At 36.6% G+C, this 144,179-nt stretch overlaps 1 long non-coding RNA gene and 1 other non-coding gene across 3 annotated transcripts; one reads left to right on the forward strand and one right to left on the reverse strand.

The window, feature by feature from the left end:
• Positions 1 to 13,146: 13,146 nt before the first annotated feature.
• On the forward strand, positions 13,147 to 13,254 carry LOC125112323 (U6 spliceosomal RNA). The gene has a single exon (XR_007131116.1). It is a non-coding gene; the product is annotated as a U6 spliceosomal RNA (small nuclear RNA).
• Positions 13,255 to 14,373: 1,119 nt separating this feature from the next.
• On the reverse strand, positions 14,374 to 95,639 carry LOC125111149 (uncharacterized). 2 transcript variants are annotated; one of them, XR_007130838.1, is made up of 3 exons: positions 95,308 to 95,639; positions 24,484 to 24,576; positions 14,374 to 14,559 (listed from the first exon to the last, which is right to left on the reverse strand). It is a non-coding gene; the product is annotated as an uncharacterized LOC125111149 (long non-coding RNA). The 2 variants fall into 2 exon arrangements; XR_007130837.1 differs by lacking the exon at positions 95,308 to 95,639 and adding an exon at positions 64,585 to 64,748.
• Positions 95,640 to 144,179: the final 48,540 nt, after the last annotated feature.

The raw sequence follows: 144,179 nt of genomic DNA on the forward strand, positions 1-144,179 counted from the left end.
ACGGTACTTTATGAGCTCATTTTATTTGACCCTCACAAAAGACTTTGAAGAATAAATACTTCAGACTATTTTTATTGTAATTATTTTACCAAGTAAGCAGAGTCCCCAAAAGGTTAAATAACTTACATAAGTACTGAAGTCTTTCAGTAGTAGAGCCAGAATTTAATTATAGATTTTAATGTCTCAAAGCATTTTCTCGTGGACCACAAATTCTGAACATGATTGACTTGGAGATTCATAAGAGTGACATTACATTAAAATCTTGCCCAGACTGGTTTTCAAAGGGATATATCACTCATACTATATATAGTCACTCATTATGGCATGTCAGTTTTATCAGGTGCAGAGCTCCTATTGACTGGTGAATCCTTGCACACTGGGTTGCAGTGGATTCAGAAGCTATATCTGGGTTTGGTAGAAATGATTGTCAAAATTAGTCACATTCATGGTTTTGAGAGCAGGCTTTAGCATGTATTTGCCACTCCTATGATAAGGCATTGTCCCTGGAAGAGGCAATATAAAAATACATTATTATTTTATCTTGTTATGATAAACTATTACCTATGCCTATATAAGTGTGTCATTTGATGAATGATTAAAAGATCACAGCATAATAGTTGTTGGCTTTTTAGGGAGACATGGAGTACACACTATAAAAAATCCACAAGGAGGAATTTTCTGTGCTACAAAACACATTAAAAAAATTAAGCACAGATGATCCAAAATATTTTTCTGATTTGAATGATATAAATAAAATTGCATTGAACATTTTTGTAGAAGTTCCGGTCATGGCTCAGTGGTTAACGAATCCGACTAGGAACCAGGACGTTGCGGGTTCGATCCCTGGCCTTGCTCAGGGTGTTAAGGATCTGGCGTTGCCATGAGGTGTGGTGTAGGTCACAGACATGTCTTGGATCCTGTGTTGCTGTAGCTGTGGTGTAGGCCAGCTGCTACAGTTCCAACTGGACCCTTAGCCTAGGAACCTCCGCATGCCGCAGGTGCAGCCTAGAAAAGACAAAAAAAAAAAAAAATTACAAACCATTTTTGTAGATAAAAAGGTTTTGGTATTTTAAATTTTTTTTCCTATAGGATAGAGTTTTGTGTAATAGCAGCTTGATACATAGTAAAATGCTTTTTTAAAAGTGCTTTTTTTTTGGGGGGGGGTGTCTATTTAGGGCCACACTCGCAGCATGTGGAGGTTTCCAGGCTCGGGGTCAAATTGGAGCTGTAGCTGCTAGCCTACACCACAGCCACAGCTATGCCAAATCAGAGCCACATCTGTGACCTACATCACAGCTCACTGCAACACTAGATCGTTACCCCACTGAGCAAGACCAAGGATTGAACCTGTGTCCTCATGCTAGTCAGATTCGTTTCTGCTGAGCCACAAGGAGAACTCCATTAAAAAGCTTTACGGTAAGAGATATCATTAGAAGATCATAATATAATTGAAGGAACTAAGTTAACAAAAAAGGTAAAAAGTATAGAGTTTATTTGTGGCAAAAATATGGAAATGTATCTGTAAAGAGAGGGCATTCAAAAGTAGGAAGGGCACTCTGCTCTTTTTTAAAACATATCTATTGCACTATAGTCTATGTTCAATATTACATGTTTCAGATATCCAGCACAGTGATTTACAATTTTTAAATGTTATACTCCATTTACAGTTATAATAAACTACTGGCTATATTCCTTGTGTTGTACAATATATCCTTGTAGCTTACTTATTTTTTAAAATTGAAGTATAGTTGATTTATAGTGTTTTCAATGTAAAGCAAAGCAATTAAGTTATAAATGAATAGATATTTAAGATTCATTTCCATGATAGATTACTACATATATACTATACTACATACATTGAATATAGTTCCCTCTGCTATACATTTGGTCCTTGATGCTTATCTTTTTATATTATAATAGGCTGTATCTATTACTTCCAAATTCATATTTTATCCCTCACCCTCCTTTCCCCTTTGGTAAACACAAGTCTTTTCTCTGTGAGTCTGTTTCTGTTTCATAGATAGGTTCATTTGTATACTTTTTTTAGATTCCATGAATTCATGGTAACATATAATACATCTCTGACTTTTCTCACTTAGTATGATAATCTCTAGGTCCTTCTGTAATGCTGCAAATGGCATTATTTCATTCTTTTTTTATGGTTGAGTAGTATTTGATTGTGTATATAATATGTATATTACATTTGTATACATACACCACATCTTTATCTATTCATCATTTGGTGGGCATTTAGGTTGTTTCCTCAGGTTGCCTATTTTAAATAATGCTATGAACATGGGGGTGCATATGAATTGTAGTTCTCTACAGCTGGCAGGAGATTAGATGCTAAGCTATGGTCTCTAGGAGTAAAGAAGCCAGGTTCCAGGTGGTCTCAGGATAGGTCTAAATTTTATGTTGCATTCAGAGGTGGACATGTGTAAGTTCTGGTTCCTTCATGGCCTTCCAGCTCTATCTTAATCCCTTTCACATAAATGACTTCATTTTTATTGATTTAAGCCACTGATACTTCAGAGATTTAGAATTAGAAGTTTTGTCTTTTCTAGATCTAAATAATATATTTGGTTAGATCACTAAATCATATGGTAACTAGGTTATTAGTTTTTTAAGGAACCTCCATACTGTTTTTCACAGTGGCTACACCAATTTACATTCCCACCAACACTGTAGAAGTGTTCCCTTTACTGCCCACCCTCTCCAGCATTTATTATTGGTAGAATGTTTGATGATAATAATTCTGACCAGTGTGAGGTGATAGCTCTTTGTAGTTTTGATTTGCATTTCTCTAATAATTAGCAAAGTTGAGCATCTTTTTATATGCCTACTGGCCATCCCTATGTCTTCTTTGGAGAAATGTCTCTTTAGGTCCATTTTTAAATTGGGTTGTTTGGGGGTATTTGTTATTGAGTTCTATGAGCTGTTAATTTATTTTGAAAGTAATCCCTTGTCAGTTTCATCATTTGCATGTGTTTTCTCCTATTCTCTAAGATATCTTTTTGTTTTGTTTTTGATTTCCTTTGCTGCGAAAAAGCTTATAAATTTGATAAGGTCCCATTGCTTTATTTTTGCTTTTATTTCTGTTGCCTTGGGAGATTGACCTAGGAAAGCAATGCTACAATTTATGTCAAAGTATATTTTGTCTATGTTCTTATCCAGGAGTTTTATGGTGTCATATCTAAGACTTTAAGCCATTTTGAGTTCCTTTTTATGTAGGGTATTAGAGACTTTTTTTTTTTTTGGTCTTTTTGCTGTTTCTTTGGGCCGCATATGGAAGTTCCTAGGCTAGGGGTCGAATCGGAGCTGTAGCCACCAGCCTTCGCCAGAGCCGCGTCTGCAACCTACACCACAGCTCATGGCAACACCGGATCGTTAACCCACTGAGCAAGGGCAGGGACCGAACCCGCAGCCTCATGGTTCCTAGTCGGATTTGTTAACCACTGCACCACAACGGGAACTCCTAGAGACTGTTTTGATTTCATTCTTTTACATGTAGCTGTACGGTTTTCCTACCACCAGTAATTGAAGTGACTCTCTTCTCTATCGTACATTCTAGTTTCCTTATTGTAGATTAATTAACCAAGGTGCATGGGTTTATTTCTGGGCTTTCTGTACTGTTCCATTGATCAAAATGTCTCTTTATGCCAGTGCTATACTGTTTTGATGACTATAGCTTTGTATTATAGTCTAAAGTCCAAGAACTTGATTCCCCCAGTTTTGTTCTTCTTTCTCTGGATTGTTTGGGATTTTGGGGGTCTTTTATATTTCCAAATAAAATTTAAAATTTTTTATTCCAGTTCTGTGAGAAATGTGATTGGTAACTTGATATGGATTACATTGAATCTTTAGACTCCCTTGGGTAGTAATATTTAACAATTTTAATTCTTGGAATACAAGAAATAGCCTATCTTTTGATATGTTTGTGTCATTTACAATTTATTTCCTCAATGTCCTATAGTTTTTCGAGAAAAAGCCTTTTGCCTCCTTAGGTAGGTTTATTACTAGTTGTTCTATTATTTTTGATGCCATGGTAAAGGGGACTGTTTCCTTAATTTCTTATTCTCATCTTTGTTGTTAGTATATAGAAATGAAACAGATTTCTGTATTTCAATTTTGTATCCTGGAACTTCATCTAATTCATTGATGAACTCTAAGAGTGTTCTGGTAGCATCTTTAGGATTTTCTACATATAGTATCATGTCATCAGCTAATGGTGAGTTTTACTTCTTTCTTTCCAATTCAGATTCCTTTTATTTCTTTTTCTCCTCTGATTGCTGTGGCTAGGACTTCCAAAGCTATGTTGAATAAAAGTGATTAGAGTGGAATCCTTTTCTTGTTCCTGATCTTAAAGGGAATGCTTTCAAATATTCTCCATTAAGTATGATGTTAGATGTGGGCTTGTCATATATAGCTTTTATTGTGTCGAGGTATATTCCTTCTATGTCCACTCTCTAGCTAGTTTTTTAATCATAAATAGATGCTGAATTTTATTTTATGGTCTTTTGCTGCATTTTTTGCTGAATTTTATTGAAAGCTTTTGCTGAGATGATCTTAGGGTTTTTATTCTTCAGTTTGTTGATGTGATATACCAAAATGTTTTGGAGATATTGAAAAATACTTGCATCCCTGGGATAAATCTCATTTGATCATTGTGTAGGATTCTTTTTAATGTATTGTTGGATTAAGTTTCCTAGTATTATATTGAGGATTTTTGTCTCTAGGTAAACCAGTGATATTGTCCTGTAATTTTCTTTCTTGTGTGATATTTTTGTCTGGTTTTGGTATCGAGGTGATGATAGCCACATAGAATGAGTTTGGAAATGTTCTTTCATCTGCACTTCTTTGTAATAGTTTCAGAAAGATAGGTATTAACTCTCTTTTTTTAATATTTGATAGAGTTCACCTGTGAAGACATCTGGTCCTGCACTTTTTCGTCAGGAATTTCTTAAGCACAGATTCAATTATGGTGCTTGTAATTGGTCTATTCATATTTTCTATTTCTTCCTGGTTCAGTCTTAGAAGATTGTACCTTCCTAAGAATTTGTCCATTTCTTCCAGGTTGTCCATTTTATTGGCATATAGTTGCTTGTAGTAGTCTCTTATGGTCCTCTGTACTTCTGTGGTGTTGGTTGTTACTCCTCCTTTTTCATTTCTGATTTTATTGATTTGGGCCCTTTCCGTTTTTTTTTCTTGGTGAGTCTGGCTATTGATTTTGTTGATCTTTTCAAAGAACCAGCTTTTAGTATTCATTGATCTTTTCTGTTGTTTCCTTCTCTATTTTAATTATTTCTGCTCTGATATTTATGATTTCTTTCCTACTACTAACTTTGGATTTTGTTTGTTCTTTTCTCTAGTTGTTTTGGGTGTGTTAGGTTGTTTGAGATTTTTTTTCTTTCTTCGTCTGATAACCTTGTAAAGCTATAAACTTCCCTAAGAGAATTGCTTTTGCTGCATTATATATGTTTTGAATCATCATGTTTTTGTTTTCATTTGTCTCCTGGTATTTTTTATTTCCTCTTTGATTTCTTCAATGACCCTTTGGTGGTTTAGTAATATATTTTTTCCCTCCATGTGTTTGTATTTTTCACAGTTTTTTTTTTTCTTATAGTTGATAGTCTTGCTTATAGTGGTTGGAAGAGAAACTTGATATAATTTCAGTTTCCTTACATTTCCTGAGGATTGTTTTGTGGCCTAGCTTATGATCTATTCTGAAGAGTGTTCCATGTGCACTTGAAAAGAATGTGTTTCTGCTGCTTTCTCATTGAATGCTCTGTAAATGTGAGTTAAGTCCATCTGGTCTAAAGTGTTATTTATGGTTTATTTTTCCTTACTGATTTTCTGTCTAGATTATCTATCGATGTAAGTGGGATTTTAAAGTTCTCTACTCTTCTGGTGTTACTGTAGATTTCTCTTTTTATGTCTGTCAATGTATGCCTTGTATATTGAAGTGCTCCTATGTTGGGTGCATATATATTTACAGTTGGCACATCTTCTTGGACTGATCCCTTGATCATTATGTAGTGTCCTTATTTGTCCCTTATAACACTCCCTATTTTAAAGCATATTTTGTTTGATATAAGTATTGCTACTCTGGCTTTCTTTTGATTTCCGTTTGAGTGGAACATGTTTTTCCATTCCCTCACTTTCAGTCTGTATTTGTCTCTAGATCTGAAGTCTGTATGATCTGAAGTCTGACTCCATCCTTCTGAGTCTCTTATTGACAGCATATGTATTGGTCTTGTTTTTGTATCTATTCAGCTAGTCTGTATCTTTGGGTTGAAGAATTTAGTCCATTTACATTTAAGGTAATTATTGATATGGATGTTCCTCTGGCCATTTTGTTAATTTTGTTTTTGTACCTCTTTTTTCTCCTTCCTTTTTTCTTTCTTTCTTTCTTTCTTTCTTTTTTGTCTTTTTTTTTTTTGCCATTTCTCAGGCTGCTCCCGTGGCATATGGAGACTCCCAGGCTAGGGGTCTAATCAGAGCTGTAGCCACCGGCCTACACCAGAGCCACAGCAATGCAGGATCCAAGCTGCATCTGCAACCTACACCACAGCTCACGGCAAAGCCAGATCTTTAACCTACTGAGCAAGGGCAGGGATGGAACCTGCAACCTCATGGCTCCTAGTTGGATTTGTTAACCACTGTGCCATGACAGGAACTCCTCCTTCCTTTTCTTCTTTTATGATTTGATGACTATCTCTAGTGTTATGTTTGGGTTCCTTTTTCTTTTTAGTGTGTATATTAATTATAGATTTTTGTTTTGTGGTTACCATGTGGTTTTGTTATAGCAGTATTGCTTTAGGTTGCTGATCTCAATTTCAGATGTGTTAAATACTCTTCATTTGTACTCCTCTCTCTTCATGATTGCTAGTTTTTAATATTATATTTTACATGTAATTGTTTTGTATATCCCTTACCTGTTTATAGTGGATACAGTGATTTTACTACTTTTGTCTTTCAACAAAAGTATTTTGTTCTATTGTTTCCTTTCTCAGGGAAGTTTTCACTTGTTGTCTTTTCAAATATTTTTCCAGGCCCTTTCCCTCTTCTCCTTCTGAGACCACTTTAAAGTGAATATAAGTGCACTTGATGTTGTCCCAAGTGTCTCTTTTAAACTGTCCTCATTTCTTTTCATTCTACTTTCTTTTTTCTGTTCAGCAACAGTGACTTCTACTACTCTATCTTCCAGCTCACTGATCCATTCTGAATCATCTTGTCTACTATGAATTCCTTCTAGTGTCTTTTTCATTTTATTTATTGTATTCTTCATCTTTGATTGTTCTTTATCTTTTCTAAGTCTTTGTTGAAAAATTCTAACTTCTTTTCTCTGCATCTACTCTCCTACCGAGTTTTTGATTGTCTTTATGATTATTACTCAGAAGTCTTTCTTGGGTAGATTGCCAATCTCCATTTAGTTCTTCTGGAGTTGTGTCTTGTTTCTTTGTCTGAAATATATTACTTTGCTGTCTCATTTGTTTAATTTGGTATTTGTATTTTTACATCTTTGGTAGGTTAGTTACATTTCTCAGGAAATGGCCCTCTGAAGGAAGCATCCTATGCATTCCAGAAGTGTACTCACCTCTCATCACCCATTATATGCCATAGGGGTTCTCACTAAGAGGGCTGTGTGTGTCTTTCTGTTATAGTGGGCTGAGTCTGTTGGATATCTAGTAGGCTTGTTTAGTCCTATTCTGGTTGGTTTCCAGGCCCTGCCTCTTTCAGATTTTGCTGGCTGCTGTTTAGCAGGCTTGGTCACAAGGTGGCTGGTTGCCATATCCTAAGGGATCAGGGCTAGTGCTGGCTTACTGGTAGGCATTGTCATGGTCCTCAAAATCCTGGGGCTGCTGCCCACCCACTGGCATGTGGAGGCAGATCCTGAGGTTAGTGCCAATCTACTGTGAGGCATAGCTGGTTACTAGAACCTGGCTATAGGACCCAGGGATCTTAGAGCTTGTTTCATATCATTGGGGGCAGGGAACCTGCAGTTTCTGACACAGTTGAGTTTGGGGCCTGACGTGTTCTGAACGTTGCATTGGCCTGTTAACAAGCAGGGCCAGGACCCAGATGGTCCCAGGGTAAAGTCTGGCCCACATTATGGGATTGTAGTTTTCTTGCTTTTGGTGTATGCCCCCCTGGTGGTCAAAGCTGGTCTAGAGGCTTGTGCAAGCTTCCTGGTGAGAGAGGCTGGTGTCTATCTACTGCTGTGTGAATCTAGGTCTTGGCTGGGTCATGTCTAAGGGAAAATTGGAATCCAGAGACACCTGTGGGTCTTAAGTCTTTAGCCAGCCTGTCTGCTGATGGGTGTGTTTGTGTCCCTTCCCATTTTGTTATTTGGCCTGAGGCACCCCAGCACTGGTCCTATAGTCTGTTCAATGTTGCCAGGTCTTGGAACTAAATAGCTAAGATGTCAATTCTCAGCGATAGCAGTGTTCACAGAACTGAATATTCCTCAATATGTCTGAAGCTAGGTCTGTGTTCCCAGGGTAAGGCGCAGCCACTTTGCCTCCACCTCTTAAAGAGACTTTCTAACATCATCAGGGCCTAGACGCTTGTCAAATTACTGCTTTTGCCTTGGGTCTCAGAACATGTGAGATTTTGTGTGAGCCTTTTAAGAGTGAAGACTCTATATCCCCCAGTTCTGTGAGGATCCTGCAGTTAAACCCATTTGATTTAAAAGCCAAATATTATGGAGATTTATCTTCCTGGTGCCTGACACCCAGGTGGGGGTCCTGATGTACAACTCAGAACTCTCACTCCTGTTGGAGAACCTCAGCTATATAATGGTTCTCCAATTTGTGGATCACCCACTTGTGGAGTATGGAATTTGATTATATCACAAGACTGGCCCTCCTACCCTTCTTCTTTTGGTTCCTTTTTTATGTCTTTAGTTGTAGATCTTTTCTAGTAGGTTTCAGTCATTTTCTTTTTTTTTCTTTGATTTTTATTTTTTTCCATTGTACTTAGTTTACAGTGTTCTGTCACTTTTCTACTGTACAGCAGGGTGAGCCAGTAACACATACATATATACATTCCTTTTTCTCACATTGTCATGCTCCACCATAAGTGACTAGATACAGTTCTCAGTGTTATACAGCATAACCTCATTGCTTAGCCATTCCAAAGGCAAAAGTTTGCATCTATTAACCCCAAGTTCACAGTCCATCACACTCCCTCCCCATCCCTCTTGGAAACCACAAGTCTGTTCTCCATGTCCATGATATTCTTTGCTGTGGAAAGATTGATTTGTGCCGTATTATTAGATTCTAGATATAAGTGATATCATATGGCATTTGTCTTTCTCTTTCTGACTTACTTCACTTAGTATAAGAGTCTCTAGTTCCATCTGTGTTGCTGCAAATGGCATCATTTTGTTTTTTATGGCTGAGTAGTATTCCACTATGTATATCTACAACTTCTTCTTAATCCAATCATTTTTTGATGGACATTTAGGTTGTTTGCATGTTTTGGCTATTGTGAATAGTTCTGCAATGAACATGCAGGTGCATATGTCTTTTTCAAGGAAAATATTGTCTAGATATATGCCCAAGAGTGGGGTTGTGGAGTCATATGGCAGTTCTATGTATTGTTTTCTTAGGTACCTCCAAACTGTTTTCCATAGTGGTTGTACCAATTTACATTCCCACCAACAGTGTAGGAGGGTACCCTTTTCTCCACACCCTCTCTAGCATTTGTTATTTGTGGACTTATTAATGATGGCCATTCTGACTAGTGTGAGTTGGTACCTCATGGTAGTTTTGATTTGCATTTCTCTAATAATCAGGAATGTTCAGCATTTTTTCATGTGCTTGTTGGCCATCTGTATATCTTTCTTGTAGAAATGTCTGTTCAGGTCTTTTGCCCATTTTTCTGTTGGGTTGTTGGCTTTTTTACTGTTGAGTTGTACAAGTTGTTTGTGTATTTTAGAGATTAAGCCCTTGTCAGTTGCACCATTTGAAACTGTTTTCTCCCATTCTGTAAGATGTCTTTTTGGTTTCCTTTGCTGTGCAAAAGCTTGTCAGTTTGATTAGGTCCCAGTGGTTTATATTGCTTTTATTTCTGTTGCCTTTGGTGACTGACCTGAGAAAACATGTGTAAGGTTGATATCAGAGAATGTTTTGCCTATGTTCTTTTCTGTTTGATGGTGTCTTATCTTACGTTTAAGTCTTTAAGCAATTTTGGTTTTATTTTTGTGTGTGGTGTGAGGGTGTGTTCCAGTTTCATTGATTTACATGTGTCTGCCAGTGTTCCCAGGGGAGTAGGGCAACAATGGGTGGTGCTCGGCTGCAGCGCCCTTTTTCTTCTTTTTGCAGACCCCTGAGGTAACGGGCCGCAGGTGAACCCCACTCACAGGCCCCCAGTGGTGGCAGGCCACGCATCCCTTTGGTCTTCTAGATGATTGCCATGGTCCCTTCTGCCTTTAGATCATGCAAGAGGCACCATGTTGCACTTAGCCCCCCTGCTGCCCTTAGCCCACACAAAAGGTGCCTGGCCACCCATTTCCCACACAAGAAGCACCTGGTCTCTCATAGACCAAGCAAGTGAGTTCTTTCCACCCGTACCCTGAGCCAGTGGAGCCCACCCTCTGAGAGCCTGTGCATGTGCAAGGATATTCCTAGAGTGATCCAGCTCTCCTCCTCTTGCCCTCCCCAACAATGGTGCCTTGCTTCTCCCTCAGGTCCAGTTTCCCTATGCAATGGCATTCCACTCCCCAACTCATAGCATACCACTCCTCCATCTGAGACAAATTGGTCCTTAGCCCCTCATGCCGTCCCTACACAGCCAACCCCAGTTCTCTCCCAGAACTGACCTCCGGAGCCTGAGTCTCAATGCCCAGTCCCCACCTGAGCATCTCAGGCTGTATGTTGGGGCGGATGTGCAGGTGATCTGTGCAGCTCTCACTCTACTTTGCCCTCCTCAGTCCAGCTGCTGTGCTTTTCTCAGCGACTTTGAGGTGCCTCCATCTCAGCTGACCTCCCCGTTGGTTAGGTGGCTTCCCAGGATGTGGGTTTCTTTTCTCTTTCATAACTCCCTCTCAGGAATTCTAGTCTCATCCTGATTCCTTTTCTCTCTCTCTTTTTTTCTTTTGTTCTACCAAGTTATGTCAAGAGTTTCTTGCCCTTTTTGGAGGTTTAAGTTCTTCTGCCAGCATTCAGTAGATGTTCTGTGTGAATTGTTTCACATGTATATATGCTTTTTTGATGTGTTTGTGGGAGATGGTAAAAGTGAAGTCTTACTCCTCCACCATCCTGATCCTTCTCCCCAGTCTTTTTAACTGATGGTTGTCCTGCAGGAAGTTGTGGTTTTTGTGTGCTTGTGAATAGAAGTGAGCTCAGGATCTTTCTATTTCACCATCTTGGCCTCTCTCAATATGCTTTTTTTTTCTTCTTCTTTTTTATCTCTCTCTCTGAATCTTTTCCCACATAAATTATCACTGAATACTGGCTAGAGTTCTCTGTGCTATACAGCAGGTCCCTGCTGGCCATTGCTTTTGAAAGAGCTAAGTGTTTTCCATATGCTTTAAATTGAATGTTTATGTCCCTCCAAAATTAATATGTTGAAAAATAACCCCCATGGTGATGGCATTAGTAGGTTTAGACTTGGTGGTGATTAGGTAATGACAGTGAAGCTCTTATGAATGGGATTATATAAGAGATTCCAGAAAACTCCCTCCTTCTTTCTATCATAGAAGGATACAGTGAAAAGACAGCAATCTATGCCTCAGGAAGCATGCTGGCACCAGACAGTGAATCTTCCAGTGCCTTGATCTTGGACTTTCCAGCCTTCAGAGCTGTGAGAAGTAAATTCTGTTGTTTTATAAGCCTCTGAGTCTATAGTACTTTTGTTAGAGCAGCCAGAACAGACCAAGACACCATAAATGCCAAAGTTGCCCATTGGGACATAAAGGTGACATGCATATGGTCTACCAAGGCTAAACATTAAGCCAAGTATCAGACACTTAAATCCACTTGCTCATATTCCTTGATGCTTCCAGCTCTTTAGGATAGTTGATGTGCCTCTGTGCCAGCTTAGTCATAAGGTTTAAGCAACAAAGAACACAAAAAGACATGTTTAGCAGATTCCTGAGTTATCTGTGAGAATGGATGAAATGAAGCTTACTCAAGGTCCATTTCTAAACTACGCTTGCACTGTTTTAAAATTGTCTCTTCCACACATATACACTTTTAAATGATCAACAATTAGTTACTTTAGCTACAGATGACTCAAATGGACAATAAGTGCTGCACATGCACAAGGGCAAGTCAGAGAGAGGTTTTATCCTAGAATGTTACAACTGGATGGTTAATTGTAATAAAAGACAATGGGAAACAGTGAGAGTAAAATTCATATGTAAATCATCCATCTTTAAGCTCTAAAATAATTGTTTCTAAACTATCAGGAGTACACAGAGGGTGACAGTTGGCATGCCAGTAATAAAGTGGTGGTAGTACTAGAATCTATTGTCAATGACCTGAACAGTTTTCATGGATCACCCTCTTAGCACACGAAGTTGAATGCCTCAATTGAATCTGAGTGACAATCCCTTCATCTAACAGATGAAACCAGTCTCTACCTTCCCCTAAGTCATGGCATTTTATTAAAAACTTAAATTATGTTAAAGTGCTCTGCCACCTGTGAGGTGACTGTTGTGTAAATATTTCGGATTTTTGTCTTGGGTCAACAGTCCATATCATTGGAAAGTTTATAAGTTTGGATAGTTTTTTACTGTTGATCAACATATCAGTATGCTTTGATGCTATGATCATCAGTATGCTTTGTGAAGCCTCCAAATCCTTTTTCTTGTCTTTCTTTCCAGTTTTCTCTCCCTCTTGTCTCTTACAGAACTATCCATCCAAGTCCCAACTTACATACAGCTAACTATGCCAGTGTGTTTCTATCCTTGGAGTTCCCTTTCCATTTTGCCTTATTGGGTAACTCCTCACTTTGTTTCAAGATACAATTCAAATATCAACTATACTGTGAAATCCAAAGAAGAAATTATTTCTTCTTTGTGCCTCTATCCTATCTTGTACATATGTATATCTATTATCCAACCTATGACGGAACAATTATCATTGAATATGTTATTCATTCTTCCTAGCTTATGAGCTCATTAGAGAAATGCCCCATGTGCTCACATTGGCAGCACATATACTCAAATTGGAATGATACAGAGACGGTTAGTATGGCCCCTGGTGCGAGGATGACACAGAAATTCGTGAAGCGTTCCATATTTTTGAACACTGTAAACCAACCATAATGGAAAAAATAAAAATCATTAAAAAATTTTTTGAAAATCCAGTCATCTGTCAATGGACATTTAGGGTGTTTCCAAGTCTTGGCTATTGTGAATAGTGCTGCAATGAACATGCGGATGCATGTGTCTTTTTCAAGGAAAGTTTTGTCCAGGAGTGGGATGGACAGATGCAGACTATTGCCTTTGGAATGGGTTAGCAATGAGATCCTGCTGTGTAGCACTGGGAACTATGTTTAGTCACTTATGATGGAGCATGATAATGTGAGAAAAAAGAATGTATGCATGTATGTGTAACTGGGTCACGATTCTGTACAGTAGGAAAAAAATAATGTATTGGGGAAATAAAATAAAACACAAAAAAAAATTTAAAAAAAGAAATGCCCCATACCTTATTCATACAAGTGAATAGATGAAAATGCAAAAGTGATAGTCACTGTAATTATTGAATAAATAAGTAAAAATGATGTTGAAGTGAAGTGGCCTATCTACTTTCTTGGTGACAGGTTAGCAACCTTCCAATTACCCTCCATATCTCAATTTGACTGTTATGATAACCTCATGCATCTGGATAAAAACAATAAGATTTTGTAGCAAATTAGACTTGTCCATAACATGCCTGTTTTTGTTCTCTCTGGATTTTTAAAGTTGAGTGGCATATTTTCACTCAAATATGATAAACTCTAAGATCTTTAAGATTCCATTCTCATGTATACCATAACCAGAATATTTCTTCTGGATCATGCAATCAATATTGCAGACTCATTGAAGGATTTTTTTGCCTAAGTGCTGAAATAAGGGTGTTTCTTGTGTTGAGGCCACATTGTAGAATTAATGTCTGTCTGTGTGTTTATCTCCCTTTTTGAGTTATACTATTTTTTTGCAAATTTCTCATTATTGGCATCATCAAGTATATATCCGTTTTCCTTGGCTGTTGACTCTTGATACCTCTGCTTATTTTGGCAGCACCCATCTAGAGCTGTCTAAAAGTTTGTAATCTTGTGTCTATGCACTTAACTGTGGTATTTCTATTGGCAAGACAAATTCTGCTGTGGGTATGGATTCGTGAGTACTTGCTGGACTAAAAGATTGGTCTAACAGAATTAATTTTGCTCATTTTAATTCCATACTCGCCAAATAGACTTCTGGTTTTGATTTGACTTCTGTTCTTATGTCTGTCTGCATGGGAGAGTACCCATCCATATGACCTCTTTGAGCTTAGAGACTGGGAATCGCTCCTAGAGAGATGGCTTTATTCACAGTGTGCTGGCAAATGGAGTCTTCTGAACCTAAAAGATGAGAGAGAAAACAGGGTGAGTTTTCACCTAGGCATGGTGAAGTGTCTATTCACTTAGAGTAAGTTTTTGAAAAATAATACTTTGCAACTAAAAGGGAAAATCAATATGAACTCGTGATCCTAATGATAATTATTTTCTAGATCCCTCGACAATGTCTGGCTTCATAAGAATTTTAGCTATAAATTTTTTTTTTGGTCTTTTTGCTTTGTCTAGGGCTGCTCCCACGGCATATGGAGGTTCCCAGGCTAGGGGTCGAATTGGAGCTGTAGCCGCTGACCTATGCCAGAGCCACAGCAATGCGGGATCCGAGCCGCGTCTGCAACCTACACCACAGCTCACGGTAATGCTGGATCCTCAACCCACAGAGCAAGGCCAGTGATCAAACCCACAACCTCATGGTTCCTAGTCGGATTCGTTAACTACTGCGCCATGACGGGAACTCCAGCTATAAAATTTTTCATGTAGAACAATATGGTTTAAGTTTTCATAGTATCCTGAAGTTAGTCTTTAAAAATATTTTCCATTCAAAGGAATTGAGACTTTGTAGATGACCTCATGCATCAAAACAGGAAGAAAAAGAAAAAGAAAAAAAAAAGCAAGATGAGCCTATACTAGCTGCTGTTGCCAGAAATCAAAATGCTTTTATAATTTTCTGAGTGGTATCTTAAAAGGCAAAGGATTTAGCTAATTGTGGTTTGCACCAGATAAGGTGTAATAATTTATGCATCCAAAAGACAATCTTAATTATAGTTAATAAAAGAGTTGAATATGCAAAAAAAGATGAGATTGTAATTTTATCAAATATGTAAATTTTAAGATCAAATTTAGAGTGTGAAAATTTAATACAAAAGTAAAGTAAGTATATTAAAGCATGATAAGTATTTAATTAGTTTTAGTAATTAGGGAAATGCTGATTATTTTGTAATACTATTATATTTTAAAATTATAGAGAGCATTTTTTCTATATGTTTTAACAAAAAGGGTGATTTCAAAGAACAGTGAGTCATCTAGAATCCAACAGCCTGTGACAAAAATGATAGATTATCTGCATAACTGTAATGGAGAATTTTCTATATAAATTCAGTCCCTCATCTCCTGAGGTACGAAACTCCTGGTGTATCCTTACTAATTATGAAGTGATAATAGGGCATAGTCAAGTAAATTGTGAACTGAGGCAGATCACTCTATAACCACTATATCAGTGACATGGAGGAAAAGCTGCAAGGCAGAGTCTTAGCACCACTTGTTTAACAAGAAAATTTTCATTGTGGAGAAGCCCAATTCAATAAACACTGAGTCAGGTTTTAATTTACTTAGAAGATGTAACCAGATCCCTTGACACAAGGAGGAAATAAATAGGTTAATGAAATAAAATCTGCAATATCAACTAGTTTATATTTTTTGATTTTCAGATTGATAAAATTACTGTGCTGAAATGAATAAAACCATAACCCAAGGAATATATGAAATCATATTAGTATAGAGTTAATAATGAGACAAACCTATGGGATTTATGTTTTGAAATAGGTACTCTAATAATTATTCATAATTATAATCTTTGGAGTATATGAGGCATTTGGAGCATTTAAACAATTTGGTATGCTACATTTATGACTTTATTGAACTGTTTTGAAATTTGAGGTTTTATATTTGGTATCTAAATGTGTAAGGGATTTTGATTTATATAGTTGATATTTAAATTAATGAATTATATGAGCAATGATAACCTTGCTCATAGATACTCTTTCTTTAAAAAGGATTCATTAAGCAAAGGATGCACAGAAAAGTGCCATTCATAAGCCACAGAGCCACTTAAGCTTCTAAGATTCTACACTGAGGGCACTGACCCTGAGAAACCAAGGCATAAGAGATCTTCAAAATATACAGAGCTGCTGTTAGACCGCCCAGCCTCTCTGGTTGCTGAGGTAGCTGGGATGAGAAATTATAATTTAGTCTGATCGTTAAATAATTGAAATTCACCTCTCGAATATAAAGATTTCCCTTGTGCAGCCCTTTCAACGAACTTGTTGTTCAGATGTTTATCCAAGTCAAAGTGAGAATTATTTATTTACTAGATAAAAGGAGGAATTATTTATTTGCTAGCTAATAAATTATGAAATGTTATAATTATACCCTCAGTGACACAGATAACTGATAAAGCAAAATTTGAACTCCCTAAACCTGAATTCCTGTGCCATACCACAGGTACTGCCTAAAGAATGGCAAATCTGGATTTTTGTACAGCCTATTGAGATAAATTCCTATGAAACTGTGTCCACTTGAACTGAACTGATTCGTTAAGGTCCATAAATCCAGTAAATATAATCCATCTAAATTATGTGAAACAAGGATATTTGCTCTGTGATATCTCTTGTAGTCCATGGACCCCATGATGTGAAAGGTAATGGAATTTCCAACCATCCCTAGATTGTTTCCACTCAGTCACCTCAATCTTATTTCAGTCCTTTCCATCTCTCCTCCTTCCATGCTCACTGCATCATGCTCACTCCCAGTCCCATGGTTTTGCTCTCATGTATCCTTCCACTTGTCCACCCTCGTTTCTCTCTTTTTAGGTTTTCCCACATGAAGTTCTTTCTCTTTTGTGAAATGCGCCATGCCTTCCTCAACTCTTGTTCCTGTTTAACTTTCCAAAATGTAGCACAGGAGTTTCCACAAAACAGTTCTATTGAGGGTAAGCAGGCCCTTTCTACATCCCTAAAGACCAACAGCTAGAAAGTACTCCCTCTATAGAACTACACGGTCCTAAGTTTTTAGGTCCCAATAAGCCTAAGCTTTTCCCATTATTTCACAAGCCTTTTTGTTAGTGTTTTTTGCCTCACTCCCTTACAACCACTATGTTATCTCTAAGAAGAGGCATTTAGAAAAATAGAAAAGTGGAAACTGATTCAGAAAGCTCATGGATATAAGCTGAATTTTTATGATATGTACAAAGTAAGAGGTGTTCATGTGTGGTGCATAAATATAGGTTTCAGAGACTTAATACATAGGGAGCCAGTGAGCAATAACCTAGCAGCCCTCCCATGGGTACACAGAGGCTATTAATATTTTCAAAGATGAGAAAATTGGGGCTTGGTGAGACCTCAGTTTTCCCTAGTTATTGTTCCATTTTTACCTTTTCAATTTTCCATGTTTGTTTATCCAATTGTCTATGTTAAATGCTCTCTTTTCTAAAATAACTTGTATGATGTCTATAGCCTGTCTGGACCTAATTGATACATATAGTATCTGGAATATTGGATGAAATAAATATACATGTTTTCCCAGTTTTGTCAACTTTGAGGGCCCTCATGATTTGTGGAATCAGGTTTTTTAAAAAAATTAAATTACGTTGGAATATGGTTGATATACAGTGTTGTTAGTTTCAGGCATACAGCACAGTGAGTCAGTTACACATATACATATATCCATTCCTTTTCAGATTCTTTTCCTATATAGGTCACTACAGAGTATTGAGTAGATTTCCCTGTGCTATACGGTAGGTCTTTATTACTCATCCATTCCATATATAGTAGTGTGAATGTCATCCCAACCTCCCGTTTTACCCCCGCCATGTTTCCCCTTTCATAAACATGTTTGGTTTTGAAATTTGAGTCTGTTTCTGTTTTGTGATCAAGTTCCCTTGTATCATTCTTTATTATATTCCACATATTAGTAATCTCATATAATATTTGTATTCCTCTGTCTGCTTTTACTTAGTATGATGATTTCTAGGTCCATCCGTGTTGCTGCAAATGACATTTCATTATTTTTTATGGCTAATTCGATTGTATACATGTACTGTGTCTTCTTTATCCACTCCTCTCTTGATGGACATTTAGGTTGCTTCTATTTCTTGGCTATTGTGAATAGTGCTGCAGCAAACACTGGAGTGCATGTATCTTTTTGAATTATGGTTTTCCAGATATATGCCTAGAAATGGGACTACTATATCATATGGTAATTTAATATTTAGTTTTTTAAGGAATCTCCATACTGTTCTCCATAGTGGCTGCACAAATTTACATTCCCACCAAAAGTGTAGGAGGGTTCTCCTTTTCTCCACACCCCTTTCCAGCATTTATTGTTCATAGACTTTGATGATGACTGTTTTGAGTGGTGTGAGTTGATACCTCATCAAAGCTTTGATTTGCATTTATCTAATAATTAGTGATGTTGAGCAAGTTTCATGTGCTTTTTGCCCACCTTCTGCCTTCTATGTCTATTTAGATCTTCTAACCATTTTTTAAATTGGGGTTTTTTTTAATAATAAGTTTCATGAGATGTATATTTTGGAGATTAATCCCTTGTTGGTCACTTCATGTGCAAATTTCTTCCCATTCCATGGGTTTTCTTTTCATTTTTTAATAGTTTCCTTTTCTCTGCAAAATCTTTTAAGTTTAATTAGGTCTCATTTGTTTTTGTTTTTATTATTCTAGGAGGTGAAATCAAAAAAATATTGCTGCAATTTATATCAAAGAATGTTCTGCCTATATTTTCTTCTAAGAGTTTTATAATTTCCAGCCTTGCATTCAGGTCTTTAATCCATTTTGAGTTTATTTTTGTATATGGTGTAGGAGAATGTTCTTATTCTCTAACATGTAGCTGTCCAGTCCTCCCCTCCACATTGATTGAAGAAGCTGCCTTGTCTCCATTGCATAGTCTTTCCTTTTTGTCATAGATTAATTGACCATAGGTGTATGGGTTTCTCTCTGGGCTTTCTATCCTGTTCAACTGATCTGTACATCTGTTTGGGGGCATTATAATACTGTTTTTGTTGATTATAGCTTTGTAGAATACTCTGAAGTCAGGAAGCCTGATTCATCCAGCTCAGTTTTTCTCTCTCAAGATTGCTTTGGCTATTTGGGGTCTTTTGTCTTTCCATACGAAATTGCAAAATGTTTTTGTTCTAGTTCTGTGAAGAATGTTGTTGGTAACTTGAGAGGGATTGCATTGAATCTGTAGGTTACCGTAGGTAATATAGTCGTTTTGAGATGGAAAGAACTAGTATTATCTTTCCATCTGTTTGTGTAACTTGAATTTCCTTCGTCAGTGCCTAACACTTTTCAGAGTACAGGTCTTTTGCTTCTTTAGATAGGTTTATTCCTAGGTATTTTATTCTCTTTGATGTGATGGTAAATGGGATTGTTTCCTTAATTTCTCTTTTTGATCTTTGGTCATTAGTATGTAGAAATGCAATAGCTTTTTATGTATTAATTTTTGTACCCTGCAACTTTATGAAATTCATTGATGATCTCTAGTAGTTTTCTGGTAGTATCTTTAGGATTTTCTATGTATAGTATCATATCATCTGCAAACAGTGACTTTTACTTCCTCTTTCCCAATATGGATCCTTTTTATTTCATTTTCTTCTTTGCCTTGGCTAGGACTTCCAAAACTATGTTGAATGACAGTGGTGAGAGTGGATGACATTCTCTTGTTCCTGATCTTAGCAAAAATACTTTGAGCTTTTCACCATAAAGAATGGTGTTAGGTCTGTTCTCCAAACTCCACGTTCCTGCACTCAACCCCCACCTTTATATGAGGACTCGTGCCTTAGTCTTCGGTGCACAAGTCAATTGCACAGACCCTCTATATATGTCTCATCCTGTCTTGCCTGCCATAGACAGCCTGTTTTGGTTTCCCCCAAGCATCTGAAGCTCCTTTCCTGCCTCAGCTGGTCTCCTTGATGGTGAGGGGACTTCCTCAGGTGTAGCAACCTCTCCTCTCCTTCAGCTCCCTCCCCAGGGTGCAGGTCCTGACACACCTCTGCCTTTTTTTTCCTCTGAAGTCCTATCCAGTTATGCGGCGATCCACCTTGTTCTTTCAAGGGCATGTTCACACACCTGGGTGTGTTCCCATTTGGGCATGTTCCCACCATCACCAATATGTATTTTTACATGTATGTGCAGGCTAGCCAATTTATATACATTCTCATTTAACATTGGTAAAAACTCTTGCAAGTTAAGTACTGTTAAAATTTTATAGATAAGAAAACTGCATATTGGATTGATGCAGCTAAGTGACCCAAGAATCCACAATTAGTGTCAGAACCAGAATCCAACTGATGTCTGTATTTCTAGTATTTTACATTGTGCCATTCTAATGAACCAAAGGCCTAAGAGTAGGAATAATGTGAGGAATTGAGATTAGCAATTAGAATAGAGATTAACAATCTAGTTGACTCTCATCTGAGCAATAAAAGAGTACAAAGTCATGTGGATTAATCAAAAGAGTCATAAACAGTAAATGTTATAATTTAGAAAGATTATGAGATTTCCATCACCACTGGGCATCATGGTATAATGGGCATGGTTTTTGCCTTCCAAAAAACTTGAATTCAAGTTCCATCTTTCCACTGTATATGTATTAGGTCACCAAATATCTTAGTCCTGTTTTTTCAACACCACCTCACAGAATTATTATAAGGAGTAAAAGGGGGTACAAATATGATAGATGTTCAATAAATGTCAACTCTCTTCTGACTTTATAAACTCATATTTACTATTTCCTTCATTTATAAGCACTTGCATCTCTGTACTAACTAATAATAGAGTATCTTTAAAATTAAAGGGACCTATCTAAAAGTAAGACAAGGAGTTCCCATCGTGGCGCAGTGGTTAACAAACCCGACTAGGAACCATGAGGTTGCGGGTTCGGTCCCTGCCCTTGCTCAGTGGGTTAACGATCTGGCATTGCCATGAGCTGTGGTGTAGGTTGCAGACGCGGCTCGGATCCCGCGTTGCTGTGGCCCTGGTGTAGGCCGGTGGCTACAGCCCCAATTAGACCCCTAGCCTGGGAACCTCCATATGCCGCGGGAGCGGCCCAAGAAATAGCAACAACAACAACAAAAAAGACAAAAAAAATAAAAAGTAAGACAAAAAGAAGTTTTGAGCAGTCTTTGGAACACTGTCTGAACCACCGTAGGTGAAGAAACACTCATAAAGATAGAAAATTAAAAGCAGATTAATATTGTAATAAAAACAGGCTAAGTGTCTAGTCCTATCCAAATGAAGACATATTCTTTGGCTTCCCTGAGCCTAAAAACTGACTTCAGTGTCTTGATACCAAAGAATCCATGAGCAGTGATCTAGGAAATTTTCCACTGGGTAAAAGGTGGCTTTTTTTTTTTTTTCAATGGATGAGAAAACAAGCTCAGGCAGGCCTGAGTTTCCCATAGCTAAAAATGTTTAGAAAGCTAGGTTGAACCCAGTTTCTCTAACTCCAAGTCAAGTACTCTTTCCAATATCATACACGATTATAAATCAGTTTAATTCCCTGTATGTTTCCCTGTATTTGTAAGCTTGTCCATTTTAGTAAGAGAAAAATAGCTGTCCTCTATTAGATAAACTAAGGAGCACTAAGGAGACATGTATACCAACACTGCATCTCTGCCATATAATCACTTCTAGAGGTTTACCAGTTAGAAATGGCCAGAGCATCATTGTTTGCACAAGTGATCTCCAAGTGCAAACTTCACATGATGTGCATTTTGGATGCTCTTTGTCAGGCAGTCTTATTTTCTGGAACACAATTGCTTTATTCAATCAAAGTGTCTCCAACTGCTGTGGATTGGAGACCTCATAATCTCCTTTCTATCAAGGCAGTTTTGCTCCAAGTGGAGAAACTTGTCTGATCTAAATGAATATCAACAAAAATGATGATTTTACACTTTTCAGGGAAACAGTAGTCCCAAAAGTTCTTGTGTATTTCCAGGGATCTTATTGGAGGCTAACAGATTTATGGTTTCATTATTGCCTAAAGCAATAAGTCTTCAAACAGGTAATTTTTATGCCATGGGACAGCAGAACATATGGGAATAAATGTTCTTGAATAAAGGAACTGGCTGTCAGGGTTTTTGAATACAGCAGTTACTAAAACAATAGATTTTCACAAAGAAATGAGCTTCTTTTCTACTTAGCTTCTCACCTATGTTTTACCATTACACAACATTAGAAACACTTGTCCCTTTAAATAGTGAAAAATATAACCCATTGGGAAAAAATAATGAAAACCTGTAATTGTATAATATTTTAATAACATTAATATTTTTATATTCATAATATAGTATACATTTTAATGATAATATGCATTCATAATCTATCCTACCTCAATTAATGATAATTTCAATCTATATGATGTTCTTTTATTTCCAGTCTCAAATAAGACTCAGTGGACCACTCTGTAGAAATTATAAGAAATGTATTTGCTTTTATCAATGTGTATGTTAAAAAAGAAATTGAATGGCCATGAGTGAGCTTGGTTTTGGAATTGAAATAAATTGGAGACTTTAGAATGGATTCATGTATTATATAGGGGATGGTACTGTATATCATAGAATGCTAGGGACCCATGAAAACTAAGGAATATAAAATTTTAGAAACCCATGAAATGAAAGGACATAAAATGAAGGAGAAAAACATTTGTCAAATATTTGTTTCATGCTAGGTATTTTGCCAATTACTTAAGTTTTCCCTAATGTATAAATAAGAAATCTGAGAGTCTGATAGGAATGGATGAAAACTGGAAACAAGATGACCTAATTTTAAAGAATTTTAAAAGTGTACTTCCCTAATCCTGCATAAGAAATATTAATAAACAACCGCCAATTACACATTGCCTACGTTCAGTTTTAGTAAGTGAGTGGGAATTAAAGATTCAGTTGACAAACAACAACAACAAAGTATCTATAGATTAACTTTAGGTTACACTACATGATCATCAGTGTCTAAGGATACTATTCTAAACCTGCTTCCTTCTAGTCCTCCTCTATTACATCATCCTATTGCATTGACTCATAGCACTTGTTGCTACGTGAAATTATCTTTTTCTTTATTTTGCTAAATATTTGCTGTTGCTTCTCCATCTCTACCTTGTTGCTTCAAGGGAAGTGTTAAAGACAACAGGTCCAAATGGCCTATTGGATATAGGTTTTTGGAAGCAGTCCCTGCAATTTAGATGCTCTAAGGTTTAAGATTAACTAGATTCATGATAAATCTGCATGTTAATATTTTTTTGAGAGGAAAGGAAACTACACACTTCTTTTCAATTTACTATCATTATTCAAAGTGATCTGAAGTGGTTTGAAAATGGGCTTATTTAAAAATACGTGTGGGAAGAATTCATCCTTAAATTCTCCTTGTAGTACATTTTATGGTAATTGGATTTTAATTTTTGTTCATTGCATCAGTATAAAACTAGAATATTATGTCTTTAAAATCCTGAGCATTTATGCAACAATAGATTTAGCCTACTTTACTGTATCATATGTACAAGCTACTTTCAGTATCATAAAACCTACTGTGTCACAGAACATGAGTTAATATTAACCACATTAAAATGACTTGGTTCTCATAGAATTTACATTACCTCCAAAATGGAGTTGTTTATCCTAAAACCCATGTTCTCAAACTGAGACTTAATTACACTTTCACTTGTCCTAGAAAAGGAATCTTAAACCAGTCCATCAGGAATTGCCTGATCAGCCTTAGTTAGGTAATCTGCCTGATAAACTCCTCCCATCCCCAAGAAGGAAGGTTACCCTACAATAACCAATTCACTTTTCACCTAGTCCAGTGTTCCTGTTCCTGTCCCTTCTGCCTATGTCTTGCCTTGTTCAGTTGAGTTCTTTTCTATGTGCTAGGTTGTATGTGGCCTAATTCATGAAACCCTGAATAAAGCCACTGTGATCTTAAAAATTTACTCATTCAAATTTTATTTTTTAATATAAGCACATTTCCCTGTTCACTACTGTATCTTCAACACAGAATATAGAGCCCCAACAATTATTTGCTCAATCAAAAGCAGTGTTAGCAAAATAGCAATACAGACTTCTCACATAAAAAGGTGATAGTCTATAAAAGAGGTAGAACTGCACAGTGGAAGGAAGGCATGTTTGAAGTCAGATGGTTCACTCACCAATGTCAAATCCATTGCCTCATTTAATCTTCATGACTTCAGTGTGAAGTGGACAGTGTTTTCATTCTGTGCAGGCAGACAATGATAAGACACCTAGAAAATCAGAGTGAGTTTTGCATAAGAGGTAAGATGCAGAGATGAAACTATGATACTTAAGTTTGAAATACAGCATAACCATTTTATTTTAGTTTTCCTATAATAAACCAAACACAAGTGCATATGAAGGGGACTAAAAATATAACAAGCACATAGATTATGAAAGGAAATCATGAGTGGTCACCTTTAAGTGAAGAGGACATTTCAAAGAACATTAGAATGTGAGAATAATTAGAAAAGCCATGATGGCTAACTATATATTATGTATATAGGGATAAAGTAATTAAATTTTATATTATGCAAATATGTAAATAGCCATATTTATGTATGGCTAATAAGTTTTTGAGTTGGGAATCTTGGCATGTGTCTTACCTTGAACCTTTCTAGGGCAAATTTAATTGGCTTGAAAATGGGAACTGAGACAATCAACTCTTTTTCTTCTGTATTAAACTTGGTATGATGTGTGTATCGTATATGTGTGTGTTACACTCATGTGTGTTGAAAAACATTGAGAGACTGATTTTGTACCTTCAGCTCAAGCTGTAAATTCCCAAACATAGGACATGCTTCTGAAAGTCCTCTAGACAGTACTTAAGCCAAGAAGGTTGATGATCAAATAAAATATGAAGGAAATGGAGAAGGAAAAAAAATGAATACAACAGGAAGGAAATTAGGTGAAATGAAAAAAAAAAAAAACTGGAAAAATAGAGAATTATTTGCAACCAAGAAGGAAATAGTCTTTCTTTAGCACTTTGTATGCTATGGTTAAACATAAAGAGGTAAACATGCGCTAAGTCACACTAATGGGTGTCGTGGATGTTGCAGACTCCTCATGGGAAATTGGCATATAAAATTAGAATTGAAATAAAGTGTTAAGGTTCCTGTGACAGAAGACTGTACAAAAACAGTAGGGACACAAAAGCAAGAGTGATTTATTTTGTCTATCTGGTCAACATGTAATTAGCCAGTAAGACGCTTTGAAGAGATCAATTATACTGTCTAAAAATTCATTTATTCTTGTTCTTTATCACTTTTGAATGCCTAAAAAATTTCGCCTTTGTCAGTTTTATAGAGGTACAATGCACATACAAAAAATTCACTGATTTTAAGTGAATGATTCAGTGAGTCTTGACAAATGTACTCCATGTACAATGGTGTACCCACCAACATAATCATGATATAGAATATTTCTATCATCCAAAAAGTATCCTCATGCTCCCCTAATTTTTACTGAAATATAATTGATATATAATATTAGTTCTAAGTGTACAGCATAATAATTCAATAGAACAACTATACTTTGATATTGTTTGTTTAAAAGGTATATTTGAATATGGTCCAGATTAGAGTTTATTAACTCTGTGTGCAACAGAATGTCATATTCTCCAACAAAGAGGAATTCAAACCACAAAGCTCCTAAACCTGTGGTATCAGTAACTTTCTGGAAGCAAATTCAAATTACAATGCTGATAGAATCTATGAGGAAGCTAATTGCTAAAAATTAATTCCAAAACACACACACATTCAAAATTGCATCACTGTAATCTAATTATTTTAATAGAAGCTAAACCAATTACACATAATTACTTACAACCTTGAGGTTAAAAATATTGAAGCAAAAACTCTGCAACTATGTAAATGCACTAATATAATGTTTTAATTATATCCACATATCCATTTAAATCAGATAATTCTGTTTTATCCATAAAGCAGTTACCTTTGTATTTGAGCCTGACTCATACGGTCTTATTTATTGAGAATTTTTAAAACAAGAGCATCTATTGAAAAAATAAGTTTGTGATTGAAAACCACTCCAATGTATTCAAATTTATTTAAATTGAATTTATTCAATTCAATAGGGAGAAAAAGTCAAGCTGGTTATTTGATATCATGGAGAAAAAACAAATCCTGCTGATTGACAGATTTGTGAGATAAGTATAGATATATTTTGGTGAAAAATATAAAGATTCTGATTTTTATATCTAATGCCTGCCTACTTTAGTTTTTAGGAAGAGCATTGACTCTATTAGGCATGAGGTTCAGAGTCAACCTAACAAACATACAAGACTTTTCTGAAAATATAAATATCTGGTGATTCCAGCATTTGACAACTTATTGAAAAATAGTAGTTACTACACAGTAGGCATTGGTCTATGTAGAAGACATTATCACTAAAGTTCTTTTCCAAACTCATAGAGTTATAAACAGATCCTGCTCTATATGTTGCAAAGTACTTCAAATTATGTATTATTGTAATGATTTGTTACTGTCATGTATCAATATCTGGAGTGACACATACCACTTCCAAATTATTCCCCCTCAAATGTGCTGAGCCTTGAAATCTTCCATCTAAATGATCAGGCATTCCAGAGACTTTTCCACAGATTTCCAAAGGGCTTAGCACCCATTAAATTCACCAGGGAGACTAGGTTGAGAGAGGTTAAGATACTTCAGAAAGCATCCCTTGCCTTCTAGCTGCATGCTGTTCCTAGTCAGGGTCTCAAAGATCCTTCCTCTCTCCCTGACCTCAAGTTGGGATTGACTCCAAACATACAAAAATAGAATTGAGCTGAGGACAGAAGCCAGCTGCCAAAAACAATATTTCCAAACCTTATTCTTGTGCAAGGGCATATTGCAGTACTGTGTGAAATATAATGCTATTATCTCCCTGCCCCTTTGATTTCTATCAACAAGTCCTATAATAAGATTAAAGGATAAACAACAAGGTCCTACTGTATAGCACTAGGAACTATATTCAGTATCTTATAATAAACTATCATGGAAATGAATCTGAAATATATATATAATATATATTTAATACACCCATATTATTTGTATATACAAATATACCGTGTATATATACAAATACACCTGAAATAACACTGTAAGTCAACTATACGTCAGTGACAAAAGTAGAGGACAGATTCCATATGAAATGATAATTCTAGGTTTATTGCAAAATAGGTCAAACCTAGACTATCTAAATTGTGAGAACTGTAACAAATGTTTAGTGAGAAATGAGGAATATTTCCACAAAATATAAGTGAAAGAAAACAGAAAAACACTTTACTATTTTAGCCTCGGTCAAAAATTCCAACATTTTTAGAAAGTGTGAAATTTCCACTTCAAATTTACGTGACACTATCATAACCTATCCCAGAATATGCTGAAAACTTTGTATCACTTCCTAAGCACCTTCTGTTTCCTACACCTAGCATAACTCTGTAATCTATCACCTAAATCAATATATTTTTAAGAAATGCAATAAAATGTTGTATTTGATTTATTATATATTTTCACAAATTTCTCTAAAAATTAAAAATAATAAATTCATATGAATTAAAGCTAAATATATTTCTTAAGCTCTTTTATATTGCTTATCTAAATAATAGCAAGAACATAATAATTATTTTTGTATATATTCATATACTTTAATCATATCTGTCTTTACTATCCTTCAAAACATATTTTTCTGGGGTGAAATATAATGCTTTTGTCTTTTTATGGCCACACTCACGGCATATGGAGGTTCCCAGGTTAGGGGTCAAATCAGACCTATAGCCACTGGCCTATAACACAGCCATAGCAATGCCACATCCAAACCACATCTGCAACCTACACCACAGCTCATGGCAACACTGGAATCCTTAACCCATTGGGTGAGGCCAGGGATCAAACCTGCATCCTCATGGATACTAGTTAGATTCGTTTCTGCTGAGCCACGACAGGAACTCCTAGAATGCTTTTTAATAAGACAGTCTTATTAATTGAAATTCTGTTATAAACTTTCCTGCAGTATTTAACACTGCATTTTATAGTTACAGTCTTTCAACTTCATATGAATAACATTTAAACATAAATCTTAAAATAATACATTTACTATTAATAGATATATTAATATAATACATATAAATCTACATATTATTGTAACAGTTTTCATTAAGAAATATTATGTCTGTGGTTACCGAGTTACACAGTAAACTCAGAAAATTCTGCCAAATATATGTACTAATTTTAAAATTTTACTAGTTAAAATGTATTAACATATTTGCTCCATTATATTCACAGCTGTTGTCTTTTTGCCTTGACTTAAAAAGTCATTTGGTACTATAATATGATAATGTGTTTCTTGTAAATATAAGTACTCTTGGTTTATAATTGTTTTTAATTTTTTGTCACATTTAAAAATTATGAAATTGTAGGCTTTTTTTTTTTTTTTATCTTTCTTCCATTCTGGCCAAGGGTAAAAAAATATATACAATTCAAACAGGATAGTTAACTAAAAAAAAAACAAAAACAGAAACAAAAAAAAACCTCCCTCTCAAGTTTATATATTCCTAACTTCAATTAAAATTAGCACTGTTCATTTGTAATTGCTCAACAATTAAATTTTCAGTCCCTACCTTTTTTTTGTACAAATCAACTTTTTTTCCCTTTGCAAATTTTGTTTTCAATAAATGCAATTCACCAAAAGCTTAAAAAGTAGAAACTTTTGATCTCTACTCATTGAATATTTTCATTAAAGATTGCGAACCAATTTTGTTCAAAATACAAACAAAATTAAGACCTCTAATTTAAAAAAATGCTTTGTATTTACTGGTAAGTATCAGCAGAGAGATATGTACATCCCAATGTTGAAACACTTTTTTAGTCAAGATAGTTTTGTCATTAAAAATTTGAAGTTACTGTTTATATGTAAATATTCTAAGTTTTGACATTCTAAATTTATACTTTTGTAAATATAACAGCTTGATTGAATAAATAAATTATTTGTGGACCAACACCAGTTATGAGTACATAGCTCTAAGTTTCTTTTTTTTTAATTTAATAATTTAGTGACCTATGGAATCTAGTGCCTGGGTTTTTGAGTTTAGTACTTTAGTGATGCTCAAAGGAATTTTATATAAAATATCATTGAAGAAACAATTTTATCTTCATATTTAACTTTTTAACTGAATTTACAGCAAAATTCCAAATAATATCGGGTAATTTCCTTTAAATACAATGAATTTCCAAAGCTTAATTCTATAATCAGGTTAAAAAAAAGATTGGAAACAAATCCATTGGTTTTTATATTTGAAGCTTTGGACACAAAGTAATATAGAACTGACATCATGTTTAATTATATGTGAAGTTCTGTAAATAGAACAAATGGATTGATGGCTCTAACTACACTTTATATATACCCCAAGAATACTTAAAACAAAAATAAGAAAAATTAATTTAGAAAAACAATTGTCTGAGGACAGCAAGATTTCTGCTTCACACAAAAATTACTAGAACTGATAAATAAATTCAACAAGGTATGCAAGATTAACATACAGAAATTGGTTGCATTTCTTTATAGTAACAATGAAATTATTAGAAAAGGAGATTAAAAAAAAACCACTACCTTTAAAAATTGTATCCCAAAAAATAAAATACTTTGAAATAAACCTAATGTATCCTGGGAGGTGAAATACTTATATGCTGAGAACTATAAAACATTAATAAAGGAAATTGAAGATAACTTAAATAAATGGAAAGATATTCCATTCTCTCAAATAAGAAGAATTAATATTGTTACAATGGCCATACTGCCCAAAGCAATCTACACATTTAATATGATCCCTATCAAATTACTCACGATATTTTTCACAGAACTAGAACACACAATTCTAAAATTTATATGGTGCAACATGAAAAGTGGTTTTTCTGCAGTGCTGGGACACAGGTTTGATCCCTGGCCCAGCACAGTGGGTTAAGGATCCAGCTTGTCCTCAGCTACAGTGTAAGTTGCAACTGCATCTTGGATCTGATCCCTGGCCAAGCAAGTCCATATGCCTTGGTGTGGCCATAAATAAAATAAAAATTTTTACAGAAACAAAAGACCCAGAATTGCCAAAGCCATCCTGAAGAAAAAGAACAAAGCAGAAGGCATAAGTGTTCCAGACTTCAGACAATACTACAAAGCTATAATAATCAAAACACTATGGTATTGGCACAAAACAGACATAAGGATCAATGGAACATAAAAGAAAGTCCAGAACCCACACACCCTATGGTCAGTCTTTGACAAACAAGGCAATAATATACAATGGGGAAAAGACAATCTCTTCAACAAGTGATGCTGGCAAAGTTGGAAAGCCACTTGTCAGTCAATGAAGTTAGGAGCATCTTCTCACCATGTGCAAAAATAAACTCGAAATGGCTTAAGAAGTTAACATAAGATATGACACCATAAAACTCCTAAAAGTGATCATAGACAAAACATTCTCTGGTATAAATTGTGGCAGTGTTTTCTTAGGACAGTCTTCCAAGGCAATAGAAATAAAACAAACATAAACAAATGGGACCTAATCAAACTTAGATTCTGCACAGCAAATTAACCATAAACAAAATAAAAACACAACCTACAGAATGAAAGAAAATATTTACCAATAATGTGACTGACAAGGGCTTAACTTCCAAAATATACAAACAGCTCATACAGCTCAACCACCACAAAATAAAATCCAATCAAAAAATGGGCAGAAGACCTAAATACACAATTCACCAAAGAAGAAATAAAAATGGCCAACAGGCGCATAAGAAAATGTTCAATATCACTAAAAATTATTAGAGAAATGCAAATTAAATAGACAATGAGGTACCACCTCACACTAGTCAGAACTGCTGTCATTAAAATGTCTACAAGTAATAAATACTGGAAAGGGTGTGGAGAAAAGGGAACTCTCTCACCTTATTGGTGGGAATGTAAGTTGATCCAGCCACTATGGAAAAAAGTATGAAGGTTCCTCAAAAAACTAAAGATAGAGTTGCCATATGATCCAGTAATCCCACTCCTGGGCATATACTTAGAGAAAACTTTAATTTGAAAAATACTTGCACCCCAATGTTTATAGAAGTGCGGTTCACAATAGCTAGGACATGGAAACAACCTAAATGTCCATCAACAGAGGAATGTATACAGAAAATATGATATATATATTATGGAATACTCCTCAGCCATAAGAAAGAACAAAATAATGCCATGTGCAGCAACATGGATGCAACTATAGATTATCATACTAAGTGCAGTAAGTCAAAGAGAAAGACAAATACCATATGATTTCACTTACATGTAGAATCTAAAGTATGACACTAATGAACTTATCTATGAAATAAAAACAACATCGAGAACAAACTTATGGTTGCAGGACGGGAGTTGGGAAAGGGAGTGGGAAGTTGGGGTTAGCAGATGGATGGTATGAACAACAAATCAACTGTAATGGAAGAAATAAAAATCTTTTTTTGAAAAAGGTCCTATATAGCACAGAGAACTATATCCAATGTCCTATGATAAACCATAATGGAAAAGATTATACACACACATATATATATATGTAACTGAATCACTTTGCTGTACATCAGAAATCTGGAGTTCCTGTGGTGGCTCAGTAGTAATGAACCTGACTAGTATCCATGAGGATATAGGTTCAATCCCTGGCCTTGCTCAGCAGGTTAAGCATCCAGCATTGCCATGAGCCGTGGTGTAGTTCATAGATGCAGCTCAGATCTGGTGTTTCTGTGGCTGTGGTATAGGCCAGCAAATACAGCTCTAATTCAACCCCAAACCTGGAAACTTCCGTATGCCACCAGTGAGACCCCAAAAAGACACACAAAAAAAGAAAGAAATTAACACCATAAGTCAACTATATTTCAATAGAAAGTTATACTTCACAGAGTGATGGGTAAAGGTACCTTCTGCCACTGCCAGTATTAAACTGATGTTTTCAAGCTTAATCTTCTCAAATAAAACCAAATTGCTAAGGTAAATGCTGATCCTTCTTCCACAGTGATACATCTTCTGGCCTTCATGTGGCCACTGGTATTACTACAACCCCCACGGCTGTTATATAGGGCCCCAAAATATTTTGTCCAAATTGTATTTCAGTATCAGCATTTTAAAGAAATTGTAAGTTTTTAAACAAAAACCTTTTTGCCTTCTTAAGCTCATTACTGCCGAAATGATTTATTTAAAATTATGATAGTTAGAGATATGTTATTGAATGACAAAATCACTGTAACAGGAACATCTAGGTAAACCTTTAAACTGTATAAGCAGCACTGCTCAGCCTCAATTTCCTATACATATTTACATTTATTAACTGGTATTTTCCTCCATAAGCTACTAACTGGCACCTGGCAGTCTCGTGACTTTCATAATCCATGGTCCAGGCCACTATGAGTCCGTCAAAGACAGCACCATCAAATAGCACCAACTGGGACCAGAAGGAGCTGGCTGTCTCTGGTGGCTGCTTTCTTAGTGTACGTCATTTTTTACTACCCATAGCTCTGTATACTATCCTTTAAAATTATCCTATAACTAGAAAGAATCACAAAAAGAGGCTATTTTGAATGATCTCTCAAATTTAATCATGTTACAGGGTGAGAACTTCATATGCTGCCTACACATTTCAAACACAATTATTACCAGTTCATGGCAGGGTTCTGAACTATCAAGTGAAAGACTGCCAAACCTATCAGGTTATTTTAGTGCAGCCATTAGGTTGATACTTTATTGAAATATATTAAGGATGTGAGAAAAATGTTAAGTCAAATATCCAAATAATAGATGTAAGATAGGGCTAACCCATGCAACTAAGTCTTTTGTCACCCTGTCTGAATGATGGTATTCTGTTCTAAGTGTTTGCAATGCTTTTGTATAGCTTAGGCCTCTATCTAGCAACAAGAGTTTTTCTAAGCAGTCTTTTTTTTTTTTTAAGGTTATACTCCATTTATAGTTATTATAAAATATTGGCTATATTTCCTGCACTGTACAATATACTATTTATACATAGTAGTTTGTATCTCTTAATCCTCTACCTGCCTCTTGCTCTTCCCCTTTCCCTCTCCTTACTGGGAACCACTAGTTCTATCTGTGAATCTGTTCTTTTTTGTTATATTCACTAGTTCATTAGTTTGTTTTGGATTCCACTTACAAGTTCTATCATACAATGTTGGTCTTTCCCCGGCTGATTTCACTAAGCACCATACCCTCCAGATCCATCCATGTTGTTACAAATTCATGTGTTTTTCTTCCTGAGTAGTATTCTAAGAAGTCTTAAAGGCATTTTGGCATAGAGTTAATAGTGCAGGCTCCAGAGTCAGCTCTTTTTTCTCCAGATTCCAGCTCCGCCATCTTCTAGCTGGATAACTTTGGACAATTTAATTATTCTCTGCTCTACTAGTCCCATCTACACTCTGGGGAGAAAAATATCATTGACCTTAAAACTTTGTTGTGACAATTGAATAATATATGCCAAGTGCCTAGAATAGTATGTAACAAAAGTAAGCACTCAAAAAATATTAGCTATTATCATTATTACCATACTGTATTGAAATGATCGGTTCATATTGACCTCCCCCATTAAATCGTAATTACTGTAAGGACAGATTTTATCTTCTTAATTTTTATGGTGACAACATCTAGCTGGGGTATATACCTAGTCTGCATTTAATAAATGTATGTTGAACAAATATGAATAAGCATGGGCTACTTTTTTAGCACTTAACTTATTGTGTTCTACCTGATTAACTTTTTGAACCTTGCTCCATAGAGAGCACATGATGAAAGTGTTCTTGTTCAACACATCTTATATACCTAGTGCTCTGTACATATCACATTTCACAAATGATAAAGGAGTTCTAGCTTCCTGTCTTCCAACTGAATAATATTTGGAAAGTAATTTCTATTTCTTCATCTCAGTTTCTTCTTTTTTATTTTATATCTGTTTTATTAAATAATTTTTTTTAATTTCTAAAACTTTAGTTCTGTACGGGAAGGTTTGGAATGGGACTGGGGCATGGGGCGGGTGGGGGGGGAGAACAACTTTGGCCTATTTTAATAGAGTAGGACAGCATGTCCCTAAGTGTGCACCACAGAGCAGTGCCTTCTGTGTGAAGCCACAGGCTTTCTAAAATGATGAAAAGCCAGTGGCAGGGATGTTGTTCGAAGACACCTGTCCTTGATGTTGCTTTATTCCCATGGAGGAGGATGCGATCTTGCTGATACCTGGATTATTTATGAGCTAGGATAGTCAGAAGTTTGTACACATTCCCATAAACCAAAGTCCATAAATAAATTGATTATGTTAAGAACAGTAACACTGATTTAGAGAATTAAAAATTGTGGCTCAGCAAGAAGTGAGCCTTCAGACCATCCATGCATGGATGGTGTCACAGGCCATAGCTCTCCCACCCCAGGCTTGCCCTTGCCCTCTGCCCTCTACCTTCTTAAGGACTAAGAGAAGTTATGCTGAGATATGAAAACTGGTTGATGTCATGTGTGCACATCATATAGAAAATGTCGGTAAAAGTTGGGAAAACTTGGTAAAAGTTGGGAAATTAAGAGTACAGAATATTCATATACATACATATATATTTATGTTTCCTTAGTCAAATACATTTAGGAAACCCAGGCTCTAGCAAGGGTAAAAGTGCCTGTGTATGCTTAACTGCAAAAAAAATTCAAAACCCTTATTATGCTAATAAATGTTATGAATCTTCAATAAGAAACTAGAATTTCAGCATTTGCCAAACTTACCTGATCACAGAAAATTCTGTAGGCCTAGTTAATAATATGAAATGCACTATGGGAAAAACTGAACTAATCAAGTGATAATCAGAGCCTGAACTATAATGTTTGTGGCATTTAAATTAAGTTAAATTTAGAGTTAAATTTCCTCCCCCTATTGTGAGACATTATTTTGTCTAAAGTTAGATTCAGATTTTTTTTTTTTTGTCTTTTTTGCCATTTCTTGGGCCGCTCCTGCAGCATATGGATATTCCCAGGCTAGGGGTCTAATCGGAGCTATAGCTACCAGCCTACGCCAGAGCCACAGCAATGCGGGATCCGAGCCGCATCTGCAACCTACACCACAGCTCATGGCAACGCCAGATCGTTAACCCACTGAGCAAGGCCAGGGATCGAACCCGCAACCTCATGGTTCCTAGTCGGATTCGTTAACCACTGCGCCACGACAGGAACTCCTCAGACCTTTTATAATGCAATTAGATACTTCATTTGCAGTCTCTTTTTGGACAGATATCCACAGAAATATACATATATGTATGTATATATGTATATGTACATGATTATAGGAACTTGGAAAAATATTAACAGTTGATTGGTAAGAAAGAATTTCATATTCACCCTTGTAAATATAACTCCTGTTACACATGTTTGCAGTTCATTTTAGTGCTTTGATTTTTTTTACCTACTGGAGAATTTAAACACTTGATTTTAATGATTGTGTCATATCCCAATCCTGCAATTAACATGTTTGAACCAAAAGTTTTAGATATGTCAGATTATTTCCTTGGAATGTCCCAGCAATGGAAATGTTGAGGCAGAAAGTTTGAATATATTATGGCTTTTGTTATATATAATTTGATCATTTTACCTGAGGTTAGAGGGGTTGGGAGAGGATAGGAAGGTACTTCTCTGTACTTGCAATGGAAATCCACCTGTAACATTCATAACTACAAACCTGTTGTGGATGACAAATGGCTTACTGTGTGAAACAATAATAATTAATGTAGTATTATTATTAGCATTCATGTAGCAACACTTACTGAGTTGTTAACATACTACAAACTACATTTATATTTATTATCTCTTAATCGTCAAGAAACTCTGAGGTACTTACTCTCTGTTAGTCTCGTTTTAAAGATTAGGATTTGAAGCACAGAGATGTTAAGTAGTTCACCCAAAGTCACTCAGCCGAAACAGATACAAATTCAGGCAGGCAGCCTTCAGAGCTCTCCTTCTTAATCTTGGATTAAGATCTTAATCTTGATGCTTTCTCTTTAGCACTTAACAGGAAATATATATATATATACACGGCTCAACCAAATGAGGGTACCTACTATACAGCTCTGAACGTAGCATCTATCTTGCATTATCAGAGTATGAAAGAGACTCAGAATTGTAGGGAATGGTTCTTATTCCGTCCATTCCTTCTCCGCTCTACAATACCTACCTTGGTATTAAATCCTTTGCCTGGCAGATATTGTTCTTTCCCAGTATCTCTGTTAATATTGTCAAATTAGAAGCCAAGATTCTTTCAATAAAGAGGAGATTCAGGGTAGACGTCTTAGGTCAAATATGAGTTACAGGGGAATTATACTTTCAATGGACATATTAATTGGAAAACACACACAGAGTCACATACACATACATTCCTGTTCATGGTTCTCATGATCCAGTCAAAGTAGCAAGTAAAACAGGGAGGCAGGAACTAACATGGTTGTTTGAATGGAAAAAAGTCTCTCAAATGTTCCAATTCTATGTCTGTTTTATCCAACATCCTAGCAGCTTGCCCAGCTGACAGTTATATTTCCTAGACTTAGATAACCCATTTCCCAACCAGTGTTTGACTAGGACCTGTATATATTTCATCTTAGAAGAAGCAGCTTTCAGATTGTATTTTGGATTTGTGCAAACATCCTAAGTCATATTTCCACCAACTTTATTTTCTGATAAATATATACGGATTTGCCTATATTTCCTTGTAAAAATTTATTCCTTTCTTTAGTTTTCTATTTTGAAATATTAGAATAAGTTCACTATTCCACTAAAGACTAAATATATACTGCTATTTTTTTTTTCTTGGCACTATTTAGCAAATATATTTATTCTTAATTTGCTTTAAAAACTGACCAGTGTAGAATAGGATTTGGCACATTGTAGGTATCCTTATTTATGAAATAAAATGAGTAACAAGTACAATTATAAGCATTACACTTGTACCCATAACGGTCTCATAACTTCATTAGAGAGCTCACTCTTGCTGAAATAGCTCCCCTAATTCCTGCCACAACTATGCAAAAGTTCCCTTTTGCTTGAGTTTTTAATTTTGCCTAAATCTTCATAACTAAAGAACCTTAAAAATAAGCTTTATTGTTATTTATTTTATAATCCCTTGTAGCCTATAATGTGTAATAACAGTGGCTTGCACATAGTAGTACTTCAGAAATTGCACATAGTAGTACTGCACTGAAATACAGTATCAGTGAAGGAAGGAATTACATTTTATTCCATAAGAAATTACTTAGGGGCCTGAAAACTACATCAACTGTTGGCTTTTTATCTGTCAAACTTGGTACATTCCCAGATTCATTCCTCCCCAATTTCACTTTTGATTAGTCACTGGGATCACAGTTCATGACTAATATGACCCTTTCACTTTTGTTCACTTATCCAAAGGGCTAGCAGTACCAAGCTCATTTGTGGTATAAATCATCTAAGATTTAAACACTCTAGTTTTGTTCCCAGTTTACCAACTGCTTTAGAAAATTTATTTTAACCTCGTAGAGTCTTGGTTTCCTAATCTATGCAATTGGAAGAATAGTATAATATATATATATATATATATATATATATATATATATATATATATATATATATATATATGTTTTTTGTTTTTTGTTTTTTTTTGTCTTTTTAAGGCCGCACCTGTGGCACATGGAAGTTCCCAGGCTAGGGGTTGAATCGGAACTGTAGCTTCCAGCCTACGCCACAGCAACATGGGATCCAAGCCACATCTGCTACCTATACCACAGCTCATGGCAACACTGGATCCTTAATCCACTGAGCAAGGCCAGGGATTGAACCTGAATACTCATGGATACTAGTTGGGTTCATTTCCACTGAGCCACAGTGGGAACTCCAGTATAATCTATTTTTTGATCAAAGATAGCTTTGAGATATTTAATGAAATTAAGTTAGAGGAAAGTTTCAAAATTTGTTAAGGTGCTAAGAAAATATAAATAATGATTATGGCAAAAACCTAAAATAAAAGCCCAATATTTGCCTGGATCTTTCCTAAATTATCTGCTTTCTAGCTGTGTGTGTGTGTGTTGTCTATTTGTTTGTTTTTGCTTTTAGAATAATCCAAATTTCTACCAGCAATATATGACAACAGTAGTGGCCAATGATAGAGTGGGTACCATTTAACAGACATTCATTTAGGTACTTAAATTTAATTCTTACAATTATGTGAGGTAGATATTAATTCTAGCAACATAATAGAGAGGGGAAAATTGAAGCTTAGAAAGGCTCGGCAGCTTGTCCAAAGACAAATAATTATTATGTGTGGGAGTCCATATTCAAAGCTAGGAATGACTGACCCCAAAGTTCATTTGATTAACCAATTTGCTACCACGCCCCCTTCTATCCCCTCTAAATGCACATCTTTCTTTACTCCTCTCTCTGCATCTGCCAATATGAAAGTGCCAGGTGTGAAAGCTTCTGAGACCTCTTCATCTGAGAAATTGAGAACTCAGAGAAAAATGAAAATTAGTCCACAAATTTAATGTAAAACAGAGGTCAGATTTGAGAGGCCTTATCTATTGAATAGCAGCAGTTTAAATAGCTTCAAAGTCCCTTCTCACACAGAATAATCTCTGCAAATTCAATTCAGTTACATCAATATGATTATGAACTATGTAATGACTTATGGAAATTCAAATTTAGGAGCAAACAGATTGATTTGCGCTTTGCTGACCAGAGCCTATTCAGTAGAGACGGGCACAAGTTTTATTTTTATGTAAATCACCTCAAATACAGCTCTTTCTTCTAAATTATATGAAACTGGCATTTGCCCATGTGCATTATTTCCTGGGCAGCAGGAACCGTGGCTGGCACCTGAAAGCCCAGCAAATCCAAATGTGGATGTGAGGAAAAAGGATCAGGAACGGAAGCATTTTCATTTTCAATATTCAGAAATTGACAAGTGCTTTGAGGTTTGATGTCTCTTTAGCGTGATTTAATAGAAAAGTTTGGAATTAGAATCAGGAAAAGCCAGGGTCGAATTTGATATGGATGATTTTTTGCCCTCAGTGAAGTTGGACTCTCTTACTTCCTGTTGTCTGTATCTGTTTCATTTTTTCAGCAAACCTTTCCCAAGGACTTCTTACATGTCAGTCACCTGGATAAGACTCTGGGAGATGAGCAACACAGAATTCCTTGCTAACGTAGTTGCCCATCTAAAGACAGGATAATAGAAACCTAAATAAAAGTCACAAGCTTTGCAGGACTGGAGCAAGACAATGGTGGAAGTGAAGGGAGAGGAACTATAACAAAAAGAGTTAATTTTATTTCGGCAGACAGATAAGCTTTTGAGGAAATACACTGCTTGAGAAGTAGATCTTTATAGATGGTGAATAAAGGTAACTATATGAATTTAGCAGGGCCATATCGGGAACAAATATAAAAATATATGTAAGTTCTGATCTTAATGATCTGTATCCAAATGCTAGCATTATTTTTAATTGCACAAATATAAAACCAGGAATTAGCTCTTACTTTTCAGAACCTATTCTTCTGCTGTATTTAAACAAACATTTTTTAATATCAGAGTCATCCTTATTTTGTGCCTGTAACTGATTTTCACCAGCCTGAAACGCCTATAAAAGGCACAGGAGCACTCAGGGTACTATATCCCAACCCAAAACATGCTTTTTATCTCTATAAAAATATAAATACAATATAAATATAATTGATCCACTTATATTCTATCTACCACACATAAATGCAAGTACCTGAGTTAGATCAGTATACAAGAAATTGCACCTGTACTCTTGGATCAATTATACTCACCCTTATCTCTCTGCATCCCCTAAGCTCCAAACCACAGGCTCTTGCCTCTGGCCTCAGGTTTTTGTTTTTCCCTCTTTATTTAGCAAAATATCTGAATCATTGCATCTAGAGCTGTTTGCCCTGGACTCCATGGAACCTGAAGTATATAACAGACATGTTTTTTTTTTCTTTTTTCTTTTTTTAGGGCCACACCCAAGGCATAAGGAAGTTCCCAGGCTAGGGGTTGAATCAGAGCTGCACCACAGCCAAGCAACACGGGATCCGAGCCACATGTGTGACCTACACCACAGCTCACAGCAACACAGGATCCTTAACCCAAGAGGGCCAGGGATCGAATGTGCATCCTCATGGATACTAGTTGGGTTCCTTACTGCTGAGCCACAAGGAGAATTCCTATCCCTGGTATTTTAAACTCAGTGTTATGAGATTCTCCATTTTGTTAAATGAGGCAACTTATTCCTTCTCATTTCTGCACATTACTTCATTGTAAGAACGCATCAATTTATGAGTTCTACTATTAGTAGATACATGTTTATTGATAGGTATGTGTTTATTGATAGGTATGTGTTATTTCCAGATTTTGTTTATTATAGATAATTCTATCATGAATATTTTGTACATATATTTGGTGCACATATATGCACTATTGTAAATGTACCTAGAATTTTAACTGATGGAACCTCATATAGACATATGTTCAACTTAAATAAAAAAGACAAATCGTGTTCCAAAATGGCACTATAATTTTATAAATTCAGTGGGTCAGACTTTCAGTTGTTCCTTATTCCCAGCAACATAGTACTTTTGGTCTTTTTATTGTTAGTCATTCTGATGGGTATGGAGTAGCATTGATTTATGGTTTTGATTTGCATTCTTCTTATCACTAATGTGAATGATTTTTCATACACTAAATAGCTAAGGGATATCCTCATTTGTGATGTTCCTGTTCAAGTCACTGGTTCATTTTTCTAACTGGGTTGATTGTTGTGATAGGCAGAAAAAAGGGACCCCAAAAAAGTCCACACTATGATCCCCAGAACTTGTAATACAGGTTCTTATAATAAGTGTTACCTTACATGTCAAAAATAGCTTTATAGATATGCTTAAGGTTAAGGTGGTAAAATTGTCCTGGTTATCTAGATGGGCCCTGTTTAAGATCTCACATGAAACCTTAAAAGTGGAAGTGGAAGGTAGATAAGTAAGGTCAGAATGATGACAGTGTGAGAATGATTTGACACCATGTTGCTGATTCTGAGATGTATACCTAAAAGAGCTGAAGAGATCCCTCTGGGAGCTGAGGACAGTCCCCAGTTGACAGCAATTTTATGGAGACCTCAGCCCTGCAACTGCATGGAACTGAATTCCAAGTCTGAATAAGCCAGGAAATGGATTTGTCTTTGGGGACTTCAGAAAGGCATGTAACCCTGCTGACCCTTTGATTTTAGCAGTCAGACCTATTACAGATTTCTGACTTGCAGAACTGTAGGATAATATGTTAATATTGTTTTAAGCCCTAAAGTTTATTCTAAGTTAGGCTCATGAAAGAAAATTAATACAACTATCTTTTTAATTTATATGCATTATGTTCTTTCTATATTTTGAATATGAATTAACCATTGCAAAGACCTTGTCCCAACCTGATTTTCCTTTTCATTTCTTTTTTTTTTTAGGGCCACACCCATGGCATATGGAGGTTCCCAGGCTAGGGGTACAATCAGAGCTGTAGCCACCAGCCTACGCCACAGCCACAGCAAAGCAGGATCCGAGCCGCGTCTGCGACCTACTGCACAGCTCATGGCAACGCCAGATCCTCAACCCACTGAGCAAGGCCAGGGATAGAACCCGCATCCTCGTGGATGCTAGTCCGGCTCATTAACCACTGAGCCGCAATGGGAACTGCCTCTTTTTATCAAAATATTCCATTAAGAAATGAAAAGTTTTTAATTCTAATATAGTTCATTTATTGATCTTTTCTGTATAACTCATTGTGTATCTTATTTGAGATTTATCTGGCTACCCCAAGCTAATTAAGATATTCTCTCAATTGTGATATAAAATTTCTATATTATGGCAAAAGAAGAAAAAATTTTAAACATAAAAATTCTTTTCTGCCCTTTGGTTCTCTCTCTTCCCCCACTATGCATTTGTATGTCTGCATTATGCAATAACTAAACCTCCCTTATCAGCAGGAATACCTACTCAACCATCAAAAGCAACATTCTTTTAGCATCAACAAAACAATACCCTTTTTTTGTCTTTTTTTTTTTTTTTTTAGAGCCACACCTGCAACCTATGGAAGTTCCCAGGCTAGGGGTCCAATTGGAGCTTCAGCTGCCAGCCTACACCACAGCCACAGCAGATGCAGGATATGAGCCAAGTCTGCAACCTATACCACAGCTCACGGCAAGGCCAGATCCTTAACCCACTGAGCAAAGCCAGGGATGGAACCCACGTTCACAGATACTAGTCAGGTTCTTTACCGCTGAGCCACGACGGAAACTCCAACAACACCTTAAAAGAACATTCCTTCTTGATCTTGTAAGAGCTTATAGGATCCACTAAGACTATACTTAGATCTGGATTCTGTAAACTGTAAAGTCTTCTCTCAAAAAACTTATATAACCATGCCTTGATTTCTAACCAGGAACACAGTTCTCAGAGCTTTCTGAGATGCTCTTCCTGGATTATAATCCTCAAATTTGCCTTGAATAAAAATTTCCAACTCTTTCCTAGATTGACTGATTACTCTTTTGTCAACACAATCCACTTAGATATCTTTGCATATGGTATGACATGAGTCCAGTTTCATTTTTCACATGGCTATCCAAATGGACACTTCACCATTTATTTAAAAGACTGCTTTCCAACCCTGACTCTTTTCCAGTCCACCTTTGTGATATATCAAGTGTTTTTATAAATGTATCTCTTTTTCAACTCCCATTTCTTTTTAATCTTTCCTTTCTTTTCTTTTAATTTCTTTAAGTTTTCCTTTCTTATGCTATACAGTTTAAATCAGCAGTATTTTTAAAGTCTTGATAATTAAAAAAGTCACTCGAATTTGTTCTTTTTCAAGAATGCATGGGTTAGAGTTCCCATGGAGTTTGGGTTAGCAGGTAAGAACCCAACATAGTGTCCATGAAGATACAAGTTGATTCCTGGCCTTGTTCACTGGGTTAATAAGGATGCAGCATTGCAGCAAGCTGAGGTATAGGTTGCAGATGCGGCTTGGATCTGGTGTTGCTATGGCTGTAGCATAGGCCAGCAATTACACCTCTGATTCATTGCCTAACCTGGGAATTTTCATGTGCCACAGGTGCAGCTATAAAAAATAAATAAAAATAAATAAATTTGGGCAGTTTTGCACTTTTATGGTATTATTTGCCAATTCATCAAAATGGAATTCCATGGTTTTTAGGTCTTCCTCTGTTTTATTTGCATTTAATCATATGTTGTGGTTCTCTCTGAAATAATTATACATATCAGTCGTTAATCACTGTACATATGATGTTTTATTAAAACTTGTTCTTTTACATTTTATTTCCTAATTGTTCATTGCATACAGAATTAAATGATATTTTATAAAAACTTTGTGTATAGAGACTATTTTAAATCACTTTGGTGTCTACAAACTGTATATTGTTTTCTACATATATGATAGTGGGATTTTTTTTAATAAAACTTGTGCTTATTTCACCCCTTATAATTATTTTGCTTTTTAGTTACTTTTCAATCTTAATTCTGGATAGGATACCCTCTATCATAATAGAAATGGCCATAGAAGTCTTCCTTGTCTTGTTACTGACTCAAGGGAGAAAATTTTATTAATGATTATTAACAGACATTTACTGTTAGATTTTTTCTATAGGTACCTGATATAAAAATAAGAACATTTCTGCCTATTTCTAATTTCTCGGTAGTTTCTGTTATGAATGGGAGTTAAATTTTAGCAATTGTTTTTCCTGTACCTATTGAGGTTCATTAATCATAGCCTTTTTTCCTTTATTCTAGTAATGTGTTGAATTACACTGACTGACTTACAATGGTTAAACTAATTTTGTATTCTTGGGAAAAGGACAAACTTCATCATGATTTGGGGATATTTTTCTTTCATTTATTGATGAATTTAGCTAATACTCATACATTTAGAATTTTCGTATATATGTTAATGGGCTAGACTGGGCAACTAATAATACCACCTTGAAATACATCCTAAAAACTTGACAGAACTACAGAGAAAAACGATATGATCATCTTAATAGATGCAGAAAAAGTACTTGCAAAATTCATTATCCACTCCTGATAAAACCTCATCAAACGAGGAACAGAATGGAGTTTCCTTAACCTCACATAATGAATCTATAAACAAAATCTATAGCCCAAGACTGAGTTAACCCCATCCCCCAAAGTAATGATATTTCCCCTCACCAATTCTAATCATTCAACTTTGTACCTAAGGTTTTAGCCATGCTAATATGCAAGGAAATAAATATAAGTAGTATCCAGATTGTAAAGGTGGCATAATCATCTATGTAGATAATCATGTGAAATTTACAAAAAAAAACTTCTGAAAGATTTTACAGAGTTGCAAGATACAAGAATATATAGTGATTATATTTCTGTACACTAGCAGTGAACACTGAAAGTATAATTTTAAAAGCATGCCAGCTATAATTTCATCAAATTATGAAGTACCTAAGGATAATTCTATCAAAAGATAATTCAAATTGTGTAAGAGTTTGTGCTCTGGATGCATCTTATCTGTTTCCTCTCTATTAAATATTGGAAAAGATCTGTAGGAGCTTATGTTTCTACATCAGTAAACATAGGAGTGAATTTTTCACATGCTCAGTGATAATATAAAGATTGAGATATTGAATGTGAGAGTCATTAGCATGATACCACATAGGAATTCAATAAATGACAATTGTTTTTTGAGGCTTAGTCTTAAACAGAAATTCATTCCATGATTTCTTTGGCAAGAATTTATAGGGGAGCGTACAGAGTTTAGAGAGGTCAGTCTTGTCATGAAAAGAGGTATGACTTTGAATGGGCAAGAGAAGAAAAGAGTATTTCTGCAGCTCGGTGAACCCTGTTACCACAGAGCAGAGATGGCCAACAGGATCAAGAGTCCTGGGGTGACTGACCCACTTCTACGAGTGTGGTGATGATTCAGGCAAGGAGCAGGGAAAGGAATGAATATTGTGACCTCTGTTTTCTCTTACCCTCTGAGGACCTTCTGATAAGTCCCCCTGGGTGAATCTAATCATAAACCAGAAGACAAGGAGATATGGGAGATAGAGTTCTAGAGGCCGGGCCCTCCATACACACAGCAAAGAAGATAAGGACAGAGAGGGCAACTAAGGGGTATCAAGTGGAAATTAATCTATGCAATTCCTTTCTTCTCTTACTAGAAAATGTATATTTTCAAAACAGATACTCTGGGTGCCAAAGGTTCTCATCTTCATTCATCTTCCAGCCAGCTGGCTCTGTGGAAGTCCCATACCCTTTAATAATTTGGCCATGACTGTTAGACAAATGAGTCTGCAACCTGACTTAATGATACCAGTAGTATGTTACCATCTATCATGCCTACTCCTTTTTCAATTTTTGACATAAAGTAATTAAAATACTATGGAGTAATAGGATCTGCCCTAATTTTCTCATTTATTATGAAATATTACTAGATAAAACCAAGTAGATCATAGTAACTCATCAATACAGGCAGGTAGTTTAATAGAAAGTGCCAAGTGAATAAAACATAACCCATTTTGCATGGTGGTACCTGATTGGAACATTTGGCTGAGCTGACCAAACAGCAACCCAAATTACTCTTTCCTACATCTGCCTCTTTAGATTGCTGCTTATGCACATACAGAGTCCTTCTACCTAAAGCACTGTTTTCTCCCACTGGTGCCTATTGAAAACTTACCCATCCACCCATCCTTCACAGGCTGGCTCACATGAGACCTAGGTTTTCCGATTTTCCATCAAAAATGACCCTTTGTCCCTTAAGGTCGCCCTTTTTACTCCTCCTCTTTTACATCGTTTTCTATCTTATCAGTAACCCCATCCTATCAACGATACTTCTTATTTTATAGGTTATTTTATATTCTTTTCCTCTGTCCCTTAAAGCCTGCCAACACAATCTCTACCCTGGACTCTGCAACATGTGGACAGCCTCCAAAACTTAACATGGTTCGAAATTTTTCAATATTATGATGGTGCGAAAGTGATCTGCTTTTGGTGGAAATCATACTTTAAATTTGAATTTTGATCTTTTTTCTGGGCTAGCAATATGTAGTACGATACTCTCTCATGATGCTGGGCAGTGGCACCAGCCACAGCTCCCATGCAGTCACATAATCAGTATAGAAAACAACCAACACATTTATAAACACCCTGTGCTCATACAACCATCCTGCACAGTATTCAATACATTACATGACATAGTCAACACTTTATTATAAAATAGACCTTGTGTTAGATGATTTTGTCCAACCGTAGGCTATTGTGTTCTGAGCATATTTAAGGTAGGCCAGACTATGCTATGATGTTGGGCAAGTTAGATGCATTAAGTACACTTTTGTCTTATTATATTTTCAACTGATGATGAGTTTATTAAGATATGGCCCCATCTAAAGTTGACAAATATCTGTTTTCCTGACACGTCTTAATCTCCTCATTCATACCTGTTTTCACCAGCAAACTGACTCTCCTAAAAACAACAACAAAACAAAATCCAATCATGAAAATTTCCTGTTGCAAATCCTTGATTTACTTCTCATTATTACAAAGGTCTATTTCATTCGAAAGAAACTTGTAGTCTTTAAAGAGTTATCCTTAACTTCCATGCCTCATTTCCTGCCACTGTCCAGAAGCTCTTGAGCTCTACTACTTAAGCTATAGAACTTAGTTTCCTCGATTGGTAATGTTCTTTCATAGCTCCAGGTCGTGGCCTAGGGTGTCTTCCTTACCTAGAAATCTTCCCCCTCAACCACCCAAACACCCAGCTGATTATCTTCACCAACTCCTTTGCATTCTTCTAATTCAATTCACATGTTATCTGCTTCATGGATCTTCTGAAATGCTCCTTTCCCTCCTACACATTTTCCCAATCTATGTATGCTTTCAGCATATAATTTCTCATTCTGAATTATAGAAAGCTGTTAGACATTGAGTTCCTCAAAGGTCATAATTGTTTTCTATGCTGTGTGCTCAATAAATACCTACTGGGAAAAGAATGAAATAAAATCCTAATTGAACTTTATTTACTGTAAGTTTATGATTTACAATGTCAGTTCTCTAAAAATATTACTTGGTTATTGTAAGTATATCTTTACTCTGACTTAACATTGTTATAATCTATGAGCATTAAAAAGTTAAGATTGTAAAAATTATTCTGGTCAGTCAGTATATCTCTATAACAAATATACTACCGTTATAACAAAACAGTACTGATATTGTCTCCTGCTACACCAATTAATCATTTACTTTGGCCCATCAGTTCAGTCTAAAAACCACTATGTCATGGCTAAGTTGCTGAGACCTAATGATGCAAATGATATTTATAGGTTGGCTCCTGACCTATGTGTCCACAGAACAACCTAGTTATATAAATAGAATACAATAACAAGCAAGGCAGATAAAGCTCACATCATTAAGGGTCCATATGAGGAATATTATTATAATATGATTATCATACTAATATAATATGAGATATTATTATAAGGAAACAATAATTATTTTAAATTGTTATATGTCTATAAAGAAAATGAGGTGGTATTGTGGAAAATAATGAGCAAGACTACTGTAGGGGCTTACCAAAATGAAAGGGAGCAGGACCCTGTGGGGTCCTCTGGTACAAATCCCTCTTTCTTGTTCATTGGAAATAGGCTCATTCAGCTTCTTTGACCTTCCCCAACATCAAAAACGAAGATTCAAACATTTGCTAATCAGAGAAGGAAGGGTATGCAGAAACAAAGGAGGGGCAGTCCAGAAACAATAGAATAGAAACAGTCAAGACATTGTTCCAAAGAAGACATGCATATGGCCAACAGGCACATGAGGAGATGCTCAACACTGCTAATTACTAGAGAATTGCAAATCAAAACTACAATGAGGTATCACCTCACACCAGACAGAATAACCATCATTCAAAAGTGCTAGAGAGGGTATATAGAGAGAAGAACCCTCCTACACTGTTTGTGGAAAACAGTATGGAGAGTCCTTAAAAATTAAAAATAGAGTTATCATACACCCTTGCAACCTCAGCCCTGGGCATATATCTGGAAAAGATGAAAACTCTAATTCAAAAAGATACATGAATCCAAATGTTGATTGCAACATTATTTACAATAGCCAAAGACAAGGAAGCAACCTAAATGTCCATCAACAGATAAATAGATAAAGAAAATTTGGTACATATATGTGATGGAATATTACTCAACCATAAAAAAGAATGAAATAATGCTATTTCAGCAACATGGATAGACCTAGAGATTATTGTATTAAGTGAAGTCAGAAGGAGAAGGACAAATATATGATGTCAACTCTACATGGAATTAAAAAATGATAAAAATGAACTTACTAACAAAATAGAAATAGACTACAGACATAGAAAACAACCATGGTTACTAAAGGGGATAGTAGTAGGGGTGTAGTGGGGAAGATATAGTAGGAGATGGGGATTAATATATACACCCTACTGTACATAAAACAGGTCAACAACAAGAACCTACAGTATTATATACTCAATATCTTGTCTTAACCTGTAATGGAAAAGAATCTCAAAGAGAATATATATATTATTATATATTATATTATAAGTTATTCTATTACATTATAAATCATATTTATAATTATAAATTATAAATATATATTGCAGAATCACTGTTATATATACAAAGGAACATATATATAATGGAATCACTTGTTTCCACTTGAAACTAATACAGCATTGTAAATTAGCTATACATCAATTAAAAAAAAAAAGAAAAAGAAAGAAAAGAAACCCTAAGTCAGAAAAGAAAAGAAAGAAAGAAACAATAGTGCAGCCTTGGGGCAGGGCCCCTAGTTCCTTCTCAAGGGATGTATATATAATAATATCTTTGAACTCCTGCAGTAGACCTCCCCCAGGTGGAGGATGGTCACTTCAGGCTGAACACAAGATTCCTGGAACAAAATCTGTTACCTCACCACCACCAACCAACCAGAAGAAAGTCACACTCCCTCCAGCCCTCACCCCAAATTTTGCCTGTAAACTTCTCCCCCAAAACCATCAGAGAGTGGGATTTCTGAGCATGAGCCACCCATTCTCCTTGCTTGGCCCTGCAATAAACCTTTCTCTGCTCCAAACTCTGAAAATATTGTTTTGTTAGGCCTCACTGTGTCAGGCACACAAACTTGTGTTCAGTAGCAAAAAGAGTTGGTGAATGTATTCAGCTAACAATTTAAAAATGACTAACGATTGTCCTGAAAGTAAGGTGAATTCAGTTGAACTCTTTTGTTAACTCACATTGCCCTGTCCAGTGTCCTAAATGATTAAATCAGTTTTAAGATGGAATTCAAAGTAGAATTTGACTCATTCAAAAAAATGTTTTTAACATTTCCTAAGTGATGTAGCATAGCTGTCCCCTCCTGGAACTTAGCTACTGGGAGAGATAAGATAAAAATAATTGCATCAATAATCATTATTTGCAAATGAAAACTTTATCATGTAGCTATGGTTAAAATTGATGAGATCTAATTTACTATCTCTGATGTGAAGATAAGCTAAATGGTCCAAACTTCAGTCATACTAAAACAAGGAGGAAAAAAACACACTGGAGATAAAATAAAACCTATCTGTTAAAATAGTATATATCTGAAATAGACCATAACTGTGTGCAAGTGCTTTACCACATGCTAACTCATTTGTTTTCATAATAATGCTCTATGTTTGGCAGTGTTATTCAAACAATGTTTCTTTAAAGGAACCATTATTCAGAGAGGATGAGAAAATTTGCCTGCCCTGGGTCACAGTTGCCTATTAAAGGCAGGATTCAAACTTAGTTTTCCAGTTCAAGACCCTTCTTATTCACCTAATATGTTATACCACAAATAAGAAAAAGACAATTAGGAGTTCTCGTCGTGGCGCAGTGGTTAACGAATCCTACTAGGAACCATGAGGTTGCGGGTTTGGTCCCTGCCCTTGCTCAGTGGGTTAACAATCCGCGACTCGGATCCAGCGTTGCCGTGGCTCTGGCGTAGGCCCGTGTGGTTACAGCTCCAATTCGACCCCTGGCCCCGGAACCTCCATATGCCGCGGGAGAGGCCCAGGAAATAGCAAAAAAAGACAAAAAAAAAGACAATTAACGCATAATTTTTCCATGTAAATAAAAGAGACATTTGGAATTCAAAATATTCATTTTAGTTTCTTGGGGCTTCTATTGAGAGATTCAAATAGAATTTACAATTCCTTATATAAAAAACCTGTAAACTAAATAAGATTTAGATATGACCTAAATTGTTCTTCTAACAATCAGAAAAAGCACACATTATGGGTATCACCCCCATTTAATTGTAAAAAAAACAAACCCAGGAAAATGAAATGACTTCCCCAGGGTCACATAGCCAGTACCTGGCACAAGCATCTAGACTTCTAAAAGTACTGTTCTTTCTGCAATATGTTCTATCATAGTATTTTTTTTTAATTGTAATATATCAATGTCTCTCCTTTTCCATTCATATTTTCAGCAAAATACATTTTTAAAATACATTTTCAGTTATGTATTTAGGTATAAAATAATTTTTGTTTTTTCTTTCCAAAAGAAAGCAATTTCAAGCTCATGTAACAGTTGTTAGCCTTAAAATATGCAATGACTTCCAAATTATCTTGCCAAATGAGTTCAGCAACAAACGCCCTGATGGTCATAACATTAATATAATCATAAAAGTACCATTACATTAATTAGAACTTTGTAAACGCTGTAATTAAGATATTCTGTGACAGCTGTCTTTCCTGTCCCTGAGCGTTCCCAAGAAATCTCCCAACACCACTTATTTCTGAACCATCATCTGCCTAGAGTTGGGAGAAGCCATCTGTTAGTACATTTGAAATGTTAAGTGACAAAGGGGTTTCAAACCATTATATCCCTTAGAATCCTTTTGGGGGGAGAAAAAAAAGAAGAAACACTCAGCAACCATTTCTAACTGATTTTTAGCTATACCTGGAAGGGAGGCTAACTGAACTTATTTTTCATCTTACATCAGAATTAAATAGTAGAAACACTCTAGAGTTCTGACCTGATTGCTCAGGCAAGTTACTTAAACTCTGAGCCTCAGTTTCCTCACCTTTATGATGGGAAAAATAAATGAGGGCAGTAGTTCCTATTTTTTATTACTGTTGAGAAAAGAAAATGCTATGTTTCATGTCCAGTATCCTATAACATGGCCACGGAAGGCTAATTTTATTTAAAAATATCGTTAAAATGACTTTAATGATGATACACTGCTAGTCTTTTTCCAGCTACTTTATGCAGTTTTGCAAAATATGATTATTTTAGTCCTCAAAACTACTTCTTAGGTCAGTTTTACTTATTTTTATTAAATCTAAGTATATTAAAATGTAATAAAGAGGAATTCAATTTTTATTATAATCTAACACTCATTGGATTTTAAACAAATCACTTCACTGGCCCTCCATGTAGAAAATGATGGAAAAATTAGGGAAAACAGGGAGTTTAACTGTCAGGAGAATAACTTAAGAATAATAATAGATATTTTCCCTTTTAAATCTCATCCTTGATATTGTTTTTATTGTTTTTCTCATTATTATGAGTTTCAGCAGGTCAGCACTTCCCACGCCAGGTTAACTCCCTTGAATATTTTAATCTTCACAGCAGTTCTATGGAGTGAGTGCTGCCATTAAGACCTTTTTTGGAAATAAGGAGACTGAGTCTGAGGTTAAGGAACTTGCTCAAAATGTCATACAGTTAGTAAGTGACAGAGCGTAGACAAAAACCCAAGCTAACTTACAACGAAGTGCATGCTCTTAATCTTTTCTGCTAGTGTTTTGCAACTTGCAAAATACTGCCTAAGTGGAAAATGTTAGTTTTACATGAGAAAAAAACAATGATCTGATTGGTAATTTTCATCTCTGTGGGTATAGAAAGGCATTTCTCACTGATAGGGGGAAAAAAGTAGTAAAAATTTAAAATGAACTATGTGTTTAAAAAAAAAAAACTACTCCATCTTCCTGATACAAGTAGTTATTGTTATTTTCCTCATTTTGTAGAAGAGAAAACAGGCAGAAAGGTAGAGTATCTTGCCCAAGGTCATACTAGTAAGTGGAAAGTGGGATTTAGATTCACGTGGTCTGAATAGCTCCACTATTTTGCCTTATGAATCACAGAGAAAGACGTGGCTCTTTTGTGCTGCTTTGAATGACTAGGAATTGCTTTAATAAAGGAAAAGCCTACTATGTACCAGTCTCTTTACACATACAACTTCCAGTGACCATTCTCCTGAAATTTGGAATCATTTCTCTTTCCCTCCTACCTAGTCCCCTTTCTCATCTTTTTTCTTCCCTTTTTCTCTCCCTCTTTTTTTCCTTCCCCTTGTCCTCCTTCTACAAGACAAATTACTTGAGTTTCTGAGATTTTCCCATGGGTTAACCAAGACTTCAGAGCTAATAAATAGAAGTGTTATTTGAGCCTATTTTAACAGAGCTTGATTTGTTCTAAAGTCTGAATTCTTCCTGCTACATCACACTACTTATATCTCAGGTATTTCCTAGATTTTTCAAATAGCTAGGGAAAAATAGCCATTTCTCAAGATTGTGACTAAGTTTTAATTGATAAAATTATGAATATTATGTGATAAGACTCTAGGTAATAAAGACTGTTAAAATCTACCTTTAGGAGTATTTTAAAAAAAGCAAAGAAAGAACTTATGCTCTCTGATGCAAAAGAAGACTTAAGAGACTGGAACTGTAGGACATAAGTACAGATTTTATATCATAGGATCTTGCCAAGCATCTCGCCTAAGCATCTTAAGGGGATAGACACTATAATTTAAGGTGGACATATTATATGAGTCTAGACATAACTGAGAGCTGTATTTCATCTGTGTGTTTACAACATAACCATGAGGACAAAGGCCATAGTCAATTAACTTGTGTACATTTACATTGCTATTTTCTCTGAAACATATGGTACAGTGTTCTACTTGAGGGACAAATCACTTTAGATAAGTCTTATCAACATTATTTACAATAATTTTGAAGGGCAATCTACTTCCTAATAATAATTACAAAGGCAGGCATTTTTAACTGAAAAAGGAACAAAAGTAGCAATGAAAGTCTAAATTTTTGCTCTTTATGTATTCATGGAAGAGTTGCTTTCCATAACTACCTTTCAAGAGATATTTGATTGTTAAATCTTTTCCATACCTCTGCCCCAGCTTAGTAGACAAATCTCAGATTTACAGTTAATGCTAGAGGCATCACACTAGAAGTTATTGATATTGTTTCTTTCAACTCATACTACTTAACTACTAAAGCTCTTCCATATAGAAGACCTTAAACTTGTGCTAGAAGTCCTATATTTTAATCTACCATTCATCTTTATATTTGAGAATGGGATATGTTCAACAGAAACATGTCGGCAAGAGCAACTTGCAAGATTTGTGTTTTGCAAACCTAGGTCTATAGGGATAGCTACTTGGGATTGTACATATTTTGCCTGATATTGAGTTATATGTAACTAAAGGAAAAATATAGGGATTTTAGCAATGGGAAGAAAGCAAATACTCCACAGGTGCAGATGAAAAAAAAATCATTGAAAGTTATTTATTACAAAAACTCGAACATGTGGAAATTCATGAGCAAATAAAAGGCTAACTTTAAAAAGTCAGCAGCTTGATGTAAAAGGGAAAATGTGGAGATTAAAAGGATGAATAGGAAATTTTTAAAGTCAAACTCAAGTATCAAAATGAAAATTTGCATGAAAGGTAGTAAATATAAAAGGTAATTGGGTTGGAAATTTAATAAGAATGTGAAGAACAAATTTAAACAGTTTCTGAGTTTATTATAAATTATTAAGAGTATGAGACTAAAAAACAATGAAAGAATGGAAAACAGAAATCCAACATAAGATTATTTTTTCTCAAGTAGAAACAAGAGTTACAAAAGTTACAAACATAATGAAATAAAACATTTCTTAACAAAGATCCGTGAAGATAAAATGAAAGGACTCCCTAAAATCCAGATAAATCTGATTTCTGTTTTTATTAAATATAGACATGGGTGTCAGCTATAGTGTCCAAATATGAGGACAAATACCTCAGGACTATATTGGAATCATCTCTAATCTAAAATGATTGAACACTGGAAACAGACAGAAAAAGTAAGATCCAGAAAGTTAGACCATTGCTTATTTTTAATGATAATGAGTTGTTCATCTTTAAAAAAAAAATATCTACCTATCTACCTTAAACATGGCCTCACAGAGATTCTGATTCTGTTAATCAGGGTATCACCTGGGTTAGTGCTCTAGCACTACAGGTGACTTTTTCATTCATACTCCTGGTTGGGAACTGACAGTTGAGAATATGACAGTGATATAACTGGAGGCCCCTTATGCATTAGGTGTCATATATTATCATTTTAAACCTTTACAACTAAATTACATAATAATCACTCTTGTTTTATGAATAAAAGAGCTTAGCCCCCATGAGGTTAAACATTTTAGATAGTCCCTACAAAGACGTGACTTTATTCAACGCACCAATACCTGTTTTGATGCAGATATTCCCAACCCCCGCCACTTTACAGATAAGAGATTAAGCAGTACATCCAAGATCACCAAGTAAGTATCTGTTGGAGCCAGTATGCAGAGATTTTTGATATTTAATTACATCTGTAATGTCAAGACAAAGATTTAAACTGTAGTTCATCTAAACTCAAAGAACTTTATGCTTTTCAATAAACTATTCAGAAATTAGAAGGCATTTGGCAAGTTTGGCCAAGCACAGATAATCTGAAAGACTGTGCTTAACTTGCCCTATGCCAAAGAATGCGGTTACAAACTGATTTTTTGTGGGTTTCAGATTTCTTTTTTGCATTATAGATATAGTAACTGTATTTTGTCTCTTAATCCTCAAAGTTTAAATCACTTTCTATAGTTTTCTGTCATTTATTTATTATCTTGTCAATCAATAGCAGGGAAATAGATGTGGGAAATGTTTTTTCTTTTCTTTTTTTTTTCTTTTTGCTATTTCTTTGGGCTGCTCCCGCGGCATATGGAGGTTCCCAGGCTAGGGGTCGAATCGGAGCCAGCCTACGCCAGAGCCACAGCAACGCGGGATCCGAGTCGCGTCTGCAACCTACACCACAACTCACGGCAACGCCAGATCGTTAACCCACTGAGCAAGGGCAAGGACCGAACCCGCAACCTCATGGTTCCTAATCGGATTCGTTAACCACTGCGCCACGACGGGAACTCCGGAAATATTTTTTAAGATTTTCTTTAGATTATAAAGTAACTGTACCATAGAACTTTATTTATTAGTGTACTTCAGTGAACTAATAACTATTTTAATTCTGAAGTGATTAGAATATGCCAGGAAGCTCTTTAAATATTTAAAAGAGAATAGAAATAGTAGATAAGGATAAAGTATAGTATACTGGGAAAATGTTCTGGAATTGGTTTCAGAAGACTGAGTCTTTGTTGCAAGAGTTACAAGCTGCCAAAAGATAGCTGAATCTCTCTGATTATTGAGTTCTTTGTTTATAAAAAGGAGTCAAACCTCACATGACTGAGTGAAATATAGGGATGTACAATTGTTTTCCCTCTTTAAAGGATTGTTTTGGGACTATCCAGTCTGAGCCAGAATGTGATATGTAATTAACTGACTTCATTCACTATTCATTTATTCAGCTCCATTTGCATTCATTATGGCTCTCCTGTCATAAAGGAGACCCCCTATTATGTGCAATATGTTTGGCTAAACAGTTTATCTGCACATTGTCCCTAAGCTTTCAAAAGTGTTCCTCACTAACCAAGTCTGCTGAACCTTGAGTCCAATTCTATTCTGGACATCATAGATGTATTTTTATAGAAACAAGAGATGGAGGTTCTTCTAAAGCATTCCTACCGGAAATGAGAAAATTTCAGATTCTGCTATAGAAAAAGGATCTTGGAGATCCAGACAATATCCTCACTTTCCAGAAATGACTAGTATCTATAAAAGCGAATTAACTTGCTTAAAGTCATGTACTTATGAGTAGATCACAAAATTAAATCACTATCTCCTCTCTTTTAGTCTAGTGCTTAGGTGTTTATCCATGCTGCAACAGTTGAGTTCAATCAGTAAAAAATAATGACAACCATCAAGCAACTTGTTTGAAAGTCCTGCTCTACTTGGGTTTCATACTTGATGTGAGAGTTTGAGTTAGTCAATTGCAAAAAATGCCAACTTCGGGAATAAACTCCAGAATATCTCTAAGATCACTCAAACTCACATGCTGGCAAATCTTTCTAGGCTTACCTTATCCTCAACACATCCTTCGACACTTCCCAAGAACTTTAGGAATTATGTCAAGTCAATGCAATTGCATTTATAATTCAGCTCTCTTATGGGTAAATTATATTTGCCCTTGGCTGCTAACAATCAATTTTTAATAACTCATTGGACATTGATCAGTTTCAAGGTCATCCACGCTGAATAATCAGGCAGGTGCCATCAGATCTCTGAATTCTATAAACAAAAACAGCTTATGTTTCAGTATGTAAAATGTGGTTACAAGGAAGGACAAATTGTTTTGTGCCTCAAAACATCCAAAAGTGAATAGTCCCAAACCGATAGACTACGTATTTCAATACAAGTTGTTTTCTGCCTCAACATTTTAGGCTTTGAGTTAGTAGACTTGCTAAGAATTCAGATATTTTTGGTAGAGTCAAAAATCCTGTAACCTCTTATTTCCCTCTGATATCTTTATAATGGTTTCATTCTTCATCTATGCATCCTACCAAATGATAAAAAGGAAGTTCATGTGAGATAGTGGATTTTACTAAAAAGCTGTAAGTGGTAGCTTGCAAATAAAAGGAAAGCCAGATAGCTCCTATTTCTTTCTCAGCAGCTGTAACTGTATAATAATAACATTGGTCATCACTTATTGATAGTCTAAAATGTAGTTTACCCACATGACATGTTGTTCAGAGCTATGGATTATGAAGCCACACAGCCCTAAGCTCTCATACTGATTCTGCCACTTACTTCTTGTTCACATGGGTAAGTCACTTAACAATTATAAATCTCCATTTATCTTTAAAATATGAGTAATATCAAATTCATGGGATTGTGGAATGATTAAATTAAATCATGTATGTTAGAAACGTTGCCCAGGCTCTGACAAATATTAGAGCATAGTAAATGCTAGGTATTATTTTATTGTTATTTATTGTTATTTGCAAATTGGCCTGAAAAATATTATTATTATCCCCTCAGATTGACTAACTTATTGCCTCCAGATTGCACAGCTAGTGAGTAGCTGCATCACAATTTGAAACCAGGAGTCTCATTTTATAAGCTACAGCTTAGACAGCTGTGAGACAACAGCCTGCGCTCTTTCTAATACATGATTGTATGTTCCCTACTTTCTATATTTCTGAAATATTTTCTAATTTCATCTCTACCCTTTAGTTGAGTTTACAGACAAATCCAGTAGTATCATGGGAATTTACTATGTATTAAAAAAACTTTGTGTTTTTGTCTATTGATATTTTATTGACACAAAAGCAACATGACATGACATGTAACCATCTTCAAAATATAAGCATCACTTGGAAAGATAATTAACTCTGGATTAAGGCTATTTTAATAATCAATGCGTTATTTACCTATTGAATAATGTTGCCAGGAAGGAGATAATTTGATGTATTTTGTTTCAGTTTTGTAGGGTCCTTGGAATGATAATCTGCTTCAATATTACTTCCATGCCCCAAATCTCCCAATGACTTTCATGCATCAAATTTGTTATACATAAATAAATAAAACTGAAAAAAAAAAGATGCACTGTCTACCCTCAAGGAACTAACATTCTAGTGATAAAAAGTGACTGCTAAATAATTAATTCAATAAACATAGCAAGTTTTATGGTAACAAAACATGCAAGGTAAATTAAAGGACAGAGAAAGATTGTTAAAGTCAGTCTTAGGTGGCAAGGTTATGAGAAGAAAGGAGTTACCAAGAGAGAATCCTAAGTAGAGGTACTGACTTTAAAAAATAGAAAAAAGGGAAGGAAAACACTAGAGCTCCCCTCACATGTATTAACCTGTTAGCAAAAGAAATGCTTAAACATTTGGAATGATTTACGATTACTAAATGCCAAAAAGTTCTGGACATTGAAACTAGCTGCAGCTCATTGAATTCCAGCACAATAATACTTTAGTAATATTGTCCTGGTATATTTCAGCAGCTTCATTATTTTGCTCAATTTTCTTAACTTGATCTTTATTGGTATAGGGCAGCTGGCTTAGCATGTGGCGGTAAGTGTTATTAATCTGTAAAATACATTACACAGCAACAAGCTTAAAAGAATCAATAAAGTTATTGTATGTCCTGACTCATCATGTCCTTGTTTAGATTAGCAATGCATATTTTTACATATATTAAAGGAATAGATGGGAACTTAAAACCATCTGAACAAAGACACAGTATGGATGCAGAGAAATAGTGGCATAAAATCAACAGTGATAACTAGATGAACAAATTCTACATCATATTTCTAATGTATATAGTCATGTTTCTAACATATATCACATTAGTAAAGTATCTAATCACAATAATAATTTTAACAATGCTTTAACATTTTAGAGCCCTTGAATGTTAATGTATTTTGACAAACTAACCTTCTTTAAGTTGCCCACTATCAGATGAGGTATAGAAAACATAAAACATGCCTGATTTCCTATTAGTATGATAGAAATATATGGATTATGCATCTGAAAAGTACTAGGTGATTTAAAATAACATAGTATTGAACCATGTTATTCTTTCCAAGGGTCAAATTCTAATTACCAAGAGAGATATAGTAGGGTGGTGGCAGCCCAGGAAATAACTCTAATTCAATACAACATAGGAGCAATTCTTAAAAAAAAATAAAATAAAATGGGAGGGGCAACCCCATTCTTTCAACAAGGATTCATCAAGTACCTACTACACTTCAAAAACAGACTAGTTGTCAGAAATATAACAATGACAATACAACCATGTTCCCTCAGGGAGTTTACATACAGTTTGGGAGATGCAGCAATAACAACAGATGAGGAGATACAGGGTACTCTGCCAGTAGATAGAAAAGATATGAACAGGATTTTAATTCCTGTTAAAGAGCTGAGGTTCGATTCTAAAGACAAAAATAAAAGTTCTTTGAAGGATTTTTGCAGCAAAGAGACAAAAACTTACTTGTTTCTAGAAAGGCCATCATGGCCCCACAAGAAGAATGGAGTACTATGAACAGACAGAAAGCTGGTCAGCGAAGAGAATGTTACTATAGCAATCAAGGTGCGAGGTAGTACCAGCAGTGTAGACATGAGCCAGAGATAAACTGATACATTTTTACATGATCGGAGAGGAGGAGTCAGTAGGATTTCCTGATTTGATAGTGTGAAAGTTTATAAGAAAGAGAGGGGTAAGATAACCTGCAAGTTTCCAGCTTGGAGGACTGAATGAATGGTGATGTTATTCCATAAGAAAAGAGAGGCTGTTTAGATTGCCTTGTTGGTAAAATTTTAAAAATGCTTTTGCACATAGAATTGTCTAAACAGTTACTACGTTACTGGTACTTTTTTCTTCCTCCCTTGCTTGGAGATCAGGGGCTTTTTAGAAATTTAGCCGATGTTCAATAAATGTGTAGAGGATAAAGAAAAGAATTAATGAGCAAGAGAATGAATGATAAATTGCTGGGTATTACTTCATTTGACATTTATGTCATCTCTGAGAAGAAAAAGTAGATGTTTATCTATTTTACATATAAGAAATATGGTATAGGATAGGTTGTAGCAATTGGTCCAGGTTACTAACAGATGAACACAAAAACACAGGCTGAAATACAGTTCCTTTCACTCACATTCCAGTGCTCTTTTCACTGCACCAGCCTACTTATTACCTGCCTTTTCAACATCTCAATCCTAACGAAGGAGTCCTCATGAGTTATGTTGTCTCCATTTCCAAGTCCACGAAAAAGATGTGCAAAGAATTTCCCCTTAATAAATTACTAGATATCATGGGGCATCTCATAATCTACAAAATTGCCATAATTAACGAGGACATGTAATTGCTGAGTAGATCCATCAAGCTGTTCTTAAGCTTTGCACAGCAGGTAAAAGATTAGATGCAAAGACTAATTATCAGCATTCCAGGTCAGTGTGAGAGAACACACGTGTACACACACACACATACATTGCAGAGGGGGGAAAATGATCTCTTTCAATCTAAAAAAAGAGAAAAAGAAAAAAATCACTTATGGTTGTTCCTCTGGGTGAATATTATTGGCAGAAAGAATAAAAGCATTCTTCCACATAATCAAATCCAGGAAGCAAATTCAGAGTCAGAGGAATTTTGTATAGAGTTCCTGAATTCTCTGTAAATAGTTTTCACATGGCACTTGGATAAATTAACATAAAGAAAACAAGCATTCCACTTTTTAAAAATTGACATAATAAATGGCAAAGCAATAGTTTCTAAAACTAGCTGCTGTTAATAGTTTCACCCTTTCACTCACATTAGCTTTCCTGGAGCTTCAGAAACACTGCTCAGTTTGAAACATTATTAAACACAAGTTCGTTTGTTTGTTTGTTTACTATCTAGGGGCTCAGAAAATAATACAGAAGATGCAAGGGAAATCAAGATGCAATATGATCCACACAGTAGTAAAGGTGTCCTGATTGGTTTGATGCAGAGTCAGAAAGAAGTCAGAAAGGTGACAGGGTGAATCCTGGCCAAGCCATTATCAAGTTTTGTAGCCTACTGCCCACATCTGCTAAAAGAAAATAGTAATAGATTTTATTTGACATGTTATTATTAAAGAAGAAGTTATTTACTGATGTGAAAGAATCTTCCACAGTTTGCGATTGTAGATGAGGTCTTGGCAAATTTGGGCAAGTACATCACAATTTCTTAAGCAATTGCAGGAAGCAAGGATTCTGGATAAAGGGAGCTGTATGTACAAATTAGTGACAGTGTAAACACAGAGTCATGTAATTCAGCAGATGCTCTGTCAATACTCAGCCTCAGTGCCATCCTAGCTCCTTATTTTCTGCTCTAGGAAACTGTACTCAATGAGGTAGGAGGGAGTCTGAAATGTCTGTCCTCTCCCTGACTCTTATTTTTTACCTTGTTGTTCATACCATCCAAGGTTAAGGGCCACAGACAAAGACATACATCCTAGAAGAAATTTCTCTCCCCTCTGAGCCTCAGTTTAATCATTATAGAGGTCCATATAAGCCTAAAAATGTTTTTGAGATACAAACTCTGGGGTCAAAAAGCCTAAGCTCTGTCAGATGTCAGTTTATTCTATCTCCTATCTAGTCTTACTCAAAGTAGTAGGCACTTTGCAGAAGGCAATCAAACACAGAGAGCAGGGAGATTTGCACAGAGTAACCCTAAATTTTGTCCATTTTCTAGATTATAATTACAGATAAGAACGGGAAAAAGTACAGTAGAAATACCAAACTCTTTGATTGAGGTAGGTATCTTCTAAACTTAAAAATAATGTTGAAAGACTGAGGTGAGTTAGTGTGTCTGAAAGCACTCTGCAATTAATATGTACAAACTCTAATGCCAGTCATAAGGGAAGTAAAAGCAAACAAAGAAGCTTAGAAAATGAGGCAGTAATAATATAGTAAGTAGGGGACAAACATACAGTAAGCAAGAATTATCACGGCCCCAGCAATTAGATGCATATATATTTATATCTCATATATATAATAAACACTATTTATAGTGTGCTGATTTATACATTAATTCTCTATTAAATAAGAGCTTATAATACCTCAAGAATCGAGTATATAAATTACCTTGAATTCAGTTCTAAGTCTACAAAATCATATGTCCTTGGAGAAGAAAGATATGGAAATAATAGTGTTAACTGTGCAGTCAAAATGACTTCATGTACCCGCTCATTTATGTAAAATGAATACAGAAAAGATAAGCCAGAAACTAATGCAATTGATTATTTACAGGAGGTACATTAGAAAAAGGATGAATGGGAGTTCCTGCTGTGGCTAAGCAGTAATGATCCCAACTAGAATCCATGAGGATGCAGGTTGGATCCCTGGCCTTGTTCAGTGGGTTAAGGATCCAGCGTTGCCTTGAGCTGTTGTGTAGGGTACAGACATGGCTTAGATCATGCATTGTTGTGGCTGTGGCGTAGGCCGACAGCTACAGCTCCGATTTGACCCCTAGCCTGGGAACTTCCATATGCTGCAGGTGCGGCCCTAACAAGACAAAAAAATTTTTTTTTAATTTAAAAAAAGAAGAAAAAGGATGAAAAGATAAGGGATATAAGGCAGGAGAGTGACATGGCTCTGAGTATACCTCATTGTATATTTGTGACTTTTGTAATTCTGCTAAAATTTTCCACAGCCCAATCAATCAATCAAAGATGAGGGAAATCTTAAAATAGCTTACAAATATAAACCTTATATATTTTAAATCAATAAACACATTTTAAAAGGTAAAAAGTAAAGAAAAAAGAAATTATTTTTGTATCCAGTATTATGATATTATATCCTCAGTCTGAAGGCAAAAAAACAGTAAATACATTTTGAACTCTTATTAGTGGAGTTGCTTTTCTCAGTGGTATGTGTATGCAATTCTGAAACTATTTTATGTGTATTCAGGACTCATGAAATAAGTAATTATTTGTAGTAAGTAGATCTGTAGGTTTCTCACTGCTGAGGAAATGGGGGAGAGTAGAAAGAATTTTGCGATGATGGATTGGAACTAGAGGTAACAGCATAGGCATTTTTTTGAAATATAGATAGAGAGGTAAATAGGTATACAGATAGATGCATAGAACTGTGTGTTGTGTGTACTTATATGCCTGTCTCTGTTTATTGAGAGAAACTGGGGGCAGTGACAATAGAATAACAATGAGGTCATCAGGTACAGAATATCTAATCTAAAATCTCTACTAAAATTAATTAAAATTAAACTTAAACCTTTTTTAATATAAAGATAGTCCATTCTATCTCTCTCTCTCTTTTTTTTTTTTTTTTTTAGGGCACACCTGCAGCATATGGAAATTCCCAAGCTAACCCGAACTGCAGCTGCCAGTCTATGCCATAGCCACAGCAATCTGGGATCTGAGCCACGGAGCCACATCTGTGACCTATACCACAGTTAAGGGCAATGCTGGATCATTAACCCACTAAGCAAGGCCCGGGATTGAACCCATGCCTTCATGGATGATAGGTTCATAACCTGCTGAGCCACAACTGGAACTCCCCTTTCTTTTTTTTTTGTTTTTGGCCTTCCTGCAGCACATAGAGTTCCCAGGCCAGGGGTCAAATCTGAGCCACAGCTGCAACCTAAACCACAGGTGTGCAATCCGGATCTTTAACCCACAGTGCCAGGCCAGGGATCGAACCTGTGTGCCAGCACTCTCAAGACACGGCCAATACCGCTGAGCAACAGCAGGAACTCCGGACCATTCTACCTTTATATTAAATGGGACCAAATAAAGAGTCAGCCACCTTGCCAATGAGAAGATTGCAGACTAGTACAATGTTCTGAAATTTAGCAGTTCTAATGTGATGCTTATTCACTGATTCTCTGTGTCATTAAAATAGTTAATAAATGTTATTTTAGGCCATGAATGGCCATGAAAATCTGTTGTGAAAAATTTTTTAACTAGAGGATAGAAATTTTTTGAAAATATAAATTCTTAAAAATTTCTTGAAAGCGATATAAATTACTTTCCTCTGAAATATGTTGTCATTGCTGAAATAAAAGTCTAGTGCACTGAAGTAAATATGTAAGATACTTTGTCCAATTCTCAGCTTCCTTAATGAATACAAAGAGGGGAGAGAGAAAGAAAAAGAGAATAAAATTTACTTGCTGCGCATAACAAATCTTACAGAACCGGAGAGATGAAGCAGCTTACACCTTGCTTATGATCACAGAACAAATAAGCACTATCACTAGAAAGAAAGTAGGCTCTCCTGGCCCTGATCTGAATAATCAAAAACTAACACTATGTTACCTTCTATTCATAAAGCAAGTAATAAAATGTTACCAAAAATAATAGCTTTGAATCCAATTAGAAGCCGTCTTTGTCACTCAGTAATTTCCTCAAACAAACGAACAAAAATCAGTACAACAGCAAAGAATCTTACCCATTTTCAGAGATCCTGAAAACTCCTTAGAAGACGGTTCTCCTAGGCAAGGCTTCTCAGGGACATGTTTTTAAGAATCTCAGAAGGGAGGTGAAATCGATGAAACAAATATTTACAAAAGATTAAGTTCTGCAAATCATGTGCCTTCTTTAGAACAGCTTTCCTGGCAGACTTTGGTGTTGTGGCTTGGTGCACGCCTTACTTCTCTGGATTTACAATCAGTCTCGTCCCACAAAATCAAAGCCATAAAGAGCTTAAGAAGTTTACATTCCAAATGAACTACCATTTATTGACCACAGTCACCCAGCCATTATTCTGGGTGTTTTTATAGGTATTAGTGGATTAAAAAAAAAAGTCCTCATAATATGTCTGTGTGGAACTAATTCATTCATCATTTATTCAGCAATAGTTGATTAAGCACTACCATGGGCACAGTCCCAAGTACTGGATAGAGAGGTTAAGTTATAGAGAGATTAAGGTCTCTCAGACTTCAGCCTATCTACTCTTGAGGAGCAGGCAGACAAATAAAACAGGACATTTCAAAACAGCCAAAATAAGGCTCTCCAGAAGAAAGCCCAGAATTCAACAAAGGCAAATAAGATAGCACTTAAGCCAGGTGCAGGCAGATCAAGGGCTGCCAAGGAAGGCTTGCTGAGCTCAGTGATGAGTTTACTAAAGTAAAAGTGTCCAGGAAGATGTTTTTACACTCATTTTCACTTGAGCAACCTGAAGCTCGAGGGAATGAATAAACTTTAAAGGTCACGGAGTAGTTATATGTATATATGTCAATTGCCAATAAATTTATATGTTTATACAATATTCAAAGTGTGGGTTTGCCCACATTAACTAAGACTAATGTTTTTATGGTCTTTAATCTTTAATTGAGACTTTTTTATATATGTATGTTACATTTATTTATTTATTTTGCCTTTTTGCCATTTCTAGGGCCACTTCTGCGGCACATGGAGGTTCCCAGGCTAGGGGTCCAATTGGAGCTGTGGCTGCCGACCTACACCAGAGCCACAGCAACGTGGGATCCAAGCTGCATCTGCAACCTACACCACAGCTCATGGCAACGCCAGAACTTTAACCCACTGAGCAAGGCCAGGGATCAAACCTGCAACCTCATGGCTCCTAGTCAGATTTGTTAACCACTGAGCCACGATGGAAACTCCTAAGTATGTTACTTTTACATCTACTTGATTTTTGAATGGAGAAGTTCTCCACTGTGCTTCTGATGATGTCCTATTATCTCTTCTATTCCATTAGTCAGCGTTCTCTGGAGCAACAGAATCAATAGGAAATACATGTGGAATTTATTTTAGGGGTTGGCTCACTCAGTAACAGAGAATGAGAAGTCCAACAATCTGCCCTCTGCAAGACTGAGAACCAGGTAAGTCGATAGTGTAATTCACTTTGCTTTGGAAAGCCTGAGAACCAGGGGAGACAATGGTGCAACTCCCCATGTGAGGCCAAAGGCCTGAAAACCAAGAGCTCTCTAATGGCTTAGTTCAAAGAGAAATGGCTCAGTTCAAGATGAGAGAGAGAGGGAATGAGCCCTTTCTGTTCTCTTCAGACCCCCAACAGATTAGATCATGCCCACCCACATTGGTGAGGAAGATCTCTTGCTCAGTCTACTGAGTCAAATGCTAAAGCTCTTCCAAAAGCGTCCTCAAAGACACACCCAGAAATAATGTTTGACCAGTGACACAGGCACCCTGTGGCCTAGTCAAGCTGATACATTAAATTAACTTTCAAAACTATCCTATTCTTTTCTGTATCTTATGGGAACTCTGAGAAATAAAGACTGGACCAGTGCATTACTCCAGTGGCTGTGTTAAAAGTGAAGGGGTAAGAACATCACTCTCCTGAGGGCAGCAGTAGGTATATAGCAAGAGCAAGAGCTGCATTCAAGATTCCTAGGAATAATTAAAATGCACATGTTTTTAGGAGTAGATATTCAGAAATGTTGGGTCAGATGCTTCATTTCAAAGAGAAATCTCCTGCTGTCTTCCCAAGGAACTCCTCTAGTTTTCTGAATTCTCTTTTACAGAGAACATCAGCAACTTCCTCCTGATGCAGCCCTGTCCATACTCAGAAAAATATTAGGGAGTCACTGAGAGTCATTACTTCTCACACTAGTGCATGCGTACACACACACACTCTTGACTAGTTTCTCAACTCTTCATGGCATGAAACATGAAATCCATGCTTTGGACTACAAAACTCTATGTGATCTGGTCCCTGCTTCCTTCTCTTAACTCATCTCAGATTCACTTTGTAGTTTCCAGGGTGTTGAGCTTTTATCTACCTCAAGGCGTTTAAGCATGTTGTTTTTATTTTTATTTTTATTTTTAGTTCCTAATACAGCTGACTCCTACTTATTCCTCAAGTGTCAGCTTATACCCTGAAAGAGGCCTTCCTAATTCCTTGGGTTTTAATTTGATATGGCTTCTTCCTTTATTTCAAATAATATTCCCTTCTTTTTTGAACTGTACATGTATATTATCTATTTCTTGATGATCTATTACTTTAAATATTTGTATATCTTATAGGCTTCTTTGAGGGCAAGAAGTGTGGTTTTCAGGTTAACCACTCAAGACTTGCTGTACCGTTGGTGGTGTCCAGTGCAAAATGAAAACATGGTCCCTTCTTCGAAGCTTATTAAGAATTTCAAGGAGATTGGATCAAGATAGCAGAGGAGTAGGATGTGAGGTTCACCTTCTCCCAAAAATATATATTTAAAAAAATCTACATGTAGAATGATTCTCATAGAACATCCACTGAATGCTGGCAGAAGACCTCAGACTTCCAAAACAGCAAGAAAATGACATAACTGAGTAGGACAGAAGAAAAAAGAGAGAGAGAGAGAGAAAGGAATCAGGATGGGACAAGCAGTCTTGGGAAGGAGCTGTGGAAGAGGAAAGAATTCTACACAGTGGGAGGCCTCCTGAATGGTGAGGAGATCAACAGGGAAGGAGGGGGAGCCTCAAAACCTCAGAGAAAATCACATTAGCAGGTCTGAGGAGGGCAAAGCAGAGAGAGAGTGCCATTTGGTTGGTGCCGCCACACAGCACAATCCAGGCTGAGACACAGGCTGCAGCTGGGTGCTGAGGCTTGGGCTTCAGAGGTCAGTCCTGGGAAGAAGAGTAGGGTTGGCTGGATGGAAACAACTTGAGGGGTCTAGGAAGTGGTGCACCACACCTAAGGGAGTGTAGGAAGTAAGGTGCTGTAGAGGGGGAGTGAAAGAGGAGGGGGCCTTAGAGTTTTTCGCAGGCACATGAGCTCTTAGGTAGCAGGGCACCTCTTATACAGGCTACAAAGGCAGGAGCAAGCCACAGAGCCAATTTAAACTCCAGAGGCGGGCACAGCCCTCCACTGCTGAGGGTGCCACAACCGGATATTACCCATTGTCCCCACCAACTCTTAAGCATATGCAACCTGCTACCAATGCTACCAACCACCAATGCTGAGGGCCCCACAACCCACTACCACTGCTACTGAGGATACTGTGAGAAGACATCACCAGTTGCCCCCACCTCCCTGTAAATGAGCATGCCCTGCTATTGTTTCAGTCAAGGGTCTTGCAGTGGCGGTGGGGGGGGGGGGGAGAGGGTGGCTATAGGCACTACCAAGGATCCGAAAACCAAGTGCTGTGCCCACTGCCCCCACTTACCTGGGAGCATGTGTGGTCCATGCATCTGCAGACCCACTATTAAGGGGAAAATGGCCTGCACATGCTTAGGAAAGAGATAGCAAACATCCAAACTGAAAGCAACCCTCAAGCCAAAAAATAAAAATAAAAAAAAAGTAAACCCATACAAGCATACAAGCTATGCAAGAAGGCTCGCACATATAAATAGCCCTACATGACTACAGTAAAAAATTGTTTCCACTTAACAAAGTAAGAGAAATATAAGCAAAATTAAGCAGAGGAACCATCCCAAGTTAAAACACAAGGATAATTCACCAGAAGGAGCAAACAATGAAACAGATCTCTTTAGTCTAACAGAAACTGAGTTCAAAAATGAGGTAATGAAAATACAGAAGAAATTAAGAAAGGCTATCAACAGAAATGAAGATTATTATAAAAAGGAACTAGAAATTATAAAAAGGAACCAAGAAAAATTAGAAAATCCATTTGCTGAGAAGCATGCTGAGCTAAAGGCAATGAATAGAAGAATGAATAATGCAGATGAAAAATAAAGTAACTTTTTGAAAATAGAAGAATGGAAATCATTCAATTAGGACACCAGAGGGAAAGCCAAATTAAAAAAATTAGAAGCAATATAAGACATCTATGGGATAATGTAAAGTGACCCAATCTATGCATAATAGGGATCCCAGAGGAGAAGAAAGAGAAAAGGGGATTGAAGGGGATCTGAAAAAATTATGACTGAAAATTTTCCAAATCTAAAGAAGGAAAGAAATATCTAGATACAATAAGACAAACTCAGACATACACCAAAACATATTATAATTAAAATGGCAAAAGTTAAAGAGTGGATTCTAAAGACAGTAAGAGAAAAAAAAAACACATTAATTAAAAGGGAATCCCATAAGACTATTAGCTCATTTCTCTACAGAAATACTGCAGGTCAGAGGGAGTGGCAAGATATATTCAAGATGCTGAAAGGGTAAAAAATCTGCAAAATAGAATATACTACTCAGCAAGATTATCATTCATAATAGTAGGAAAAAATAATTAAAATTATTTAATTTAAATTAAATAGACAAGCAAAAATTAAAAGGATAGAGCAATGCTAAACTTATTCTAAAAGAAATATTGAAAGGTCTCCACTAAATATAAAAGAAGATATAGGATGGAGGAAATTGAAGTTGGAAAGTAATCACTTAAATAAGCCAAGATACAGATAAAAACAAACAAACAAAAAAACTGTGAAAGCAATGGTAAACACAAGGAACAGAAGGATAAAAATGAAAATGTGGAAAAAAAGGACATCAAAATCATATAATGTTGGGAAGGAGAATAAGAAAATCTAGACTCTTTTTTTTTAGAATGTGTTTGAGCCTATATGACTCTCTGTCTAAAGCAAGCAGATATTGGAAGGTTTTAACATATTTAAAAAACAGGGTAACCACAAATCAAAAACAGAAATAGATTTACACAAAACAAAAAGAAGCGGACACAAGCATAAATAAAACGAAATCATCAAACCCCCCAAAAAAAGAAAAGGAGAGGAAAGGAACAGGAGAAACAGAGAGTCAACTGGAAAACAAGATTTAACATGGCAATAAATACATATGCATCAATAACTACTTTAAATGTCAAGAGACTGAATGCTCCAGTTAAAAGAATTAAGAGTGGCAAACTGGATAAAAAAGTAAGAACCTACAATATACTGCCTACAAGAGATCCACCTTAGGACAAGGGAGACAAAAATTGAAAGTGAGGGAATGGAAAAAGCTATCTTATGCAAATGGAAATGACAAGAGAGTGAAGTCTCATATAAAACAAAACAGACTTTAAAACAAAACCCAAAAAGAAAGATTAAGAATGACACTATTTACTGACAAAATGGTCAATTCAAAGAGAGGATATTACACTTGTCAATATATATGCCTCTAATATAAGATACCCAAATACAGAAAACAGATGCTAACAGACACAAAGGGAGAAATTGATGGGAATACAGTAACAGTAGGAGATGTAAACATCCCACTCACATCGGTGGACATAAAATGGATAAAGCAACAGAGATCCTGAGTTACAAATTAGATCAGTTAGACCTAATTGGTTTTTACATGACAGCATAATACTCCTAGAAGAGAATGTAGGCAAAATATCATCTGTCATAAATCATAAAACAATACAAAATGTATAAATAACTCATACAACTGAACAACATAAAAACAACCCAATCAGAAAAGGGGCCCAAAACCTAAATAAACATTTCTCCAAAGAAGACATACAGATGCAAAAGGCACATGAAAAGATGCTCAACATTACTAATTATTAGAGAAATGCAAATCAAAACTACAATGAAGTACCACCTCACACTGGCCAGCATGGCCATTGTTAACAAATCTAAAGATAACATATGCGGGAGAGGCTATGCAGAAAATGGAACCCTCCTACACTGTTGGTGGGAATCTAAATTGGTACAACAACTATGGAAAACAGTATGGAGGTTCCTCAGAAAAGTAAAAATAGAATTATAATATGATCCATCAATCCCACTCCTTGGCATACATCCCAACGAAACTTTAATTTGAAGAGATACATGCACCCCTTGTTCATGGAAGCACTATTCACAATAGCCAAAACATGGAAACAACCTAAATGTCCATCAACAGAGGAATGGATTAAGAAGATGTATTACATATGTACAATGTGATATTGATTGGCCATAAAAAAAATGAAATAATGACATTTGCAACAACATGGATGCAACTAGAGATTCTCATACTAAATGAAGTAAGTCAGAAAGAGAAAGACAAATATCATGTGATATCCCTTATTTGTGGAATCTGATATACAGCACAAGTGAACCTATCTACAAATCAGAGACAGACTCACAGACATAGAGAAGACACTTGTGGTTGCCAGGAGTCGGGGGGAGTTGAGTGGACTGGGAGTTTGGGCTTAATAGATGCAAACTATTACATTTAGAATGAATAAACAACAAGGTCCTACTGTATAGCACAGGAAAATATATCCAGACCATGATGGAAAAGAATATTAAAAAAAAATAAAAAGAATATTAAAAAAAAAAGGTCTGGGGGTGTCTGTGTATATATAACTGAGTCACTGTGCAGTACAGCAGAAATTGGCACAATACTGTATAAATGAACCATGACATAATAAATGATAAAATAAATTTAAAAATTTTTAAAGAATTTCGAGATGAGGAAGCAGAACACTGAACCAAGCGTGGCACCCTTTGAGAACAGAACCCTGTAAGATGGCACAGATCACACCCAACATGAAGCTTACTCTATTGTCACTTTATATTCCGTGCCTACCACAATCACTGGTAAAGAATTAATGTAAACATATTGAAAGTGATGAATAAATTACTAGTAGATGAAATACGGTGATATATCTTCATACTAGTATGTGAATAACTTATTCAGAAGCTTCCCTGGAAACATGTTTTGAGAAGAAAAATTGAAAGAATATAAGACACTATGAACCAGGGGGAAAAGGGAATGAAATAAAGCAAGCAAAAGGCACAAAAATTCCCCTGCAAAATTTTCCTTGAGGTCATTTTTCCTCTATTAAAAAATATAGAAAAAAGATTCTCAAAAAGTAAAATAATAGTTCTTTAGCTCTTTAAGAAAGAAAAGGATAACCTTTTAAATACTTAAGATATTCTAGGCACAGGTTTCTTTCACACATATTATTTCATTTTACCTTTCTCAACAACTGTCAGAGATAATCTATTTCTTTTTCCTTGCATGTAGTAAAGAAAGCTATAGTTCACAGAGGTAAGACAATTTAACTAATTTCACAAGTGAATTGTTTTGAGGGTAGAAAAAAAATGTTTGGGACAATACTGCAATTCTATGGCTCAGGTGGCCACAAATTGTAGGGTGCCTTCTTGAAATTTTTGAGATCCTACTATTGTATCCAAGACTGGGTGGGGCTGGTCGTGCCATCAGAGTAGAGCACCATGAGCCTGGGACCATATGGTCACAAATTTTTCTCTCTAACCTTCTATGCCTGCCTTTGAGCACATTTTTTGAGTAATGATAGTATTGCTACCTTTTTTTTTTTTTTTTCCCCATGGTAGGAGATGAAATTAGCCAGGAGTGGCACATTTGACAATTAAGAACACAACGAGATGGTTCTTGGACCTGAACAGGAAGAAATGGTATATGAACACTATGAGGAATCTTCAAATGCATGCAATGGACAATAAAAAAAAAAAAAGTATGCGTACCTCTTCTCTACTCATTCATTGTATAATCTTCATTGATAAATCACTATATTCCACGTGGACCCATGAATTTTGTATTATGTTTTTAAATCAATTTTTTTATTAGTAGAAAGAGGCCTCATTAAAAAATGTGGGGGCCATACATATCCTGGTCTGGGGTATAAACCCAGGTCTTTTTGAGAAGCAGCCATACTCCTTACAATCTATAAAGTAACAAATGCAGCAAAGAAGATAATGCGTTTGACTTTTGAATACCTGGGGAAACACATGTTCTCCAATGTGAAAGGGGAAAATCAAGCATAATATTTACTGAACAATAAAAGTAAGCTTTTTGCAAGGCAAGCTGAATTACGTTTAACCAGGAAACTGTGTTTAATATCACAGAACATAAATCTTAGGCTTAAAAATAGAGGCAGGCTGTATAGATGCACCCAAGTGTGTGGATAATGACAACACAGAGTTATAACTGTTAACCTGGTAGTTTGAACCAATGTGCCACAACATCAAAGTTAAAAGGAGGCACAGTTCCCTGTTTGGAGGTTTGTTCCTTGGGTCAAGTGGTGTTTATCATTAGGGCCCACTAGTTTTGAGGAGCATTTCAGAAGCTATCATGCAGTGACTTGGCATTAAATATATTCTTCCACTCTCAGCATGCAGTCATGCACAAAGGCACCTTTGAGCCTCACTTGGCTGATTTGCCAAATGCAGATAATAGCAGAGCCGAGTCACTGCACACAGCCTAGAGCTGGTACCAAGCAAGCACCAACAGCTCTTATATCTGGCTTTTCAATACTCATGGTCCCAACTGTTTAATGTCTTCTTTAACTTTTTTTTTAAACCTCAAGGTTATACATGTTAAGTACTCTGAAAAACTGGATATAGGAAAGGTTAGGTGGCAAAATGTTTAGTCGCAGGTATTGTTTTAGATTCTTCTCCCACCCTAGAATCCCAGAGGAATTAAGAGGTTTATATAATGTCTGCCTGAAACAATGGTTCACACTGTTCACGTGAAAGTTTTGCATTCTATTCCTGTGGTATCTGTTTATTGCTCTGTGCTGGACTTCGCCTGGATATCTTTATGAGAGACAATCTAGTTATCCATTGTCCTTTCCACCTAAGTTCCTATGAGACAGGCAACTGATCAAATAAACCTCCTATCCAAGCAACACCGACCCCTTTCCTCCTTAAAGAGAAAGTTATTTTTCGGGTTCAGGCAGTTTAGGGGTGTCTATTACCCAAGTTTGTCAACTCCTCTCCTGACATCACCTCTGCTCTTTTCAAAGGGAGGTATTGTGTAGTGACTGACAAGATTCAGAGTTTTGCTTGCCTTCAGGGTGGAAGGAAGAGGAATAGAAAGAAAGAGTGGCTTAAATTTGCTTCTCTTTCTGAAATACAAAGAATAAGCACAAATTAATACCTTCCTTTAAAGAACTGGAAGTTTAGCATGTAATTTATATCTCCATCTTCCTCACCTTCAGCATGCATTCAAGTACTAGATTCCACAGAGTCCACTCCCTCAATAAGTCTCAACTCCTCTCACTTTTCTCCAGTCTCCTTAGCGGCATCCAAGGTCAGGTAGCCACCAATCCCGGACAACTGCCACAGCCTGGGAAATAGTCTCCTAACTCCACCGTTTATCTGATCAGATCACATCTCTATAGCACAGGGCAAATGATTTCTCCAAAGGATGATCTGTATATGTCAACACCTTTATTTAAAAAAAAAATCTTTCCTCCTTGTCTTTCAGATGAAAATTCAAGCCATTTACCTTGGCCTTTCTGATCAGACACGACCATCTCATCCACAGTTCTCTGTTACTACTCAAATATCTTCAGCCAGACAAAAACGCTTTGATCCCTGCAGTTAGGGTGGACTCTTCCTTCTCTTACATCCTGTTAAAAACATGCTCCAGGCCAGCTCGTGCTCTCTGCTTAGGTAAATTTTCCCTAGTTCTTCAGTCATCAGCTCACCCATCACTTTGTCTGAAAGAATATTTGGACTGTGTAGTCAGGTGCATGCCATGCCAGTTATTCTTGTTTACTGCCCATCTTCTCCATTAGATTATAAATGTTATGAAAAAGGTGTCCCTTGGTCTTTCTTGTCTAGTCGAATACCTAACATAAATATCCACTAGGTGAATGCATAAAAGGAACAAGTAATAGAATTCTTGATATCCTAATTATGGCATTGCAGGTATTATAAACAATATTCAACTTGAAGTCCATTGTAACTTTCCCCTTTATTGTTCTAGTGTTTTAATTCCAGAAATTAAACTATAAAAGCCAAAAAAAGTCAGAGTTTTCTGTCAAAAGGAAACAGAAGACAAATATTCCATACTCATTTTTATTTCTTTTTTGGGTTAATTTTGGATTAAGTAAACATATCAGGTTCCAACAGCCCTATTATAGACAACTGTGTCAAAGAACAGGCTGTAAAAATAGAAACATGTAAGGAGCCCAGTTTATGGAGATGACTCCATTGACCAAACAGTAGGATCAATATAGAAGGGGTTTGACATAAACTGCCTGAGAAAGCAAAAATTGAAAAAGTGACTTAAATTATCAACAGTCAATACAATTCTTTAGCCTTTTGCTAAAGGAAATTTTCAACAGTGGAAAAAAGCAAGATTTCATATCCATTGTAACATTATCAATAAACATAAGGAAATATTTTATCAATTTTCTTTTTCAGAAATTATGGCATGAAATCAATAAATTACAATATAGTATGCACTGAAATAACAGTGTTTCCCAAAGTTTCATCTGTAGACTTTATTTCAGAAGCATCTGCTTGTTAAATATCCAGATTTATGGGCCTCGATCCACAGCTACTGAAACAGAATTTCTAGAGATAAAAGATCTAGACAAATGTTTTTCTTAATGGATGACTCACTTTCAATTTATAATATTTATGGAAAATACTTTAAACAACTATTTTAGAATAATATGAACAAAGGTACTCTAGAAATTAAAAAAAGACTATTGATTCTGGTCTTCACAGATGTATGAATGCGATTAATAAACTTTATCCCTTTTGAATCTAATCTGCAGCAAACCTGCAGTAAAATATCCTGAAATTTGAAGTCAAAAGACATGTTTTAATCAACAGTAAATCATTTACCTTTAAATGTGATCTTAAAGTTTTTACTTAACATCTGAGCTGCAGAAGTCACAGGTGCAAAATAAAGGAAATAAATTCACCTCACCTGCCATGAGATAATGTAGGAAATGTGTAGATAGTGAGTGGATAGTGATTGGATGGAAGAATAACAGGCTCTGGGGTCAGAGATACTTATGCTTGAGTACTAGATCTCATTCCACTGTTATGCTGCTTCAACACTTTTCAGTCTGTTTAGCTATAAAATAGGTTCAATACTATATAATTTAATAGCTTACTTGAATAATTACATGAGATGATATTAGTAAAGCTGCATGGTAAATATTAGTTATCTTTCTCAAAACAGAAGGAATTTCTTTATCCTCAGCCATGCACACACAGAATTTCAGGATAGGAAACCAGAGGCTCAGATTCAATTTACACTAAGGATACAGGGCTTTTCAACTACATCTTATTAGGTATTCATTCTATTGTTCTATTCTCCAGATCTTAACATCTTAAAAGAAAAAAAAATGATCTCTATTTTTTCTCTAATGACCTTTTTTTCCAAATTCTTTTTTTTTACAGTATTGTGCCCTTTGAAAAGCGTACCATCAGTGCTTTTCTTTACAAAAAGTATGCCATAAACACACACACACACACACACACACACACCCCTTTTGTAGGAGTTCCCTAAGCTGAACTGCTTTACATTTGTCTATCTAGAGGTTAGTCGTATTTCGATTTGTAAATTAGGTAATACAGATCATGGATGTTGCATCGGTGATCAAATCTTCCAAAGAATAATTGTGAATCCTAATTGACCAAAGTGAAAACAACAAAGGAGGGAGACAGAATATCACCTAGTTACACTTAGCTTCCTTCAAGAAAAAGCTCTTGGTTTGCAAGCTACTATATATAAAATGGATAGACAACAAGATCCTATTATATGACACAGGGAACTGTATTCAATATCCTATAATAAACCCTAATGGAAAACAATTTTTTTTAAAAAGCTCTTGTTTGTCCACTGTTCATAGAAAGCCTAAGTAATAACCAAATAATGCAATTAATAAGAGATTTAGGGAGTTCCCGACTAGGAACCATGAGGTTGCGGGGTCGATCCCTGCCCTTGCTCAGTGGGTTAAGGATCCGGCATTGCCGTGAGCTGTGGTGTAGGTTGCAGACACGGCTCGGATCCCGCGTTGCTGTGGCTCTGGCATAGGCCGGCAGATACAGCTCTGATTAGACCCCTAGCCTGGGAACATCCATATGCCCCGGGAGCAGCCCAAGAAACGGCAAAAAGACCAAAAAAAAAAAAAAAAAAGATTCATTGTAGTGCTCCCCAGTAGGCTGCTACTTAGGCCTGTAATTCTTAAATAAACATATAATGAAAGGCCCTGCCTGCTCAAGGAGACCCCTTCTGCTACCAAGAGCAGAAGGATCACCATATATTTAGAAGGACTGGTATGTCACATAAAAAGTTGAAAATGTCCAAAGAGAAGACAAAACTTGTGCAAGATCAAACAAATCTTTTCAATAACGTATACTTCTTGCTATGGGTTTCTATTCCTTCAACAAATTCACTTAAAAATATACATTAATTGTCCACATTTAGCAGAACAGATTCCCTATTATAGAACTTGCATTCTAGTGGACTCTAGACTTCTAGGACTTCAGTAAGTGCTTTAAAGAAAATGTAGGAGTTCCCATCGTGGCTCTGTGGAAATGAATCTGACTAGCATTCATGGGGACACAGGTTTGATCCCTGGCCTTGCTCAGTGGATTAAGGATCCAGCATTGTGGAGAGATGTGGTGTAGGTTGCAGACACAGCTTGGATCCTGCGTTGCTGTGGCTATGACATAGGCCAGTGGTTACGGCTCCGATTTGACCCCTCGTCTGGGAATCTCCATATGCCGAGGGAGTAGCCATAAAAAAAAAAAAAATGTAGAGGGTGACATCATAGAGAATAGAAGGAACATGAAAGGTACTATCTCAGGAAAATTACTCATGAAAAGCCTCTTGGAAGAGAGTGTGTTGGGCTAATATCCAAATTTGAGAAGAAACTCTAGGGAAAGAACATCCCAGGCAGCAGTGAGCTCAAATACAAGGTGTCCCAGGGAAGAACACAATGGATACTAATGCGGAAGAGAGGAGAATTACCCTTGAGGTCAGAAAAATATCACTGCTCTAAAAAAAACCAAAAACCAAACAAACAAAAACACACACTCATTACTGGTGGGAATGCAAAATGATAAAATCACCTTGGAAGGCAGTTTGGTAACATATTATAAAACTAAACATCATTTTACCATAGCATCCAGCAATCACATTCCCCGGTATTAACTCAAAGGAGGTGAAAACTTCTCTCTCCACAAAAACCTACCCGTGGATATTTATAGCAGCTTTATTGATAGTTGCCAAAACTTGGAAGCAGTCAAGATGTCCTTCAATAGAATGGATAAATAAACCATGAAAAGACATAGAGGAAATTTAAAGCATACTGCCAAGTGAAAGACTTTGATATGAAAAGGCTACATGTCCCATGAGTACCACTATGTGGCATTGTGGAAAGGGCAAAATTATGAAGCGAATAGAAAGATCAGGAGTTAGACAGGAAGGATGGGGGGATGAATACCACAGAGGATTTTAGGGTGATGAAACTATTATGTATGATACCAAAATAATGGATAGGGATAGATGTAATAAAACATTAATCAAAACCCATGGAATGCATAACACCAAGAGTGAACCCTAATGTAAACTGTGGATTTTAGGTGATTATGATATGTCAGTGTAGGTTCATCTGTTATAGCAAATGTACCATCCTGGGGGGAGACGTTGATAACAGGGGAATGTCTGAGTGTGTGTGTGTGTGTGTGGGTGTGGGTGAGTGTGGGGGGGAGGGAATGTCAAGAGATATAGGAAAACACATTTTATTTTCTCCTCAATTGTTTTGTGAACCTAAAACTACTCTTAAAATAGTCTATTAAAAGTGAAAAAAATTATCAAACCATCTGGTTGATAAACCGGTATTCTTACCCCATCTTGGGTTGACTAGAGCTGACTAAATCACAAAGCCAGGAGGTGGTATAGCTGGAACTAGAGCTAAAGGCTGATAAATTTTGAGAAATACCTTTTTCTATACACACACACATACACACACACACACACACACATCCATGCCAAAAAATTAATAGATGTCCTTTCCTATCTAGAGGAAGATTATCATTCCCTATTGAATATCATGAAGAGTAATAGAGTGTTACCACTCTGTTGTCTCAGAAACATAGGAAACCTGGGAGCTATTTTTTTTTTTTTAAGTAGACAAATTGATTATGGCAGAGACATAAACTCTCATCTGATTTTCTTTCTGATTGAATGAAAGGCCCGTGTTGTTCATTCTGCCTTGTAGTTCAGTGGGACCATGTCCCCAAATACCAGCCAACGGAATGTGAAGGAAGTGAGGCATTTTGCTAATACGCTGTGATCCCTAACCTTTAAGTGCCCCTTCCACTCACTAGCTGCCATTATGTGTCGTCAACATTTGCTCCAGCAGAGGACTCTAAACCCTTGTAAGATGAGCAAGCTACTACAGTGAAGATACCTAGGCCTGCAAGACACTCTGAGGAAAACCACCCACCAAACCCCTCACTGAACTGGGACATGAATGTGGGATAAACCTTAATGGGGTAAACCGTGGAGATCTGGGGTTTTCTTACAACAGTTAGCCTGTCTAACTGTGAAGATCACTATCAATATGTTTGAACTTGAAGATAGCAACACATATGGTTACCACTGTGTGGGACTGTGTGGTAACCATATATGTTGCTATCTTCAAATTCAAACATATTGATAGTGATCTTCTGCTGGACGGTTAACCATCCGCCCTGTTTTCCACTTCAAGCTTCAGGATATCCGACATGGCAAAGGCACTTTTTGACATGGGTCATAGTTCAGTACTTCCTACTTTTCTTTTACACAAATGGTCAATACATAAAATAGAATAAGATGGAATTTGTTGAATTAAGTATCTGAGAAGTTTGCACAAGCAAATGGACCCTTCAGAAAATGAAAGTAGAGACTTGACTTTTAATTTCATCATGTCCTATTTGACTTTGGATGAGTTAGAAATTTCCCTGGGTAGGGTTGGCCTAAGATAGCTATAAACATACTTCTAGATCTACAACAAACATATAGTGACCATCCAAGGCTTCTTTGTTTTTCTGTAAATACCCTTATCCCCTTCAGTGTGTTGATACTTCTAAAAATATTTGGTATATAGCCTTAAAGCAGCCTGAGAACCTGTTATTTCCATCCTGTGTGTAAGCCGAATCATATGCCATAGATACCATTTTGCCTCTTCAGGTTGCAATTAATTCATTACGGTGCTACAGAAGGCTCTACCTTTCACTAGTTCTCCTGAGATTTATTACAAGAGGTATTTTTTAGGATAAATCCCTTACCATCTGCCTAAATTTAGTATGTACAATCATTAGCAGTCATTATATCTAATCAACATCTAATCCTCATTAAAATAATACATTAATGAGATGAAATAGGAGTAAAAACCCAATAATGTTAAATGTTCATTTCCTTTGAATCAGCTTTCAGTAGCACAAGATTTTCAGCCTTTTGAAACATGGCTCTGAAATAATATCTTGTCAATTTTAAGCCCTGCCTTGAGTTTTTCATTAGTATCACCTTCCATAGTAAATGGGTGCATCAAGTCCTAACTATAGCACAATTCATTTACACAGTATTTACCCAGGTATTAAGGTGTAAAATTAAACTGTCCTAGTTCAAACAAGTTAGTGTTCTATAAACAAATGTATTTAATTATTTTAGTCTTTACACATAGTATTTATACATTATTTTTGATGACTATATGTGGCGATTAGCCAATTCATTTCTGTTAAGTCATAATTTGTTTGTTTGTTTTTTAGGGACACACCCGGGGCATATGGTGTCTAATCAGAGCTGTCGCTGCCGGCCTACTCCAGAGCCACAGCAATGCCAGAGCCAAGCTGCATCTGTGACCTACACCACAGCTCACAGCAACGCCAGAGCCAGATCCTTAACCCACTGAGTGAGGCCAGGGATCGAACCCGCAACCTCATGGTTCCTAGTCAGGGTCGTTTCCACTGTGCCAAGATGAGAACTCCTCTGTTGTCATAATTTTAAAGGGTATAATTTACCAGTACCTGGGATCTATATGTTGCTGGGTCTGAATGATGTTATTTCATGAATAGCAACTCCCAATATCTAAGCAACCTTGAAACCCTCCAATTTTGAGAAGACCCAGACCATCTTAACAATGTTTGCAGCATTTGTTCTCTCTCGTCAATTATGTGATTAGATTGACCAAATGACATAAAAACATACCTAAATACTCAACTGCCCCCAGTTCCTTTCAACAACATTGTATATCAGACCCGCTGGTTCACAAAAGGTAACTCTTTCCCTCACTACCAATGTATGTGTTTGCTTTTGTCCCAGTTTTCTTTCTCAGGGTTGTCCTTCAGGCTTCCCACTGCACAGCCCTCAGTCTACTTATATCTTCTTTCACAAACTCTATATATGTTTTCTTGGCTGTTTTCCCACAAATGACTGTGCCTCTGATCTTCTGAAGGAGGAAACTAAAATTCATGGTATTTTTCCACTTATGGAAAAGCTAAGAAAATACTGAACCTCCATGAGGTAGGGAAATAGAGATTCTGCTATACTCTTTTGCTAAAAATTGTGTTATTTACAAGGGAAAAATGGCATATGTATATGTGTGTATATACATATATATGTATATATAAAGAAATGTTATTTTAAAACATTCATTGAAGCTTAAAACTTTCAGTACCATAGAATAATTGTTTTAAGCATTTAGTGAAGATAGTTTCTGAAATATATTTCATAAACTCTGACATTGTTATGCAGAGAAGCCTGATATAGGCATGTAAACAGATAGAAGATGGATGGATGGATGGATGAATAGACAGATAAGGTATGAGGCGCAGAATCAAACACATTGGAACTATTATAAACACAGATTAACGTACAATCACCTAAACATGCTAGCTGTAAGTCTTTTTATCAGTTAAATAAAGAAACTGGAGTAAAAAGTTCTAAAGCCTATTAAGACTAAATTCCTAAATGCTAACCATGAGTTTATCTTTAGTTCATGTTACAGAGACATTATAAACACAAGTTATTTTTTTTTAATTTTTTTTTGTCTTTTTAGGGCCGCACCCACAGCATATGGAGGTTCCCAGGCTAGGGTTCGAATCAGAGCTACAGCTGCCAGCCTACGTCACAGCCACAGCAACTTGGCATCCGAGCCACGACTGCAATCTACACCACAGCTCACGGCAATGCAGGATCCTTAACCCACTGTGCGAGGCCAGGGATCAAACCCGCAACCTCATGGATGCTAGTCGGGTTTGTTAACCACTGAGCCACTGCAGGAACTCCATAAACACAAGTTATTTTAATCATACTCTCTGCATGTTAAGCATCCTCTACATGTGAGATACTACAGAAATAATATATTTGATAATCCTATGAGGTAGCATCCTTGCTCTTGATTGTAAACCAAATAATTGTTTCTTCTTTATACTTTACTACCACAAACTATTCACATTTTTCCTACATGTAAAATGTACTCACTCCTACTCCAGGACTGCCAAATGTCATTTGCTATTACTAGATCAGAACTGAAATCTAGGATCTAATTCTCTAAGTTAAGTCCAGATATATAAATGACACCAATACCTCAGCCCCGTGGTTATAGCTCCTCTGATCTAGAGACCTTGAACTAAAATAGCCAAGTTACATGATAGGCAAACAATAAGCATATTATGGTGAGACAGTGTTACAGTGTCAGATAATGACAATAGATACGCTTATTTAGAAGGCAAGGAATACCAAGCATATGGCAATCACAGGTCCATAGAATTTCTGAAATCTACCTGCTCACAACCTCATTGGAACATCCTCTTCCATGGCCAGAAATTATTACTTGATTAGGGCCCAGTTCTGCTTCTTGGCAGTATCTGAGAGTCCATTTTCCTCCAAGATTCTGAATTCCACCGTCTAGCATGGTCTTCCTTTACTACAAGTAATAGCCTATGATTGCCACTAAGTAGCAATACTCAGCCTACTTCATGCCATAGAAAATTGGGAGTCTGGAGACCTCCATGTAATTTGAACTATCCCAGTACTTTTTAGTCTGACCAGCACAATACCCTTAAATCTTTGCAGGTTTTCTCAAGTTTCTATGAACAAAGTTCAAAGTGTCTTCAGTTTACATGAACAAAGAGAATAAACTTGTGTGTCATTTAGGTTAAGTCTGTCAAATTACACTCCTCTCTGTTAAACAAAATACAAGCCCATACTCCTTTATGCGAAAAGTCTTTTTATCTCTAGACTTACTCATAGTCATAATTAGGGATTACATTTTCTGGATCATGCCCTTAAAATCTATGAAACCCTTTTATTCCACTGAGAGGACTTTCTGATATCATCTTAAAGGCTTCAAAGTCTTATACAAACCCTTAATTTACCTTTACCCTGAAATTATGTCATATCCAATAGGTGAGGAAACCATAGAAAGCACAAGAGAATTTAGTGGAATCATGTCTCTGAAGGACTTGGGTATAAGAGAAGCTGAGATGTCATGTTTACTAGAAAAGTAATGAATCTAGAACTGAGAAAACCTCTAAAAGGATTAATTCACAGATTATGCAGAATACACAAAGTTTCCTCAATTTATATGAACAGAGAATAAATTTGGTGTGTCATTTATGTTAAGTAGCCTTGGTTTATGTTAGAAAATTTACAGAAATGACCAAGTTAGTTTGTCATGCATAAAAAATTACCATAGCCAAGAGCAGTATTTTTCCATCTAAAATATTCCTTTAAGCACAACAGAGTAAGAATGTTGTATTCTGTGATTTGAGGACAAGGAGGAAACAGGGTTGTACTTGCCTCCTCTGCATCTACCCCAGTACATATCTACACATTAAATATTTGCTTGCTTTATCAGATATCTAAGTCTTCTGTTTAATTTTAAGTGACACATCTTAGGATATAGTTCTGAGATGAGTGACAGTCCGACAAGCAAGAGAACCAGATTGCTTTATAATTTTTTGTGAAATGCAGTTTGATTCTTTTGTCTCAAATTGTTATCTCTGAGGCAGAAGCATCAGTATTACCTGGATGCTTATAAAAGAGATAGAATCTCAGGCCCAATTTCCATCCTACTGAGTCGGATTCTCCATTTTATATCCAGATGATTTTATGCACATGAAAATTCGAGAGGTACTATCCTGAACACTGATAAATGCTAATACAAGGTGACTAACCTGTAACACCTGCTGCAAGTGAGTTCATTGTTCAAAGGAGATAAACAAGTAAGCCAGTCGTTAATTCATTGTGTGTCTGGTGAAGGATCACTGGTAGTGCCTTTCCTGAAGCCAAGTTTTGATGGAAGTAACGTGAGGGAGAGGAAAGAGCAAACTGTTATTTGAAATATCATTCATGCTGTTACAATGCTTATTACCTTGTGACAGAAAGAATAATAAGAATACAGACACCAGTACATAGATAAGCAAGAGACAGAGCTGCAGAATCAACCAGCTATTTCCATTAACAAGTGAATAAGAAAGTTTGCTTTCTGAAGGCATATTTACAGGTGAAAAAACCCCTAACAAACCAATTTTTAAAGTCTACTCAACTCTCCCAGCTGACTCCGAGATCTCAGAAAGAAATGCTTATTTGTGAAACCCACTGAGATTTCTCATTGTTTCTTTTGTAGTGACTACTAACAAATCAAGTACATAAATGGAGACAGAACACTAAGGACCCTGAAATAAGATGACATCCCAGAGACTAGTTCACAGAACAAGAGCATAAAGTGACCAGAAATGACACAGAGTGCACCCTCACCCAGACTCTACATTCATCAATAGATAACAATTCTCAGCCATCGTGGAGAAGAACATGGGATTCATTCCAGATCCTATTATCTATCTTCTATTTCATTGTAGGAACACACATAATGAGTACCGTTTCTTCCATCATGGGGAGGATTCAGCTACTCTTAGTACATCCTGATTATCTTCATAAAACCCTAACGTAGGAACTCCTCTAAGTTTTTATTTAGATAACTATGCAATGGATATGCCCTTCCTGAATATTAGAGGTAAGATTCTGGTATACAGAGAGGTCAGTTACACCAGACATTTCTGAATGTTCTGGGAGATCTATTGTGTCTGAACCTAGTGCTCCTCTTGTGGTATTATAATCACAATTCCAAAATAGTTGTCTATCATTTACAAAAAATATGTTCAAGATTCTTAGGTCATGTCTGCCAATGTTATATCTCTCTTCCTGAAACTTCGTGCTTCTTTTTCTCCCTGTGTCTCTTTACATCAGCAGATGCAGGAAATACAACATATTCTTAGAACACATAATTCAGTATGCCACCTACCAACACTTATTCCTTAGAGAGGAAAACTCAGCATATTGAAATTTAGGTTGTCCTGTTGCCCAAGAAATGTTTTTCTTGCCGTACAAATTCTTCTAAACACTAGCTGTATGCCAGAACCTATTTCCATGATTGATATGTCTGAGTTTGAAATAATTGTGTGTATATGTTAATCTAACTAGATATCCTTCATTTTTCTGCTTGCCCTAGCATGGGTTTTTTGTACAAGAGGATGCATCTTGACTCTTATGTACAATGTCTTATTTCATATGAGAATGATAATCACCATTCTTCGCTTTTTTTAAGAACACTTAATCTATTAACAATTATGCATTAGTGAATCCCATATATATAATATATATGGTAGTGGAGAGCTACTATTTTGTTCATCTTGTTTTTCTGGGATTCAGTTCTTTATCTTTGTGACAGAAACTACAGTAATTATCTTGTAGGATCATTCTGAAAATTAATGAAATCTCACATATAAAGGCTGAAATACATTGTTTTTCTCAGACCATGCATGGAAAAAACTTTAGCTTCTTCCACGTCCCCTTCCTTGACTCACCAAGGGGGCATTGAAGAGGTAAAGGGAAGTTGAAAGAGGATCTATAATTCTTTCTGCTTGTCACAGACATGGTATCTCACGGAACAGAGGGGATTCAAGCTCCATCTGCTCGTTTATTTAAAGCTTCTATGTGCTACCTATCAGTCTAGGTACTAAAAATATAATTTGAACGAGTATGAACAAATTCTTCCTCAGTTAGGAAAGGTAATCCTATAGCCTTCGGGATGTTTAGTTAGTGTGAAGCACATCCCTCAACCAAGCATTACAGGCATGAATTTCCAGCTAGAATGAATCTCTGCCCCACTCTTCAGTGTGCTTAATAGGGATCGTGACATTGCGATCTTAATTCTTTGCAAGTCACTTCTGTTGATATGTGCACACTGCTCACTACTGCGTGATGGTTTCGATGATAATGGTGATGAGGATGAAGTTGAAAATGGGTATAGCAAAATTTGAAATAATTTCTTCTCAGGCAGATTATTTTAAATGTGCTACTTTTCTCTCAGTTTCTTCCTGACCTTTTCGAGGAAAGATGGTTTGGGGTGGCCAGCTATTTCCACAATGATTATTCTCTGCCATTTTCTTCCTAGCTAACTGAGATAAAGCATCTCTGTTAAATAAGCAAGTTTTTCCTACTTGGTGATGACCTAGTTAATAAAGCTATTGACATGAAAATTAAGAAGTATACTTTCTCTTATCTGAAGTATATATGTTTAGGATTCTTAAGGTTTGGCATTCAGAACCAATGACTTATAAATTCCCATTTTCTTCATTAGAGAGAAATGTATATATCAGTTAAAGAAATAAAGGATGCCTTCTATCCTTACCTCAAAAAACGTAACTATAAGGGATTATAGTTGTAATTGAAAGGAAATTGCTATGTGAGAAGAGAATTTATTATAATTTTGAGAATAGATCAATTAGGATGCATCTGGCCATGTACCAGATACTATTATGGGTGCCTCATGCTATTTACATATTTGCAACTGGAGAAGTTACAGGTCACACCTGCAGATTCTCCAGAGCACTACCCTTGAGCTGCAGGTGATGTCTTGCTTAAAGGTGCCTGGAAGGTTATGCTTTACAACCTTCCTTAACCAATAGTCATGGTCAACCAAATTGAGGATACTGGAAAAAAAGACCCCCAAGTCTTTCTTTCCTCTAAGCAACATAACATAAAAACAAACAGAAGGAAACTTCTGTGGTACAACATATGTTGCAGACCTCATAGTTTGGCTTCTTTGCCTCCCTCGCTTACTTAATAATTGCTACTGACACACTCCCTAACAAATTACTTGTCCAAGAAAATCCTCTGATTCTACTGCTAGAGGCCAAATCTAGGAGTTCTTGATCCTAGAAAGCCAACTTTGAGGAAGGGGACATGGGTATGGATAACTCACTGGCTAAATGGCAAAAAAGCCCATTGTTGGGAGTAGGGAAAGTATGGACAAGTCCTGGGCATGCTCTCTAAGTGCTGTCATTGAAATCTTTACTTCAGGTGAACTGGAATGGAACAGTGGTGAAGGAGATGCTACAGTTTATGAAATATAAACGACATTTAAAAGTGTGAGGAAAAGAGCATTTATAGCACTATTGATACAATAAAAAGAGAGTATCACAGGTTCAGGTAGAGTATTTATCTATTTTAATCAAAGATCCCACGGGATGGAGAAAATCCATAAGGTATTAATGCTGAGGCCTTGGGATCCAGGCAAGGACCTTCTAACATTTTCATGGCTGGATTTTAATAGTGTTTTGAACCAGGACTACTTTGTGTTTTCCCTTTTTAAGCAGGAATAATTACAGCAGCTGCTCTAGGCCTCCTCTACTTTTCCATCTTGGGGAGAGACAGATGACTCGTCTCTTTAGTTTCACATCCTTCCCGAAACCAACTCCTCATCCTACATTTCCAACCTCAGTGCTCCACCAGACAGTCTACTCTACAAACCTTGGAGTCATCACAGACTTCTACAACTTGACTAGCTGAATATCATACCATGTGGAGTTTCACATGTATTTCTTAGAACTCTTCTGTTCAGTAGAGCTACCATTTCATCACAACCATGTTACCAATGAAGTTGAATTGAGCAGAGTTACCCCCACAGATAGAGCAAGTGTACTCCTGGTTGGGCATATATAGATAACTATGGTCACCTGATCCTAGAGCCTTTTCATCTTTCCAAATTTATCTTTTAATATAGAAAGTTTTGTTGAACTATACTTCGAAAATCCTAAGACACTACCAGAAAACTGTTAGAGTTCATTAGTTAATCTGGTAAAGTTGCAGGATACAAAATTAATACAAAAATGGGTTGCATTTTCTATATACCATTAAGTAGAGATTAGAATGAAAAAATAGGGAAACAATTTCATTTATCATCACATCAAAAAGAATAAAATACCTAGGAATAAACCTACCTAAAGAGACATAAAACCTGTAGTCTTAAAACTATAAGATGCTTATGAAAGAAATCAAAGATGACACACACAGATGGAAAGATACACCGTGCTCTTGGATTGGAAGAATTAATATTAATTAAATGTCCACTAACAGATGAATGGATAAAGAAGATGGTGGTACATATAAACAATGGAGGATTTTTCGGCCATAAAGAACAAAATAATGCCATTTGCAGCATTAATATTGTCAAAAGGACTATACTAGCCAAGGCAATCTACAGATTAAGTGCAATCCTGAAAAAATTACCAATGATATTCTTCACAGAACCATAATAAAATATTTTAAAATTTGTATGGAAACACAAAAGATTCCAAAATAGCCAAAGCTGTATTGAAAAAGCAATATGGAGCTGGAAGAATCAGGCTCCCTGACTTTAGACTATACTATGAACTGAAGGTCATTAAAAACCGCATGGTACTGGCACAACAACAGAAATATAGACAAGTGGAACAAGACAGGAAGCCTAGAAATAAACCCAAGCATCTATGACAAAGAAGGCAAGAACATACAGTGGAGAAAACACAGTCTCTTCAATAAGTGGTACTGAGAAAACTGGAAGGCTACATGTAAAAAAAAGAAATTAGAACATTCTCTAACACCATACACAAAAATAAACTCAAAATGGATTAGGGACCTAACCCTAAGGCCAGATGCTATAATACTGCTAGAAGAAAATATAAGCAGAATGCTCCTTGACACAAATCACAGCAATCTCTTACTTGATCCATCTGCTAGAATAATGAAAATAAAAACAAAGATAAACCAATGGGACCTAATTAAACTCAAAAGCTTTTGCACAGCAAAGGAAATGATAAAAAAAAAAAAAAAAATCAAAAAGACAACTGGCAGAATGGGAGAAAATCTTTGCAAACCAGGTGACTAATAAGGGAATAATCTCCAATATATAAACATCTTATGGATATCAAAAAGCAAAAACAATCAAAAAATAGGCAGAAGATATAAATAGATATTTCTCCAAAGAAGACAGACAGATGCCAAAAAAAAAAAAACATGAAAAAATGCTCAACATCACTAATTATTAGAGAAATGTCAATCAAAACTACAATGAGGTGTTACCTCACACCAGTCAGAATGACCAGCATCAAAAAGTCTACAAACAGTAAATGCTACAGGGAGTGTCAAGAAAAGGGAACCCTCCTACACTGTTGGTGGCAATGAAAATTGGTGTGACCTCTATGGAAGACTAAGAAGACTACCATGTAATTCAAGCAATCACACTCCTGAGCATATATCCAAAGAAAACTTTAATTTGAAAAGATACATGCACCCCAATCTTTATTGCAGCACTATTTACAGTAACTAAGACATGGAAGTAACCTAAATGTCCACTAACAGATGAATGGATAAAGAAGATGGTGGTACATATAAACAATGGAGGATTATTCGGCCATAAAGAACAAAATAATGCCATTTGCAGCATGAATGGACCTAGAGACTCTCATACTGAGTGAAGTAAGTCAGAAATAGAAAGACAAATGCCATATGATATCACTTATTTGTGGAATCTAATAAAAAATGACACAAAAGAACTTATTTATAAAGCAGAAACAAACTTGGAGTTCCCATCATGGCTCAGTGGTTAACAAACCCGACTAGCATCCATGAGGACACAGGTTTGATCCCTGGCCTTGCTCAGTGGGTTAAGGATCTGGTGTTGTTGCTGTGAGCTGTGGTGTATGTTGCAAACACGGCTCAGATCCCACATTGCTGTGGCTCTGGCATAGGCTGGCAGCTACAACTCCGACTGGACCCCTAGCATGGGAGCCTCCATATGCTGCGGGTACCGTCCTAAAAGACAAAAAGACAAAACAAAAAACAGAGACAAACAAATATATCAAAATCAATCTTATGGTTACCATGTGTGAAACATTTGCAGGGTTGTGGGGGTGGAGGAGGAGAAAAACTGGAAGGGTGGGAATAACATATGCACACGACTGTATAAAATAAATGATTAATGAGAACCTACTTAAAGCATAGGAAAGTCTACTCAATAGTTTATAAAAACCTGTTTTCCTCTATATGAGAAAAAAAATGGATCTATTTGTACGTGTGACTGATTCACTTTGCTATTACACCATTGTAAGTCAACTATACTTCATTAAAATAAATAAAATACCCTTCGATCGAAACACTTTTTAAAATATTTATTTTTGTTATTCTCAAGTCAGAACCAAGAGTCAGTTCTACATATTTTTTTCATTCCTTCAAAATACTCAATTTTCCCTTAAGTAAATCAATTAGCTACCTTGTTTATCTAAATCACTCATTAAGAAGGCCATCTTAATGACAAAAGCACATTCATTTGTGACACAGATCCTAAGGATTTCTCAACAATCAGCTTGCAAAATCAATCTAATCTAATGTTTAAACACATGTGGCTTTTGTCTGTGAATATCCTCTTCATGTGAGTTTTCTTGTTAAACTGCTAACACTTGAATGCATTCATTGTATGAATTCTCCAAGTGATTAATTTCATGAAATGTCAGATCATAAGATCCAAATCTTCCTTCGCTAGCATGCCTGAGAATATCTGAAGTTTAGGATAAGCACTACATAGTTACATTTTAAAATGTTATGTAAATTTAATAAACCCACATACAAATATGCCAAACACTAGTTTGATTATCTAAATTCCATAAAGAAAAGTAAAATCCCTTAGTAAACTTCATAAACCCATTAACCTCACCTGTAAATCCTAATGCTTTATTCTTTTCCTACACAGAAACTACATGTTTAACACATAGCCACCATCACACAATTATTGCAAATTTATTCTATGTATCTGTTAGTCACCTTCTAGAAATCCATGGACAGGGTATTTTTCATCAGCTTCCTACTCTGCTCTCTTGTTTTCAGATCCCTTTCTTTCTGCTAATTTTAGTAGGTTGGAGTGAAACAGTTTATTTTATTGGAACTTGTGTTATATTTTTCTTTTTATAATTTTCTTAAGATTTCTATGTGCTCCCTTTCTCATGCCCCTCAAATAGGCATTTTTACTTTTTCTCCTGCTGTTTCTCCTAATAGCTTCTCTTACTTTAACAAAACCATATTGAAGAGTTGTTTTGTCAGTCAAGATCAAAATGGCTATGTGGAAGTAACAAACAACTTCATTATTTCAGAAGTTTATTGCAACAAACTAACCATTCACCCTTGCTAGCTCTACAGCATGAGCCATTGTAGTCACTCAAGGAATATAGTTGACAGAACTTAATTTTTTTTTGCCTCTTTTTAGGGCTACATCCATGGTATATAGAGGTTCCCAGGCTAGGTGTCCAATCGGAGCTATAGCTGCCAGCCTACACCAGGGCCACAGCAACATGGGATCTGAGCCGCATCTACAACCTACACCACAGCTCACAGCAACGCCGGATCCTTAACCCACTAAGCAAGTCCAGGGATCAAACCTGTGTCCTCATGGATGCCAGTCAAGGCGTCAACCACTGAGCCACGACGGGAGCTCCTGCAGAAGCTTAATTTTAACCTTGATCCAAGATCACTTTAAGAGCGTGCCACAAAGAGCTGACCAACTTTAAGTTCCTACTCTAAAGTAATGCATTCCCCAGCTGCTTGCATTTCCTTGGATAAACAAGTGATACGTTTGGGTCTAATTTAAATGGGTCAGAGCAATTCTGAGGAATTGTACAAAATGGAAAGCTCTTACAGACAGAAGAAGGCAGGGGCAAGGAAAAAAAAATGGATTACTTCATCCTACTTTAGGGAATGGAGGGGGTTGATCAGACAAGTTTACCTTACTTCCACTGACCAGGAAATTCCAGACTGACTAGTAAAGCTTACATTCTTGGAAGAAGTTGAAACTGCAATTAGCTTAGGTATTAAATCTTGGTATGCTGATGTGGAGTTTAGCACAAGTGACGCCATTTCGGGCACTCTATTTCTTTTTAGCAAAGCAAATTTCAGAATTCCATTTTGTAACACAGTGTCTGACTTAAATATGCATCGTAGTTACTAACGTCCCTAATGTGAATGCATTATTTTGAGATGGGCTGGGACCTGGAACATGAGACCCTTTACGGGAGTGCTTGCACCTGAACAAACATATCCTCAAAAAACAGAATACAAATAAACTGTAAGAAACTAAGAATAACTGTGTGCATGCTCGTAATTGGTGGGAAATTTTGAACAATAAGATTAAATAAAAGGTCACAAACCAACTGCCAGTCCTGAGGTGTGGGAAGAAAAGCAGGGTCCTGGCCCATGATCTGTGTACAAGACCACCTAAGCCACCACTCCAGCCTGACCCTCTGACCCACCCCAACTCTCACCCCTTTTAAGGGACCAGCTTGCCCTTCCTCAAGGAACAATAAAGAAAACCTGTTACTTGTTTTTCACTCCCTTGTGCTTCAGCAGAAGTCCCAACAAAGCCTTATCCAAATTCCTCATCTGGCCTCTTATCAATTTCTGTTGATTAAAGAGTCCAAGGACCCATGTCAGTAACACTTGCACCCTAGTCACAGAATACTTAACTGTCAGTCTACACCAAAATGAAGAGGATTATATCTAAAATTCTGTAGTTTTCCTAAAGTATATCACTTAGCCAATAAAACTCAGGTGTGGTAATTTGCTTCTTCAGTAAATAACTACAAAATTAACAAAAACCATTCACCTGGTCATTTGATCGTCTAATTAGAGTAAAAAAAAAAATTAGGGCCGTACCCATGGCATATAGAAGTTACCAGTCTAGAGGTCAAATTGGAGCCACAGCTGCCTGCCTACACCCACAGCCACAGCCACACCAGATCTGGGCCTCCTCCACCACAGCTCACTGCAGTGATGGATTCTTAACCCACTGAGTGGGGCCAGGGATTGAACTCCATCCTTATGGATGGTAGTCGGGTTTGCTACTGCCAAGCTGCAATAGGAACTCCTAGAGTACAATTTTAAGGAAGGTGTATAATTAAAGAATAGTTTCTTGTTTTAATATGAGCCCAAATTTGAAATTGTGTCAACAATATATCCTTTGTCTTTGGAATTATATTTCTTTGGGATGAAAATACTTGAGAGAATGGACTGTTGCCATTTTAAACATATTAATCTTGACTTTCATCATAACATTTGTTGCCATTAAAGTTTATATTTGATAGGAAGCCAAAGAAAATGCATTTTTACCTTGAGGAAACAAAGATGCTCTCAATACTATCATCTGGAGACTAAGGGCAGGGGACCTTGACAAGCTTCTCTTTTAGTTAAATGTTGCTCTCTGCTGAGCACTAGAATAAAGTTCACAGTTCTGAGGTCTGAGCCCACTGTCAATTGCTATCTCTCCATTGTCATGGCAATTGTATTCTGTTGCATTTCTGCCAACTGCTTTAGATCTTTTTTGTCTTATCAACGTATCAGATTTTTCCCTCCACCAACTCCAGAGTAAACTGGCAGTCAAGAATTCAGTTACCAGAGCTGACTGGATATCTGGTGCATAAACTTTCTGAACTGTCAGTCTTTTTACTCTGAATTAAATCAGGAGACACAATACTGAACTTCCAAGTCTGTTAGAAAGAAAACAAAAAAGGGGGGGGGGAATTTTGTAAACATTGTCACACTGGTAACTCTAAGCCAACTTATGTTCCATTCATCTCTCCCCAAATTAGGGTCTGTTTACAACCCTTTATTGCCTCCTGGTTATCTTCAAAATAAAGTCAAAATTCTGGACATAAATGTAACAGAGTCCTTTTCCATTTTCTCTATTCCAAAATTTCTCAGCCTATCCCCTACTACTCTTCACCTGAACTCCTTGCTCACCCTATATATTAAACACTGACATATTTATCATAGGGTTTGTCCTCAATGATGAAAAGAGGAAGTAAATATTTCAATGAATATAGATGAAATGCTGAGCATAGTTGGCAGATGAGTAAATAGTTCAAAGCCTAAGAATTTCTTTTGTATAAGATTTAAAGATTGTTTTGATGGTGGGGCACACAGGGACACTAAGATGAAAAGAATTCTTTGTTACGTAGCTCCAAACAAGAGAAGGCTGCCAGGAAGGATGTCACAGGGAGTTGTCTCTGCAAATGGGGTGACAAACAGCATGCTGAGTTATAGGGGTCAGCTTATGTATGGCAAATGGGGTGCGGCTGGCTAGGTTGCACTGGCTCCTTGGGCAATCTGAATAACTTCAGGACGCAGGAACATGGGAACTTTCCGTAGTTGTCTGGCACCTGGCCCTGGGGCAACTAGGGTTAGTGCATAGTGTTCCCTGACTGTGAGAGCCCCAGCCCCAATAAGGGAAGCGTTGCCGTGTGGACCTAATCCACTCCCTCCTCAAGAACAGGAACTGACCAGCCTACATCTAGGGCCTCAAAACTGGGGGAAAAAAGTATTAAAAAATATTTTTTTCTCAGCTCCCTGAGCCACACTAACAAGGAATTTCACCGATTCCTTAGTGAAGAATGAGTTGAATTAAAACCAGAACCCTGCTATGTTTACATTCTTGTATACAGTATATAATCTGACATTCATTTCACACACGCACGTTTGTAACCAAGTAAGTCTGGCATTGCTTCTTTACTCCAACCCACAATTCTTTTACAAAATTATTCCTAAAACTGTAGTAATTCATTGCTTTTCATGTATCCAGTCAAGCTCCAATTTTTTTGTTTTTTTCAGTCCTGAAAAATAATTCTTTAGGTTATGATTAATGGTGTGCTTCTAAAAAAGGTTAACCTCAAGTGAAAACTGCTGTTAGAATTTTGTTGCCAGGGTGGTGTGTTTTGTTATTTATCAAAAAAATATGTTATTTATCAAAAAAAAATTGCTAATAATACCTACATGTAAAGATTTTCATGTTTTTGCAAATTAATCTTAGTTATTTTTTAACTGGAATTATTTTATATATTTTCCTTTCATGAAGCCCATCACAAACAGGAAAAGCAAACAAATGAATCCCTCTTGTACATTTTATTGGCAGGGTTAAACAGATCACAAACAACTAAGCATCATAGGCAAGTTTTTAAAGTATAAAATGGAAAATCAAGAGAAATAATGATCAGTCCCTGGATATGTGGCTTCTGGTTTTGAGCAAACCGAAGTCTGATATCATCACTCCACCCTAACAAGCTAAACAAGCTGACAAAAGTCAGTAATTCTTAGATCCCAAAGAGAGGAGAAGACACAGGGCAAATGACTGGTCTCAAGATTAGAGATAGAGGCAGGTGAATAAAGGGATTTGTCACTCACCAAAGCAGAGACTCAGGAGCAGAAACCGCCTCAGGAACCAGTGCCAGGGTAAGAGAACCAAAACTGTAACTGATGAATTGCTGGAGGCTCCTTGAAGACAACTCTGAGAGGGTAAAACTTCAGGAGGGGTTTAATCAGAGGAGGATCTCCGCATATTGTGGGATTTACCTCCAGGAGTACAACCCATTTCCCATGCTACACAACAGAGAAAAACCTCTTCAGGCTTCCGGCAGGAGGAGGGGAAAAAGAATCATTCTGAAATACACCAGAGCACTCTGATCTTCTTAATAAGGCCTGCCCCCAGGAGAAACTAATTAACTAAACCTAACCTACTGGGGTATTCTCAGAGACTAACCGACCAGGAAGGGAAATATTCAAATAACCTAATCCAGCCTACTCCAGCCACTCTGTCCCATCTAAGAAAGGAAGTAAAACACCTGAGAAACACTAGTGAATTCCATAGTCCAGAGGCAAGGTCTAACTAAAACTGAGACCTAATCAAAGGACTATAGCTTGCTTCCCCTCCCCTCACACCTCAGCACCGCATTATTTAAGGGCTAATTACAGTGGTTCCTTTTACCAAGTATTAATGTCTGACTTTCAAGAAAAATAATATAATAGCAAGACATTAAAAAGACAAAAAAAAAGGAATTTGAGAAGACAGAACATCAAGACCAGACATGGTAGGGATATTGGAATTATTAGACAAGAATTTAAAACAGCAATTATTAATATACTAAAGATTAATGCATAAACAACATGAAAGAACAGATGGGCTATGTAAGCAGAGAGATGAGTCCCTGGAGGGGACTCCTGGGCACATGACTTTCTGTGTCCCCCATTTCTTATTTTTAGCTTTAACCTCAATGACCTTCCCTGAGTTTCAAAGGGCAGGTTCAAACATTTGCTAATCAGGAAAGGGAGGGGATACAGGGGCTAGGGAAGAATAGTCAAGAAACAACAGTGCAATCTTGGGCAGAGTCCTGGTTTCTCCTCAAGGGATATACATACCAATATCTTTGAGTCTTTCAGCAGAACTAAAACCCTCAACAAATGAAAGCGTGAGAGGAGGACCACCAGAACCAGTCCTGGGGCCACTAAACACCAACTTTGAAGAAGAATGAATGAAAGCTTGCATCTATCCTGATCCTTATCTGTGGCCCTATTTTCCACTCCCCAAACTATGAAACCACTTCCTAATCTCTCCCAAGAGAGGGCACAGTCTTTAGGGCATTAACATGCTATGACCTTCTTTGCCTGCAAATCAATATAGCTATTTATTTCTCCTTCACCGAAAACTCTGTCTCTGCATTTCTATTTGGCACTAGTGGACAGAGGCTGTTTTGGCAGCATAAGAAAGCATCAAAAAGAAATGTAAGATATAAAAAAAACACTGTAACAGAAATTAGGAATGTTTTTGGTGGACTTCTTGGTAAACTGGACATGGCTAAAGAAAGGATCTTTAGGCTAGATGATACATCGATAGAGTCCTTGAAAACCAAAAAACAAATAGAACAAAGACTGAATATCCAAAGACTCTGGGATAACTATAAAACATATAACATGCATGCAGTGGGAATACCAGAAGGAGAAAAACAGAAAGGAACAGAAGAAATATATAAAACACAATGGCTGAGAATTCCTCAAATTACTGTCAGACACCAAAACACAATCCAGGGAAGTTTCTCCTCTCTCAGAGTTTCAGCTCCTACAGTCTCCCATTGCCACAAGTTGCAATCACTACCCTGGGACAATGAGAGCTGGAGAAAAGAAAGTGAAAAACGAATAGATTACCGACTCCCTCTAAGCATAAATTTCCCTTGTTCATTCATTGAGGCAGAAATAAAGTGAATCTCTTGGAACACCTTCTCTGGGACCCTGGACTTACAGATCACATAAAAGTTAACCAACACATCAAACTTCCAAATTTCCAATGCATTGACCTCTGACCAGGGAACTGGACAAGAAAAAAAGCGGTAAGTTCACTGCTGGTTTGGTGGTTTATAGGTTCATTTCTTCCCTTATTTTTCTGCTACTCTTTTTTCAGAGTTTTCTCAAATAGCTGCTCAATGCATTTTTTTTTTCCAGGATTTATAACCATACTCAATGGGAGAGACAGGGTAGAGTGTGCTCAAAACTTCTCACCAGGAATTTGAAACCTAAAGCATTTCCATTTAATGTGATAATCCATATGTTCAGATTTAGGTTGATGAAAAAATGACAAAAAGTCATCTAAAATACAATGGGAAAATTGGCCTTTCCCCCTCTGCATGTTATATATCTGATTTATATAATAAAAAATTATTTCAGAAGAGTATCTCTAGTGAAATAAAACCAACGTTTATGAGTGGGAGATTTTTTCCCCAAGATAGTGGATCTTTAGTGGCACATATCACAAGTCTTTTGATGGGATGAATTTCTGGGTAAAGGTAAAGTGCCCAGATAGTGGACTGCAGCCTTGACATTTGGCATCGATTGGTTAGCAACTGAATTAAGAGAAAATTTTAAAGATTTCCTGTTTTCTCTGCCTTGAATATGCTTCTCTGGGAGAACTGGAGGAGAAAATTCACTTTTTTCAAAATAGTACTTTCTCTGTAAATATGTTTTGTTTGGAGGAAGTTCTACCCAAGTCCATTGTCCATTTTTAAACTGGGTTATTTGGTTTTTTGCTGTTGAGTTGTAGAAACTCTTTATACATTTTAGATATTAACGTCTTTATCCTTGGGTATTATCTTCTTTATTAACCTGCATTATTCTCAAGAAATTGTAGTGGAAATAGACATCTGGTTGGGATATACAAGTTTCTAGAGACTGATTTTTTTGCTTTTGGATTAGACATAACTTCTTGCCAACTAATGCCTCTTTCTCCTTTCTTCATTCTCTTTCCTTCACTTATCTTTATTTTCTTCCATTTCTTTCTCTCCTTTTTTCTCCTCTTTTTCTGAAACTTCTACCTTCTGTTTCTGTATCTTTGTCTTTTTCCCCTTCCTTCCTCCACCCCCTCATCCCTCCCAGCCTTCCTTCTTCTAGTATTTATGCAATTTTCCAGGTGATGACTCATTTCAATATCAAGTCTGTTAAGTATCAGATGATAAGGGATAGGTCTTATTAGAATTATTTACTATGAAAAGCCCTTGAATATGTAAGATATCTAAAAACAGTGAAAATAAACAAAGTTAATGTGAGGATTCAACTAAATTGAAACTAAACACTATTACACTAAATATGAAAGAACAAAAATTTGCTAGTCTTTCCTCCATGTTATTAATTAATTAGGGACACAACAGTTTTAATCACATTTAGGCAAAGTGTACACACACACACACTCAATTTTCAAAGTCCATTAGAAAAGTTAGAAGATTGGAAAGTATAACTCCGACAGAGCTGGACCCTATGGGACCTTCCTGGGACAGACACCACCACCCCACTTAGTCTATGCCTGCCTCTTATTTTAGAAAAACTACACCTTCCCTGGGTTCCCTGGGTTCCAAAGAATAAATTTCATCAGAGAAGTTAGAAAATAAATAACCAAAGGAAAACAGTCAAGCAAGACAAAATAATAGTTTATCCATCAAATAAAGTCAAGGAACTTTATTTCAAGGGCTCTAGATAATATTCTTAGCCACATCTTTTGAGCTGTTTTGCAGATACTGAAACTCCTACCAGGTAGAAAAAGTTAACTGTATGCTACCCACAAGCACATAGGCCTCAGATGTGTTGGAACCACAAGGTAGACGTGGTTGAGTCCTAACAACCTCACCACTGATCAATCCAAAGAATGTCCATGAACTGATCACACACCCCATACAATCCTCTCCCTCACCCTGTCTTTAAAAACCTTTCTATGAAAGCCATCAGGGAGTTGGGTCTTTTAAGTACTAACTACCTGGACTCCTTGCTTGTCACCCTGAAATAAACATTGCCTTTTCCATCACCACAACCTGGTGTCAATAGATTAGCTTTCCTGCTGACGGACAAACAGACCCGATTTTGGTTTGATGACATAACTAGCTATTAAAGCAGACATAATTATTGCACACTTGCAACCCTTGATCTAATTATATAGTATAAAATCCTCCAATCTACCCTATATTCTAAATCTGATTTGTTTGGAAGGTATTTTCTCTGTTTTTCTGAGTTATTCCTGTTTCATAGCATATATTTATTTTTAATATGCCTAAGCATGCCATAGGAAAAAGCTTTTTTTGCATGAATGTAGCCAACTTACTATCTTCACAAAAGTGTCTCTCTCTTTTTTTTTTTTTTTTTTTTAAATCTTGGTATATCAGAGGAAAAAAACCCCTCAGAAATAACAGCATTTTGATCCTTCAGTTTTTAGATAAGGACAGTGAGGTTTAAGAGGAAAATATATATGTATTTTTTTTTTCAAGAAAGAAAGAGTGGGAGTGACAGGGCTAGGACTAGTACCTGGTATTCTGATTCTGAGTTCAATGATTTTTCTTGTGACACCACAAAGCTTTTTTATGAATAGGTGAGAATCCTAAGATTGGCTACATAGGTGTGTCCTTCTGTAAGTCAAGGTATTTATGTTGATGTCATGACTTGATTTCTTCATAAAGCCATGTAGTCTATATAATGAAAGTTAGTAGAATTCCTCAATATTTCTAGGAATCAAGGGAAGGTTTTTTTTAATTACAGGGAAATATTTTGTTATTTTAATAAAAATAATATACTGAAGTTATTAAAATGTCTCATCTCTGAAAGACCATCTTGTCTATATCAGTTAGAATACTGCTCTTCAGAAAAACGTTGGTTGTACTAAGCTGTGTTAGCTGAAAAATAATAACCCTTGCCAGGAAGTGACCAAGATCTTCATTGGAAGGAACACATTCATCCTTGGAAATACCGGATCTTAATCATAAACACCATGTGTTCAGTTAAAACACTAATTAAATGAATCATCTAGTCTTATAATTAGGTGTATCATGTTGTTCATCATAAGGAATGTAATGTGGTCAGGAAAAGACTCTAGCTTTAGATAAATTTGAATTTGAATCCCAGAGCTATTAAAAAGCTATGTGACCTTGGGCAAACTACCTAATCCCTCTGAGGCTTAGTTTTCACATCTATAAACTGAGATGATAATTCTTACTTTCTTGACTCAGATGGGACAGCATATGGAAATCCTTGGACAAATGAGATGCTTGCCCTTGCCCTTCTGAATGAAAATTCTTGCTCTGTAGCATGTATGCAGATCATATGTGAGGAGAATAAGTCTATATATTAGTGTATAATACAGCTATATTAAAGACAGAAAATAAAAGCCACTATTGTAAATTATGACATACTATGAAGTAAGCCACTTGTTTCCTTAACCATTCCCCATTTCCTTCCTTGCTCTCTTTTTCCCTTTTACACTCTGATGGGCTCCTGTTTTGCTAAATTTTGCCATTTACTGAAGTCAAGCCACAGCAGAACCTCTCTTGTCACCATGACTACATGTAAATCCTGCCCTAGAGAGATTATGTAGACTCATTAGGCTGCCACTGTTTGTCTGATACATTCCTTTATCCTTAGAAGAATTTTTGTTATTAAAATACCACAAATTGTTAAAAATCATTCTTTAAAAATATATTAGGATTTAATTAAGCTAAGCAAATGAAAAGTAGATTTTCTATAAAGAAGAATTTGCTATTTCTCTATTTAATAGGAAAGAATAACTTTTGTAAAAGTTATTTCTTTTGTTATCTCTTTTAGCAGAGATAAGTGAATAGTATTAGTAAATAGTAATTATTCTCCTAATGAAGGAGTTCCCACTGTACCACAGTGGGTTAAGAATCCAACTGTGGCAGCCAGGTCATAGCTGTGGCTCAGATTCAATCCCTGGCCTGGGAATTTCCATATACCAAGGATGAAACCATTAAAAAAAAAGTCTAGCACAACCGACCCAAGAAAAATATTTATATCCACTTGTTCCTACATTGAGTAGGTACAGATAAGGGAGTATACTCACAATTGTGTCTGTACATTTTGATTAAGTAAAAAATAGAAGTAATAGTCATTTACATTTTGCTAAACTTTACAGATTTTAAAGAACTTTTAACTGAGTTTCTACACTGATTAGCATAACAAATCTAAGATAAGTAGTATTCACCTCATTTAACAGATAAGGAAATGAGTATCAGAGTCTAACTTGGCAAGATCATACAGTGGCTGAGATAGAATTAGAAGTAGAATTGAGTTTCTAACTCGTCTTTCTGACTCCATGATATTGAAGTACGTACATAACATAGTGCCTTGTAAACATCTCTTTATTTTTTTCCACCCCCCCCCAAGAACTTGAGTTTCAAGGGACAAAGCTCAGTTTCACACTCAATTCTGTAAGCCCCCGTGCCAAGAATAATGCCCGATACATGGTAAATTAAGTTATTCGGGAAATGTAGTTGTTGCCCTAGCTTTCACCTTTAGTGAGTCCACTCATTAAACCTCTTTAAGCCTCCTTATTTATCAAATGATGAGATTAGACCGTATAATCTCTGAGATCCTTGCCAGCTCTAATATCCCACTGCTCTATCTTGGAGGTAAAGTGGCAGTTTTCTTAGTCTCAGCGCAGGAGATAAAATTCCGGCATTAAAAGCTGCAGGGGGGGTCTAACAAGCACTGTTTTCAGGATTCCCTGGAAGTTCTATTACTTCCTAATGCTGTGGAGGTTTGTCCTCTCATGACGGTTCTAACAACGAACTCCCATATAAATCATGGAAGCATGTTTCATAAGTTAGAGAAGTAAGAATGATAACAGGAGAGGCATAATGCAGCCAAGTATTTCCTTTACAGAAATAAATATTTAATCCAAACAGGATGGGCTTTGATAGAGGGGGTTGTCAGCTATTTAGATACAAAATCACTTATTTGAAGATAATTTGTTTTGTCATGAAAAAGTTTGCTTTTTTAAATCATTTTCAAATGATTTCCATCTCTTTGTCCCTAGTGTTGTACCACATTTATTTATTTATTTATTTATTTATTGGCTGGGTCCACAACATGTGAAAGTGACTGGACCAGGGATCGAACCCATACCACAGCCATTACCAGAGCCACACCAGTAACAATACCAGATCCTTAACACTCTGAGCCACCAGGAAACTCAAGACAAAGAATTTTAACTAACTATGATCTAATAGGTTATGGACTCTAATGGAAATATTAAGCAATATGAGAGTACAGATGGGTAATATGAGCAAAGAGATGGAAATTCTAAGGAAATTTTAAAAAAAATAACTAGCAAAAGTGAAGTCTGTTTTTTAACAGTAGACTGGACACTGCCACAAAAGCATCAGTGAGCTTAAAAATAGGTCAACAGGAACTTCTCAAACCAGTATGCAAATGGAAAAAAGAACTTTTATAAGCTAACATCCAACAACTATGGAACAATATCAACTATATGTCATCTTTAAGAAACTTACTTTAAATATCAATTTTCAGATAGGTTAAAGTTATGAAGAATGCTAACACTAATCAAAATAAAGCTGGAGTAGCAATATTAATTTTGGACAAAGCAGAATTCAGAACAAGGAAAATTATCAACAACAACAAAAGGCATTACACAAGGATAAAGGAGTCAGTTTTTGAACAAGACCAAATAATGCTAAATGTCAAAATACTTGAGGCAAAAATTGATGTAACTGAATGGAGAGATAGGAAAATATGAGTTACATTAAATTTTGAAAGAGATTTTTTTTGCCTGTTTTGCTCACTACCATACCTTCATGCCTGTAAAGAACCTCACAGAACTAGGTTTATAGTAAACACTTTAAGTAAATAAATATTGCAAATATCTGCTAGTATAGTGCCCCTTTCAAATAGATATGAGAATTATGTGAGTTTTGGATGAGAAGGCATTAAAACCTTAGAAAAAGTAATATTTGGCCCTGCTGCACTGGGAATACTGTGAGGATAACTCTTACACCAAGGAGGTTATTAAGAAGAGAAGATTAAAGAATTATATACCTCTTTTCTTACCATCTAAGCTTGGAGCTCAGATGGGTGAAAATGCTATCTTTTTTCTACCACTAGTAATAATGCATAGAAGTCCTGAGTAAGAAAGCTGACTATGCTGAGTTGGCTCCTATGACAAAATAAATCTCACAGTACTATAGTATGGCCTGAGATGCATCATAGTTGGTCCTTGTATCCAGACATATTTCATAGTATTTTTTAAAATAAATGACAACTTTTACACCTATGTAAAAGGCATAGCAATTTATAAATCTCATCATGGCAGGTTTTGATTTTTCCTAAGCCTTTGAATAAAAATCATCTATTGCTCATGGCAGTCATTTCCAATTCCGTAAAGGATATTTTTGATCAGAAAGAACTTTTGAAAACTCATAATGAAAGGAAACAAATTGAAACAAAATTCTACATTCTTCAGAAATGTCTAACAAATGACACTTATTCAAGAATTAATTATATCATTTTTTATTTATGTCATAACTTCTTAAAGTAAAGCAAGCATTTTATTGATTTAGAAAGTCTGACTCAATGTTTCTTCTCAAAAGAGTGTCATTCACAAAATAGATGTGGTTTTAATGATACCCTTGATGAAATCGGATCCAACCTCTGCAACTTACCTTCAAAAGTCTCCTAAATTCCAGTTCTGTATGAAGAAAAACAAGATTATAGAAGCTTATTAAGTCATGCATTACAATGTGAAAATGGAGACTCTCAGAATATTAATTGTATAAACCATCTTTGTCTTTAGATGGAAAAATAGTATTTCATATTCAACCAAACATAAAATATAAAAATATAACCCTTTATTAATCAACCTAATAATTTCATAATGCAATGCAAAGGTGTTGAAAGAGTTTTCTACTTAAAACGTATTTTTTCATAGACATACACCTTTAAGAAGTCCTGAAAACCTGCATAGTCTGTGACAGAGATCTAAAATAACATTTTATGAATACATGTTATTTTGCAAATAGGACTAAACATTACTAAATAGTTACTTTAATACATTATTAAACAATTCAAGGAGATATTCAACATGTTGAACTGTTCCTCTGTGAATTGACAGATAATGATAGTTATTCTAAAATATATAAAGCCATTCTTTTTTCCTTTAATATTTAAGACTATAATTTTAGGTATTTCTCTAAAACATTATCTATGCTTATCTTACAAAGACATATGCATCCTAAGTGCCTAGGCATCATAAATTATATACAGTTGGCTACAATAAGATGACTGTCCCTAAGTGGGCTGCAGACTGCCCATATATATAATTCAGGATATGCAAAATACAGAGTTTTCCATTGTGGTCTAACAGGCTAAGAACCTGACATAGTGTCTGTGAGGATGTGGGTGTGATCCCTGACCGTGCTTAGTGGGTTAAGAATCTGGCGTTGCTGTGAGCTGTGACACAGTTCACAGATGCAGCTCAGGTGCAGCATTGCTGTGGCTGTGGTGTAGGCTGGCAGCTGCAGCTCTGATTCAACCCCTAGCCGGGGAACTTCCATAGGCTTCAAGTATGACCCTAAAGAGAAAAAGAAAACAAAAAAAGTTATGCAAAATACAAAAATGAAACAAAAAATATTTCTTAAGAAAAGTGAATGTGAACTTGGTGGGCACTCAGGGGAGGTAGTGATTCTTTCCAATTGTCTGTATTTTGAAAGTTAGAGGAAGGAGAAAGAGCAGGGTCATGTCAGGTGAAGGGGAAAATATCTGCAGCAAATATTTCAGCCTGATTGTTGAAGTTGTTGGCACAGCATAAACTGTGGGACAAGAGTACAAAGTTATGTTTTGGTCAAATAACGGAGACTAAAAAAAAGTTGTGCTTATGAATTTGGTCTTCAAATCTCCTAGTAAATAAAATGAAGGTTAGAGACGGAGAAGTGTGAAGACCAACTAGAAAACCATTGCAATAATCAAGGGGAGAGATGGACATCTAAATTAATGGAGCAATAGTGAGGATATAGAGGAAAATGTTTTATGAATATGGGAGAAACAATAGCAGGGAAAACAACAGATTTTGACAACCAATTAGATATGAAAATGAGACAGAAGAAAAAGTCAAAATAATTCATAAATTTCGATCCAAGGCAAGTATTTTGACGATGACATCAGTGACTAAGTATAGAATACAACAGGGCATTGGAAATAAACCAAAAGCAGAAAAAAACCTGAGAAGTATTTATTCTTGAAAAACTACTAGAGCTTCAGGTGAATGGAAGTTGATGATCATATTGCTTGGGTTACTCCTATCCTTATTCTTTCTCCCCACTCCTGACTTTCCAACCCCACACTGGAGTCAGTTAATGAGAACTGTATTTTTTTACCACATGAGTCTGGCCACAAGAAACAGCTAATTTGCTGCTGATGGAAGCAGACTTGAATTGGGACAGGAAAAGGGCGTGAAACCCATCGCTCTGCTCTAAAGCCAATTAAATCCATAGGAAACAAACTGAAACCCCATGATTTGCTAGTCTGATGTTCCAGATCCTGTTGGGACAAGCCATGGACAACCCAGAAATTTAAGTGAGATTCAGAAAGTTAGAGAGCCAGGAAAGGGCTGCTATAGCTCTCCATAAATACCGGCTGACTGGGAACCAAGGGATATTTGCAGATACACGCAGAGAAGTAGAAGCTAAGAGAGACTGAAGAACTGTCTGCAACATTTAATGTTTCTGAACCAACACACATAATTTGGCAGAGGGCAGAAGCCTTAAAATCTTGAGATGTTTGAGATGAGCCACTTTATTTGGTTTTCTGTTGAGTTATGTAGACACCAGGGTGATTCCTAGGAATTCAGGCTAAAAAATGGAAATAATAAAAACTGTGTATAAATATCAGCAGCCATAGTAGATTCTGCAGTTTAAGTTCAGACAAGATTGAATAACAAAACAAAGCAAAACAAAACACAACTTACAGAAATAAAACAGAATCTAGAGTTACTATGATACATTTTATTGATGTTCCATATTTAATTTAAAAAATGGTGAAACAGGAGTTCCTGCTGTGGCACAACAGGACCAGTGGCGTCTTGGGAGCCCTGGAACGCAGGTTTGATCCTCCGCCTAGCACAGTGGGTTAGGGATCCAGCATTGCCACGGCTTGGGTTGGGACTGCAGCTCAGATCTGATCCCTGGCCCAAAAACTCCATATGCCTTGGGTTGGCCAAAAAAGAAAAAAAAAATACAAAAAGCAAACTAAAACAAGAAAAAAAGCCAATCAATAGCAATAAAATTAGAAAGGGTTAAGTCAAATGCCTTTATCCACTGTTGAAATAATCTCATATGCAAAATTCCTAAGGAATCTACCAAAATTCAAAATCCTACTAAAACAAATAAGCAAGCTTAATAAGGTCACAACATATACAGTCAATACTCAAGAAAATTGACTTTATATACTACCAGGAAAAATCTAAAAGTCAAATTTAAGAATAAATGTTTAAAAATTATCATTGAAAGAGAATAAAAATACTTAAATCTAACAAAGTGAAAGACCTGCACATTTAAAAATACATAATATTGATTTAAAAAAGTAAAGGGGCATTAAAAACTGGAAAAAAATACTGCATGTGGAGATTGGCACACTTCATAATTTTAATATGTACTTACATCCAAATAAATATGTAGATTCAATGTAATTACTATCAAAATTCCAGTGGCATTTTCTCGAAAGTGATAAGCTCTTCCTAAAATGTGAATGGCAATGGGTTTCACACAGTTCAAACATTTTTTAAAAGAGACTATAATTATGGGAATCACACTATTATTAAATTGAAATTTAAGACGAACAATTATTAATCTTTTTGAAGACTACATAGTAGGACATCTCCATTACCAAGAGTTAGGTGAAGAGTTTTTAAACATGACACCAAAAACAAAAAACATAAAAGAAAATATCAATAAATATGAATTCATCAAAATTAAAATGTATACTGGATTAAAAAAAAATAGCTTTAGGGAAGGAAAGAACTCACCACAGAGTAGGAGAAAATATTTGGACATCACATAGCCAACAAAGGATCTGTCTCCCAATTATATAAAGAAATCTATAGTCTCAACGGGAAGAAAATACATAATCCAATTAGAAAATGGGCAAAATACTTGAACAGACATTTCACCCAAAAAGGGCATATGGACAGCAAATGAATACATGAAAATATGATCAACATCATTAGGCACTAAAGGAATGCAAATTGAGAGCTTAATGAAATACCACTACATCCCTATCAGAATTTCTGTAATAACAATTTACTAAGTGGTGATGAGAATGTGGAGCAACTGGATCTCTGGTACGCTGCTGGGGAGAATGTAAATTTAATAACCACTCTGGAAAACAATTTAGTTGTTTTTTATAAATCAAACATGCATATCCCACATAATCTAGCAACCCACTCTTGAGTGTTTACTCCAGAGAAGTTGGCACAAATTTTCTATAAAGCGCCAGACAGTAAATATTTTCACTTTTTAAAGCCAAATTCCATTTCTATCATACATTTGTCACTTTATTTTTTTCAATCCTTTAAAAATGTGAAAACATTTTTACAATTGTATTAAACACACATCATCATTTAATATGGACAAGGACCTGGAATTGGAATTGGCAAATCGCATGATAAATATATATTTATTTAAGAAACTGTCAGATGGATTCTAAAGTTGTTCTACTTTACATTCTCATCAGTAAGGAACACGTGCAAAGTATGATGATTCTAGCTTCTCACTTGGCATATTGTTATTTTTCATTACAGATATTCTAGTGAGTGTGGGTTTATCATAAACCTTGTAGGTTTTACAAAAATAGGCCATGGATCAGATTCTTCCTGCAGGCCATAGTCTGTTGACTAATGTCCTAGAGAGGTAAAAATTATATTCACATAAAATTTTGTACCCAGGTACCTATACCAGCTTTATTTGTAAGAGCCAACTGAAACCAACTCAAATGCTCCCCAATGTTTTTCATGGTGAATTGTGATATATTCAAATAATGGACCTAGCCATACAAGAAAAATATAGAACCACTGATATGCGCAACAACCTACATAGATCTCAGGAGCATCATGCTGAGTAAAAAAGACCAAAAGGCTACATAGCATATGGTTCTTTTTACATAACATTTATGAAGTGACAAAATTATAGTGATGGAAACCCAATCAACGGCTTCCAAGGGTTAGTATTATTTGGAAATATAATGAGGAAACATGATAGAGAGTTTGGGATGATGGGATAGTTCTGTCTTATGACTGTAGTGATGGTTATAGTAGTTTCTAGTTGTGATAAAATTTTATAGACCTTCATTCCCCAGAAAGAGTTCATATAACCCTAGTGAAATCTAAATAAGATGTACAGATTAGTTAGGAGTATTGCACCAATATCAACTTTATAGCTTTCATAATTGGGCCATATGTATGTGTTAAATTTGAGGAGAATGAGTGCATTTTTTTTTGCAACATCTATGTTTTCCTAAAATTATGTCAAAATAAAAAACTATTTAAAAGTGAAAAATGAGATTCCATTATATATTCAGTAGAAAATGTATAATCAAAAAGAACGACAATACCATTCTAGAGTTATAGAATACAATAAATAAGAGTTCTAGTTAGGAAAAACTAGATCTCTCATACACTACGTATATTACTCATAAGAGTGTAAAATGTTACAACTACTTTGGAGTAAATTTAGCATTTTCTTTTCTTTGTCTTTTTGCCTTTTCTAGGGCCACACCTGCGGCATATGGAATTTCCCAGGCCACCGGCCTACGCCAGAGCCACAGCAATGCCAGATCCAAGCTGCGTCTGCAACCTACACCACAGCTCATGGCAACGCCAGATCCTTAACCCACTGAGCAAGGCTAGGGATCGAACCTGCTACCTCATGGTTCCTAGTCAGATTCGTTAACCACTGAGCTACGACGGGAACTCCCAGCATTTTCTTAAATAAATGTACATTTACCACATGAAGTACTAATTCTTACTTCTAGGTATTTATCCAAATTAAAAGAAAACAGGCTTACACAAAGTATATATAAATATACATGAATATATAATATATATCAGCCAAAACCTGAAAACAATCTAAATGTGAAAAAACTTGATGAATGAATAAACAATATGACATATCTATATAATGGAATACTATTATGCAATATAAAGGAAAAAAAACCCTCAAGATGCAGGAAATAATATAACTGAATAGCAAAATCATTTTGCACAGTGAAAGAAACCAGATGCATATATTTTATGATTTCTTTCAAACAAAATTTCTGAAAAAGCAAAATCTACAGGATAGAAAGTAGCTAAGCGAGTTCCTGTCCTGGCTCAGCAGAAACGAATCTGACTAGCATCCATGAAGACGCATGTTCAATCCCTGGCCTTGTTCAGTGGTTAAGGATCCAGTGTTGCTGTGAGATATGGTGTAGGTCACAGATATGGCTTGGATCTGGCATTGCTGTGGCTGTGGTGTAAGCCAGCAGCTACAGCACTGATTTGAGCCCTAGCCTGGAAACCTCTATATGCCATGGCTATGGCCCTAAAATAAAGACAAAAAAGAAAAGAAAAAAAAAGTAGCTAAGTGTTTTGCTGAGAAAAGAAAATTACCTACAAAAGAAATGAGGACAATTTTGTAATAGTGGAAGTGTTCTAGAACTAGATTGTGTTAACAGTTGCACAAATGTATAAATCTACAAAAACCCATCAAACTGTATACTCTCAAGAGGTATATTTTATAGTATGTAAATTGCATTAACAGTAAAGCTGTAAAAAAAATTAAAGCCAAATTCATGAATACAGAGAACAGACTGGTGGTTGCCAGAGGTGTGGGGTGGGGAGCGGGTGAAATGAATGAAGGAGTCGGAAGATAAAAACTTCTAGTTATGAAATAAATAGTCATGAGGATGTAATGCACAGCATGGTAACTCTAGTTAAAAATACTATATTGTGTACTTAAAGTTGCTAAGAGAGGGAGTTCCTTAGTGGCTTAGTAGTTAGGATATGACACTTTCATTGCTGTTCCCTGGGTTCAGGCCCTGGTCTGGGAACTCCCACATCAAGTTGCTGCATGCTGCAGCTAAATAAATAAATAAATAAATAAATAAATAAAATTGCTAAGAGAGTATGTCTTAAAAGTTCTCAGCACAAGAATGTAACCAAATGTATGATGGATATTAACTAGATTTATTGTGGTTTCATTTTCCAATATATACAAATATTGAATCATTATATGTTGTACACCTGAAACTACTATAATGGTATCTGTCAATTATATCTCAATTTTAAAATAAATATGCAAAAATCTGTCCATATAACTTTTCATTTTAACAAAAGAAAACATTATGTCAATGGATAGCAAGAAAAAAATTAATAGTATCCCATAGTATTCATGGTTTTTAAAGGTAGTTTTAATAAACCAGAAATATAAGAAATCTTCCTTGATATATTTTACTGTATCTATAAACTCTTTTGAAAAAATATTAGAGGCACTCTCTTTAAAATAAGAACATGCTACCACCTCTATAAACATGCTGCATGTTTTACTCATAAGATAGCATAGAGCTGTTTTTTAATCTATAATCTCAGTTTTCCAATCATTATCTATCTTGTGATACTTTTCTCCTCAGTTTCCTTTTTTTTTTTGTCCTGGTTGTCAAATTTCTGTCTATATTAGTCCGGATCCTTGGTTGAAAGAGACAAAAAAAAATGCAACTTTAATTAAATTAGGCCAATATAGATATAGATGTGTGTTTAAATATGTATATACATATATGTGTGTACATGCATGTATGTATGTATATATACAGAGACAGTATATATTATATATAGTGCTTTACTCCTAATATCTGAATGTGTGAATTTTGTATGTTTGAAATTCAATTCTAGAACCAATCAGATCTCTGATATTTATCTCTTTGTTATTAATTATTCAGCAAGAAGCTTTTGCAGCAACCTCAAATGAAAAATGTCAGGGCAAAATGCAAACTGTCTCAACTGATTGTTTCATCCCATCTTACATATAATGAATCTAAGACTAGAAATGGGTATTAAAAAATTTGCCAAGACCACATGCTGAATTTCTAAGGTCACTTAGACAGAAACTATGGTCAGGATGAGGCCCAGGATAGCCTGTCTCCCAACAGCTTTGTTCTACACAATAGTGCCAGGAAGGTCCTACAAGTACCCAACTAGAATCAAAGCTTGTTTTAAACCATCCCTATAGATCTATACTAATACCAGACATAGATTAAGCACCATAATTTTCATGAACTTTTGCTGCCTGTTGGGACATTATATACCTACCCTTGGAAGAAGGATTCCGTCAAACAACTTTCCGAATGCCTCAGAGTCAGTATTAATCATGACAGTATAAAATGTCAGAATTTATAAAGAGGAAATAGCCTCATTTGCAATCTCTTCATCTCAGATATCATGATGCATCAGTACACCCATAAATGGTTTGACATTGAATTTCATAACAGAAAGCATCTGTGACCAATGAGAACAATTTCTGAAGCTGGGACGAATTATCCCTCTTAAGAACAACTGTCTCATTGGTCTGCAAATGTATCTTCCCCTTTAGCCTTGGAGAATATTCATGTTGCAGAAAAGCAGTGACAAGGGCATCACAGGAGGTATGGCTCTGGTGGAAAACCAACTGTTCTCCATTTATCTTTTTGGTGGCCAATGAGCCTTTATTCACCATACAGCTGTTCCTGCCCGTCCTCCTGAGTAGACACATCTGTGCGCTGTGTACATGCCTGGTCATCAGATACATTTATCGGCATGTGAGAAGGTCTCCTCTCACATATTTCTCTGTAACCTCAAGGGTAAAACCAATAAATATATCAGTAACTGAAGTGAGAATCAGGATGAAAAATGCCTGGAGCTGGACTTCCTATTAGTATGTTATATATTCTAAAACTAAAAGCTTAAAATGATAGAGATTATCTGAATGATCTTACCACCCTAAATTCTCTTTCCTTTTTGTTCCTCTTAATTTTACACTAAGAGTGAAGGCAATAATAAACTCTTAATGTTAGAAACATCCCATTATATTTAATAAAAATTAGAAAAAATGTGGATGTCTCTGAAATGTCACTCTGGCTCAGATCTCTCATGAGAAATTTAGAACAGTTCCCAAATAACCTATAAGAGTTAATGGCACTATACCCTATAACGTCACGAATATATCATAAAATATCTTTCCCAACAAATATTGAGCTTTCAAGACAATGTGTTTTCACATTTTCTGCTAAATTTAACAAATCACTGAATATTAATTAAAACACCACTAATTTTCCAGCACAAAGATGGTTATTTTGGTGGATAAGGAATAATTCTCTGCCCTCTTCCTGAATTTACCTGGGAAAATTTGGGCTCTCGATAATAAATAAAATCTCCCCTTTCAAGTCCTCTCCACCAACGCTATGGCTATAGTCAATTTGAGTGGGTAAGTGTAAGATTCATGGTTTTTCTCTGTGACCAATAAAATGTTGGGGATGTAAAGATGTATTTCAAAAGTCAAATTTTAATTTAAAAGGTTGTAGAGAGTATAAACTAGACAGAGGACCTTCAAGAGACTATTTTATCATCAGCTTATTGATGTAATTTATTTATATACAACATTCTCATGAAAATTGGTACAATTTTTATCTGATTTGATAAATTTGGACAAATGTATCTTGTAATGTAATTACCATGTTGATGGAGATACAGAATATCCCCCCCCCCCAATTTTTCTTGTGACTTTTCTATCCCTTTACTTTTGCCTTCCACCCTTGGAAACTGCTGACTCTCCTTATCTACAGTTTTGACTTTCTAGAACTCCATATGAATATATTTTTTGATATCTTGCATTAAACTTTTGAGATTTATTTATGCTCTTTCCCACATCAGTAGTTCATTCAACTTTATTTCTAAGTAATATTCTATTTATGGATATACCACACTTTAGTTTATTCATTCATGATTTGATGGATGTTTGGATTAATGTCCAGGTTGGGGATATTATAAAGTTTCTATAAATAATTGAATGCAAATCTTTCTGTTTAGATATGTTATCATTTATCTTCAGTTAATAACCAGGAGTGGAATTGCTGGGTCATATTGTAAGTACATATTTAACTATTAAGAGACTGCCAAACTATTTCCCAAAGAGGTCATACACATTTGCATTCCTCCAGAAAATGTGAGATCCAACTGTTTTATGAACATGTCAACATTTGGTGCTGGTCAGTCTTTTTAGATATAGCTATTCTTAAGATATCAAAATACCACCTTGTGTATTTTCATTTTAATTTCTGTAATAGCTAACAATATTGAATATCTTTTAATATATTTGTGTGCCATTCCTACCTACCAAGTGATGAACTATCTCTTCAAAATCCTTGCTCATTTTTAAAAAGTGGATATTTATTTTCTTCTTAATGTTTTTCCCCTCAATGTTTAAAAAAAAAATCTCTGTATTCAGGCACAAAAAGTGTAATTATTGGATATTATGTGGAACCTTGGAAGGTACATGTTGTTCACTTTATCAGAAATTGCCAGATTGTCTTATTCACTTGTTTTAATAACTAATACATGCATAACAATATTGATATCACATATTGAAAATAGAGAGTATGTTAAGTTTTGAAATATGTATATACCCTTACATCATCACCACAATCTATGAATGTATTCGAACTCATGAAAAGTTCCTTTGTACACATTTGTAATCTCCTCTCCACTTCCTCCCCAACTATTCACAATCCCCACCCCAAGACAGCTATTGGTTTTTTCTTTCTGTCACTGTAGTCTTCATAGTCCAGAATTTTATACAAATGTAATAATATATATGTGTTTATATATCTATATATACACACAACCACACACATACATATGGCTGCCAGCATAAATGACGCTATCTGTGGCTCTTACATTTTCTCCTGTCCTTCTGCTGATCCTACCCAGGACTGTATTTTGCCATAAACCACTTGTCGGTAGTCATGGACTTTGTAGTTAATAGATATTATTTAATTGTCACTAGGATCAGGCAGTCTCCACTGTTAGTCCCTAAACAATGATGAAAACCTTCTCTGATGTACTCCTGGTACCCTGCAGACTGGTTCCCCATTCGTGAATCTTAGCTTAGGAAAGCATATTCCATTTCCCATCATCCACTCCCACACCTTAGGTTAATAATAAAATTGTCGCAGTTGTCCCTCGGAGGTGTATAGTGCAGCTGCAGATGTTTCCGCCCAATCCTGATCCCACCCTGTGGGTAAATTATCCCGTAAGAAATTGGTCCATTGATTATATGGAGCTTCCTGCCTCATTTTTCAGTCTCAAGATGCTTTTCAGTTTGATGGGCACTTTTGAGTAGTAAGTGCTTTGGCTCCCTCCACTGAGCAAAATTATGAGCTATATCCATGGTGTTGTGTATATCAGTAGTTCATTTCTTTGTACTATTCAACAGTAGTACTTTATTATACAGATACACAATATTTTACAAATAAAATTTCTATGTACAAGTCACTGCATGGACATATGCTTTATTTCTTTCATTTTCATTTTTATAGGTCAGTACCTAGAAGAATGACTGGGTTGTATGATAGACATGTTTATCTTTTCAAGAACCTTCAAATTATTCTTTGTAAAATGATATGAAGTTGATATATCATTTTAAGTTATATCACTACATCTGCAAGACTTTTAGATCTTCTACACCTTCATCAGTTCTTGGTATGGTCAGTCTCTTAGTTTTAGACATTCTAATATGTGTTTAGTTATATCTCTTCATGGTATTAATTTTCAATTCTTTAATGATTAATGATGTGAATATTTTATCATGTGCTTATTTCCCATCCATACATCTATGCAAATATTTTCCCATTTTATTATATATTCCCTTTTGTATTTTCTTTTGATTTTCTATGTAGATAATCACATTATCTGTGAAAAAAGACATTTCTATGTTGAGGTAGGTTCCCTCTATGCCCACTCTGGAGAGTTTTTATCAGAAACAGTTGTTGAATTTTGTCAAAAGCTTTATCTGCATCTACTGAGATATTCACATATTTTTATTTTTCAGTTTGTTGATGTGGTGTATCACCTTGATTGATTTATATCATTTCTATGAGATTATGCTGCTGATTTTTTTTTGTCTTTTGTCTTTTTAGGGACACACCCACGGCATATGGAGGTCCCCAGGCTAGGGGGTCTAATTGGAGCTACAGCTGCCGGCCTACGCCAGAGCCATAGCAATGCCATATCTGAGCCATGTCTGCGACCTACACCATAGATCATGGCAACGCTGGATCCTTAACCCACTAAGCGAGGCCAGGAATCAAACCCGCAACCTCATCGTTCCTAGTTGGATTCGTTTTCACCACTCCACAATGAGAACTCCATGCTGATGATATTTTTTAACTCAGATCTTCATTTTTTGGTGGGCATTTCTCATTTTTGTGTTTGTCTAATGTTTCCTCCTGAATTTATCAAAAGTATGCATTCCTAGTAGTAATATAAAATGGGAAAACCTGATCTAGAAGTACATGATGTCATTCAGTCATTTATTTCTGATGTTAATTTTGATTACCTGGTCAAAGTGTCATCTACTTTCTCAATGTCAAATTACTTTCTTTTAAAACTAATAAGCAGTCTGAAAGGAGATAGTTCAAGACAATGCAAATGACTCTCCCTTCATCAAAATTTTCCCTTCATTTACCATTAAGCATTCTTCATTGTAATATAAACAAGAATAATTCAATCTTTTTGTATTTTATTATTTGTATGAGCTCAAAAATTCTCATTTTCTATTGGTTTGTGTTTCATTAAGGTGCTTCATTATTTTGGTACACAAATTATCTGAGATTTAATCAATGCAAGTCTTTCATATTAGTTTCTTTGTACTTTTGACTCATGTCCATTCGTTTTTAAGCATTTTATTCTTGTAATGATAATAATATGTTCCAAAACTGTCTTTTACCAACTCTGCCACAGCATTAGAATCACTCAGTTACCCAAGGAGCCTAGGTTCTTTTTAGTGGAGATGATTCAAGCATCAAGTGCTCATTGCTATTTTGGCTTTCATTACTTCATGTATCTTTCACAGAAAAAGCTAGGAAATATACATATGTATATACACATAGATACAAATATATCTATACACATATATAATATCTATCTACATGTATATGTGTCTGTATGTATTATCTAGATATATGTACATTCATACTTAGACATGTGTACATATAAATTCACACAGGAATACATATATTTTAGAAATCATTTTGAGTCTATCATCACAGGCTTCTTTTTTGCTTTTCTTGATTCCATATTTTATCTATTTACTAAATGAAACTTTAGATCTGAATCAACACACTGACTCAAAAGTCAGTCTTCCTCCACTTACTAAAACGAGCAGGTTTGGATTCTTTCTCACATGACTCCAGTCTAAAAAATCATCTGTAATAATCAGGGATAATTTTAGGGCTCGCTTCATGTGTATTCCTCCTCTTCTTATGTAGGCTTTTCTGTTATTTCATATATTTATTTAAGGTGATAGAATAAAACTCACCCCTGTTACCGCATAATGAATGAAAGTGAATGTGTCTAACAAATTTTTTTAAAGCAATGATTACGGGATGTACAAATCTGTGTTTTTATTGACAAACTCACAAACAATCAATCCAAGTTGAAACTTGATCATCACCCTTTCTCATGAGAATAACAAATTTTGGTTAGTTTATGTTGGCCACATGTCCTGAATCCAACCTTTTCATACCTATTCTAATTACTAAATTCTGGAGGTGGAGAAAGATGGCAGAGGAGTAAGTGTTTCTTTGATGTGTTTCTCCCACAAACACATAAAAAAAAAAACACTACATGTAAAACAACTCGCACAGAACATCAACTAAATGCTGGCAGAAGAACTTAAACCTCCAAAAAGGATAAGAAACTCTTGACATAACTGGGTAGAACAAAAGAAAAAAGGAGAGAGAGAAGGAATCAGGATGGGATTAGCATTCCCAAGAGGGAGCAGTGAAGGCAAAAAGGAACCCATATCCTGGAAGCCACCTAATTGACAGAAAGATCAGCTGAATTGGCAGGCCCTCAAAGTCTCCAAGAAAAGCTCGGCAGCTGGACTGAGAACAGCAAAGCAGAGTGAGAGCCGCACAGATCATCTGAACCACCAGCCTGGACACCACAGCCTGAGATGCTCAGGCAGGGGCTGGAAGCTGAGACTCAGGCTCTGGAGGACAGTCCCAGGGAGAGTATGGGAGCTGGCTGTGTGGGGACAGCCTGAGGGGCTAAGGAGCAGTGCACAATGGGTGGGGGAGTGGTATGCCATGGGCTGAGGAGGGAAACACCATGGCAGAGGCAACCCGGGAGAAGGTCCAGACCTGCAGGAGAGGCAGGGCACCATTGTTGGGGAGGGCGAGAGGAGGAGGGGCTGCTGATGCCATAGGAAACTCCCTGTGCCTCAGTGTGTGCATGCCCTTGGACTCTCACAGGGCGGGGCCACTCTGGCATAGGCTATGGGTGGCAAGAAGCCTCTTGCTCATTTAGAGGAGACTGGGTGCTCCTTGTGCAGGCTACAGGTGGCCAGGCACCTCTTGTGTGGGCTAGGGGGCTAAGTGCTACATGGTGCCTCTTGCATGATCTACAGGTGCCAGGGACAGACCCCAGTGGTCATCTCAGAGGCCAGAGGGAGGTGTGGCTTGCCACCACTGGGTGCCTCTGTGTGGGTTCCACCTGCAACCCCAGTCACCTCAGGGGTTGGCAAAAAGGAAAAAACAAGGAAGCTGCAGCCAAACACCATACGCTGTTGCTCTCACTCCCCTGGGAACACACCTGCCCTGCAGCTGCCACTGCCAAACACTCTGGGTGGTGCCCAGATACTTGGTCACCGTCCCTTCCCAAGACCCTACAACTAGGAGCAGCTGGTGTAGCACCTCCTTCATGGGCTAAGTGAGACAGAGTTCTTCTTTTGTGATCTGCAAGTGGTGGGGGCAAACCGCTGCAGTTATCCCTGATTCCAGAGGTGGATGTGGCCTACCACCACTGGGGATACCTGAACAAAAATCACTTGTAACCCCAACCACCTCAGAGGGCACCACAGAGAAGGACATTGTGACGGAACACCACCTGTTGTTGCTCTTGCTCCCCTGGGAGCACACCCACCCTGCTGCTGCCACTGCCCAGAGGCTTGATCACTGTCCCTTCCCAGGAACCTGCAACTAGGAGCAGCTTGTGCAGCACCTCCTGTGGGGGCTAAGCAGGACGAGGTGCTTCTGGCATGGTCTACAGGAGGTGGGGCAAACCACAGCAGTTATCTCTGGCTCCAGAGGTGGGAGTGGCTCGCCACCACTTTGAACAGACACCACTTGCAGCCCCATTCACTTCAAGGTCACTGCAGAGGAGGGCACTGTGACCGAACACCACCTGTTGGTGCTCTTGCACCCCTGGAAACACACCCGCCCTGCTGCTGCCACTGCCAAATGTTCTGGGCACTACCCACATGTCTGATCTCTGTCACTTCCCAGGCTCCTGCAACTAGGAGCAGCCTTTACAATACCTCATATGTGGGCTAAGTGAGACGGGTTGCTTCATGCATGGTCTACAGGTGGTGGGAGCAAACCACCACAGTTATAACTGACTCTAGAGATGGTCATGGTCCTCTCCCACCAGGGGTCCCTGAACAGGCAGCACATATGGTTCCAATCACCTCAGAGGAGGGCACTGCAATTTAACACAAGCTGTTGTTGCTCTCACTCACATGGGAACTCATGCACTCTGCTGCTTCTTCTGTCAAATGCTCTGGTCACCTTGAAGCTCTGCCTAGAGCTTGTTACCACTTCCCAGGGCCCTGCAACTAGGAGCAACCTGTGCCATCTTCCTTCAGGTCCTTGATGGTTTTGAGAACCCAACGACCAGACCAGGCACTGACTCTTGGCCCTACCCATTGCCTCCTTCTCCCTGAAAACACACTGAGCATCCTGGGAATAACAGCCTACTCACACCAAAGAAAGAGACAGCAAATATTCAAACTCCCACACCAAAAATAAATAGTAACCAACTCCAAAATACAAAGGGGTATTCTTACACAGAAGTAACCTTAGAAGTCTACAGTTTGGCTTTGCCAAACTAATAGAAAAAGAAAAACAGAAGTGAGACAAAGAAGCTCAGAAAACATTCCCAGTTAGAGGAACAGGAGAATTCACCTGAAGCAGTCAACAATGAAACACACCCATGCAGTCTGAGAGACATTGAGTTCAAAAGGCAGATAGTGAAAATACTGAAGGAATTAGGAGAGGATATGAACAGTAATGAAGATTCCTTTAGAAAAAAACTAGGAAATATAAGAAGAACATAGAAAAATTATAAAATTCGTTTTCAGAGACATAAACTGAGCTAAAGGCATTAAGAGCACAATGAATAATGCAGAGGAACAAATTAGTAATGTAGAAGACAGAATAATGGAAATCACCCAATCAGGACAGCAGACAGAAAACCAAATGAAAAAACATGAAAGCAATATAAGAGACCTATGTGATAATATAAAACCAGCCAATCCATGCATAACAGGAATTCCAGAAGGAAAAGAAGAAGAAAAAGGGGATTGAAAATATATTTGAAGAAATTATAGCTGAAAACTTTCCAAATCTAAAGCATACTGATATCAAGATACAGGAAGCACAGAGGGCCCCAAACAAGCTGAACCCAAACAGGCCCACACCAAGACATATTGTAATAAAAATGGCAAAAGTTAAAGAGAGGATTCTAAAGGCAGCAAGAGAAAAGCAAAGCATTAATTATAAGGGAACCCCAATAAGGCTATCAGCTGATTTCTCTACAGAAATACTACAGTCCAGATGGGAGTGGCAAGATATAGTTAAAGTGCTGGAAGGAAAAATTTTGCAACCTAGATTACTCTATCCAGCAAGAACATCATTTAAATTAGAAGGGGAAATAAAGAATTTCTCCAACAAACAAAAGCTAAAAGAGTACAACAATACTAAAGACATTGTAAAATACTGAAAGAGCATTTCTAAATTAAAAAAAAAAGAAAGAAAAAAAAAAGAATTAGGATGGAGGAAACTACAATTGAAAAGCAGTCACTTAAATAAGCCAGCATACAGATCTAAACATGAAGATGTTGGGAAAAAAAAAAGACATCAAAACCATACAATGTGGGAAAGGAAAGTAAGAAAATATAGATTCTTTTTTTACTTTAATGATGTGTTTGAACCTATATGACTATCAGGATAAAGCAAGCAGATATAGGAAGGGGTTAACATACTTAAAAAACAGGGCAACCACAAATCAAAACTGATAATCACATTCACAAAAACTGAAAAGAAAAGTACTCAAGCATAAAATAAATGGAAATCATCCAACCAAAAAAAAAAAAACCAAAAAACAAAAGAGAAACATAAAATCAAATGGAAAACAAGGTTTGAAATGGCAATAAATACATATCTATCAATAATCACCTTAAATGTCAATGGACTGAGTGCTCCAATCAAAAGACACAGAGTGGGCAGATTGGATAAAAAACCAAAAACCTTCAAATGTGCTGTCTACAAGAAACTCATCTTAGGGCAAAGGATACATATAGACTGAAAGTGAGGGGATGGGCAAAGATATTTCATGACAATGGACAAGACAGGAAAGCAGGAGTAGCAATACTCATATCAGACAAAATAGACTTTAATATGAAGGCCATATAGAAAGACAAAGAAGACACTATTTAATGGTTAAAGGATCCATTCAAGAAGAGGATGTTACAATTGTCAATATATATGCCCCTAATATAGAAGCACCCATATACCTCCAAGAAGTACTAATAGACATAAAAGGAGAAATTAATAGGAATACAATCATAGTAGGAGATTTTAACACCCCATTCACAACAATGGACAGATCCTCTAGATAGAAAATAAATAAGGCAACAGAGAGCCTAAAGGACACAATAGAACAGTTAGACTTAATCAATATTTTCAGGACATTACATCCAAAAAAATCAGAATATATATTCTTCTCAAGTACACATGGAATATTCTCAAGAATTTATCACATCCCTGGGCACAAAGCTAACCTCAACAAATTTAAGAATATAGAAATTATTTCAAGTATCTCCTCTGACCACAATGGCATGAAACTAGAAATCAAATGCAGGAAAAGAAATGAGAAAAAACTGACTACATGGAGACTAAGCAATATGCTACTAAAAAACCAATGAGTCAATGAGGAAATCAAGAAGGAAATTAAAAAACACCTCGAGATTAATGATAATGAAGGCACAATCACACAGAATCTATGGGATGCTGCAAAAGCAGTGCTCAGAGGGAAATTCATAGCAATACAGGCCTTCCTCAAAAAAGAAGAAAAATCTCAAATCAGCAACTTAACCCATCACCTAAATGAATTAGAAAAAGAACAAACAAAACCTAAAGTCAATAGAAGGAAGGAAATCATAAAGCTCAAAGAGGAAATCAATAAAATAGATATTGAAAAAACAGTAGAAAAAAATCAATAAAACCAAGAGCTGGTTCTTTGAAAAGGTAGACAAAATTGACAAACCTCTGGCTAGACTCACCAAGAAGAGGAGAGAAAAACCCAAATAAAACAAATAAGAAATGAAAAAGAAGTCACAACTGATACTACAGAAAAAAAAAAAACATGAGAGAATACTATGAACAACTGAATGCCAACAAATTTGACCACCTAGAATAAATGGACAACCTTCTAGAGATTTACAGCCTGCCAAAACTGAATCATGAAGAAATAAATTAACTGAACAGACCAATCAGTAGAAATGAAATTGAGTATGTCATAAAAATACTCTCTACAAATAAAAGTCCAGCACCAGATGGCTTCACAGGAGAATTATACCAAACATACAAAGAGGAACTGGTGCCCATCCTCTATAATCTTTTTCAAAAGGTTGAAGAATAAGGAACACTCCCAAAGACATTCTATGATGCTACCATCACCCTAATTCCAAAACCAAAGATATCACCAAAAAAGAAAACTATAGGCCAATATCTTTGATGAATATAGATGCAAAAATTCTCAACAAAATTTTAGCCAACCGAATCCAAAAATATGTAAAAAAGATTGTACACTACAACCAGGTGGGATTCATCATAGGTTCACAAGGATGGTTCAATATACATAGATCAATCAATGTCATATACCACATTAACAAAAGAAAAGTCAAAAACCACATGATGATCTCAATAGATGCAAAGAAAGCATTTGACAAAATCCAACATCCATTCATGATCAAAACTCTTACCAAAGTGGGTAAGGGAGGGAACATAACATAATAAAAGCCATTTATGACAAACCCACAGCAAATATAATACTCAATGGAGAAAAGCTGAAATTCTTCTCATTAAAATCTGGAACAAGACAAGGATACCCACTCTCACCACTGTTATTCAACATAGTACTGGAAGTCCTAGCCTCAACAATCAGATAAACAAAAGAAATAAAAGGCATCCAAATAGGAAGAGAAGAGGTAAAACTGTCAGGGTATGCAGATGACATGATACTATATATGGAAAACCGTAAAGACTCAATCAAGAACTACTTGAACTGATCAACAAATTTAGCAAAGTAGCAGGATATAAGATTAACATTCAGAAATCAGCCACATTTCTGTATACTAACAATTGAAACATTAGAAGAGGAATACAAAAATGCAAAAACTTTTAAAATTGCATCACAAAAAATCAAATACCTGGGAATACACCTGACCAAGGAGGTAAAAGACTTATATGCTGAGAAATATAAAACATTCATCAAGGAAATTAAAGAGCATTCAAAGAAATGGAAAGATATTCCATGCTCCTGGGTTGGAAAAATTAATGTTGTAAAAATGGCCATACTATCCAAAGCAATCTATAGATTCATATCAAATTACCCATGACATCTTTCACAGAACTAGAAAAAACCATCCAAAAAATTTATATGGAACCACAAAAGACCCAGAATTGCCAAAGCAATTCTGATGAACAAAAACCAAGCAGGAGGCATAACTCTCCCAGACTTCAGGCACTATTACAAAGCCACAGTCATCAAGACAGTGCGGTATTGGTACCAAAACAGACAGACAGACCAATGGAACAGAACAGAGGACCCAGAAATAAACCCAGACAGGGAGTTTCTGTCATGGCTCAGTGGTTAACAAATCCAACTAGGAACCATGGGGTTGTGGGTTCAATCCCTGGCCTTGCTCAGTGGGTTAAGGATCCAGCATTGCCATGAGCTGTGATGTAGGTGGCAGATGTGGCTTGGATCCTGTGTTGCTGTGGTCTGGCATAGGCTTGGCAGATACAGCTCCGAATGGACCTCTAGCCTGGGAATCTCCATATGCTGCAGGTGTGGCCCTAGAAAAGGCAAAAAGACAAAAAAAAAAAAAAGAAGCAAAGAAACCCAGACATCTATGGTCAATTAATCTTTGACAAAGGAGGCAAGAACATAAAATGGGAAAAAGACCGTCTTTTCAGCAAGTATTACTAGGAAACCTGGACAGCCGCATTCAAATCAGTGAAACTAGAACACACCCTCACACCATGCACCAAAATAAACTCAAAATGGCTTAAAGACTTAAACATAAGACAAGACACCATCAAACTCCTGGAAGAGAACAGAGGCAAAACATTCTCTGACATCAACCTTACAAATGTGTTCTCAGGTCAGTCTCCCAAAGCAACAGAAATACAAGCAAAAGTAAACCAGTGGGACCGAATCAAACTGACAAGATTTGCACAGCAGAGGAAACCAAAAAGGAACCAAAAAGACAACTTCAGAATGGGAGAAAATAGTTTCAAATGATGCAACTGACAAGGGCTTAATCTCTGACATATACAAACAATTTATACAAGTCAACAGCAAAAAAGCCAACAACCCAATGGAAAAATGGGCAAAAGACCTGAATAGACATTTCTCCAAGGAAGATATACAGATGGCCAACAAGCACATGAAAAAAAATGCTCAACATCCCTGATTAGTAGAGAAATGCAAATCAAAACTACCATGAGATACCACCTCACACCAGTTGAAATGGCCTTCATTCGTAAGTCCACAAATACCAAATGCTGGAGGAGGTGTGGAGAAAAGGGAACCCTCCTGCACTGTTGGTGGGAATGTAAGCTGGTAAAACCACTGTGGAGAACAGTATGGAAGTACATTAGAAATCTATTCATAGAACTACCATATGACCCAGCAACCCCACTCTAGGCCATATATCTGGACAAAGACAGATATATGTCTTTTTCCTTGAAAAAGACACATGCACCCTCATGTTCATGACAGCACTATTCACAATAACCAAGACATGGAAACAACCCAAATGTCCATCAACAGATGATTGGATTAGGAAGATACAGTATCTATTCACAATGGAATACTACTCAGCCATAAAAATAACAACATAATGCCATTTGTAGCAACATGGATAGAACTAGAGACTCTCATCCTGAGTGAAGTAAGTTAGAGATAGACAAATACCATGTGATATCACTTATATCTGGAATCTAATATATAGCACAAAGGAAACTTTCCACAGAAAAGAAAATCATGGACTTTGAGAATAGACTTTTGGTTGCCAAGGGGGAGGGCGAGGAGTGGGATGGATTGGGAGCTTGGGGTTAATAGATGCAGACTGTTGCCTTTGGGATGGATTAGCAATGAGATCCTGCTGTGTAGCACTGGGATCTATGTCTAGTCACTTATGGTAGAGCATGATAAAGTGAGAAAAGAAAATGTATACATGTATGTGTAACTGGGTCACCATTCTGTACAGTAGAAAAAAAATTATTGGGGAAATAATAATAAAAATATAAATTCTTACTTATTGTCTCATAATCTTTTCCCTTATATTGCAAAAGAGCCTATTAATCAGTTTCCCAACTTCTTTTTTTTTTGTCTTTTTTTGTTGTTGTTGTTGCTGTTGCTATTTCTTGGGCCGCTCCCGCGGCATATGGAGGTTCCCAGGCTAGGGGTCCAATCGGAGCTGTCGCCACCGGCCTACGCCAGGGCCACAGCAACGCGGGATCCGAGCCGCGTCTGCAACCTACACCACAGCTCAGGGCAACGCCGGATCGTTAACCCACTGAGCAAGGGCAGGGACCGAACCCGCAACCTCATGGTTCCTAGTCGGATTCGTTAACCACTGCGCCATGACGGGAACTCCCCAACTTCTTATTTATTTAATCCCAAATCCATCCAGTGTAGGGAAACTGAAACTCAGTTTTGATTATGCCACTTTCACGAGGCAAACATCTTCAGTGTTTCATCCTGCTAATACAATGCATTTTACTTTTATCTAAAACTATATATGAAGTGTAGTATTTTGTCCCTTCTTTTCCCTCTTCAATTCCCCCAATATTTGAGCAATACAAGATTAGGAATGTTTATTGATACCTAAATGGGTAAAATATATTTCTATGTTTTCAAGAGCAGGAAATTTTGCATCAAGCAGCCTTTACCCGTTGATTAAATCTAGGTAAGTTTCCAGCTTCCCTGAGAGTCAATTTTCTTTTCTACAATATAAATGTAATAAAGTAATTGCCTCACAGTTCTTCCTTGGGAATTAAATAATATGTTTCAGAGTTCCTATTGTGGCTCAGCAGTAATGAACCTGACTAGTATCTGTGAGGATGGGGTTCGATCCCTAGCCTCGCTTAGTGGGTTAAAGGAGCCGGTGTTGCCATGAGCTTTAGTGTAGGTCACAGGTGGGGTTCGGCTCCCACATTGCTGTGGCTGTAGCATAGGTCAGCTGCTGCAGCTTCGATTGGAAGCTAGCCTGGGAACTTCCATATGCCTCCAGTGTGGCCCTAAAAAGGAAAATTATAATAATAATAATGTTTCTATCAGGGAGCAATTGGTAAAAAGTTGGCTTTAATAATGTTGATGATAGTGATAATGATGATAATGTATGTTTCCTTGATCACTCTGAATTCTTTTTCTTTTTTTTTTTTGTCTTTTTGCCTTTTTTGTTGTTGTAGTTGTTGTTGTTGCTGTTGCTATTTCTTGGGCCGCTCCCGCGGCATATGGAGGTTCCCAGGCTAGGGGTCCAATCGGAGCTGTCGCCACCGGCCTACGCCAGGGCCACAGCAACGCGGGATCCGAGCCGCGTCTGCAACCTACACCACAGCTCACGGCAACGGCGGATCGTTAACCCACTGAGCAAGGGCAGGGACCGAACCCGCAACCTCATGGTTCCTAGTCGGATTCGTTAACCACTGCGCCACGACGGGAACTCCTGAATTCTTTTTCAAGGCTAAAAGTCCAATGTAGTCTCTAAGACACTTTTTTCATTTCAATTATATAATCTCATCATTTTCTCTACTTGTGGAATGTGATCTTTCTTGAGCAGTGGAGACACTATTGGATTTGTCAGGTAGCACCACTTTACAGAGGCAACTGAACAACCATTAGTTTGTGTTTGCCAGAAATATTTGAAGCATTATCCCCATTATGTGTATATTCTAGGAATGGAAAAGCTTTCTTTTCTATTTGGGTTTGGCTTGTTACCAAATGAAGTGATTCTTCATCAGGTATTTAGGTTGATAAGATCCATGTTTTAGGATTACTCAGTCAACAAGTATGGAGGTTAAACCAGGGGCAAGAATAAAGGACGGTACTGGCAGGAGCTGTGGGTACCCAAACAAAGCAGAACAAAAAAATTAAATTCTTTCAGGCCACAACTGCGAGCCAAGCATTCTATCAGGCGAAGATTAGGAAGAATCTCATTTCGTAGATGACAAAGATAGAGACCAGTCAAATGCCGTTTTCCTAATATCACAGAGCTTGCTTGTGTTAAGAGGTAGGAGTTCTGCTTCCATATCATTTTATCTATGGCTCTTCAGGGATCCTGATATCATCCCCAGCCACCCCAATCCCAAAAACACAGACACTTATTCCAGTGATCCTTTGAAGATCTGCTGTCTTTGGGTAAAGCATTTAACTCTCGAAAAATAGGAATGCAGTATTAGGAAGAACATAAACTGACTTGAAAGAGACCTGTGCTTTGCCTCAGGTCCTCCACCCTCTAGTAAGGGCAACTTACAGAACATCTTTAAGCCTCAACGTAATCAATTGGAAAGGCCATAACCTTATTCCAAAGGCTAAACAAGGTGATAATACATGATCACTAAGTCCTATGTCTTACAAAAAGTTCTGCTCTGTCATGCCATATTGAAGTTCTATATCAGGATATTATAATGCAGCACTGCCTCTGAAAAAGAACTTGATCATTTGTAAGAGTGAGGTCTATTCCACACGTCCATGTCCCCTGCCTAAGAAACTAAGCAACAAGTTTCTTCCTCATAAATATAACCAAACAGGGCCCTTGGGGCTCCTGGGCACAAACGCCTTTCTGTGTCCCCCATTTCCTTTTTTTTTTGTCTTTTTTCTTTTTTTAGGGTGGCATCTGTGGCATACAGAGGTTCCCAGGCTAGGGCTCGAATCGGAGCTGTAGCTGCTGGCCTATGCCACAGCCACAGCAACATCAGATCCAAGCCATGTCTATAATCTACACCACAGCTCCCGGCAATATTGGATCCTTAATCTGCTGAGCAAGGCCAGGGATTGAACCTGCGTCCTCATGGATGCTAGTCAGATTCATCTCTGCTGAGTCACAACAGGAACTCTGTGTGTCCCCCATTTCTTGTTTTTAGGGAAAGGGTCTTATTCAGCCTCCATGGCTTTCCCTGAGTTCCAAGGGGCAGGTTCAGAATTTGCTGATGGGGAAGGGAGGGGATGCAAAGGCAAGGGAAGAACAAGAGGAAGAGTCAAGCAACAGTAGTACAGCCTTGGGGTAGGATCCTGGTTCCCCCTCAAGGGATACACATAATGATGTAAGCATCTTATACACATAAGAGAAAGGTTGTATTCCTTATGCTTCTTTTAGAAATGAATACTTTAATATTGAACATCTTGGAGCCCTTCCATGTACTTCTCCCTTATTGGACTGCACCCTAAACACGATCACCTGTAAGCTAAAGCTTACAAACGCACCCTGAACACAACTGCCTGTGGGTTAAAGGTTATTAATACATGATGTTTTTCAGGAACTCTCCTAGTTTGTTCTAATCTCTGATCAATATGCCAGTTTTACAAGTACTGTAATTCTAGGCAGTAACCCAGAAGGCCACCACCAAGATCACATTGAGATCTCCTGACACCAGCTTCAATGGCTAAGATTCTCCCAAAGAAAGAAGAATGCATGTCTGCCCTAGTCCTGATTTTTCTGAAATCCTGTTTTTCTCCTTTTAGACTATAAACTCCTCACAATTCTTCCCCTAAATAGCGCACAATCTTTAAGGCATTAGCCTGCTGTGGCTTCCTTTGCCTGGCAAAGCAATAAAAGCTATTTTATTCATCTTCATCCACATCTCTGTCTCTGCATTTCTATTCAGCACCAGTGGACAGAGGCCAAGTTTTGGCAATGCAAAGATGAGGTCATCATGTCCCTGGGGAGAAAACTAGCAACCTGCCTGCTTTCTGAGTCTTCCTTAGGAGGGCAAGTCTCTAGAACTTAGATGGCCCTAGGATAACCCAAGCAGCAGAGATGCATAGGAGATAGAAGTGCATTACCCAGGAAGGCAAGAATTGTTTATGTATTTGGGAGGTAATGAAGCTACAACAGAGGATACTTGGAATGGTTGCAGAGATACAGTGAGAGAACAGAACAACTTTCCTCTTTTATTGCTGTGGTTAGTTCCAGCAGAGGGAGGGAAGAGCAAGATAAAAATCTGGGGGCACATACACGCATACAAAGCGCTAGATACTTGACATACGTTTTCGTACTTAACTCTTTCGGCAACTCCACAAGAGAAAAATTATAATCCCCACTTTTGAGGGAAAAAAAATCAAGCCTCTTAAGTAACTTCACTGTGCAATTTAGCAAGGCAAAACTTATACCTGAACCAATATGGTTTGCTCTAAAGCCTGCGCTCTTTATATTCCATGCTAGGCCATAGGGAGCTTCTGCCTCTTATTTCTTTGAGGTGAAGGCATGTATCCATAGACATGAAAATTAAAATAAAAAGGAGTTATACTGGCAAAGGTCCCAGCAGGAAACAGATGGCCTACTCAAACAAGACAATTTTAGGAGAGCTTAATAAAGGATTATGTACAAAGTATAGAAATGATTAAGGGAAACCAATAAGAAATGTAAAGGAAGCATCAAACCAGCAGCAAAGGGAGCAGCTAGTATTCTACATCTGAAGGGATAAAGGGAAGTTGCAGAAATCAGAACCTACAGAGAGAAGCATAGCTAGAGGAGAGGAACATCTTAGAGGAGCCAAGGTCTTCAGTAAAGGAATACAGCCACTGCCAACCCATGATCCATCAGGGAAGAGGTGAGGGGAATAAAACTCACTGAGCTCATTCCAGTCTCATTTTCTATGCTTCCCACTAGTCAAACTACCTGTAACCCAAAACTCAAGAGAGTGGGGGTTTTTTTGTTGTTGTTTTTGTTTTTTGGTCTTTTTAGGGCCACACCCACAGCATATAGAAGTTCCTGGACTAGGGATCTAACGCTAAGGCTAAGGCTAAGGCTAAGGCTGCGTTGCTGGTCTACACCACAGCCACAGCAATGCAGGATCTGAGCCACACCTGCAGTGTACACCACAGCTCACAGCAATGCTGGATACTTAAACCACTGAGTGGGGCCAGGGATTGAACCCATATCCTCATGGATACAAGTCGGTTTTGTTACCACTGAGCCACAAGAGGAATTCCAAAGCGAGCTTTTTGATGCAGCCCTAAATTATCTATACGTGGGGGTGTAGTTTAGTGGTAGATCACATGCTTTCCACGAATGAGAACTGAGGTTTGATCTCAGGGCACACTTTAGCTGAACTTTGGAACAGAAATTCCAATTCATATCTCCTTGTTTATTCATGACAGGTCTTTCTTCAAATATTAAAACAATTAAGTAGGTTATTGGACACAAAATTGTCTATTTTCTGGAACAAGGAGAATGACAGAGCATAGTGAACCCAGGTGGGCAAATAGAAAATATCCAACAGTTGAACATAAATTATATTCGAGCTGAACATGGGAAAGTGAAGCACCTTCACACACTCAGGACAAAGGTGTGTTAGACAAGCAGTAACTTAAGTCCTGGTCTCAAGGAGATCCTGGTCATCAAGAACAGAGAAAATAACCAAATAAAATGTGAGCTGAGCTATCATCAGCATCTGCATGGCCTGCTTTACAAGAGTGAAGAAAAGTTTTTGGAAGACAATGACTCTCGGTGTCAGGTGAAGAATCAATTTAATATCAGGGAATTCTAAAAGAGGCAATTAAATAATATTAAAGGCAAGCACATAAATTAGCTCCTTATATCCAAATTTCACTATCCTCTCTTTAAAGAAAATTAGTATCTCCCTTTACTGTGTAAAAATTATCTTTTGATTTTGTTTTTTACATTTAAACTAGCATTTTTTATTTTTCATTTTAACCTAGTCATAGACTAAAACATTTGGAAAATAAAGAAAAGTAGAATGAAAAGATCTATAAGCCATGATTCCGCTTCCCAAAACAGTCACCATTAACACTATATTCTCAACACCTTTAGTTGGCATAATTTTATTTGCTCAAAACTTTTTTCAGCTATCACTTCATTTGCTTTTTTTATATCCTTGTAACCATCCTTTACATCAGTAGTTCTCAAAATATGGTCTTGGGGCCAGTAAACACAGACATCACCTAGAAATTTGCTAGAAATGCAAATTATTGGGCCCCATTCCAGATGCAGTGAAGTAGAAACTGGTGTTGAAACTCAGAAATCTGTGTTTAACAAGCCCTCTAGGTAACACGACACATGCTGAAGTTCAAGAACCATTTTATATTCAAGAGCTATTTTATATTCTATATTTTTTCACTCAAAATGATCATATTCACATTTTCCATATCATGATTAACACAATCATCTCAGTAACTTCTTAGGATTTACAGTTCTGGAATTATAATTTATAGTTTATAATTTATTGTCCTAGGATTTATAATCCTGGAGGGGATAATTCACTTTAAACAGATGTGCATTTATTCATTTATCTTGTAATATATATTCTGTACCTTCTGTGTAACAGATAATGTTCTAGATGCTATGGATATAATATGAGAGTGAAGAATGTTCTGCTTAATCATTACTAACTTTGGTTATTTCCAATTTCTTACCATAATAATTCATGCTAAGGCTAAATACATTTTTAGTGTAAAGGCTTATGCTCTCCCCCTTGTATTTTAGAAGGAAGAAAGAAAAGATTATCTAAATCAGTATGACTTTAAATACCCCATATTTTCATCAAAAGAACATTTTTTTTTTGGTCTTTTTTGCTATTTCTTGGGCTGCTCCCACGGCATATGGAGGTTCCCAGGCTAGGGGTCGAATCGGAGCTGTAGCCTCCGGCCTACGCCAGAGCCACAGCAACGCGGGAACCGAGCCGCGTCTGCAACCTACACCACAGCTCACGGCAACACCGGATCGTTAACCCACTGAGCAAGGGCAGGGATCGAACCCGCAACCTCATGGTTCCTAGTCGGATTCGTTAACCACTGCGCCACGATGGGAACTCCCAAAAGAACATTTTTATTTTTCCATGATTCTTTTCTCTTTATCAAGATAAAAAATTCTGTCATCTCAAGTAGTGCAGTAGACCATCCTGGTTTTTGCTGTTCCTCAAAGAAAATCATTACAGGAATTCCCATTGTGTTTCAGCAGGTTCAGGGTTAGGGTTAGGGCTAGGGTTAGGGTTAGGGTTAGGTGAGGATGCAGGTTTGATCCCTGGCCTTGCTGCACAGGTTAAGGATCCCCTGTTGCCACAAGCTGCAGAATAGGTCACAGATGCAACTTGGATATGGTGTTGCCATGCTGCAGCACAGGCTGCAGCTATAGCTCCTTTTCATCCCCTGGCCCGGGGAACTTCCATATGCTGCATTAGAAACTCCAGCTAATTCTCAGAAAGAACTCTGCAGTATGATTGCTAAAAATATGTGGTCCTCACTCTTTGAGGCACTTCTTATCCAGTTCATGATTAAAGCATTTCCATCACTGCTGGTTAGCAATAATTTTTACTTTGGATTGAGGAATAAATATGCCATCTCTTTCTCTGGTACTGTTCTCTGTGTGTGCCTGGGCTCCCCATATGACCTCACACATTGGTTTCACATCCAATGGGCCAGAGAAGCTCAATATGAAGACATCGTATAAGCCACATGCTACTGTGCAAAGCAGAGTAACATTCCTCTCGGGCCTTTTAAACATGTGGTTGAGCGTGTCTGATTCTCCCCTCCCTTTCAGTGAGTTCCAATCCCTGTTATCCAGCCAGTTGACATAAGACAGGACTAACTTAGCCCATCAAAAATATCTAACAGTATTACATCCCAAAATGAAAGTGATCTGATTTAGTTTACTTCCTCCCCAAAGGTTTCTTGGGCCTTTTACCATGAAATAGAGAAAGGGCAGAAGCTATTCAGCAAAATCAAGTATATGTAAGTCTATTTGCTCAAATGCTGACAGTTAAATCAATTAAAGCTATATAGCTCTAAAGGATCATCCTAAAAAAACCCATCATATTATCCAGGATTATTAAATATCTGAGTCTATAGATATAATAGAAATTAAAAATTTTAAACTATTTTCTTTTTTAAAGATTTTAATTTTTTCTATTATAGTTGATTTATAATGTTCTGTCAATTTCTGCTATAGAGCAAAGTGACCCAGTATGCATATATATGGGTATATATACCTATCTATATAGAGATAGATAGATAGATGTATATATATTCATACATTCTTTTCCTTATATTAGCCTCCATTGCATTCCATCACAAGTGACCAGATATAGTTCCCTGTGCTATACATCTGGATATCATTTCTTATCCACTCCAAATGCAATATGCATCTATTAACCCCAGAATCCCAGGGCATCCCTGTTGCTTACCCCTCCCCCTTGGCAACCACAAGTCTGTTCTCCAAGTCCATGAATTTTTTTCTTTTTTGTAGGTAGGTTAATTTGCCATATATTAGATTCAGATACAAGTGATATCATATGGTGTTTGTCTTTCTCCTTCCGACTTAACTTCACTTAGTATGAGAGTCTCCAGTTCCATCCATGTTGCTGCAAATGGCATTATTTTGTTCTTTTTTATGGCTGAGTAGTATTACGTTGTGTATATATACCACATCTTCTTAATCCATTCATCTATCAATGGACATTTAGGTTGTTTCTGTATCTTGGCTATTGTGAATAGTGCTGCCATGAATATAAGGGTGCATGTATCTTTTCAATGATAGCTTGTCTGGATATTTGCCCAGGATGGGATTTCTGGGTCATATGGTATATTAGTTTTCTGAGGTATCTCCATACTGTTTTCCATAGCGGTTGTACCAATATACATTCCCACCAACAGTGTCGGAGGTCTCTCTTTTCTCCACACCCTCTCCAGCATTTGTTATTTGTGGACTTGTTAATGATGGCCATTCTGACTGGTGTGAGGTGGTACCTCATGGTAGTTTGAATTTGCATTTCTATAATAATTAGTGATGTTTAGAATTTTTTCATGTGCTTGTTGGCCATCTGTATATCTTCTTTAGAGAAATGTCTATTCAGGTCTTTTGCCTATTTTTCTGTGCTTTTGTTTTTTGTTTTATTTTGCTGTCAAGTTGTATAAGTTGTTTGTATATTTTAAAGATTAAGCCTTTGTCAGTTGCTTCATTTGAAATTATTTTCTCCTATTCCACAAGTTGTCTTTTGCTTTTTTTATGGTTTCCTTTGCTGTACAAAAGCTTGTAAGTTTGATTACGTCCCATTGGTTTATTTCTGTTTTTATTTCTATTGCCTTGGGAAACTGACCTAAGAAAACATTTGTACAGCTGATGTCATAAAATGTTTCACCTACATAGTCTTCTAGAAGTTTGATGGTATCTTGTCTTATGTTGAAGTCTTTAAGCCATTTTAAGTTTATTTTTGTGCATGGCGTGAGGGTGTGTTCTAGTTTCACTGATTTACATGAAGCTCTCCTGCTTTCCCAGCATCACTTGATGGAGAGGCTTTTTCCCATTTTATATTCTTGACTCCTTTGTCAAAGATTAATTGACCATAGGTGTCTGTGTTTATTTCTGGGTTCTCTATTCTGTTCCATTTCTTTTGTTTGTCTGATTGCTGTGGCTACGACTTTCAATGCTATGTTGAATAAAAGTGGTGAGGGTGGGCATCCTTGTCCTATTCCAGATTTTAGTGGGAAGGCTTTCAGCTTTTCTCTAATGAGTATTGTATTGGCTGTGGGCTTGTCATAAATGGCTTTGACTATGTTAAGGCGTGTTCCCTCTATACCCACTTTGGTAAGAATTTTTAATCCCTAATGGATGTTGGATTTGTCAAATGCTTTTTCTGCATTTATTGAGATGATCATGTGGTTTTTAACTTTTTTTTTTTAATGTGGTGTATGATGTTGATTGATTTGCAAATGTTGAACCATCCTTGTGAACTTGGGATGAATCCCACTTGGTCGAAGTGTATGATCTTTTTTATATGTTGTTGGATTTGGATGGCTAAAATTCTTCTGAGAATTTTTGCATCTATATTCATCAAAGATATTAACCTATAATTTTCTTTTTTGGGTAGTATCCTTGTCTGGTTTTGGTACTAGGATGATGGTAGCTTCATATAAGTTCTTTGGGAGTGTTCCTTCTTCCTCAACCTTTTGGAAAACTTTAAGGATTGATATGAGTTCTTTGCATGTTTGGTAGAATTCACCTGTGAAGCCATCTGGTCCTGGACTTTTGTTTGTAGGGAGTGTTTTTTATTATATATTCAATTTAATTTCTAGTGATCTGTCTGTTCAACTGACCTATTTCTTCTTGATTAAGTTTTGGTGGGCTGTAAGTCTCTAGAAAGTTGTGCATTTCCTTTAGGTTGTCAAATTTATCCGCATACATTGTTCATAGTATTGTCTTATGGTTTTTTGTATTTATGCAGAATACATTAAGATTTCTCCTTTTTCATTTCTTATTTTGTTTATTTGAGTTCTTTCTCTCCTCTTGGTAAGTCTAAGCAGAGGTTTGTCAATTTTGTTTACCCTTTCAAAGAATCGATTCTTTTATTTCTTTTTTTTCTGTTGTTTTTTGAATTTCTATTTTATTGACTTCCTCCCTGATCTTTATGATTTTGTTCCTTCTGCTGACTTTATATGTTTTCTTTTTTCTTCTTTTTCTAATTCTTTTAGATGGTGGTTTAAGTTGTTGCTTTCAGATTTTTTTCTTTTCTTATGAGGAAGACTTGTATCACTATGAACTTCCCTTTAAGCAATAATTTTAAGGCATCCCATAGTTTTTTTTTAATTGTTATTTCCCAAATACTATTTTTTTCTACTGTACATAATGGTGGCTCAGTTACACATACATGTACACATTCTTTTTTCTCATATCATCATGCTCTATCATAAGTGATTAGACATAGTTCCCAGTGCTACACAGCAGGATCTCATTGCTAACCCATTCCAAAGGCAACAGTCTGCATCTATTAACCCCAAGCTCCCAATCCATCCCACACCCTCCCCCTCATCCAGGCAACCACAAATCTATTCTCCATGTCCATGTCCATGATGTTCTTTTCTGTGGAAAATTTCCTTTGTGCTATATATTAGATTCCAGATATAAGTTATATCACATGGTATTTGTTTTTCTCTTTCTGACTTAACTTCACCGAGTATGAGTCTCTAGTTCCATCCATGTTGCTGCAAATGGCAGTATTTTGTTCTTTTTCATGGCTGAGTAGTATTCCATTGTGAATAGATACTGTATCTTCCTAATCCAATCATCTGTTGATGGACATTTGGGTTGTTTCCATGTCTTGGTTATTGTGAATAGTGCTGTCATGAACATGCGGGTGCATGTGTCTTTTTCAAGGAAAAAGACATATATCTGTCTTTGTCCAGATATATGCCCAAAAGTGGGGTTGCTGGGTCATATGGTAGTTCTATGAATAGATTTCTAATGTACTTCCATACTGTTCTCCACAGTGGTTTTACCAGCTTACATTCCCACCAACAGTGCAGGAGGGTTCCCTTTTCTCCACACCTCCTCCAGCATTTGGTATTTGTGGACTTATGAATGAAGGCCATTTCAACTGGTGTGAGGTGGTATCTCATGGTAGTTTTGATTTGCATTTCTCTACTAATCAGGGATGTTGAGCATTTTTTTTCATGTGCTTGTTGGCCATCTGTATATCTTCCTTGGAGAAATGTCTATTCAGGTCTTTTGCCCATTTTTCCATTGGGTTGTTGGCTTTTTTGCTGTTGACTTGTATGAATTGTTTGTATATGTCAGAGATTAAGCCCTTGTCAGTTGCATCATTTGAAACTATTTTCTCCCATTCTGAAGTTGTCTTTTTGGTTCCTTTTTGGTTTCCTCTGCTGTGCAAATCTTGTCAGTTTGATTCGGTCCCATTGGTTTACTTTTGCTTGTATTTCTGTTGCTTTGGGAGACTGACCTGAGAACACATTTGTAAGGTTGATGTCAGAGAATGTTTTGCCTCTGTTCTCTTCCAGGAGTTTGATGGTGTCTTGTCTTATGTTTAAGTCTTTAAGCCATTTTGAGTTTATTTTGGTGCATGGTGTGAGGGTGTGTTCTAGTTTCATTGGTTTGCATGCGGCTGTCCAGGTTTCCTAGTAATACTTGCTGAAAAGATGGTCTTTTTCCCATTTTATGTTCTTGCTTCCTTTGTCAAGGATTAATTGACCACAGGATCTGGGTTTATTTCTGGGTTCTCTATTTTGTTCCATTGGTCTGTATGTCTGTTTTGGTATCAGTGCCACACTGTCTTAATGACTGTGGCTTTGTAATATTGCCTGAAATTTGTAATATTTGCCTCCTGCCTGGTTTTGTTCCTCAGAATTTCTTTGGCAATTCTGGGTCTTTTGTGGTTCCATATAAAATTTTGGATTGTTTGTTCTATGTCTGTGAAAAATATCATAGGTAATTTGATAGAGATTGCATTGAATTTGTAGATTTGTTTCAGTACTATGGCCATTTTTACAATATTAATTTTTCCAACCCAACATCCCATAGATTTTGAATGGTTGTCTTCATTATCATTTATCTCAAGGTATTTTTTAATTTCCATTTTGATTTACTCTTTGAACCATCTTTTTTTTGGGGGGGGGCAGCATGTTGTTTAGCTCCAATGTAGTCACTTTTTTATCATCTCTTTTCCTATGTTTTGTTTCTAATTTCATGCCATTGTGGTCAGAGAAGATACTGGAAATAATTTCTATACTCTTAAATTTGGTGAGGTTAGTTTTCTGTCCCCGTATGTGGTCAATCCTCGAGAATGCTCCATGTACACTTGAAAAGAATGTGTATTCTGATTTTTTGGGATGTAATGTACTGAAAATGTCAATTAAGTATAAGTCAAGCATCTAGGGCACAGAATGCACAACAAAGAAAACTTGGATCACAATCGAGGACAACAACAGAAACCAAAACACAAAATACCTGAGGGCTGAGCCAGAGATACTGTCAAAAAGTCTTGCAGATTCAGGAGGAATCTTCTTGCTGACCACTGCTGAGAAAAATAGTGCAGTAACCCATGACCATTGCAAGTGAGGAGAATATCTGTATCAAATGTGACTAGATTTCTTCCCATTGGATTTCAATTATTGAAATAAAATAGTTTTCAATTATTTCAATTATTGAAATAAAATTAAATATAGAAAATAAGTAAAATTAAATAGTTGTAGAAAAACAAATGATAAAGTAAGCCTCCTTTCATGTTAGATCCAATTCAAATAATATTTCTGTGAAATTTTAGGTATTTCCTATCTCCTAAAATCTATGATAGGCTGCCTAGGTCAGCAGATAAGAGAAGATATAATTGGCTGAGGTAGGGAAACTTACTATGAGAACAGGGCAAGTTCAGACTATATCAAGACTGAAGATATTGAAGGAAAGAGTTAAACCTTGGCATGGTTTGTGGCTTATGCAGAAACTTCTCAGACCCTGCAGCTGTGAATTACATGAATGCTTTGACCCAAGGGGAAGAAAGGCAGGATGTGACTGTGAACAAAGGTGATCATAGAACTGCAGACTTATAAATGTGTCAGGCTTGCATGTGGACTAGATGATCCATGAGTTCATTTCCAATGTCCGGCTCCACACCTATTACTTATATTTCCCTTGTGAGTGGCCTGACCATGTGAAAAACGTGGCACTCTATTTTGGGGTCTTTAGAAAAACAACCCATAAATTACTCTATCAGCGAAATGAAGAGCTGAAAGGTTTTTGTTTTGTTTTGTTTTAACACAGTACTTCCTTACTTGTCTGGTCAAGCAATTTTGAATCAGACATACTTCACAGAGGTGAAGCAGAAACAACCCATTTAAACAGCAATAATTACAAAGTACATCTCCTCCAGTAAGTCTCTAAGGACAACTCTGCTAAAAACCCAGTGGAAGTTCCCTCTCTTTCACTCTTCAATTTTAAGGTAATTTGTTGATAGTTCTATAGTAACACTTACCAAACTGTTTTCCTAAATTTTATTCATAAATCCCTACCTTCTGTCTATAATTAGACCATGCTCCTAAGGGTAGGAGTAATAATTCACTATTTTGTATCTTCAATGTCTGTCACAATATCTAGGCCTCAAAAAAGGCTGAACAAATGTTAAAATATATTTAAGGGGTCATAAACAGAAAAATATTATTAGGAAACATGCATCCTGTTACCTTAATACTATCAGGTGCAGTATTTAAGAACAAGGGCTTAGGAATTGTAAAAGCCTGAATCTTGGGGCTTTGATATGCAACGTCTTTTCTGTGTAAACCTGAAAATTTTCCCAAGCCTTTCTAAGCCTTAATTCCCTCATACATACAAAAGAATACAATAATAGTATTTATACAATAGGGATGCTGGAAGTATTTGTCAAATAATTCATAACATATGTTTAAACATAGTGTTCAGCATATAGCATGTATTCAATAAATACTAGTAATTATTTTGGTTAATGAAAAAGGAGACAGAAACTCAGTAAGTACAATTCTTCAGAGGAATTCAACTTAATTAGAGGAAGTAGACAATTATCATTGTAACCTGAATCAAACTCTGGAAACAACTGAGGAATTTATTCACTTGGAGATGGAAGAACAGTGTTTCAAGTGAATTCTAAAGTCGACCTCTGGAGAATTGATTGTGAACTTCACTCTTGACATGATGGCTAAATAAACAATTACTTATTAACTGCTGCCTGGAGGTTCATGTTTTAATCTCCTAAACTAGCAATAAAGGGAAGATCTGATTTGGAGATTTAAAGTCAGGCTATAGATAATTTGCAGCCAAGGTGAAAAAGTCACAGGAAACAGGGAGGCTTGGTTCAAGTGGCAACAACACACATTTAGTTGCTGACCAAGAAGAAGGGCTGAGGAGACATTTTTGAGGCTAAGAACACTTGGGACAATTTACTGTCCACGGATGGGGACATTCCTCAATATCATTTAATGGCTTTCCCCTGAAGGTACTGCCTTTCAAAGCACTGCCTTCCCCTCATTTGTTCTTCTTTTTCCATTGTGAGAGCAGCACCTCAATCACTTTTGTTTTTAATGTTGACAGTGTGCTACTTACATGATGGATAGCTTTCTGACGGTTGTGGAAAAGGAATGTTTTGATAACCACAACTATTGCACATGTTGATGAGTAGAAAATCCTGAGGAAAAAAGGAACCCTCAATTATCAGGTCAGAGCTAGACACTGGTCATAGAGTAAAGCCAGGTAGTCTGAGGCTTGCCACCAACAACAGCTGACCTTTAAACCACACGGTTTGAACCGCACAGGTCCACTTATACGCTGATATTTTTCAATGATAAATACTACACAGTCTGTGGTTGGTTGAATGTCCAGCTGCAGAGGAACTGTGGATCCAGAAGGCTGACTATAAATGACACTCAGATAAACCTCTCATTGTTTAAGGGTTAACTGCAGTAGTATGCCCTTGAAAAAGTTCCTTTATCTCTATGACACCCAGTTGATTTTTTGTAAATTAAGAATAAGAGTATCAACCTCAAGAAGGTATAAATAGGCAGGACAGGGCTAGGAAAGGAGATTTTTTCCCTGCCTCTCTGCTTACACCCTAGTTAGAATTCAGGCCCCAGAAATCTGCAAGAATTGACAATACAACCAAAACTCAGCAAGGAACAGCTTTAATATGGACTCTGTCCAGCACCTTAAAGAAATATTTCTCACAGTCTTATTTGTGATACTTCTACCGAGTCCTTTGGAATACAATTGTATCATATAAGTTCAATTGTGCAGTTGCCTTTCTGAAGGAGACCGTACCATAACAACTCCTCTTACTAAGAACTGGTGAAAATCCCAGAGACATTCTGAAGCACTATATCCCAGTCTTTGCCTTATCTTCCAGCTTCTGATAATTTTTTTTCCAGTAAATCTATATCTGACGATGTCATTGATTTCTGTACAATGCTACCACCAGAGGGCACTGACCTCCAGAGGATCCATAAAGATTGTCCAATAAATATTTCTTGACTTTAAAACAAAAAGTGTTTTAGAACCTATTCTGAAAACCCAGTGTCTTTCTGCTAGATAGCCTGGAACATTTCGAATCTTTGCTCATTTGTTCAGTGTCAGATAAGGCGCATTCATCTTGCTACCACCAGTGATACTGGAGGAATATGTGTTAAATCTTGTACAGCATTAATTAAATGTCTGCAAAATCCCTTAATTTTTCTATTTCTGGCAAAGTGATCCTCCTTGGGTATTCAAGAAAAGTCACAGTGCAAGTGGGGAAAGATCTGCACATTTTTTTCAGTGCTGCTTCACTTTTACATAGCCAAAGGTACTACCATGGAAAAAGAATGCCTTACTACATATCTCACTAAATAGATGAGCTTTCATTTCAAACTCAACTCCCCTTGATGGGGCTAGGAAATTACTATGGTAAACATGACTGTTTAAGGCCAGCCCCTTGCCTGTCTGCAGGTGCAATAGAAAGCATCTCCCTATATGGTATATTAATGTGCAGAGCCCATATAGGATGCATACCTAAAAGCTACTCTCCAACCCGTCAGGACCAGTAATTAAATTAATCATGGGAGGGACTGGATTTGGTCCCAAACAGAGCATCTCTGTCAGTTAGCCACATGCATTTTGCATCTCAGGAAGCTGACTGCAGTACCTAGGACATACCCTTTCTCTCCTACCTCTGGAACCCCAACATCACCATGAGGTTCCCTTGTTTTCTTGGCTCAATGAACCTAGGTTTTAGAGGACTGAAACAGATGACATCATGAACACACAATGACTAATATAAATTAATATTGGAGTTCCCATTGTGGTTCAGTGGTTAACAAATCCGACTAGGAACCATGAGGTTGTAGGTTCGATCCCTGGCCTTGCTCAGTGGGTTAAGGATCTGGTGTTGCCGTGAGCTGTGGTATAGGTCACAGATGTGGCTTGGATCCCACATTGCGGTGGCTGTGGTATAGGCCGGTGGCTATAGCTCTGATTGGACCCCTAGCCTAGGGGCCTCCATATTCCATGAGTGCAGCCCTAGAAAAGACAAAAAAAAAAAAGTTAATATTGGAATTATTCTAATCTAATGATAAACTTAGAAGTATTTCTCTCTTCTCTGCCAAACAATCAAAGACTTAGCACTTTGTAACTTGACATTATTCCTATTAAAGCAAATCACTAGTAAACACCAGGACTTAGTCATTCAATGTCCTCAGTGTAAGTACTTCAAAATTGCCTTACATTTCATGCAAATCAAAACCACAATGAGGTGTTACCTCATACCAGTCAGAATGGCCATTACCAAAAATTTTACAAACAATAAATGCTGCAGAGGGTGTAGAGAAAAGGGAACCCTCCTATACTTTCGGTGGGAATGTAAATCTGTGCAGCCACTAAGGAAAACAATATGGAAATTCTTTAAAAAAACAAATATAGAACTACCATATGATCCAGAAATCCTACTCCTGGGCATCTATCCAAAGAAAACCATAATTTGAAAAGATATGTGCACCCCAATGTTCATTGCAGCACTATTTACAATAGCCAAGACGTGGAAGCAACCTGAATGTCCCTCAAGAGAGCACTGGATGAAGAAGATACGGTACACAAAATAAAATATGAATAAAATAATGCCATTTGCAGCAAAATGGATGGACCTAGAGATTATCATACTAAGTGAAGAAAGTCAGAGAGACGAAGACAAATACCATATGAGATCACGAATACGTGTACTCTAACAAAAAATTGTACAAAATAATTTACCCAACAGAAACAGAGTCAAAGATTTTGAAACCAAATTTATGGTTACCAAAGGAGAAATTTGGGGTGGGAGGGATAAATTTGGGGATCTGGATTGACATAAATACACTACTATACATAAAATAAATAGGTAACAAGGACCTACTATATAGCACAGGTTTATCCCCTCAATATTGTGTAATAACCTACATGGGAAAAGAATCTGAAAAGGAACACATAGGTGTATATGTCTAACTTATTTACTTTGCTGTACATATGAAACCAACACAACTTTCTAAGTCAACTATACTCTAATAAAATTTATTTAAAAAACAAAAAATTGTCTTACATTTCAGTTTTGCAAATGTTGTACTTTTTCACATCTTTTCCATTCACATTCCATGACTCAATAATTCTTATCTTTAAATAGTTGGCAATATTAAAAATGTGGAAGCATATCTTGTCCTATCACTTGTACCAGGATATCAATATAAGAGCCTGGATTTGAACAGCCCCAAAAATCAAGTTCATCTGGGTACTCCCCTCATGATAACCACACAGCACATGAATCTATCTTCTATCTTCAGAAGCAATTCACTTTTCCTTTAAAAGTCCATTGCCCACTGTCTTTTTCAGGCTACCTAACACTTGTGTCCTATGAAAAGTCCTCACCCAAAGCTGACAGCATCAAAGCTGACAGTAAGCCACGTGATCTCCTTCAAATACTACCCACTAGAGGCCATTTACATCCCTTGGCTCATGCCCCTTTCCTCCATCTGCAAAGCCAACAGTATAGCATCTCAAATCTCTTTCTTGCTTCCTCTGCTACCATCATTAGCACCACACCGTCATTTGTCTATTTTTAACTATTCTTGCATCCCTCTTGCAGGATACTCTTGTGATTACACCATGATGCCCATCTGAATAATTCATGATAATCTCTCCATCTCAATATCCGTATCTTGATTACATCTAAAAAGTCCCTTTTTTTTCTATAAAAGATATAAGAGCATTTATAGGTTTTGGGAATTAGGAGGTTCTAAGAGGGCACAATTCAGTCTATTATAGATGCCTATCTTTGCCATGGCTATTTCTCTGAGGCATGAGTATAATTAGAAGTATCCACAGCAACTTTCAGTATCACCGTTTGGGCATCCTACCAAATGAGAAAAACAAAGTAACACTGCACCAAGAGGGAGAAGGCATTACATAAATTGACAGTGTCTTCTTTTTTTTAATGTATATGGGGAATTATTGATTTTTATCTTTAACTCATTTAACTCTCCTGTTGGACCAATGCAGGGGAAAAAAAAAGATGTGAAAGAATGACAACAGATATTTTATGCTTAGTCAAGGAGGAACCCCAATTCTTACAAAAGTTGAAATGTGATCTTAGGTAAGCAAATAAATTCGACCCCTAATAATGTCAGGCTTATAGCATTAAATCTGGAAAGTAAAAGTGTTCTCTTATTTGTCCATTCTTTCTTCCTTCCTTTCTTCCTCTTTTAATTCCTTTCTTTCTTAGATATGAAAAGAATTTGTAGTTTTGACTGAGAGACCAAAGTATAGTTGTGCTGGATGTTTACCAACCTTGAGCACTCTGCATCCTCACATACTCCATCTTTGGGGGAATAT

This window comes from Phacochoerus africanus, chromosome 11 (genome assembly GCF_016906955.1).
Source record: "Phacochoerus africanus isolate WHEZ1 chromosome 11, ROS_Pafr_v1, whole genome shotgun sequence".
Lineage (NCBI taxonomy): Eukaryota > Metazoa > Chordata > Mammalia > Artiodactyla > Suidae > Phacochoerus > Phacochoerus africanus.